Consider the following 144,179-nt stretch of genomic DNA (forward strand, 5'->3'; position numbering starts at 1 on the left):
CAGTTGCATTTTCTACAGAAAGAGTGTTCAGATCTGCTCAATCAAAAGTATGGTTTAACTCTGTTAGCTGAATGCACAGATCAGAAAGAAGTTTCACCGAATGATTCTGTGTAGTTTATATTTGAAGACATTCCATTTTCCACTATTACCCTCTTAGCGCTCCGAATCTCCACTTGCATTTTCTACAAAAAGAGTGTTTCATAACTGCTCAATCAAAAATATGTTTTATCTCTGTTAACTGAATTTACAGATCAGAAATATGTTTCACAGAATGCATCTGTGTAGTTTTTATTTGAAGATATTCTTTTTCCCAATGTAGGCCTCCTAGCGCTTAGCATGTCCAATTGCAGTTTCTACAGAAAGAGTGTTTCAGAACGGCTCAATCAAAACTAAGGTTCAACTCTGTTAGTTGAATGCACAGAACAGAAAGAATTTTCACAGAATGCTACTGTGTAGTTTATATTTGAATATATTCCTTTTTCCACTATTACCCTCTTAGCGCTCCGAATGTCCACTTGCATTTTCTACAGAAAGAGTGTTCAGAACTGCGCAATCCAAAGTATGGTTTAACTCTGTTAGCTTAATGAACATATCAGAAATAAGTTTCACACAATGCTTCTGTGTAGTTTTTATTTGAAGATATAATTTTTCCCAATAGAGGCCTCTTAGCGCTCAGAATGTCCAATTGCAGTTTCTACAGAAAGAGTGTTTCAGAAATGCTCAATCAAAAGTAAGGTTCAACTCTGTTAGTTGAATGCACAGAACAGAAAGAAGTTTCATACAATGCTTCTGTGTAGTTTATATTTGAACATATTCTTTTTTCCACTATTACCCACTTAGCGCTACGAATGTCCAGTTGCATTTTCTACAGACAGAGTGTTTCAAAACTGCTCAATCAAAAGTATGGTTTAACTCTGTTAGCTGAATGCACAGATCAGAAAGAAGTTTCACCGAATGATTCTGTGTAGTTTATATTTGAACACATTCCTTTTTCCACTATTACCCTCTTAGCGCTCCGAATCTCCACTTGCATTTTCTACAAAAAGAGTGTTTCATAACTGCTCAATCAAAAATATGTTTTATCTCTGTTAACTGAATTTACAGATCAGAAATATGTTTCACAGAATGCATCTGTGTAGTTTTTATTTGAAGATATTCTTTTTCCCAATGTAGGCCTCTTAGCGCTTAGCATGTCCAATTGCAGTTTCTACAGAAAGAGTGTTTCAGAACGGCTCAATCAAAAGTAAGGTTCAACTCTTTTAGTTGAATGCACAGAACAGAAAGAATTTTCACAGAATGCTACAGTGTAGTTTATATTTGAATATATTCCTTTTTCCACTATTACCCTCTTAGCGCTCCGAATGTCCACTTGCATTTTCTACAGAAAGAGTGTTCAGAACTGCGCAATCCAAATTATGGTTTAACTCTGTTAGCTTAATGAACATATCAGAAATAAGTTTCACACAATGCTTCTGTGTAGTTTTTATTTGAAGATATAATTTTTCCCAATAGAGGCCTCTTAGCGCTCAGAATGTCCAATTGCAGTTTCTACAGAAAGAGTGTTTCAGAAAGGCTCAATCAAAAGTAAGGTTCAACTCTGTTAGTTGAATGCACAGAACAGAAAGAAGTTTCATACAATGCTTCTGTGCAGTTTATATTTGAACATATTCTTTTTTCCACTATTACCCACTTAGCGCTACGAATGTCCAGTTGCATTTTCTACAGACAGAGTGTTTCAAAACTGCTCAATCAAAAGTATGGTTTAACTCTGTTAGCTGAATGCTCAGATCAGAAAGAAGTTTCACAGAATGCTTCTGTGTAGTTTATATTTGAATATATTCCTTTTTCCACTACTACTCTCTTAGCGCTCTAAATGTCCAGTTGCATTTTCTACAGAAAGAGTGTTCAGATCTGCTCAATCAAAAGTATGGTTTAACTCTGTTAGCTGAATGCACAGATCAGAAAGAAGTTTCACAGAATGATTCTGTGTAGTTTATATTTGGAGACATTCCTTTTTCCACTATTACCCTCTTAGCGCTCCGAATCTCCACTTGCATTTTCTACAGAAAGAGTGTTTCAGAACGGCTCAATCAAAACTAAGGTTCAAATCTTTTAGTTGAAGAAACAGAACAGAAAGAAGTTTCACACAATTCTTCTGTGTAGTTTTTATTTGTAGACATTCTTTTTCCCAATATAGGCCTCTTAGCGCTCAGAATGTCCAATTGCAGTTTCTACAGAAAGAGTGTTTCAGAACGGCTCAATCAAAAGTAAGGTTCAACTCTGTTAGTTGAATGCACAGAACAGAAGGAAGTTTAATACAATGCTTCTGTGTAGTTTCTATTTGAACATATTCTTTTTTCCACTATTACCCACTTAGCGCTACGAATGTCCAGTTGCATTTTCTACAGACAGAGTGTTTCAAAACTGCTCAATCAAAAGTATGGTTTAACTCTGTTAGCTGAATGTTCAGATCAGAAAAAAGTTTCACAGAATGCTTCTCTGTAGTTTATATTTGAATATATTCCTTTTTCCACTACTACGCTCTTAGCGCTCCAAATGTCCAGTTGCATTTTCTACAGAAAGAGTGTTCAGATCTGCTCAATCAAAAGTATGGTTTAACTCTGTTAGCTGAATGCACAGATCAGAAAGAAGTTTCACCGAATGATTCTGTGTAGTTTATATTTGAAGACATTCCATTTTCCACTATTACCCTCTTAGCGCTCCGAATCTCCACTTGCATTTTCTACAAAAAGAGTGTTTCATAACTGCTCAATCAAAAATATGTTTTATCTCTGTTAACTGAATTTACAGATCAGAATTATGTTTCACAGAATGCATCTGTGTAGTTTTTATTTGAAGATATTCTTTTTCCCAATGTAGGCCTCCTAGCGCTTAGGATGTCCAATTGCAGTTTCTACAGAAAGAGTGTTTCAGAACGGCTCAATCAAAACTAAGCTTCAACTCTGTTAGTTGAATGCACAGAACAGAAAGAATTTTCACAGAATGCTACTGTGTAGTTTATATTTGAATATATTCCTTTTTCCACTATTACCCTCTTAGCGCTCCGAATGTCCACTTGCATTTTCTACAGAAAGAGTGTTCAGAACTGCGCAATCCAAAGTATGGTTTAACTCTGTTAGCTTAATGAACATATCAGAAATAAGTTTCACACAATGCTTCTGTGTAGTTTTTATTTGAAGATATAATTTTTCCCAATAGAGGCCTCTTAGCGCTCAGAATGTCCAATTGCAGTTTCTACAGAAAGAGTGTTTCAGAAATGCTCAATCAAAAGTAAGGTTCAACTCTGTTAGTTGAATGCACAGAACAGAAAGAAGTTTCATACAATGCTTCTGTGTAGTTTATATTTGAACATATTCTTTTTTCCACTATTACCCACTTAGCGCTACGAATGTCCAGTTGCATTTTCTACAGACAGAGTGTTTCAAAACTGCTCAATCAAAAGTATGGTTTAACTCTGTTAGCTGAATGCACAGATCAGAAAGAAGTTTCACCGAATGATTCTGTGTAGTTTATATTTGAACACATTCCTTTTTCCACTATTACCCTCTTAGCGCTCCGAATCTCCACTTGCATTTTCTACAAAAAGAGTGTTTCATAACTGCTCAATCAAAAATATGTTTTATCTCTGTTAACTGAATTTACAGATCAGAAATATGTTTCACAGAATGCATCTGTGTAGTTTTTATTTGAAGATATTCTTTTCCCCAATGTAGGCCTCTTAGCGCTTAGCATGTCCAATTGCAGTTTCTACAGAAAGAGTGTTTCAGAATGGCTCAATCAAAAGTAAGGTTCAACTCTTTTAGTTGAATGCACAGAACAGAAAGAATTTTCACAGAATGCTACAGTGTAGTTTATATTTGAATATATTCCTTTTTCCACTATTACCCTCTTAGCGCTCCGAATGTCCACTTGCATTTTCTACAAAAAGAGTGTTTCATAACTGCTCAATCAAAAATATGTTTTATCTCTGTTAACTGAATTTACAGATCAGAAATATGTTTCACAGAATGCATCTGTGTAGTTTTTATTTGAAGATATTCTTTTTCCCAATGTAGGCCTCTTAGCGCTTAGCATGTCCAATTGCAGTTTCTACAGAAAGTGTGTTTCAGAACGGCTCAATCAAAAGTAAGGTTCAACTCTTTTAGTTGAATGCACAGAACAGAAAGAATTTTCACAGAATGCTACAGTGTAGTTTATATTTGAATATATTCCTTTTTCCACTATTACCCTCTTAGCGCTCCGAATGTCCACTTGCATTTTCTACAGAAAGAGTGTTCAGAACTGCGCAATCCAAAGTATGGTTTAACTCTGTTAGCTTAATGAACATATCAGAAATAAGTTTCACACAATGCTTCTGTGTAGTTTTTATTTGAAGATATAATTTTTCCCAATAGAGGCCTCTTAGCGCTCAGAATGTCCAATTGCAGTTTCTACAGAAAGAGTGTTTCAGAAAGGCTCAATCAAAAGTAAGGTTCAACTCTGTTAGTTGAATGCACAGAACAGAAAGAAGTTTCATACAGTGCTTCTGTGCAGTTTATATTTGAACATATTCTTTTTTCCACTATTACCCACTTAGCGCTACGAATGTCCAGTTGCATTTTATACAGACAGAGTGTTTCAAAACTGCTCAATCAAAAGTATGGTTTAACTCTGTTAGCTGAATGCACAGATCAGAAAGAAGTTTCACAGAATGATTCTGTGTAGTTTATATTTGTAGACATTCCTTTTTCCACTATTACCCTCTTAGCGCTCCGAAACTCCACTTGCATTTTCTACAGAAAGAGTGTTTCAGAACGTCTCAATCAAAACTAAGGTTCAACTCTTTTAGTTGAACAAACAGAACAGAAAGAAGTTTCACACAATTCTTCTGTGTAGTTTTTATTTGTAGACATTCTTTTTCCCAATATAGGCCTCTTAGCGCTCAGAATGTCCAATTGCAGTTTCTACAGAAAGAGCGTTTCAGAACGGCTCAATCAAAAGTAAGGTTCAACTCTGTTAGTTGAATGCACAGAACAGAAAGAAGTTTCATACAATGCTTCTGTGTAGTTTATATTTGAACATATTCTTTTTTCCACTATTACCCACTTAGCGCTACGAATGTCCAGTTGCATTTTCTACAGACAGAGTGTTTCAAAACTGCTCAATCAAAAGTATGGTTTAACTCTGTTAGCTGAATGCTCAGATCAGAAAGAAGTTTCACAGAATGCTTCTGTGTAGTTTATATTTGAATATATTCCTTTTTCCACTACTACGCTCTTAGCGCTCCAAATGTCCAGTTGCATTTTCTACAGAAAGAGTGTTCAGATCTGCTCAATCAAAAGTATGGTTTAACTCTGTTAGCTGAATGCACAGATCAGAAAGAAGTTTCACCGAATGATTCTGTGTAGTTTATATTTGAACACATTCCTTTTTCCACTATTACCCTCTTAGCGCTCTGAATCTCCACTTGCATTTTCTACAAAAAGAGTGTTTCATAACTGCTCAATCAAAAATATGTTTTATCTCTGTTAACTGAATTTACAGATCAGAAATATGTTTCACAGAATGCATCTGTGTAGTTTTTATTTGAAGATATTCTTTTTCCCAATGTAGGCCTCTTAGCGCTTAGCATGTCCAATTGCAGTTTCTACAGAAAGAGTGTTTCAGAACGGCTCAATCAAAAGTAAGGTTCAACTCTGTTAGTTGAATGCACAGAACAGAAAGAATTTTCACAGAATGCTACTGTGTAGTTTATATTTGAATATATTACTTTTTCCACTATTACCCTCTTAGCGCTCCGAATGTCCACTTGCATTTTCTACAGAAAGAGTGTTCAGAACTGCGCAATCCAAAATATGGTTTAACTCTGTTAGCTTAATGAACATATCAGAAATAAGTTTCACACAATTCTTCTGTGTAGTTTTTATTTGTAGATATTCTTTTTCCCAATATAGGCCTCTTAGCGCTCAGAATGTCCAATTGCAGTTTCTACAGAAAGAGTGTTTCAGAACGGCTCAATCAAAAGTAAGGTTCAACTCTGTTAGTTGAATGCACAGAACAGAAGGAAGTTTAATACAATGCTTCTGTGTAGTTTCTATTTGAACATATTCTTTTTTCCACTATTACCCACTTAGCGCTACGAATGTCCAGTTGCATTTTCTACAGACAGAGTGTTTCAAAACTGCTCAATCAAAAGTATGGTTTAACTCTGATAGCTGAATGCTCAGATCGGAAAGAAGTTTCACAGAATGCTTCTGTGTAGTTTATATTTGAATATATTCCTTTTTCCACTACTAATCCCTTAGCGCTCCAAATGTCCAGTTGCATTTTCTACAGAAAGAGTTTTCAGATCTGCTCAATCAAAAGTATGGTTTAACTCTGTTAGCTGAATGCACAGATCAGAAAGAAGTTTCAGAGAATGATTCTGTGTAGTTTATATTTGTAGACATTTCTTTTTCCACTATTACCCTCTTTGCGCTCCGAATCTCCACTTGCATTTTCTACAGAAAGAGTGTTTCAGAACGGCTCAATCAAAACTAAGGTTCAACTCTTTTAGTTGAACAAACAGAACAGAAAGAAGTTTCACACAATTCTTCTGTGTAGTTTTTATTTGTAGACATTCTTTTTCCCAATATAGGCCTCTTAGCGCTCAGAATGTCCAATTGCAGTTCCTACAGAAAGAGCGTTTCAGAACGGCTCAATCAAATGTAAGGTTCAACCCTGTTAGTTGAATGCACAGAACAGAAAGAAGTTTCACACAATGCTTCTGTGTAGTTTATATTTGAACATATTCTTTTTTCCACTATTACCCACTTAGCGCTACGAATGTCCAGTTGCATTTTCTACAGACAGAGTGTTTCAAAACTGCTCAATCAAAAGTATGGTTTAACTCTGTTAGCTGAATGCTCAGATCAGAAAGAAGTTTCACAGAATGCTTGTGTGTAGTTTATATTTGAATATATTCCTTTTTCCACTACTACACACTTAGCGCTCCAAATGTCCGGTTGCATTTTCTGCAGAAAGAGTGTTCAGATCTGCTCAATCAAAAGTATGGTTTAACTCTGTTAGCTGAATGCACAGATCAGAAAGAAGTTTCACCGAATGATTCTGTGTAGTTTATATTTGAAGACATTCCTTTTTCCATTATTACCCTCTTAGCGCTCCGAATCTCCACTTGCATTTTCTACAAAAAGAGTGTTTCATAAATGCTCAATCAAAAATATGTTTTATCTCTGTTAACTGAATTTACAGATCAGAAATAAGTTTCACAGAATGCATCTGTGTAGTTTTTATTTGAAGATATTCTTTTACCCAATGTAGGCCTCTTAGCGCTTAGCATGTCCAATTGCAGTTTCTACAGAAAGAGTGTTTCAGAACGGCTCAATCAAAAGTAAGGTTCAACTCTGTTAGTTGAATGCACAGAACAGAAAGAATTTTCACAGAATGCTACCGTGTAGTTTATATTTGTATATATTCCTTTTTCCACTCTTACCCTCTTAGCGCTCCGAATGTCCACTTGCATTTTCTACAGAAAGAGTGTTCAGAACTGCGCAATCAAAAGTATGATTTAACTCTGTTAGCTTAATGAACATATCAGAAATAAGTTTCACACAATGCTTCTGTGTAGTTTTTATTCGAAGATATTATTTTTCCCAATAGAGGCCTCTTAGCGCTCAGAATGTCCAATTGCAGGTTCTACAGAAAGAGTGTTTCAGAAAGGCTCAATCAAATGTAAGGTTCAACTCTGTTAGTTGAATGCACAGAACAGAAAGGAGTTTCATACAATGCTTCTGTGTAGTTTATATTTGAACATATTCTTTTTTCCACTATTACCCACTTAGCGCTACGAATGTCCAGTTGCATTTTCTACAGACAGAGTGTTTCAAAACTGCTCAATCAAAAGTATGGTTTAACTCTGTTAGCTGAATGCTCAGATCAGAAAGAAGTTTCACAGAATGCTTCTGTGTAGTTTATATTTGAATATATTCCTTTTTCCACTACTACTCTCTTAGCGCTCCAAATGTCCAGTTGCATTTTCTACAGAAAGAGTGTTCAGATCTGCTCAATCAAAAGTATGGTTTAACTCTGTTAGCTGAATGCACAGATCAGAAAGAAGTTTCACAGAATGATTCTGTGTAGTTTATATTTGGAGACATTCCTTTTTCCACTATTACCCTCTTAGCGCTCCGAATCTCCACTTGCATTTTCTACAGAAAGAGTGTTTCAGAACGGCTCAATCAAAACTAAGGTTCAACTCTTTTAGTTGAACAAACAGAACAGAAAGAAGTTTCACACAATTCTTCTGTGTAGTTTTTATTTGTAGATATTCTTTTTCCCAATATAGGCCTCTTAGCGCTCAGAATGTCCAATTGCAGTTTCTACAGAAAGAGTGTTTCAGAACGGCTCAATCAAAAGTAAGGTTCAACTCTGTTAGTTGAATGCACAGAACAGAAGGAAGTTTAATACAATGCTTCTGTGTAGTTTCTATTTGAACATATTCTTTTTTCCACTATTACCCACTTAGCGCTACGAATGTCCAGTTGCATTTTCTACAGACAGAGTGTTTCAAAACTGCTCAATCAAAAGTATGGTTTAACTCTGTTAGCTGAATGCTCAGATCAGAAAGAAGTTTCACAGAATGCTTCTGTGTAGTTTATATTTGAATATATTCCTTTTTCCACTACTACGCTCTTAGCGCTCCAAATGTCCAGTTGCATTTTCTACAGAAAGATTGTTCAGATCTGCTCAATCAAAAGTATGGTTTAACTCTGTTAGCTGAATGCACAGATCAGAAAGAATTTTCACTGAATGATTCTGTGTAGTTTATATTTGAAGACATTCCTTTTTCCACTATTACCCTCATAGCGCTCCGAATCTCCACTTGCATTTTCTACAAAAAGAGTGTTTCATAACTGCTCAATCAAAAATATGTTTTATCTCTGTTAACTGAATTTACAGATCAGAAATAAGTTTCATAGAATGCATCTGTGTAGTTTTTATTTGAAGATATTCTTTTTCCGAATATAGGCCTCTTAGCGCTTAGCATGTCCAATTGCAGTTTCTATAGAAAGAGTGTTTCAGAACGGCTCAATCAAAAGTAAGTTTCAACTCTGTTAGTTGAATGCACAGAACAGATAGAATTTTCACAGAATGCTACTGTGTAGTTTATATTTGAATATATTCCTTTTTCCACTATTACCCTCTTAGCCCTCCGAATGTCCACTTGCATTTTCTACAGAAAGAGTGTTCAGAACTGCGCAATCAAAAGTATGGTTTAACTCTGTTAGCTTAATGAACATATCAGAAATAAGTTTCACACAATGCTTCTGTGTAGTTTTTATTTGAAGATATTATTTTTCCCAATAGAGGCCTCTTAGCGCTCAGAATGTCCAATTGCAGTTTCTACAGAAAGATTGTTTCAGAAAGGCTCAATCAAAAGTAAGGTTCGACTCTGTTAGTTGAATGCACAGAACAGAAAGAAGTTTCATACAATGCTTCTGTGTAGTTTATATTTGAACATATTCTTTTTTCCACTATTACCCACTTAGCGCTACGAATGTCCAGTTGCATTTTCTACAGACAGAGTGTTTCAAAACTGCTCAATCAAAAGTATGTTTTAACTCTGTTAGCTGAATGCTCAGATCAGAAAGAAGTTTCACAGAATGCTTCTGTGTAGTTTATATTTGAATATATTCCTTTTTCCACTACTACTCTCTTAGCGCTCCAAATGTCCAGTTGCATTTTCTACAGAAAGAGTGTCCAGATCTGCTCAATCAAAAGTATGGTTTAACTCTGTTAGCTGAATGCACCGATCAGAAAGAAGTTTCACAGAATGATTCAGTGTAGTTTATATTTGGAGACATTCCTTTTTCCACTATTACCCTCTTATTGCTCCGAATCTCCACTTACATTTTCTACAGAAAGAGTGTTTCAGAACGGCTCAATCAAAACTAAGGTTCAACTAGTTTAGTTGAACAAACAGAACAGAAAGAAGTTTCACACAATTCTTCTGTGTAGTTTTTATTTGTAGACATTCTTTTTCCCAATATAGGCCTCCTAGCGCTCAGAATGTCCAATTGCAGTTTCTACAGAAAGAGTGTTTCAGAACGGCTCAATCAAAAGTAAGGTTCAACTCTGTTAGTTGAATGCACAGAACAGAAAGAAGTTTCATACAATGCTTCTGTGTAGTTTATATTTGAACATATTCTTTTTTCCACTATTACCCACTTAGTGCTACGAATGTCCAGTTGCATTTTCTACAGACAGAGTGTTTCAAAACTGCTCAATCAAAAGTATGGTATAACTCTGTTAGCTGAATGCTCATATCAGAAAGAAGTTTCACAGAATGCTTCTGTGTGGTTTATATTTGAATATATTCCTTTTTCCACTACTACGCTCTTAGCACTCCAAATGTCCAGTTGCATTTTCGACAGAAAGAGTGTTCAGATCTGCTCAATCAAAAGTATGGTTTAACTCTGTTAGCTGAATGCACAGATCAGAAAGAAGTTTCACCGAATGATTCTGTGTAGTTTATATTTGAAGACATTCCTTTTTCCACTATTACCCTCTTAGCGCTCCGAATCTCCACTTGCATTTTCTACAAAAAGAGTGTTTCATAAGTGCTCAATCAAAAATATGTTTTATCTCTGTTAACTGAATTTACAGATCAGAAATAAGTTTCACAGAATGCATCTGTGTAGTTTTTATTTGAAGATATTCTTTTTCCCAATGTAGGCCTCTTAGCGCTTAGCATGTCCAATTGCAGTTTCTACAGAAAGAGTGTTTCAGAACGGCTCAATCAAAAGTAAGGTTCAACTCTGTTAGTTGAATGCACAGAACAGAAAGAATTTTCACAGAATGCTACTGTGTAGTTTATATTTGAATATATTCCTTTTTCCACTATTACCCTCTTAGCACTCCGAATGTCCACTTGCATTTTCTACAGAAAGAGTGTTCAGAACTGCGCAATCAAAAGTATGGTTTAACTCTGTTAGCTTAATGAACATATCAGAAATAAGTTTCACACAATGCTTCTGTGTAGTTTTTATTTGAAGATAGTATATTTCCCAATAGAGGCCTCTTAGCGCTCAGAATGTCCAATTGCAGTTTCTACAGAAAGAGTGTTTCAGAAAGGCTCAATCAAAAGTAAGGTTCAACTCTGTTAGTTGAATGCACAGAACAGAAAGAAGTTTCATACAATGCTTCTGTGTAGTTTATATTTGAACATATTCTTTTTTCCACTATTACCCACTTAGCGCTACGAATGTCCAGTTGCATTTTCTACAGACAGAGTGTTTCAAAACTGCTCAATCAAAAGTATGGTTTAAATCTGTTAGCTGAATGCTCAGATCAGAAAGAAGTTTCACAGAATGCTTCTGTGTAGTTTATATTTGAATATATTCCTTTTTCCACTACTACTCTCTTAGCGCTCCAAATGTCCAGTTGCATTTTCTACAGAAAGAGTGTTCAGATCTGCTCAATCAAAAGTATGGTTTAACTCTGTTAGCTGAATGCACAGATCAGAAAGAAGTTTCACAGAATGATTCTGTGTAGTTTATATTTGGAGACATTCCTTTTTCCACTATTACCCTCTTAGCGCTCCGAATCTCCACTTGCATTTTCTACAGAAAGAGTGTTTCAGAACGGCTCAATCAAAACTAAGGTTCAACTAGTTTAGTTGAACAAACAGAACAGAAAGAAGTTTCACACAATTCTTCTGTGTAGTTTTTATTTGTAGACATTCTTTTTCCCAATATAGGCCTCCTAGCGCTCAGAATGTCCAATTGCAGTTTCTACAGAAAGAGTGTTTCAGAACGGCTCAATCAAAAGTAAGGTTCAACTCTGTTAGTTGAATGCACAGAACAGAAAGGAGTTTCATACAATGATTCTGTGTAGTTTATATTTGAACACATTCTTTTTTCCACTATTACCTACTTAGCGCTCCGAATCTCCACTTGCATTTTCTACAAAAAGTGTGTTTCATAACTGCTCAATCAAAAATATGTTTTATCTCTGTTAACTGAATTTACAGATCAGAAATAAGTTTCACAGAATGCATCTGTGTAGTTTTTATTTGAAGATATTCTTTTTCCCAATGTAGGCCTCTTAGCGCTTAGCATGTCCAATTGCAGTTTCTACAGAAAGAGTGTTTCAGAACGGCTCAATCAAAAGTAAGGTTCAACTCTGTTAGTTGAATGCACAGAACAGAAAGAATTTTCACAGAATGCTACTGTGTAGTTTATATTTGAATATATTCCTTTTTCCACTATTACCCTCTTAGCGCTCCGAATGTCCACTTGCATTTTCTACAGAAAGAGTGTTCAGAACTGCGCAATCAAAAGTATGGTTTAACTCTGTTAGCTTAATGAACTTATCAGAAATAAGTTTCACACAATGCTTCTGTGTAGTTTTTATTTGAAGATATTATTTTTCCCAATATAGGCCTCTTAGCGCTCAGAATGTCCAATTGCAGTTTCCACAGAAAGAGTGTTTCAGAAAGGCTCAATCAAAAGTAAGGTTCAACTCTGTTAGTTGAATGCACAGAACAGAAAGAAGTTTCATACAATGCTTCTGTGTAGTTTATATTTGAACATATTCTTTTTTCCACTATTACCCACTTAGCGCTACGAATGTCCAGTTGCATTTTCTACAGACAGAGTGTTTCAAAACTGCTCAATCAAAAGTATGGTTTAACTCTGTTAGCTGAATGCTCAGATCAGAAAGAAGTTTCACAGAATGCTTCTGTGTAGTTTATATTTGAATATATTCCTTTTTCCACTACTACTCTCTTAGCGCTCCAAATGTCCAGTTGCATTTTCTACAGAAAGAGTGTTCAGATCTGCTCAATCAAAAGTATGGTTTAACTCTGTTAGCTGAATGCACAGATCAGAAAGAAGTTTCACAGAATGATTCTGTGTAGTTTATATTTGGAGACATTCCTTTTTCCACTATTACCGTCTTAGCGCTCCGAATCTCCACTTGCATTTTCTACATAAAGAGTGTTTCAGAACGGCTCAATCAAAACTAAGGTTCAACTAGTTTAGTTGAACAAACAGAACAGAAAGAAGTTTCACACAATTCTTCTGTGTAGTTTTTATTTGTAGACATTCTTTTTCCCAATATAGGCCTCCTAGCGCTCAGAATGTCCAATTGCAGTTTCTACAGAAAGAGTGTTTCAGAACGGCTCAATGAAAAGTAAGGTTCAACTCTGTTAGTTGAATGCACAGAACAGAAAGAAGTTTCATACAATGCTTCTGTGTAGTTTATATTTGAACATATTCTTTTTTCCACTATTACCCACTTAGTGCTACGAATGTCCAGTTGCATTTTCTACAGACAGAGTGTTTCAAAACTGCTCAATCAAAAGTATGGTTTAACTCTGTTAGCTGAATGCTCAGATCAGAAAGAAGTTTCACAGAATGCTTCTGTGTAGTTTATATTTGAATATATTCTTTTTTCCACTAATACGCTCTTAGTGCTCCAAATGTCCAGTTTCATTTTCTACAGAAAGAGTGTTCAGATCTGCTCAATCAAAAGTATGGTTTAACTCTGTTAGCTGAATGCGCAGATCAGAAAGAAGTTTCACCGAATGATTCTGTGTAGTTTATATTTGAAGACATTCCTTTTTCCACTAGTACCCTCTTAGCGCTCCGAATCTCCACTTGCATTTTCTACAAAAAGAGTGTTTCATAACTGCTCAATCAAAAATATGTTTTATCTCTGTTAACTGAATTTACAGATCAGAAATAAGTTTCACAGAATGCATCTGTGTAGTTTTTATTTGAAGATATTCTTTTTCCCAATGTAGGCCTCTTAGCGCTTAGCATGTCCAATTGCAGTTTCTACAGAAAGAGTGTTTCAGAACGGCTCAATCAAAAGTAAGGTTCAACTCTGTTAGTTGAATGCACAGAACAGAAAGAATTTTCACAGAATGCTACTGTATAGTTTATATTTGAAAATATTCCTTTTTCCACTATTACCCACTTAGCGCTCCGAATGTCCACTTGCATTTTCTGCAGAAAGAGTGTTCAGAACTGCGCAATCAAAAGTATGGTTTAACTCTGTTAGCTTAATGAACATATCAGAAATAAGTTTCACACAATGCTTCTGTGTAGTTTTTATTTGAAGATATTATTTTTCCCAATAGAGGTCTCTTAGCGCTCAGAATGTCCAATTTCAGTTTCTACAGAAGGAGTGTTTCAGAACGGCTCAATCAAAAGTAAGGTTCAACTCTGTTAGTTGAATGCACAGAACAGAAAGAAGTTTCATACAATGCTTCTGTGTAGTTTATATTTGAACATATTCTTTTTTCCACTATTACCCACTTAGCGCTACGAATGTCCAGTTGCATTTTCTACAGACAGAGTGTTTCAAAACTGCTCAATCAAAAGTATGGTTTAACTCTGTTAGCTGAATGCTCAGATCAGAAAGAAGTTTCACAGAATGCTTCTGTGTAGTTTATATTTGAATATATTCCTTTTTCCACTACTACGCTCTTAGCGCTCCAAATGTCCAGTTGCATTTTCTACAGAAAGGGTGTTCAGATCTGCTCAATCAAAAGTATGGTTTAACTCTGTTAGCTGAATGCACAGATCAGAAAGAAGTTTCACCGAATGATTCTGTGTAGTTTATATTTGAAGACATTCCTTTTTCCACTATTACCCCCTTAGCGCTCCGAATCTCCACTTGCATTTTCTACAAAAAGAGTGTTTCATAACTGCTCAATCAAAAATATGTTTTATCTCTGTTAACTGAATTTACAGATCAGAAATAAGTTTCACAGAATGCATCTGTGTAGTTTTTATTTGAAGATATTCTTTTTCCCAATGTAGGCCTCTTAGCGCTTAGCATGTCCAATTTCAGTTTCTACAGAAAGAGTGTTTCAGAACGGCTCAATCAAAAGTAAGGTTCAACTCTGTTAGTTGAATGCACAGAACAGAAAGAAGTTTCATACAATGCTTCTGTGTAGTTTATATTTGAACATATTCTTTTTTCCACTATTACCCACTTAGCGCTACGAATGTCCAGTTGCATTTTCTACAGACAGAGTGTTTCAAAACTGCTCAATCAAAAGTATGGTTTAACTCTGTTAGCTGAATGCTCAGATCAGAAAGAAGTTTCACAGAATGATTCTGTGTAGTTTATATTTGAATATATTCCTTTTTCCACTACTACTCTCTTAGCGCTCCAAATGTCCAGTTGCATTTTCTACAGAAAGAGTGTTCAGATCTGCTCAATCAAAAGTATGGTTTAACTCTGTTAGCTGAATGCACAGATCAGAAAGAAGTTTCACAGAATGATTCTGTGTAGTTTATATTTGGAGACATTCCTTTTTCCACTCTTACCCTCTTATTGCTCCGAATCTCCACTTGCATTTTCTACAGAAAGAGTGTTTCAGAATGGCTCAATCAAAACTAAGGTTCAACTCTTTTAGTTGAACAAACAGAACAGAAAGAAGTTTCACACAATTCTTCTGTGTAGTTTTTATTTGTAGACATTCTTTTTCCCAATATAGGCCTCCTAGCGCTCAGAATGTCCAATTGCAGTTTCTACAGAAAGAGTGTTTCAGAACGGCTCAATCAAAAGTAAGGTTCAACTCTGTTAGTTGAATGCACAGAACAGAAAGAAGTTTCATACAATGCTTCTGTGTAGTTTATATTTGAACATATTCTTTTTTCCACTATTACCCACTTAGCGCTACGAATGTCCAGTTGCATTTTCTACAGACAGAGTGTTTCAAAACTGCTCAATCAAAAGTATGGTTTAACTCTGTTAGCTGAATGCTCAGATCAGAAAGAAGTTTCACAGAATGCTTCTGTGTAGTTTATATTTGAATATATTCCTTTTTCCACTACTACTCTCTTAGCGCTCCAAATGTCCAGTTGCATTTTCTACAGAAAGAGTGTTCAGATCTGCTCAATCAAAAGTATGGTTTAACTCTGTTAGCTGAATGCACAGATCAGAAAGTAGTTTCACAGAATGATTCTGTGTAGTTTATATTTGGAGACATTCCTTTTTCCACTCTTACCCTCTTATTGCTCCGAATCTCCACTTGCATTTTCTACAGAAAGAGTGTTTCAGAACGGCTCAATCAAAACTAAGGTTCAACTCTTTTAGTTGAACAAACAGAACAGAAAGAAGTTTCACACAATTCTTCTGTGTAGTTTTTATTTGTAGACATTCTTTTTCCCAATATAGGCCTCCTAGCGCTCAGAATGTCCAATTGCAGTTTCTACAGAAAGAGTGTTTCAGAACGGCTCAATCAAAAGTAAGGTTCAACTCTGTTAGTTGAATGCACAGAACAGAAAGAAGTTTCATACAATGCTTCTGTGTAGTTTATATTTGAACATATTCTTTTTTCCACTATTACCCACTTAGCGCTACGAATGTCCAGTTGCATTTTCTACAGACAGAGTGTTTCAAAACTGCTCAATCAAAAGTATGGTTTAACTCTGTTAGCTGAATGCTCAGATCAGAAAGAAGTTTCACAGAATGCTTCTGTGTAGTTTATATTTGAATATATTCCTTTTTCCACTACTACGCTCTTAGCGCTCCAAAGGTCCAGTTGCATTTTCTACAGAAAGAGTGTTCAGATCTGCTCAATCAAAAGTATGGTTTAACTCTGTTAGCTGAATGCACAGATCAGAAAGAAGTTTCACCGAATGATTCTGTGTAGTTTATATTTGAAGACATTCCTTTTTCCACTATTACCCTCTTAGCGCTCCGAATCTCCACTTGCATTTTCTACAAAAAGAGTGTTTCATAACTGCTCAATCAAAAATATGTTTTATCTCTGTTAACTGAATTTACAGATCAGAAATAAGTTTCACAGAATGCATCTGTGTAGTTTTTATTTGAAGATATTCTTTTTCCCAATGTAGGCCTCTTAGCGCTTAGCATGTCCAATTGCAGTTTCTACAGAAAGAGTGTTTCAGAACGGCTCAATCATAAGTAAGGTTCAACTCTGTTAGTTGAATGCACAGAACAGAAAGAATTTTCACAGAATGCTACTGTGTAGTTTATATTTGAATATATTCCTTTTTCCACTATTACCCTCTTAGCGCTCCGAATGTCCACTTGCATTTTCTACAGAAAGAGTGTTCAGAACTGCGCAATCAAAAGTATGTTTTAACTCTGTTAGCTTAATGAACATATCAGAAATAAGTTTCACACAATGCTTCTGTGTAGTTTTTATTTGAAGATATTATTTTTCCCAATAGAGGCCTCTTAGCGCTCAGAATGTCCAATTGCAGTTTCTACAGAAAGAGTGTTTCAGAAAGGCTCAATCAAAAGTAAGGTTCAACTCTGTTAGTTGAATGCACAGAACAGAAAGAAGTTTCATACAATGCTTCTGTGTAGTTTATATTTGAACATATTCTTTTTTCCACTATTACCCACTTAGCGCTACGAATGTCCAGTTGCATTTTCTACAGAGTGTTTCAAAACTGCTCAATCAAATGTATGGTTTAACTCTGTTAGCTGAATGCTCAGATCAGAAAGAAGTTTCACAGAATGCTTCTGTGTAGTTTATATTTGAATATATTCCTTTTTCCACTACTACGCTCTTAGCGCTCCAAATGTCCAGTTGCATTTTCTACAGAAAGAGTGTTCAGATCTGCTCAATCAAAAGTATGGTTTAACTCTGTTAGCTGAATGCACAGATCAGAAAGAAGTTTCACCGAATGATTCTGTGTAGTTTATATTTGAAGACATTCCTTTTCCCACTATTACCCTCTTAGCGCTCCGAATCTCCACTTGCATTTTCTACAAAAAGAGTGTTTCATAACTGCTCAATCAAAAATATGTTTTATCTCTGTTAACTGAAATTACAGATCAGAAATAAGTTTCACAGAATGCATCTGTGTAGTTTTTATTTGAAGATATTCTTTTTCCCAATGTAGGCCTCTTAGCGCTTAGCATGTCCAATTTCAGTTTCTACAGAAAGAGTGTTTCAGAACGGCTGAATCAAAAGTAAGGTTCAACTCTGTTAGTTGAATGCACAGAACAGAAAGAATTTTCACAAAATGCTACTGTGTAGTTTATATTTGAATATATTCCTTTTTCCATTATTACCCTCTTAGCGCTCCGAATGTCCACTTGCATTTTCTACAGAAAGAGTGTGCAGAACTGCGCAATCAAAAGTATGGTTTAACTCTGTTAGCTTAATGAACATATCAGAAATAAGTTTCACACAATGCTTCTGTGTAGTTTTATTTGAAGATATTATTTTTCCCAATTGAGGCCTCTTAGCGCTCAGAATGTCCAATTGCAGTTTCTACAGAAAGAGTGTTTCAGAACGGCTCAATCAAAAGTAAGGTTCAACTCTGTTAGTTGAATGCACAGAACAGAAAGGAGTTTCATACAATGCTTCTGTGTAGTTTATATTTGAATATATTCTTTTTTCCACTATTACCCACTTAGCGCTACGAATGTCCAGTTGCATTTTCTACAGACAGAGTGTTTCAAAACTGCTCAATCAAAAGTATGGTTTAACTCTGTTAGCTGAATGCTCAGATCAGAAAGAAGTTTCACAGAATGCTTCTGTGTAGTTTATATTTGAATATATTCCTTTTTCCACTACTACGCTCTTAGCGCTCCAAATGTCCAGTTGCATTTTCTACAGAAAGAGTGTTCAGATCTGCTCAATCAAAAGTATGGTTTAACTCTGTTAGCTGAATGCACAGATCAGAAAGAAGTTTCACCGAATGATTCTGTGTAGTTTATATTTGAAGACATTCCTTTTTCCACTATTACCCTCTTAGCGCTCCGAATCTCCACTTGCATTTTCTACAAAAAGAGTGTTTCATAACTGCTCAATCAAAAATATGTTTTATCTCTGTTAACTGAATTTACAGATCAGAAATAAGTTTCACAGAATGCATCTGTGTAGTTTTTATTTGAAGATATTCTTTTTCCCAAAGTAGGCCTCTTAGCGCTTAGCATGTCCAATTGCAGTTTCTACAGAAAGAGTGTTTCAGAACGGCTCAATCAAAAGTAAGGTTCAACTCTGTTAGTTGAATGCACAGAACAGAAAGAATTTTCACAGAATGCTACTGTGTAGTTTATATTTGAATATATTGCTTTTTCCACTATTACCCTCCTAGCGCTCCGAATGTCCACTTGCATTTTCTACAGAAAGAGTGTTCAGAACTGCGCAATCAAAAGTATGTTTTAACTCTGTTAGCTTAATGAACATATCAGAAATTAGTTTCACACAATGCTTCTGTGTAGTTTTTATTTGAAGATATTTTTTTTTCCCAATAGAGGCCTCTTAGTGCTCAGAATGTCCAATTGCATTTTCTACAGAAAGAGTGTTTCAGAAAGGCTCAATCAAAAGTAAGGTTCAACTCTGTTAGTTGAATGCACAGAACAGAAAGAAGTTTCATACAATGCTTCTGTGTAGTTTATATTTGAACATATTCTTTTTTCCAGTATTACCCACTTAGCGCTACGAATGTCCAGTTGCATTTTCTACAGACAGAGTGTTTCAAAACTGCTCAATCAAATGTATGGTTTAACTCTGTTAGCTGAATGCTCAGATCAGAAAGAAGTTTCACAGAATGCTTCTGTGTAGTTTATATTTGAATATATTCCTTTTTCCACTACTACGCTCTTAGCGCTCCAAATGTCCAGTTGCATTTTCTACAGAAAGAGTGTTCAGATCTGCTCAATCAAAAGTATGGTTTAACTCTGTTAGCTGAATGCACAGATCAGAAAGAAGTTTCACCGAATTATTCTGTGTAGTTTATATTTGAAGACATTCCTTTTTCCACTATTACCCTCTTAGCGCTCCGAATCTCCACTTGCATTTTCTACAAAAAGAGTGTTTCATAACTGCTCAATCAAAAATATGTTTTATCTCTGTTAACTGAATTTACAGATCAGAAATAAGTTTCACAGAATGCATCTGTGTAGTTTTTATTTGAAGATATTCTTTTTCCCAATGTAGGCCTCTTAGCGCTTAGCATGTCCAATTGCAGTTTCTACAGAAAGAGTGTTTCAGAACGGCTCAATCAAAAGTAAGGTTCAACTCTGTTAGTTGAATGCACAGAACAGAAAGAATTTTCACAGAATGCTACTGTGTAGTTTATATTTAAATATATTACTTTTTCCACTATTACCCTCTTAGCGCTCCGAATGTCCACTTGCATTTTCTACAGAAAGAGTGTTCAGAACTGCGCAATCAAAAGTATGGTTTAACTCTGTTAGCTTAATGAACATATCAGAAATAAATTTCACACATTGCTTCTGTGTAGCTTTTATTTGAAGATATTATTTTTCCCAATTGAGGCCTCTTAGCGCTCAGAATGTCCAATTGCAGTTTCTACAGAAAGAGTGTTTCAGAAAGGCTCAATCAAAAGTAAGGTTCAACTCTGTTAGTTGAATGCACAGAACAGAAAGAAGTTTCATACAATGCTTCTGTGTAGTTTATATTTGAACATATTCTTTTTTCCACTATTACCCACTTAGCGCTACGAATGTCCAGTTGCATTTTCTACAGACAGAGTGTTTCAAAACTGCTCAATCAAAAGTATGGTTTAACTCTGTTAGCTGAATGCTCAGATCAGAAAGAAGTTTCACAGCATGCTTCTGTGTAGTTTATATTTGAATATATTCCTTTTTCCACTACTACTCTCTTAGCGCTCCAAATGTCCAGTTGCATTTTCTACAGAAAGAGTGTTCAGATCTGCTCAATCAAAAGTATGTTTTAACTCTGTTAGCTGAATGCACAGATCAGAAAGAAGTTTCACAGAATGATTCTGTGTAGTTTATATTTGGAGACATTCCTTTTTCCACTATTACCCTCTTAGCGCTCCGAATCTCCACTTGCATTTTCTACAGAAAGAGTGTTTCAGAACGGCTCAATCAAAACTAAGGTTCAACTAGTTTAGTTGAACAAACAGAACAGAAAGAAGTTTCACACAATTCTTCTGTGTAGTTTTTATTTGTAGACATTCTTTTTCCCAATATAGGCCTCCTAGCGCTCAGAATGTCCAATTGCAGTTTCTACAGAAAGAGTGTTTCAGAACGGCTCAATCAAAAGTAAGGTTCAACTCTGTTAGTTGAATGCACAGAACAGAAAGAAGTTTCATACAATGCTTCTGTGTAGTTTATATTTGAACATATTCTTTTTTCCACTATTACCCACTTAGTGCTACGAATGTCCAGTTGCATTTTCTACAGACAGAGTGTTTCAAAACTGCTCAATCAAAAGTATGGTTTAACTCTGTTAGCTGAATGCTCAGATCAGAAAGAAGTTTCACAGAATGCTTCTGTGTAGTTTATATTTGAATATATTCCTTTTTCCACTACTACGCTCTTAGCGCTCCAAATGTCCAGTTGCATTTTCTACAGAAAGAGTGTTCAGATCTGCTCAATCAAACGTATGGTTTAACTCTGTTAGCTGAATGCACAGATCAGAAAGATGTTTCACCGAATGATTCTGTGTAGTTTATATTTGAAGACATTCCTTTTTCCACTATTACCCTCTTAGCGCTCCGAATCTCCATTTGCATTTTCTACAAAAAGAGTGTTTCATAACTGCTCAATCAAAAATATGTTTTATCTCTCTTAACTGAATTTACAGATCAGAAATAAGTTTCACAGAATGCATCTGTGTAGTTTTTATTTGAAGATATTCTTTTTCCCAATGTAGGCCTCCTAGCGCTTAGCATGTCCAATTGCAGTTTCTACAGAAAGAGTGTTTCAGAACGGCTCAATCAAAAGTAAGGTTCAACTCTGTTAGTTCAATGCACAGAAGAGAAAGAGGTTTCACAGAATGCTACTGTGGAGTTTATATTTGAATATATTCCTTTTTCCACTATTACCCTCTTAGCGCTCCGAATGTCCACTTGCATTTTCTACAGAAAGAGTGTTCAGAACTGCGCAATCAAAAGTATGGTTTAACTCTGTTAGCTTAATGAACATATCAGAAATAAGTTTCACACAATGCTTCTGTGTATTTTTTATTTGAAGATATTATTTTTCCCAATATAGGCCTCTTAGCGCTCAGAATGTCCAATTGTAGTTTCTACAGAAAGAGTGTTTCAGAAAGGCTCAATCAAAAGTAAGGTTCAACTCTGTTAGTTGAATGCACAGAAGAGAAAGAAGTTTCATACAATGCTTCTGTGTAGTTTATATTTGAACATATTCTTTTTTCCACTATTACCCACTTAGCGCTACGAATGTCCAGTTGCATTTTCTACAGACAGAGTGTTTCAAAACTGCTCAATCAAAAGTATGGTTTAACTCTGTTAGCTGAATGCTCAGATCAGAAAGAAGTTTCACAGAATGCTTCTGTGTAGTTTATATTTGAATATATTCCTTTTTCCACTACTACTCTCTTAGCGCTCCAAATGTCCAGTTGCATTTTCTACAGAAAGAGTGTTCAGATCTGCTCAATCAAAAGTATGGTTTAACTCTGTTAGCTGAATGCACAGATCAGAAAGAAGTTTCACAGAATGATTCTGTGTAGTTTATATTTGGAGACATTCCTTTTTCCACTATTACCATCTTAGCGCTCCGAATCTCCGCTTGCATTTTCTACAGAAAGAGTGTTTCAGAACGGCTCAATCAAAACTAAGGTTCAACTCTTTTAGTTGAACAAACAGAACAGAAAGTAGTTTCACACAATTCTTCTGTGTAGTTTTTATTTGTAGACATTCTTTTTCCCCATATAGGCCTCTTAGCGCTCAGAATGTCCAATTGCAGTTTCTACAGAAAGAGTGTTTCAGAACGGCTCAATCAAAAGTAAGGTTCAACTCTGTTAGTTGAATGCACAGAAGAGAAAGAAGTTTCATACAATGCTTCTGTGTAGTTTGTATTTGAACATATTCTTTTTTCCACTATTACCCACTTAGCGCTACGAATGTCCAGTTGCATTTTCTACAGACAGAATGTTTCAAAACTGCTCATTCAAAAGTATGGTTTAACTCTGTTAGCTGAATGCTCAGATCAGAAAGAAGTTTAACAGAATCCTTCTGTGTAGTTTATATTTGAATATATTCCTTTTTCCAGTACTACGCTCTTAGCGCTCCAAATATCCAGTTGCATTTTCTACAGAAAGAGTGTTCAGATCTGCTCAATCAAAACTATGGTTTAACTCTGTTAGCTGAATGCACAGATCAGAAACGAGTTTCACCGAATGTATCTGTGTAGTTTATATTTGAAGACATTCCTTTTTCCACTATTACCCTCTTAGCGCTCCGAATCTCCACTTGCATTTTCTACAAAAAGAGTGTTTCATAACTGCTCAATCAAAAATATGTTTTATCTCTGTTAACTGAATTTACAGATCAGAAATAAGTTTCACAGAATGCATCTGTGTAGTTTTTATTTGAAGATATTCTTTTTCCCAATGTAGGCCTCTTAGCGCTTAGCATGTCCAATTGCAGTTTCTACAGAAAGAGTGTTTCAGAACGGCTCAATCAAAAGTAAGGTTCAACTCTGTTAGTTGAATGCACAGAACAGAAAGAAGTTTCATACAATGCTTCTGTGTAGTTTATATTTGAACATATTCTTTTTTCCACTATTACCCACTTAGCGCTACGAATGTCCAGTTGCATTTTCTACAGACAGAGTGTTTCAAAACTGCTCAATCAAAAGTATGGTTTAACTCTGTTAGCTGAATGCTCAGATCAGAAAGAAGTTTCACAGAATGCTTCTGTGTAGTTTATATTTGAATATATTCCTTTTTCCACTACTACGCTCTTAGCGCTCCAAATGTCCAGTTGCATTTTCTACAGAAAGAGTGTTCAGATCTGCTCAATCAAAAGTATGGTTTAACTCTGTTAGCTGAATGCACAGATCAGAAAGAAGTTTCACCGAATGATTCTGTGTAGTTTATATTTGAAGACATTCCTTTTTCCACTATTACCCTCTTAGCGCTCCGAATCTACACTTGCATTTTCTACAAAAAGAGTGTTTCATAACTGCTCAATCAAAAATATGTTTTATCTCTGTTAACTGAATTTACAGATCAGAAATAAGTTTCACAGAATGCATCTGTGTGGTTTTTATTTGAAGATATTCTTTTTCCCAATGTAGGCCTCTTAGCGCTTAGCATGTCCAATTGCAGTTTCTACAGAAAGAGTGTTTCAGAACGGCTCAATCAAAAGTAAGGTTCAACTCTGTTAGTTCAATGCACAGAACAGAAAGTGGTTTCACAGAATGCTACTGTGGAGTTTATATTTGAATATATTCCTTTTTCCACTATTACCCTCTTAGTGCTCCGAATGTCCACTTGCATTTTCTACAGAAAGAGTGTTCAGAACTGCGCAATCAAAAGTATGGTTTAACTCTGTTAGCTTAATGAACATATCACAAATAAGTTTCACACAATGCTTCTGTGTATTTTTTATTTGAAGATATTTTTTTTCCCAATATAGGCCTCTTAGCGCTCAGAATGTCCAATTGCAGTTTCTACAGAAAGAGTGTTTCAGAAAGGCTCAATCAAAAGTAAGATTCAACTCTGTTAGTTGAATGCACAGAACAGAAAGAAGTTTCATACAATGCTTCTGTGTAGTTTATATTTGAACATATTCTTTTTTCCACTATAACCCACTTAGCGCTACGAATGTCCAGTTGCATTTTCTACAGACAGAGTGTTTCAAAACTGCTCAATCAAAAGTATGGTTTAACTCTGTTAGCTGAATGCTCAGATCAGAAAGAAGTTTCACAGAATGCTTCTGTGTAGTTTATATTTGAATATATTCCTTTTTCCACTACTACTCTCTTAGCGCTCCAAATGTCCAGTTGCATTTTCTACAGAAAGTGTGTTCAGATCTGCTCAATCAAAAGTATGGTTTAACTCTGTTAGCTGAATGCACAGATCAGAAAGAAGTTTCACAGAATGATTCTGTGTAGTTTATATTTGGAGACATTCCTTTTTTCCACTATTACCATCTTAGCGCTCCGAATCTCCACTTGCATTTTCTACAGAAAGAGTGTTTCAGAACGGCTCAATCAAAACTAAGGTTCAACTCTTTTAGTTGAACAAGCAGAACAGAAAGAAGTTTCACACAATTCTTCTGTGTAGTTTTTATTTGTAGACATTCTTTTTCCCAATATAGGCCTCTTAGCGCTCAGAATGTCCAATTGCAGTTTCTACAGAAAGAGTGTTTCAGAACGGCTCAATCAAAAGTAAGGTTCAACTCTGTTAGTTGAATGCACAGAACAGAAAGAAGTTTCATACAATGCTTCTGTGTAGTTTGTATTTGAACATATTCTTTTTTCCACTATTACCCACTTAGCGCTACGAATGTCCAGTTGCATTTTCTACAGACAGAATGTTTCAAAACTGCTCAATCAAAAGTATGGTTTAACTCTGTTAGCTGAATGCTCAGATCAGAAAGAAGTTTCACAGAATGCTTCTGTGTAGTTTATATTTGAATATATTCCTTTTTCCACTACTACGCTCTTAGCGCTCCAAATGTCCAGTTGCATTTTCTACAGAAAGAGTGTTCAGATCTTCTCAATCAAAAGTATGTTTTAACTCTGTTAGCTGAATGCACACATCAGAAAGATGTTTCACCGAATGATTCTGTGTAGTTTATATTTGAAGACATTCCTTTTTCCACTATTACCCTCTTAGCGCTCCGAATCTCCACTTGCATTTTCTACAAAAAGAGTGTTTCATAACTGCTCAATCAAAAATATGTTTTATCTCTGTTAACTGAATTTACAGATCAGAAATAAGTTTCACAGAATGCATCTGTGTAGTTTTTATTTGAAGATATTCTTTTTCCCAATGTAGGCCTCTTAGCGCTTAGCATGTCCAATTGCAGTTTCTACAGAAAGAGTGTTTCAGAACGGCTCAATCAAAAGTAAGGTTCAACTCTGTTAGTTGAATGCACAGAACAGAAAGAATTTTCACAGAATGCTACTGTGTAGTTTATATTTGAATATATTCCTTTTTCCACTATTACCCTCTTAGCGCTCCGAATGTCCACTTGAATTTTCTACAGAAAGAGTGTTCAGAACTGCGCAATCAAAAGTATGGTTTAACTCTGTTAGCTTAATGAACATATCAGAAATAAGTTTCACACAATGCTTCTGTGTAGTTTTTATTTGAAGATATTATTTTTCCCAATAGAGGCCTCTTAGCGCTCAGAATGTCCAATTGCAGTTTCTACAGAAAGAGTGTTTCAGAAAGGCTCAATCAAAAGTAAGGTTCAACCCTGTTAGTTGAATGCACAGAACAGAAAGAAGTTTCATACAATGCTTCTGTGTAGTTTATATTTGAACATATTCTTTTTTCCACTATTACCCACTTAGCGCTACGAATGTCCAGTTGCATTTTCTACAGACAGAGTGTTTCAAAACTGCTCAATCAAAAGTATGGTTTAACTCTCTTAGCTGAATGCTCAGATCAGAAAGAAGTTTCACAGAATGCTTCTGTGTAGTTTATATTTGAATATATTCCTTTTTCCACTACTACTCTCTTAGCGCTCCAAATGTCCAGTTGCATTTTCTACAGAAAGAGTGTTCAGATCTGCTCAATCAAAAGTATGGTTTAACTCTGTTAGCTGAATGCACAGATCAGAAAGAAGTTTCACAGAATGATTCTGTGTAGTTTATATTTGGAGACATTCCTTTTTCCACTATTACCATCTTAGCGCTCCGAATCTCCACTTGCATTTTCTACAGAAAGAGTGTTTCAGAGCGGCTCAATCAAAACTAAGGTTCAACTCTTTTAGTTGAACAAACAGAACAGAAAGAAGTTTCACACAATTCTTCTGTGTAGTTTTTATTTGTAGACATTCTTTTTCCCAATATAGGCCTCTTAGCGCTCAGAATGTCCAATTGCAGTTTCTACAGAAAGAGTGTTTCAGAACGGCTCAATCAAAAGTAAGGTTCAACTCTGTTAGTTGAATGCACAGAAGAGAAAGAAGTTTCATACAATGTTTCTGTGTAGTTTGTATTTGAACATATTCTTTTTTCCACTATTACCCACTTAGCGCTACGAATGTCCAGTTGCATTTTCTACAGACAGAATGTTTCAAAACTGCTCAATCAAAAGTATGGTTTAACTCTGTTAGCTGAATGCTCAGATCAGAAAGAAGTTTCACAGAATGCTTCTGTGTAGGTTATATTTGAAAATATTCCTTTTTCCACTACTACGCTCTTAGCGCCCCAAATGTCCAGTTGCATTTTCTACAGAAAGAGTGTTCAGATCTGCTCAATCAAAACTATGGTTTAACTCTGTTAGCTGAATGCACAGATCAGAAAGTAGTTTCACCGAATGATTCTGTGTAGTTTATATTTGAAGACATTCCTTTTTCCACTATTACCCTCTTAGCGCTCCGAATCTCCACTTGCATTTTCTACAAAAAGAGTGTTTCATAACTGCTCAATCAAAAATATGTTTTATGTCTGTTAACTGAATTTACAGATCAGAAATAAGTTTCACAGAATGCATCTGTGTAGTTTTTATTTGAAGATATTCTTTTTCCCAATGTAGGCCTTTTAGCGCTTAGCATGTCCAATTGCAATTTCTACAGAAAGAGTGTTTCAGAACGGCTCAATCAAAAGTAAGGTTCAACTCTGTTAGTTGAATGCACAGAACAGAAAGAATTTTCACAGAATGCTACTGTGTAGTTTATATTTGAATATATTCCTTTTTCCACTATTACCCTCTTAGCGCTCCGAATGTCCACTTGCATTTTCTACAGAAAGAGTGTTCAGAACTGCGCAATCAAAAGTATGGTTTAACTCTGTTAGCTTAATGAACATATCAGAAATAAGTTTCACACAATGCTTCTGTGTAGTTTTTATTTGAAGATATTATTTTTCCCAATATAGGCCTCTTAGCGCTCAGAATGTCCAATTGCAGTTTCTACAGAAAGAGTGTTTCAGAAAGGCTCACTCAAAAGTAAGGTTCAACTCTGTTAGTTGAATGCACAGAACAGAAAGTAGTTTCACACAATGCTTCTGTGTAGTTTATATTTGAACATATTCTTTTTTCCACTATTACCCACTTAGCGCTACGAATGTCCAGTTGCATTTTCTACAGACAGAGTGTTTCAAAACTGCTCAATCAAAAGTATGGTTTAACTCTGTTAGCTGAATGCTCAGATCAGAAAGAAGTTTCACAGAATGCTTCTGTGTAGTTTATATTTGAATATATTCCTTTTTCCACTACTACGCTCTTAGCGCTCCAAATGTCCAGTTGCATTTTCTACAGAAAGAGTGTTCAGATCTGCTCAATCAAAAGTATGGTTTAACTCTGTTAGCTGAATGCACAGATCAGAAAGATGTTTCACCGAATGATTCTGTGTAGTTTATATTTGAAGACATTCCTTTTTCCACTATTACCCTCTTAGCGCTCCGAATCTCCACTTGCATTTTCTACAAAAAGAGTGTTTCATAACTGCTCAATCAAAAATATGTTTTATCTCTGTTAACTGAATTTACAGATCAGAAATAAGTTTCACAGAATGCATCTGTGTAGTTTTTATTTGAAGATATTCTTTTTCCCAATGTAGGCCTCTTAGCACTTAGCATGTCCAATTGCAGTTTCTACAGAAAGAGTGTTTCAGAACGGCTCAATCAAAAGTAAGGTTCAACTCTGTTAGTTGAATGCACAGAACAGAAAGAATTTTCACAGAATGCTACTGTGTAGTTTATATTTGAATATATTCCTTTTTCCACTATTACCTTCTTAGCGCTCCGAATGTCCACTTGAATTTTCTACAGAAAGAGTGTTCAGAACTGCGCAATCAAAAGTATGGTTTAACTCTGTTAGCTTAATGAACATATCAGAAATAAGTTTCACACAATGCTTCTGTGTAGTTTATATTTGAACATATTCTTTTTTCCACTATTACCCACTTAGCGCTACGAATGTCCAGTTGCATTTTCTACAAACAGAGTGTTTCAAAACTGCTCCATCAAAAGTATGGTTTAACTCTGTTAGCTGAATGCTCAGATGAGAAAGAAGTTTCACATAATGCTTCTGTGTAGTTTATATTTGAATATATTCCTTTTTCCACTACTACTCTCTTAGCACTCCAAATGTCCAGTTGCATTTTCTACAGAAAGAGTGTTCAGATCTGCTCAATCAAAAGTATGGTTTAACTCTGTTAGCTGAATGCACAGATCAGAAATAAGTTTCACAGAATGATTCTGTGTAGTTTATATTTGGAGACATTCCTTTTTCCACTATTACCCTCTTAGCGCTCCGAATCTCCACTTGCATTTTCTACAGAAAGAGTGTTTCAGAACGGCTCAATCAAAATAAGGTTCAACTCTTTTAGTTGAACAAACAGAACAGAAAGAAGTTTCACACAATTCTTCTGTGTAGTTTTTATTTGTTGACATTCTTTTTCCCAATATAGGCCTCCTAGCGCTCAGAATGTCCAATTGCAGTTTCTACAGAAAGAGTGTTTCAGAACGGCTCAATCAAAAGTAAGGTTCAACTCTGTTAGTTGAATGCACAGAACAGAAAGAAGTTTCATACAATGCTTCTGTGTAGTTTATATTTGAACATATTCTTTTTTCCACTATTACCCACTTAGCGCTACGAATGTCCAGTTGCATTTTCTACAGACAGAGTGTTTCAAAACTGCTCAATCAAAAGTATGGTTTAACTCTGTTAGCTGAATGCTCAGATCAGAAAGAAGTTTCACAGAATGCTTCTGTGTAGTATATATTTGAATATATTCCTTTCTCCACTACTACGCTCTTAGCGCTCCAAATGTCCAGTTGCATTTTCTACAGAAAGAGTGTTCAGATCTGCTCAATCAAAAGTATGGTTTAACTCTGTTAGCTGAATGCACAGATCAGAAAGATGTTTCACCGAATGATTCTGTGTAGTTTATATTTGAGACATTCCTTTTTCCACTATTACCCTCTTAGCGCTCCGAATCTCCACTTGCATTTTCTACAAAAAGTGTGTTTCATAACTGCTCAATCAAAAATATGTTTTATCTCTGTTAACTGAATTTACAGATCAGAAATAAGTTTCACAGAATGCATCTGTGTAGTTTTTAGTTGAAGATATTCTTTTTCCCAATGTAGGCCTCCTAGCGCTTAGCATGTCCAATTGCAGTTTCTACAGAAAGAGTGTTTCAGAACGGCTCAATCAAAAGTAAGGTTCAACTCTGTTAGTTCAATGCACAGAACAGAAAGAGGTTTCACAGAATGCTACTGTGGAGTTTATATTTGAATATATTCCTTTTTCCACTATTACCCTCTTAGCGCTCCGAATGTCCACTTGAATTTTCTACAGAAAGAGTGTTCAGAACTGCGCAATCAAAAGTATGGTTTAACTCTGTTAGCTTAATGAACATATCAGAAATAAGTTTCACACAATGCTTCTGTGTAGTTTTTATTTGAAGATATTATTTTTCCCAATATAGGCCTCTTAGCGCTCAGAATGTCCAATTGCAGTTTCTACAGAAAGAGTGTTTCAGAAAGGCTCAATCAAAAGTAAGGTTCAACTCTGTTAGTTGAATGCACAGAACAGAAAGAAGTTTCATACAATGCTTCTGTGTAGTTTATATTTGAACATATTCTTTTTTCCACTATTACCCACTTAGCGCTACGAATGTCCAGTTGCATTTTCTACAGACAGAGTGTTTCAAAACTGCTCAATCAAAAGTATGGTTTAACTCTGTTAGCTGAATGCTCAGATCAGAAAGAAGTTTCACAGAATGCTTCTGTGTAGTTTATATTTGAATATATTCCTTTTTCCACTACTACTCTCTTAGCGCTCCAAATGTCCAGTTGCATTTTCTACAGAAAGAGTGTTCAGATCTGCTCAATCAAAAGTATGGTTTAACTCTGTTAGCTGAATGCACAGATCAGAAAGAAGTTTCACAGAATGATTCTGTGTAGTTTATATTTGGAGACATTTCTTTTTCCACTATTACCATCTTAGCGCTCCGAATCTCCACTTGCATTTTCTACAGAAAGAGTGTTTCAGAACGGCTCAATCAAAACTAAGGTTCAACTCTTTTAGTTGAACAAACAGAACAGAAAGAAGTTTCACACAATTCTTCTGTGTAGTTTTTGTTTGTAGACATTCTTTTTCCCCATATAGGCCTCTTAGCGCTCAGAATGTCCAATTGCAGTTTCTACAGAAAGAGTGTTTCAGAACTTCTCAATCAAAAGTAAGGTTCAACTCTGTCAGTTGAATGCACAGAAGAGAAAGAAGTTTCATACAATGCTTCTGTGTAGTTTGTATTTGAACATATTCTTTTTTCCACTATTACCCACTTAGCGCTACGAATGTCCAGTTGCATTTTCTACAGACAGAATGTTTCAAAACTGCTCAATCAAAAGTATGGTTTAACTCTGTTAGCTGAATGCTCAGATCAGAAAGAAGTTTCACAGAATGCTTCTGTGTAGTTTATATATGAATATATTCCTTTTTCCACTACTACGCTCTTAGCGCTCCAAATGTCCAGTTGCATTTTCTACAGAAAGAGTGTTCAGATCTGCTCAATCAAAACTATGGTTTAACTCTGTTAGCTGAATGCACAGATCAGAAAGTAGTTTCACCGAATGATTCTGTGTAGTTTATATTTGAAGACATTCCTTTTTCCACTATTACCCTCTTAGCGCTCCGAATCTCCACTTGCATTTTCTACAAAAAGATTGTTTCATAACTGCTCAATCAAAAATATGTTTTATCTCTGTTAACTGAATTTACAGATCAGAAATAAGTTTCACAGAATGCATCTGTGTAGTTTTTATTTGAAGATATTCTTTTTCCCAATGTAGGCCTCTTAGCGCTTAGCATGTCCAATTGCAGTTTCTACAGAAAGAGTGTTTCAGAACGGCTCAATCAAAAGTAAGGTTCAACTCTGTTAGTTGAATGCACAGAACAGAAAGAATTTTCACAGAATGCTACTGTGTAGTTTATATTTGAATATATTCCTTTTTCCACTATTACCCTCTTAGCGCTCCGAATGTCCACTTGCATTTTCTACAGAAAGAGTGTTCAGAACTGCGCAATCAAAAGTATGGTTTAACTCTGTTAGCTTAATGAACATATCAGAAATAAGTTTCACACAATGCTTCTGTGTAGTTTTTATTTGAAGATATTATTTTTCCCAATATAGGCCTCTTAGCGCTCAGAATGTCCAATTGCAGTTTCTACAGAAAGAGTGTTTCAGAAAGGCTCAATCAAAAGTAAGGTTCAACTCTGTTAGTTGAATGCACAGAACAGAAAGAAGTTTCACACAATGCTTCTGTGTAGTTTATATGTGAACATATTCTTTTTTCCACTATTACCCACTTAGCGCTACGAATGTCCAGTTGCATTTTCTACAGACAGAGTGTTTCAAAACTGCTCAATCAAAAGTATGGTTTAACTCTGTTAGCTGAATGCTCAGATCAGAAAGAAGTTTCACAGAATGCTTCTGTGTAGTTTATATTTGAATATATTCCTTTTTCCACTACTACGCTCTTAGCGCTCCAAATGTCCAGTTGCATTTTCTACAGAAAGAGTGTTCAGATCTGCTCAATCAAAAGTATGTTTTAACTCTGTTAGCTGAATGCACAGATCAGAAAGTAGTTTCACCGAATGATTCTGTGTAGTTTATATTTGAAGACATTCGTTTTTCCACTATTACCCACTTAGCGCTCCGAATCTCCACTTGCATTTTCTACAAAAAGTGTTTCATAACTGCTCAATCAAAAATATGTTTTATCTCTGTTAACTGAATTTACAGATCAGAAATAAGTTTCACAGAATGCATCTGTGTAGTTTTTATTTGAAGATATTCTTTTTCCCAATGTAGGCCTCTTAGCGCTTAGCATGTCCAATTGCAGTTTCTACAGAAAGAGTGTTTCAGAACGGCTCAATCAAAAGTAAGGTTCAACTCTGTTAGTTGAATGCACAGAACAGAAAGAATTTTCACAGAATGCTACTGTGTAGTTTATAATTGCATATATTCCTTTTTCCACTATTACCCTCTTAGCGCTCCGAATGTCCACTTGCATTTTCTACAGAAAGAGTGTTCAGATCTGCTCAATCAAAAGTATGGTTTAACTCTGTTAGCTGAATGCACAGATCAGAAAGAAGTTTCACAGAATGATTCTGTGTAGTTTATATTTGGAGACATTCCTTTTTCCACTATTACCATCTTAGCGCTCCGAATCTCCACTTGCATTTTCTACAGAAAGAGTGTTTCAGAACGGCTCAATCAAAACTAAGGTTCAACTCTTTTAGTTGAACAAACAGAACAGAAAGTAGTTTCACACAATTCTTCTGTGTAGTTTTTGTTTGTAGACATTCTTTTTCCCAATATAGGCCTCTTAGCGCTCAGAATGTCCAATTGCAGTTTCTACAGAAAGAGTGTTTCAGAACTTCTCAATCAAAAGTAAGGTTCAACTCTGTCAGTTGAATGCACAGAAGAGAAAGAAGTTTCATACAATGCTTCTGTGTAGTTTGTATTTGAACATATTCTTTTTTCCACTATTACCCACTTAGCGCTACGAATGTCCAGTTGCATTTTCTACAGACAGAATGTTTCAAAACTGCTCAATCAAAAGTATGGTTTAACTCTGTTAGCTGAATGCTCAGATCAGAAAGAAGTTTCACAGAATGCTTCTGTGTAGTTTATATATGAATATATTCCTTTTTCCACTACTACGCTCTTAGCGCTCCAAATGTCCAGTTGCATTTTCTACAGAAAGAGTGTTCAGATCTGCTCAATCAAAACTATGGTTTAACTCTGTTAGCTGAATGCACAGATCAGAAAGTAGTTTCACCGAATGATTCTGTGTAGTTTATATTTGAAGACATTCCTTTTTCCACTATTACCCTCTTAGCGCTCCGAATCTCCACTTGCATTTTCTACAAAAAGATTGTTTCATAACTGCTCAATCAAAAATATGTTTTATCTCTGTTAACTGAATTTACAGATCAGAAATAAGTTTCACAGAATGCATCTGTGTAGTTTTTATTTGAAGATATTATTTTTCCCAATGTAGGCCTCTTAGCGCTTAGCATGTCCAATTGCAGTTTCTACAGAAAGAGTGTTTCAGAACGGCTCAATCAAAAGTAAGGTTCAACTCTGTTAGTTGAATGCACAGAACAGAAAGAATTTTCACAGAATGCTACTGTGTAGTTTATATTTGAATATATTCCTTTTTCCACTATTACCCTCTTAGCGCTCCGAATGTCCACTTGCATTTTCTACAGAAAGAGTGTTCAGAACTGCGCAATCAAAAGTATGGTTTAACTCTGTTAGCTTAATGAACATATCAGAAATTAGTTTCACACAATGCTTCTGTGTAGTTTTTATTTGAAGATATTATTTTTCCCAATATAGGCCTCTTAGCGCTCAGAATGTCCAATTGCAGTTTCTACAGAAAGAGTGTTTCAGAAAGGCTCAATCAAAAGTAAGGTTCAACTCTGTTAGTTGAATGCACAGAACAGAAAGAAGTTTCATACAATGCTTCTGTGTAGTTTATATTTGAACATATTCTTTTTTCCACTATTACCCACTTAGCGCTACGAATGTCCAGTTGCATTTTCTACAGACAGAGTGTTTCAAAACTGCTCAATCAAAAGTGTGGTTTAACTCTGTTAGCTGAATGCTCAGATCAGAAAGAAGTTTCACAGAATGCTTCTGTGTAGTTTATATTTGAATATATTCCTTTTTCCACTACTACTCTCTTAGCGCTCCAAATGTCCAGTTGCATTTTCTACAGAAAGAGTGTTCAGATCTGCTCAATCAAAAGTATGTTTTAACTCTGTTAGCTGAATGCACAGATCAGAAAGAAGTTTCACAGAATGATTCTTTGTAGTTTATATTTGGAGAAATTCCTTTTTCCACTATTACCCTCTTAGCGCTCCGAATCTCCACTTGCATTTTCTACAGAAAGAGTGTTTCAGAACGGCTCAATCAAAACTAAGGTTCAACTCTTTTAGTTGAACAAACAGAACAGAAAGAAGTTTCACACAATTCTTCTGTGTAGTTTTTATTTGTAGACATTCTTTTTCCCAATATAGGCCTCTTAGCGCTCAGAATGTCCAATTGCAGTTTCTACAGAAAGAGTGTTTCAGAAAGGCTCAATCAAAGGTAAGGTTCAACTCTGTTAGTTGAATGCACAGAACAGAAAGAAGTTTCATACAATGCTTCTGTGTAGTTTATATTTGAACATATTCTTTTTTCCACTATTACCCACTTAGCGCTACGAATGTCCAGTTGCATTTTCTACAGACAGAGTGTTTCAAAACAGCTCAAACAAAAGTATGGTTTAACTCTGTTAGCTGAATGCTCAGATCAGAAAGAAGTTTCACAGAATGCTTCTGTGTAGTTTATATTTGAATATATTCCTTTTTCCACTACTACGCTCTTAGCGCTCCAAATGTCCAGTTGCATTTTCTACAGAAAGAGTGTTCAGATCTGCTCAATCAAAAGTATGTTTTAACTCTGTTAGCTGAATGCACAGATCAGAAAGAAGTTTCACAGAATGATTCTTTGTAGTTTATATTTGGAGAAATTCCTTTTTCCACTATTACCCTCTTAGCGCTCCGAATCTCCACTTGCATTTTCTACAGAAAGAGTGTTTCAGAACGGCTAAATCAAAACTAAGGTTCAACTCTTTTAGTTGAACAAACAGAACAGAAAGAAGTTTCACACAATTCTTCTGTGTAGTTTTTATTTGTAGACATTCTTTTTCCCAATATAGGCCTCTAAGCGCTCAGAATGTCCAATTGCAGTTTCTACAGAAAGAGTGTTTCAGAACGGCTCAATCAAAAGTAAGGTTCAACTCTGTTAGTTGAATGCACAGAACAGAAAGATGTTTCATACAATGCTTCTCTGTAGTTTGTATTTGAACATATACTTTTTTCCACTATTACCCACTTAGCGCTACGAATGTCCAGTTGCATTTTCTACAGACAGAGTGTTTCAAAACTGCTCAGTCAAAAGTATGGTTTAACTCTGTTAGCTGAAGGCTCAGATCAGAAAGAAGTTTCACAGAATGCTTCTCTGTAGTTTATATTTGAATATATTCCTTTTTCCACTACTACTCTCTTAGCGCTCCAAATGTCCAGTTGCATTTTCTACAGAAAGAGTGTTCAGATCTGCTCAATCAAAAGTATGGTTTAACTCTGTTAGCTGAATGCACAGATCAGAAAGAAGTTTCACCGAATGATTCTGTGTAGTTTATATTTGAAGACATTCCTTTTTCCACTATTACCCTCTTAGCGCTCCGAATCTCCACTTGCATTTTCTACAAAAAGAGTGTTTCATAACTGCTCAATCAAAAATATGTTTTATCTCTGTTAACTGAATTTACAGATCAGAAATAAGTTTCACAGAATGCATCTGTGTAGTTTTTATTTGAAGATATTCTTTTTCCCAATGTAGGCCTCTTAGCGCTTAGCATGTCCAATTGCAGTTTCTACAGAAAGAGTGTTTCAGAACGGCTCAATCAAAAGTAAGGTTCAACTCTGTTAGTTGAATGCACAGAACAGAAAGAATTTTCACAGAATGCTACTGTGTAGTTTATATTTGAATATATTCCTTTTTCCAATATTACCCTCTTAGCGCTCCGAATGTCCACTTGAATTTTCTACAGAAAGAGTGTTCAGAACTGTGCAATCAAAAGTATGCTTTAACTCTGTTAGCTTAATGAACATATCAGAAATAAGTTTCACACAATGCTTCTGTGTAGTTTTTATTTGAAGATATTTTTTTTCCCAATATAGGCCTCTTAGCGCTCAGAATGTCCAATTGCAGTTTCTACAGAAAGAGTGTTTCAGAAAGGCTCAATCAAAAGTAAGGTTCAACTCTGTTAGTTGAATGCACAGAACAGAAAGAAGTTTCACACAATGTTTCTGTGTAGTTTATATTTGAACATATTCTTTTTTCCACTATTACCCACTTAGCGCTACGAATGTCCAGTTGCATTTTCTACAGACAGAGTGTTTCAAATCTGCCCAATCAAAAGTATGGTTTAACTCTGTTAGCTGAATGCTCAGATCAGAAAGAAGTTTCACAGAATGATTCTGTGTAGTTTATATTTGAATATATTCCTTTTTCCACTACTACTCTCTTAGCGCTCCAAAGGTCCAGTTGCATTTTCTACAGAAAGAGTGTTCAGATCTGCTCAATCAAAAGTATGGTTTAACTCTGTTAGCTGAATGCACAGATCAGAAAGAAGTTTCACAGAATGATTCTGTGTAATTTATATTTGGAGACATCCGTTTTTCCACTATTACCCTCTTAGCGCTCCGAATCTCCACTTGCATTTTCTACAGAAAGAGTGTTTCAGAACGGCTCAATCAAAACTAAGGTTCAACTCTTTTAGTTGAACAAACAGAACAGAAAGAAGTTTCACACAATTCTTCTGTGTAGTTTTTATTTGTAGACATTCTTTTTCCCAATATAGGCCTCTTAGCGCTCAGAATGTCCAATTGCAGTTTCTACAGAAAGAGTGTTTCAGAAAGGCTCAATCAAAAGTAAGGTTCAACTCTGTTAGTTGAATGCACAGAACAGAAAGAAGTTTCATACAATGCTTCTGTGTAGTTTATATTTGAACATATTCTTTTTTCCACTATTACCCACTTAGCGCTACGAATGTCCAGTTGCATTTTCTACAGACAGAGTGTTTCAAAACAGCTCAATCCAAAGTATGGTTTAACTCTGTTAGCTGAATGCTCAGATCAGAAAGAAGTTTCACAGAATGCTTCTGTGTAGTTTATATTTGAATATATTCCTTTTTGCACTACTACGCTCTTAGCGCTCCAAATGTCCAGTTGCATTTTCTACAGAAAGAGTGTTCAGATCTGCTCAATCAAAAGTATGGTTTAACTCTGTTAGCTGAATGCACAGATCAGAAAGAAGTTTCACCGAATGATTCTGTGTAGTTTATATTTGAAGACATTCCTTTTTCCACTATTACCCTCTTAGCGCTCCGAATCTCCACTTGCATTTTCTACAAAAAGATTGTTTCATAACTGCTCAATGAAAAATGTGTTTTATCTCTGTTAACTGAATTTACAGATCAGAAATAAGTTTCACAGAATGCATCTGTGTAGTTTTTATTTGAAGATATTCTTTTTCCCAATGTAGGCCTCTTAGCGCTTAGCATGTCCAACTGCAGTTTCTACAGAAAGAGTGTTTCAGAACGGCTCAATCAAAAGTAAGGTTCAACTCTGTTAGTTGAATGCACAGAACAGAAAGAATTTTCACAGAATGCTACTGTGTAGTTTATATTTGAATGTATTCCTTTTTCCACTATTACCCTCTTAGCGCTCCGAATGCCCACTTGTATTTTCTACAGAAAGAGTGTTCAGAACTGCGCAATCAAAAGTATGGTTTAACTCTGTTAGCTTAATGAACATATCAGAAATAAGTTTCACACAATGCTTCTGTGTAGTTTTTATTTGAAGATATTATTTTTCCCAATAGAGGCCTCTTAGCGCTCAGAATGTCCAATTGCAGTTTCTACAGAAAGAGTGTTTCAGAAAGGCTCAATCAAAAGTAAGGTTCAACTCGGTTAGTTGAATGCACAGAACAGAAAGAAGTTTCATACAATGCTTCTGTGTAGTTTATATTTGAACATATTCTTTTTTCCACTATTACCCACTTAGCGCTACGCATGTCCAGTTGCATTTCCTACAGACAGAGTGTTTCAAAACTGCTCAATCAAAAGTATGGTTTAACTCTGTTAGCTGAATGCTCAGATCAGAAAGAAGTTTCACAGAATGCTTCTGTGTAGTTTCTATTTGAATATATTACTTTTTCTACTACTACTCTCTTAGCGCTCCAAATGTCCAGTTGCATTTTCTACAGAAAGAGTGTTCAGATCTGCTCAATCAAAAGTGTGGTTTAACTCTGTTAGCTGAATGCACAGATCAGAAAGAAGTTTCACAGAATGATTCTGTGTAGTTTATATTTGGAGACATTCCTTTTTCCACTATTACCCTCTTAGCGCTCCGAATCTCCACTTGCATTTTCTACAGAAAGAGTGTTTCAGAACGGCTCAATCAAAACTAAGGTTCAACTCTTTTAGTTGAACAAACAGAACAGAAAGAAGTTTCACACAATTCTTCTGTGTTGTTTTTATCTGTAGACATTCTTTTTCCCAATATAGGCCTCTTAGCGCTCAGAATGTCCAATTGCAGTTTCTACAGAAAGAGTGTTTCAGAACGGCTCAATCAAAAGTAAGGTTCAACTCTGTTAGTTGAATGCACAGAACAGAAAGAAGTTTCATACAATGCTTCTGTGTAGTTTATATTTGAACATATTCTTTTTTCCACTATTACCCACTTAGCGCTACGAATGTCCAGTTGCATTTTCTACAGAGAGAGTGTTTCAAAACTGCTCAATCAAAAGTATGGTTTAACTCTGTTAGCTGAATTCTCAGATCAGAAAGAAGTTTCACAGAATGCTTCTGTGTAGTTTATATTTGAATATATTCCTTTTTCCACTACTACGCTCTTAGCGCTCCAAATGTCCAGTTGCATTTTCTACAGAAAGAGTGTTCAGATCTGCTCAATCAAAAGTATGGTTTAACTCTGTTAGCTGAATGCACAGATCAGAAAGAAGTTTCACCAAGTGATTCTGTGTAGTTTATATTTGAAGACATTCCTTTTTCCACTATTACCCTCTTAGCGCTCCGAATCTCCACTTGCATTTTCTACAAAAAGAGTGTTTCATAACTGCTCAATCAAAAATATGTTTTATCTCTGTTAACTGAATTTACAGATCAGAAATAAGTTTCACAGAATGCATCTGTGTAGTTTTTATTTGAAGATATTCTTTTTCCCAATGTAGGCCTCTTAGCGCTTAGCATGTCCAATTGCAGTTTCTACAGAAAGACTGTTTCAGAACGGCTCAATCAAAAGTAAGGTTCAACTCTGTTAGTTGAATGCACAGAACAGAAAGAATTTTCACAGAATGCTACTGTGTAGTTTATATTTGAATATATTCCTTTTTCCACTATTACCCTCTTAGCGCTCGGAATGTCCACTTGCATTTTCAACAGAAAGAGTGTTCAGAACTGCGCAATCAAAAGTATGGTTTAACTCTGTTAGCTTAATGAACATATCAGAAATAAGTTTCACACAATGCTTCTGTGTAGTTTTATTTGAAGATATTATTTTTCCCAATAGAGGCCTCTTAGCGCTCAGAATGTCCAATTGCAGTTTCCACAGAAAGAGTGTTTCAGAAAGGCTCAATCAAATGTAAGGTTCAACTCTGTTAGTTGAATGCACAGAACAGAAAGAAGTTTCATACAATGCTTCTGTGTAGTTTATATTTGAACATATTCTTTTTTCCACTATTACCCACTTAGCGCTACGAATGTCCAGTTGCATTTTCTACAGACAGAGTGTTTCAAAACTGCTCAATCAAAAGTATGGTTTAACTCTGTTAGCTGAATGCTCAGATCAGAAAGAAGTTTCACAGAATGCTTCTGTGTAGTTTATATTTGAATATATTCCTTTTTCCACTACTACTCTCTTAGCGCTCCAAATGTCCAGTTGCATTTTCTACAGAAAGAGTGTTCAGATCTGCTCAATCTAAAGTATGGTTTAACTCTGTTAGCTGAATGCACAGATCAGAAAGAAGTTTCACAGAATGATTCTGTGTAGTTTATATTTGGAGACATTCCTTTTTCCACTATTACCATCTTAGCGCTCCGAATCTCCACTTGCATTTTCTACAGAAAGAGTTTTTCAGAACGGCTCAATCAAAACTAAGGTTCAACTCTTTTAGTTGAACAAACAGAACAGAAAGAAGTTTCACACAATTCTTCTGTGTAGTTTTTGTTTGTAGACATTCTTTTTCCCAATATAGGCCTCTTAGCGCTCAGAATGTCCAATTGCAGTTTCTACAGAAAGAGTGTTTCAGAACGGCTCAATCAAAAGTAAGGTTCAACTCTGTCAGTTGAATGCACAGAAGAGAAAGAAGTTTCATACAATGCTTCTGTGTAGTTTCTATTTGAACATATTCTTTTTTCCACTATTACGCACTTAGCGCTACGAATGTCCAGTTGCATTTTCTACAGACAGAATGTTTCAAAACTGCTCAATCAAAAGTATGGTTTAACTCTGTTAGCTGAATGCTCAGACCAGAAAGAAGTTTCACAGAATGCTTCTGTGTAGTTTATATATGAATATATTCCTTTTTCCACTACTACGCTCTTAGCGCTCCAAATGTCCAGTTGCATTTTCTACAGAAAGAGTGTTCAGATCTGCTCAATCAAAACTATGGTTTAACTCTGTTAGCTGAATGCACAGATCAGAAAGTAGTTTCACCAAATGATTCTGTGTAGTTTATATTTGAAGACATTCCTTTTTCCACTATTACCATCTTAGCGCTCCGAATCTCCACTTGTATTTTCTACAAAAAGAGTGTTTCATAACTGCTCAATCAAAAATATGTTTTATCTCTGTTAACTGAATTTACAGATCAGAAATAAGTTTCACAGAATGCATCTGTGTAGTTTTTATTTGAAGATATTCTTTTTCCCAATGTAGGCCTCTTAGCGCTTAGCATGTCCAATTGCAGTTTCTACAGAAAGAGTGTTTCAGAACGGCTCAATCAAAAGTAAGGTTCAACTCTGTTAGTTGAATGCACAGAACAGAAAGAATTTTCACAGAATGCTACTGTGTAGTTTATATTTGAATATATTCCTTTTTCCACTATTACCCTCTTAGCGCTCCGAATGTCCACTTGCATTTTCTACAGAAACAGTGTTCAGAACTGCGCAATCAAAAGTATGGTTTAACTCTGTTAGCTTAATGAACATATCAGAAATAAGTTTCACACAATGCTTCTGTGTAGTTTTTATTTGAAGATATTATTTTTCCCAATATAGGCCTCTTAGCGCTCAGAATGTCCAATTGCAGTTTCTACAGAAAGAGTGTTTCAGAAAGGCTCAATCAAAAGTAAGGTTCAACTCTGTTAGTTGAATGCACAGAACAGAAAGAAGTTTCACACAATGCTTCTGTGTAGTTTATATTTGAACATATTCTTTTTTCCACTATTACCCACTTAGCGCTACGAATGTCCAGTTGCATTTTCTACAGACAGAGTGTTTCAAAACTGCTCAATCAAAAGTATGGTTTAACTCTGTTAGCTGAATGCTCAGATCAGAGAGAAGTTTCACAGAATGCTTCTGTGTAGTTTATATTTGAATATATTCCTTTTTCCACTACTACGCTCTTAGCGCTCCAAATGTCCAGTTGCATTTTCTACAGAAAGAGTGTTCAGATCTGCTCAATCAAAAGTATGTTTTAACTCTGTTAGCTGAATGCACAGATCAGAAAGTAGTTTCACCGAATGATTCTGTGTAGTTTATATTTGAAGACATTCCTTTTTCCACTATTACCCTCTTAGCGCTCCGAATCTCCACTTGCATTTTCTACAAAAAGAGTGTTTCATAACTGCTCAATCAAAAATATGTTTTATCTCTGTTAACTGAATTTACAGATCAGAAATAAGTTTCACAGAATGCATCTGTGTAGTTTTTATTTGAAGATATTCTTTTTCCCAATGTAGGCCTCTTAGCGCTTAGCATGTCCAATAGCAGTTTCTACAGAAAGAGTGTTTCAGAACGGCTCAATCAAAAGTAAGGTTCAACTCTGTTAGTTGAATGCACAGAACAGAAAGAAGTTTCACACAATGCTTCTGTGTAGTTTATATTTGAACATATTCTTTTCTCCACTATTACCCACTTAGCGCTACGCATGTCCAGTTGCATTTCCTACAGACAGAGTGTTTCAAAACTGCTCAATCAAAAGTATGGTTTAACTCTGTTAGCTGAATGCTCAGATCAGAAAGAAGTTTCACAGAATGCTTCTGTGTAGTTTCTATTTGAATATATTCCTTTTTCCACTACTACTCTCTTAGCGCTCCAAATGTCCAGTTGCATTTTCTACAGAAAGAGTGTTCAGATCTGCTCAATCAAAAGTGTGGTTTAACTCTGTTAGCTGAATGCACAGATCAGAAAGAAGTTTCACAGAATGATTCTGTGTAGTTTATATTTGGAGACATTCCTTTTTCCACTATTACCCTCTTAGCGCTCCGAATCTCCACTTGCATTTTCTACAGAAAGAGTGTTTCAGAACGGCTCAATCAAAACTAAGGTTCAACTCTTTTAGTTGAACAAACAGAACAGAAAGAAGTTTCACACAATTCTTCTGTGTTGTTTTTATTTGTAGACATTCTTTTTCCCAATATAGGCCTCTTAGCGCTCAGAATGTCCAATTGCAGTTTCTACAGAAAGAGTGTTTCAGAACGGCTCAATCAAAAGTAAGGTTCAACTCTGTTAGTTGAATGCACAGAACAGAAAGAAGTTTCATACAATGCTTCTGTGTAGTTTATATTTGAACATATTCTTTTTTCCACTATTACCCACTTAGCGCTACGAATGTCCAGTTGCATTTTCTACAGAGAGAGTGTTTCAAAACTGCTCAATCAAAAGTATGGTTTAACTCTGTTAGCTGAATTCTCAGATCAGAAAGAAGTTTCACAGAATGCTTCTGTGTAGTTTATATTTGAATATATTCCTTTTTCCACTACTACGCTCTTAGCGCTCCAAATGTCCAGTTGCATTTTCTACAGAAAGAGTGTTCAGATCTGCTCAATCAAAAGTATGGTTTAACTCTGTTAGCTGAATGCACAGATCAGAAAGAAGTTTCACCAAGTGATTCTGTGTAGTTTATATTTGAAGACATTCCTTTTTCCACTATTACCCTCTTAGCGCTCCGAATCTCCACTTGCATTTTCTACAAAAAGAGTGTTTCATAACTGCTCAATCAAAAATATGTTTTATCTCTGTTAACTGAATTTACAGATCAGAAATAAGTTTCACAGAATGCATCTGTGTAGTTTTTATTTGAAGATATTCTTTTTCCCAATGTAGGCCTCTTAGCGCTTAGCATGTCCAATTGCAGTTTCTACAGAAAGACTGTTTCAGAATGGCTCAATCAAAAGTAAGGTTCAACTCTGTTAGTTGAATGCACAGAACAGAAAGAATTTTCACAGAATGCTACTGTGTAGTTTATATTTGAATATATTCCTTTTTCCACTATTACCCTCTTAGCGCTCGGAATGTCCACTTGCATTTTCAACAGAAAGAGTGTTCAGAACTGCGCAATCAAAAGTATGGTTTAACTCTGTTAGCTTAATGAACATATCAGAAATAAGTTTCACACAATGCTTCTGTGTATTTCTAATTTGAAGACATTATTTTTCCCAATATAGGCCTCTTAGCGCTCAGAATGTCCAATTGCAGTTTCTACAGAAAGAGTGTTTCAGAAAGGCTCAATCAAAAGTAAGGTTCAACTCTGTTAGTTGAATGCACAGAACAGAAAGTAGTTTCACACAATGCTTCTGTGTAGTTTATATTTGAACATATTCTTTTTTCCACTATTACCAACTTAGCGCTACGAATGTCCAGTTGCATTTTCTACAGACAGAGTGTTTCAAAACTGCTCAATCAAAAGTATGGTTTAACTCTGTTAGCTGAATGCTCAGATCAGAAAGAAGTTTCACAGAATGCTTCTGTGTAGTTTATATTTGAATATATTCCTTTTTCCACTACTACGCTCTTAGCGCTCCAAATGTCCAGTTGCATTTTCTACAGAAAGAGTGTTCAGATCTGCTCAATCAAAAGTATGTTTTAACTCTGTTAGCTGAATGCACAGATCAGAAAGTAGTTTCACCGAATGATTCTGTGTAGTTTATATTTGAAGACATTCCTTTTTCCACTATTACCCTCTTAGCGCTCCGAATCTCCACTTGCATTTTCTACAAAAAGAGTGTTTCATAACTGCTCAATCAAAAATATGTTTTATCTCTGTTAACTGAATTTACAGATCAGAAATAAGTTTCACAGAATGCATCTGTGTAGTTTTTATTTGAAGATATTCTTTTTCCCAATGTAGGCCTCTTAGCGCTTAGCATGTCCAATTGCAGTTTCTACAGAAAGAGTGTTTCAGAACGGCTCAATCAAAAGTAAGGTTCAACTCTGTTAGTTGAATGCACAGAACAGAAAGAATTTTCACAGAATGCTACTGTGTAGTTTATATTTGAATATATTCCTTTTTCCACTATTACCCTCTTAGCGCTCCGATTGTCCACTTGCATTTTCTACAGAAAGAGTGTTCAGAACTGCGCAATCAAAAGTATGGTTTAACTCTGTTAGCTTAATGAACATATCAGAAATAAGTTTCACACAATGCTTCTGTGTAGTTTTTATTTGAAGATATTATGTTTCCCAATATAGTCCTCTTAGCGCTCAGAATGTCCAATTGCAGTTTCTACAGAAAGAGTGTTTCAGAAAGGCTCAATCAAAAGTAAGGTTCAACTCTGTTAGTTGAATGCACAGAACAGAAAGAAGTTTCACACAATGCTTCTGTGTAGTTTATATTTGAACATATTCTTTTTTCCACTATTACCCACTTAGCGCTACGAATGTCCAGTTGCATTTTCTACAGACAGAGTGTTTCAAAACTGCTCAATCAAAAGTATGGTTTAACTCTGTTAGCTGAATGCTCAGATCAGAAAGAAGTTTCACAGAATGCTTCTGTGTAGTTTATATTTGAATATATTCCTTTTTCCACTACTACGCTCTTTGCGCTCCAAATGTCCAGTTGCATTTTCTACAGAAAGAGTGTTCAGATCTGCTCAATCAAAAGTATGCTTTAACTCTGTTAGCTGAATGCACAGATCAGAAAGATGTTTCACCGAATGATTCTGTGTAGTTTATATTTGAAGACATTCCTTTTTCCACTATTACCCTCTTAGCGCTCCGAATCTCCACTTGCATTTTCTACAAAAAGAGTGTTTCATAACTGCTCAATCAAAAATATGTTTTATCTCTGTTAACTGAATTTACAGATCAGAAATAAGTTTCACAGAATGCATCTGTGTAGTTTTTATTTGAAGATATTCTTTTTCCCAATGTAGGCCTCTTAGCACTTAGCATGTCCAATTGCAGTTTCTACAGAAAGAGTGTTTCAGAACGGCTCAATCAAAAGTAAGGTTCAACTCTGTTAGTTGAATGCACAGAACAGAAAGAATTTTCACAGAATGCTACTGTGTAGTTTATATTTGAATATATTCCTTTTTCCACTATTACCCTCTTAGCGCTCCGAATGTCCACTTGAATTTTCTACAGAAAGAGTGTTCAGAACTGCGCAATCAAAAGTATGGTTTAACTCTGTTAGCTTAATGAACATATCAGAAATAAGTTTCACACAATGCTTCTGTGTAGTTTATATTTGAACATATTCTTTTTTCCACTATTACCCACTTAGCGCTACGAATGTCCAGTTGCATTTTCTACAAACAGAGTGTTTCAAAACTGCTCCATCAAAAGTATGGTTTAACTCTGTTAGCTGAATGCTCAGATGAGAAAGAAGTTTCACATAATGCTTCTGTGTAGTTTATATTTGAATATATTCCTTTTTCCACTACTACTCTCTTAGCACTCCAAATGTCCAGTTGCATTTTCTACAGAAAGAGTGTTCAGATCTGCTCAATCAAAAGTATGGTTTAACTCTGTTAGCTGAATGCACAGATCAGAAAGAAGTTTCACAGAATGATTCTGTGTAGTTTATATTTGGAGACATTCCATTTTCCACTATTACCCTCTTAGCGCTCCGAATCTCCACTTGCATTTTCTACAGAAAGAGTGTTTCAGAACGGCTCAATCAAAATAAGGTTCAACTCTTTTAGTTGAACAAACAGAACAGAAAGAAGTTTCACACAATTCTTCTGTGTAGTTTTTATTTGTTGACATTCTTTTTCCCAATATAGGCCTCCTAGTGCTCAGAATGTCCAATTGCAGTTTCTACAGAAAGAGTGTTTCAGAACGGCTCAATCAAAAGTAAGGTTCAACTCTGTTAGTTGAATGCACAGAACAGAAAGAAGTTTCATACAATGCTTCTGTGTAGTTTATATTTGAACATATTCTTTTTTCCACTATTACCCACTTAGCGCTACGAATGTCCAGTTGCATTTTCTACAGACAGAGTGTTTCAAAACTGCTCAATCAAAAGTATGGTTTAACTCTGTTAGCTGAATGCTCAGATCAGAAAGAAGTTTCACAGAATGCTTCTGTGTAGTTTATATTTGAATATATTCCTTTCTCCACTACTACGCTCTTAGCGCTCCAAATGTCCAGTTGCATTTTCTACAGAAAGAGTGTTCAGATCTGCTCAATCAAAAGTATGGTTTAACTCTGTTAGCTGAATGCACAGATCAGAAAGATGTTTCACCGAATGCTTCTGTGTAGTTTATATTTGAGACATTCCTTTTTCCACTATTACCCTCTTAGCGCTCCGAATCTCCACTTGCATTTTCTACAAAAAGTGTGTTTCATAACTGCTCAATCAAAAATATGTTTTATCTCTGTTAACTGAATTTACAGATCAGAAATAAGTTTCACAGAATGCATCTGTGTAGTTTTTATTTGAAGATATTCTTTTTCCCAATGTAGGCCTCCTAGCGCTTAGCATGTCCAATTGCAGTTTCTACAGAAAGAGTGTTTCAGAACGGCTCAATCAAAAGTAAGGTTCAACTCTGTTAGTTCAATGCACAGAACAGAAAGAGGTTTCACAGAATGCTACTGTGGAGTTTATATTTGAATATATTCCTTTTTCCACTATTACCCTCTTAGCGCTCCGAATGTCCACTTGAATTTTCTACAGAAAGAGTGTTCAGAACTGCGCAATCAAAAGTATGGTTTAACTCTGTTAGCTTAATGAACATATCAGAAATAAGTTTCACACAATGCTTCTGTGTATTTTTTATTTGAAGATATTATTTTTCCCAATATAGGCCTCTTAGCGCTCAGAATGTCCAATTGCAGTTTCTACAGAAAGAGTGTTTCAGAAAGGCTCAATCAAAAGTAAGGTTCAACTCTGTTAGTTGAATGCACAGAACAGAAAGAAGTTTCATACAATGCTTCTGTGTAGTTTATATTTGAACATATTCTTTTTTCCACTATTACCCACTTAGCGCTACGAATGTCCAGTTGCATTTTCTACAGACAGAGTGTTTCAAAACTGCTCAATCAAAAGTATGGTTTAACTCTGTTAGCTGAATGCTCAGATCAGAAAGAAGTTTCACAGAATGCTTCTGTGTAGTTTATATTTGAATATATTCCTTTTTCCACTACTACTCTCTTAGCGCTCCAAATGTCCAGTTGCATTTTCTACAGAAAGAGTGTTCAGATCTGCTCAATCAAAAGTATGGTTTAACTCTGTTAGCTGAATGCACAGATCAGAAAGAAGTTTCACAGAATGATTCTGTGTAGTTTATATTTGGAGACATTCCTTTTTCCACTATTACCATCTTAGCGCTCCGAATTTCCACTTGCATTTTCTACAGAAAGAGTGTTTCAGAACGGCTCAATCAAAACTAAGGTTCAACTCTTTTAGTTGAACAAACAGAACAGAAAGAAGTTTCACACAATTCTTCTGTGTAGTTTTTGTTTGTAGACATTCTTTTTCCCAATATAGGCCTCTTAGCGCTCAGAATGTCCAATTGCAGTTTCTACAGAAAGAGTGTTTCAGAACTTCTCAATCAAAAGTAAGGTTCAACTCTGTCAGTTGAATGCACAGAAGAGAAAGAAGTTTCATACAATGCTTCTGTGTAGTTTGTATTTGAACATATTCTTTTTTCCACTATTACCCACTTAGCGCTACGAATGTCCAGTTGCATTTTCTACAGACAGAATGTTTCAAAACTGCTCAATCAAAAGTATGGTTTAACTCTGTTAGCTGAATGCTCAGATCAGAAAGAAGTTTCACAGAATGCTTCTGTGTAGTTTATATATGAATATATTCCTTTTTCCACTACTACGCTCTTAGCGCTCCAAATGTCCAGTTGCATTTTCTACAGAAAGAGTGTTCAGATCTGCTCAATCAAAACTATGGTTTAACTCTGTTAGCTGAATGCACAGATCAGAAAGTAGTTTCACCGAATGATTCTGTGTAGTTTATATTTGAAGACATTCCTTTTTCCACTATTACCCTCTTAGCGCTCCGAATCTCCACTTGCATTTTCTACAAAAAGATTGTTTCATAACTGCTCAATCAAAAATATGTTTTATCTCTGTTAACTGAATTTACAGATCAGAAATAAGTTTCACAGAATGCATCTGTGTAGTTTTTATTTGAAGATATTCTTTTTCCCAATGTAGGCCTCTTAGCGCTTAGCATGTCCAATTGCAGTTTCTACAGAAAGAGTGTTTCAGAACGGCTCAATCAAAAGTAAGGTTCAACTCTGTTAGTTGAATGCACAGAACAGAAAGAATTTTCACAGAATGCTACTGTGTAGTTTATATTTGAATATATTCCTTTTTCCACTATTACCCTCTTAGCGCTCCGAATGTCCACTTGCATTTTCTACAGAAAGAGTGTTCAGAACTGCGCAATCAAAACTATGGTTTAACTCTGTTAGCTTAATGAACATATCAGAAATAAGTTTCACACAATGCTTCTGTGTAGTTTTTATTTGAAGATATTATTTTTCCCAATAGAGGCCTCTTAGCGCTCAGAATGTCCAATTGCAGTTTCTACAGAAAGAGTGTTTCAGAAAGGCTCAATCAAAAGTAAGGTTCAACTCTGTTAGTTGAATGCACAGAACAGAAAGAAGTTTCACACAATGCTTCTGTGTAGTTTATATTTGAACATATTCTTTTTTCCACTATTACCCACTTAGCGCTACGAATGTCCAGTTGCATTTTCTACAGACAGAGTGTTTCAAAACTGCTCAATCAAAAGTATGGTTTAACTCTGTTAGCTGAATGCTCAGATCAGAAAGAAGTTTCACAGAATGCTTCTGTGTAGTTTATATTTGAATATATTCCTTTTTCCACTACTACGCTCTTAGCGCTCCAAATGTCCAGTTGCATTTTCTACAGAAAGAGTGTTCAGATCTGCTCAATCAAAAGTATGTTTTAACTCTGTTAGCTGAATGCACAGATCAGAAAGTAGTTTCACCGAATGATTCTGTGTAGTTTATATTTGAAGACATTCCTTTTTCCACTATTACCCTCTTAGCGCTCCGAATCTCCACTTGCATTTTCTACAAAAAGAGTGTTTCATAACTGCTCAATCAAAAATATGTTTTATCTCTGTTAACTGAATTTACAGATCAGAAATAAGTTTCACAGAATGCATCTGTGTAGTTTTTATTTGAAGATATTCTTTTCCCAATGTAGGCCTCTTAGCGCTTAGCATGTCCAATTGCAGTTTCTACAGAAAGAGTGTTTCAGAACGGCTCAATCAAAAGTAAGGTTCAACTCTGTTAGTTGAATGCACAGAACAGAAAGAATTTTCACAGAATGCTACTGTGTAGTTTATATTTGAATATATTCCTTTTTCCACTATTACCCTCTTAGCGCTCCGATTGTCCACTTGCATTTTCTACAGAAAGAGTGTTCAGAACTGCGCAATCAAAAGTATGGTTTAACTCTGTTAGCTTAATGAACATATCAGAAATAAGTTTCACACAATGCTTCTGTGTAGTTTTTATTTGAAGATATTATGTTTCCCAATATAGGCCTCTTAGCGCTCAGAATGTCCAATTGCAGTTTCTACAGAAAGAGTGTTTCAGAAAGGCTCAATCAAAAGTAAGGTTCAACTCTGTTAGTTGAATGCACAGAACAGAAAGAAGTTTCACACAATGCTTCTGTGTAGTTTATATTTGAACATATTCTTTTTTCCACTATTACCCACTTAGCGCTACGAATGTCCAGTTGCATTTTCTACAGACAGAGTGTTTCAAAACTGCTCAATCAAAAGTATGGTTTAACTCTGTTAGCTGAATGCTCAGATCAGAAAGAAGTTTCACAGAATGCTTCTGTGTAGTTTATATTTGAATATATTCCTTTTTCCACTACTACGCTCTTAGCGCTCCAAATGTCCAGTTGCATTTTCTACAGAAAGAGTGTTCAGATCTGCTCAATCAAAAGTATGGTTTAACTCTGTTAGCTGAATGCACAGATCAGAAAGATGTTTCACCGAATGATTCTGTGTAGTTTATATTTGAAGACATTCCTTTTTCCACTATTACCCTCTTAGCGCTCCGAATCTCCACTTGCATTTTCTACAAAAAGAGTGTTTCATAACTGCTCAATCAAAAATATGTTTTATCTCTGTTAACTGAATTTACAGATCAGAAATAAGTTTCACAGAATGCATCTGTGTAGTTTTTATTTGAAGATATTCTTTTTCCCAATGTAGGCCTCTTAGCACTTAGCATGTCCAATTGCAGTTTCTACAGAAAGAGTGTTTCAGAACGGCTCAATCAAAAGTAAGGTTCAACTCTGTTAGTTGAATGCACAGAACAGAAAGAATTTTCACAGAATGCTACTGTGTAGTTTATATTTGAATATATTCCTTTTTCCACTATTACCCTCTTAGCGCTCCGAATGTCCACTTGAATTTTCTACAGAAAGAGTGTTCAGAACTGCGCAATCAAAAGTATGGTTTAACTCTGTTAGCTTAATGAACATATCAGAAATAAGTTTCACACAATGCTTCTGTGTAGTTTATATTTGAACATATTCTTTTTTCCACTATTACCCACTTAGCGCTACGAATGTCCAGTTGCATTTTCTACAAACAGAGTGTTTCAAAACTGCTCCATCAAAAGTATGGTTTAACTCTGTTAGCTGAATGCTCAGATGAGAAAGAAGTTTCACATAATGCTTCTGTGTAGTTTATATTTGACTATATTCCTTTTTCCACTACTACTCTCTTAGCACTCCAAATGTCCAGTTGCATTTTCTACAGAAAGAGTGTTCAGATCTGCTCAATCAAAAGTATGGTTTAACTCTGTTAGCTGAATGCACAGATCAGAAAGAAGTTTCACAGAATGATTCTGTGTAGTTTATATTTGGAGACATTCCTTTTTCCACTATTACCCTCTTAGCGCTCCGAATCTCCACTTGCATTTTCTACAGAAAGAGTGTTTCAGAACGGCTCAATCAAAATAAGGTTCAACTCTTTTAGTTGAACAAACAGAACAGAAATAAGTTTCACACAATTCTTCTGTGTAGTTTTTATTTGTTGACATTCTTTTTCCCAATATAGGCCTCCTAGCGCTCAGAATGTCCAATTGCAGTTTCTACAGAAAGAGTGTTTCAGAACGGCTCAATCAAAAGTAAGGTTCAACTCTGTTAGTTGAATGCACAGAACAGAAAGAAGTTTCATACAATGCTTCTGTGTAGTTTATATTTGAACATATTCTTTTTTCCACTATTACCCACTTAGCGCTACGAATGTCCAGTTGCATTTTCTACAGACAGAGTGTTTCAAAACTGCTCAATCAAAAGTATGGTTTAACTCTGTTAGCTGAATGCTCAGATCAGAAAGAAGTTTCACAGAATGCTTCTGTGTAGTTTATATTTGAATATATTCCTTTCTCCACTACTACGCTCTTAGCGCTCCAAATGTCCAGTTGCATTTTCTACAGAAAGAGTGTTCAGATCTGCTCAATCAAAAGTATGGTTTAACTCTGTTAGCTGAATGCACAGATCAGAAAGATGTTTCACCGAATGATTCTGTGTAGTTTATATTTGAGACATTCCTTTTTCCACTATTACCCTCTTAGCGCTCCGAATCTCCACTTGCATTTTGTACAAAAAGTGTGTTTCATAACTGCTCAATCAAAAATATGTTTTATCTCTGTTAACTGAAATTACAGATCAGAAATAAGTTTCACAGAATGCATCTGTGTAGTTTTTATTTGAAGATATTCTTTTTCCCAATGTAGGCCTCCTAGCGCTTAGCATGTCCAATTGCAGTTTCTACAGAAAGAGTGTTTCAGAACGGCTCAATCAAAAGTAAGGTTCAACTCTGTTAGTTCAATGCACAGAACAGAAAGAGGTTTCACAGAATGCTACTGTGGAGTTTATATTTGAATATATTCCTTTTTCCACTATTACCCTCTTAGCGCTCCGAATGTCCACTTGAATTTTCTACAGAAAGAGTGTTCAGAACTGCGCAATCAAAAGTATGGTTTAACTCTGTTAGCTTAATGAACATATCAGAAATAAGTTTCACACAATGCTTCTGTGTATTTTTTATTTGAAGATATTATTTTTCCCAATATAGGCCTCTTAGCGCTCAGAATGTCCAATTGCAGTTTCTACAGAAAGAGTGTTTCAGAAAGGCTCAATCAAAAGTAAGGTTCAACTCTGTTAGTTGAATGCACAGAACAGAAAGAAGTTTCATACAATGCTTCTGTGTAGTTTATATTTGAACATATTCTTTTTTCCACTATTACCCACTTAGCGCTACGAATGTCCAGTTGCATTTTCTACAGACAGAGTGTTTCAAAACTGCTCAATCAAAAGTATGGTTTAACTCTGTTAGCTGAATGCTCAGATCAGAAAGAAGTTTCACAGAATGCTTCTGTGTAGTTTATATTTGAATATATTCCTTTTTCCACTACTACTCTCTTAGCGCTCCAAATGTCCAGTTGCATTTTCTACAGAAAGAGTGTTCAGATCTGCTCAATCAAAAGTATGGTTTAACTCTGTTAGCTGAATGCACAGATCAGAAAGAAGTTTCACAGAATGATTCTGTGTAGTTTATATTTGGAGACATTCCTTTTTCCACTATTACCATCTTAGCGCTCCGAATCTCCACTTGCATTTTCTACAGAAAGAGTGTTTCAGAACGGCTCAATCAAAACTAAGGTTCAACTCTTTTAGTTGAACAAACAGAACAGAAAGAAGTTTCACACAATTCTTCTGTGTAGTTTTTGTTTGTAGACATTCTTTTTCCCAATATAGGCCTCTTAGCGCTCAGAATGTCCAATTGCAGTTTCTACAGAAAGAGTGTTTCAGAACTTCTCAATCAAAAGTAAGGTTCAACTCTGTCAGTTGAATGCACAGAAGAGAAAGAAGTTTCATACAATGCTTCTGTGTAGTTTGTATTTGAACATATTCTTTTTTCCACTATTACCCACTTAGCGCTACGAATGTCCAGTTGCATTTTCTACAGACAGAATGTTTCAAAACTGCTCAATCAAAAGTATGGTTTAACTCTGTTAGCTGAATGCTCAGATCAGAAAGAAGTTTCACAGAATGCTTCTGTGTAGTTTATATATGAATATATTCCTTTTTCCACTACTACGCTCTTAGCGCTCCAAATGTCCAGTTGCATTTTCTACAGAAAGAGTGTTCAGATCTGCTCAATCAAAACTATGGTTTAACTCTGTTAGCTGAATGCACAGATCAGAAAGTAGTTTCACCGAATGATTCTGTGTAGTTTATATTTGAAGACATTCCTTTTTCCACTATTACCCTCTTAGCGCTCCGAATCTCCACTTGCATTTTCTACAAAAAGATTGTTTCATAACTGCTCAATCAAAAATATGTTTTATCTCTGTTAACTGAATTTACAGATCAGAAATAAGTTTCACAGAATGCATCTGTGTAGTTTTTATTTGAAGATATTCTTTTTCCCAATGTAGGCCTCTTAGCGCTTAGCATGTCCAATTGCAGTTTCTACAGAAAGAGTGTTTCAGAACGGCTCAATCAAAAGTAAGGTTCAACTCTGTTAGTTGAATGCACAGAATAGAAAGAATTTTCACAGAATGCTACTGTGTAGTTTATATTTGAATATATTCCTTTTTCCACTATTACCCTCTTAGCGCTCCGAATGTCCACTTGCATTTTCTACAGAAAGAGTGTTCAGAACTGCGCAATCAAAAGTATGGTTTAACTCTGTTAGCTTAATGAACATATCAGAAATAAGTTTCACACAATGCTTCTGTGTAGTTTTTATTTGAAGATATTATTTTTCCCAATAGAGGCCTCTTAGCGCTCAGAATGTCCAATTGCAGTTTCTACAGAAAGAGTGTTTCAGAAAGGCTCAATCAAAAGTAAGGTTCAACTCTGTTAGTTGAATGCACAGAACAGAAAGAAGTTTCACACAATGCTTCTGTGTAGTTTATATTTGAACATATTCTTTTTTCCACTATTACCCACTTAGCGCTACGAATGTCCAGTTGCATTTTCTACAGACAGAGTGTTTCAAAACTGCTCAATCAAAAGTATGGTTTAACTCTGTTAGCTGAATGCTCAGATCAGAAAGAAGTTTCACAGAATGCTTCTGTGTAGTTTATATTTGAATATATTCCTTTTTCCACTACTACGCTCTTAGCGCTCCAAATGTCCAGTTGCATTTTCTACAGAAAGAGTGTTCAGATCTGCTCAATCAAAAGTATGTTTTAACTCTGTTAGCTGAATGCACAGATCAGAAAGTAGTTTCACCGAATGATTCTGTGTAGTTTATATTTGAAGACATTCGTTTTTCCACTATTACCCACTTAGCGCTCCGAATCTCCACTTGCATTTTCTACAAAAAGAGTGTTTCATAACTGCTCAATCAAATATATGTTTTATCTCTGTTAACTGAATTTACAGATCAGAAATAAGTTTCACAGAATGCATCTGTGTAGTTTTTATTTGAAGATATTCTTTTTCCCAATGTAGGCCTCTTAGCGCTTAGCATGTCCAATTGCAGTTTCTACAGAAAGAGTGTTTCAGAACGGCTCAATCAAAAGTAAGGTTCAACTCTGTTAGTTGAATGCACAGAACAGAAAGAATTTTCACAGAATGCTACTGTGTAGTTTATAATTGCATATATTCCTTTTTCCACTATTACCCTCTTAGCGCTCCGAATGTCCACTTGCATTTTCTACAGAAAGAGTGTTCAGATCTGCTCAATCAAAAGTATGTTTTAACTCTGTTAGCTGAATGCACAGATCAGAAAGAAGTTTCACAGAATGATTCTTTGTAGTTTATATTTGGAGAAATTCCTTTTTCCACTATTACCCTCTTAGCGCTCCGAATCTCCACTTGCATTTTCTACAGAAAGAGTGTTTCAGAACGGCTAAATCAAAACTAAGGTTCAACTCTTTTAGTTGAACAAACAGAACAGAAAGAAGTTTCACACAATTCTTCTGTGTAGTTTTTATTTGTAGACATTCTTTTTCCCAATATAGGCCTCTAAGCGCTCAGAATGTCCAATTGCAGTTTCTACAGAAAGAGTGTTTCAGAACGGCTCAATCAAAAGTAAGGTTCAACTCTGTTAGTTGAATGCACAGAACAGAAAGATGTTTCATACAATGCTTCTGTGTAGTTTGTATTTGAACATATTCTTTTTTCCACTATTACCCACTTAGCGCTACGAATGTCCAGTTGCATTTTCTACAGACAGAATGTTTCAAAACTGCTCAATCAAAAGTATGGTTTAACTCTGTTAGCTGAATGCTCAGATCAGAAAGAAGTTTCACAGAATGCTTCTGTGTAGTTTATATTTGAATATATTCCTTTTTCCACTACTACGCTCTTAGCGCTCCAAATGTCCAGTTGCATTTTCTACAGAAAGAGTGTTCAGATCTGCTCAATCAAAAGTATGGTTTAACTCTGTTAGCTGAATGCACAGATCAGAAAGAAGTTTCACCGAATGATTCTGTGTAGTTTATATTTGAAGACATTCCTTTTTCCACTATTACCCTCTTAGCGCTCCGAATCTCCACTTGCATTTTCTACAAAAAGAGTGTTTCATAACTGCTCAATCAAAAATATGTTTTATCTCTGTTAACTGAATTTACAGATCAGAAATAAGTTTCACAGAATGCATCTGTGTAGTTTTTATTTGAAGATATTCTTTTTCCCAATGTAGGCCTCTTAGCGCTTAGCATGTCCAATTGCAGTTTCTACAGAAAGAGTGTTTCAGAACGGCTCAATCAAAAGTAAGGTTCAACTCTCTTAGTTCAATGCACAGAACAGAAAGAGGTTTCACAGAATGCTACTGTGGAGTTTATATTTGAATATATTCCTTTTTCCACTATTACCCTCTTAGCGCTCCGAATGTCCACTTGCATTTTCTACAGAAAGAGTGTTCAGAACTGCGCAACCAAAAGTATGGTTTAACTCTGTTAGCTTAATGAACACATCAGAAATAAGTTTCACACAATGCTTCTGTGTATTTTTTATTTGAAGATATTATTTTTCCCAATATAGGCCTCTTAGCGCTCAGAATGTCCAATTGCAGTTTCTACAGAAAGAGTGTTTCAGAAAGGCTCAATCAAAAGTAAGGTTCAACTCTGTTAGTTGAATGCACAGAACAGAAAGAAGTTTCATACAATGCTTCTGTGTAGTTTATATTTGAACATATTCTTTTTTCCACTATTACCCACTTAGCGCTACGAATGTCCAGTTGCATTTTCTACAGACAGAGTGTTTCAAAACTGCTCAATCAAAAGTATGGTTTAACTCTGTTAGCTGAATGCTCAGATCAGAAAGAAGTTTCACAGAATGCTTCTGTGTAGTTTATATTTGAATATATTCCTTTTTCCACTACTACTCTCTTAGCGCTCCAAATGTCCAGTTGCATTTTCTACAGAAAGAGTGTTCAGATCTGCTCAATCAAAAGTGTGGTTTAACTCTGTTAGCTGAATGCACAGATCAGAAAGAAGTTTCACAGAATGATTCTGTGTAGTTTATATTTGGAGACATTCCTTTTTCTACTATTACCCTCTTAGCGCTCCGAATCTCCACTTGCATTTTCTACAGAAAGAGTGTTTCAGAACGGCTCAATCAAAACTAAGGTTCAACTCTTTTAGTTGAACAAACAGAACAGAAAGAAGTTTCACACAATTCTTCTGTGTTGTTTTTATTTGTAGACATTCTATTTCCCAATATAGGCCTCTTAGCGCTCAGAATGTCCAATTGCAGTTTCTACAGAAAGAGTGTTTCAGAACGGCTCAATCAAAAGTAAGGTTCAACTCTGTTAGCTGAATGCACAGAACAGAAAGAAGTTTCATACAATGCTTCTGTGTAGTTTATATTTGAACATATTCTTTTTTCCACTATTACCCACTTAGCGCTACGAATGTCCAGTTGCATTTTTTACAGAGAGAGTGTTTCAAAACTGCTCAATCAAAAGTATGGTTTAACTCTGTTAGCTGAATTCTCAGATCAGAAAGAAGTTTCACAGAATGCTTCTGTGTAGTTTATATTTGAATATATTCCTTTTTCCACTACTACGCTCTTAGCGCTCCAAATGTCCAGTTGCATTTTCTACAGAAAGAGTGTTCAGATCTGCTCAATCAAAAGTATGGTTTAACTCTGTTAGCTGAATGCACAGATCAGAAAGAAGTTTCACCAAGTGATTCTGTGTAGTTTATATTTGAAGACATTCCTTTTTCCACTATTACCCTCTTAGCGCTCCGAATCTCCACTTGCATTTTCTACAAAAAGAGTGTTTCATAACTGCTCAATCAAAAATATGTTTTATCTCTCTTAACTGAATTTACAGATCAGAAATAAGTTTCACAGAATGCATCTGTGTAGTTTTTATTTGAAGATATTCTTTTTCCCAATGTAGGCCTCTTAGCGCTTAGCATGTCCAATTGCAGTTTCTACAGAAAGACTGTTTCAGAACGGCTCAATCAAAAGTAAGGTTCAACTCTGTTAGTTGAATGCACAGAACAGAAAGGATTTTCACAGAATGCTACTGTGTAGTTTATATTTGAATATATTCCTTTTTCCACTATTACCCTCTTAGCGCTCGGAATGTCCACTTGCATTTTCAACAGAAAGAGTGTTCAGAACTGCGCAATTAAAAGTATGGTTTAACTCTGTTAGCTTAATGAACATATCAGAAATAAGTTTCACACAATGCTTCTGTGTATTTTTTATTTGAAGATATTATTTTTCCCAATAGAGGCCTCTTAGCGCTCAGAATGTCCAATTGCAGTTTCTACAGAAAGAGTGTTTCAGAAAGGCTCAATCAAATGTAAGGTTCAACTCTGTTAGTTGAATGCACAGAACAGAAAGAAGTTTCAGACAATGCTTCTGTGTAGTTTATATTTGAACATATTCTTTTTTCCACTATTACCCACTTAGCGCTACGAATGTCCAGTTGCATTTTCTACAGACAGAGTGTTTCAAAACTGCTCAATCAAAAGTATGGTTTAACTCTGTTAGCTGAATGCTCAGATCAGAAAGAAGTTTCACAGAATGCTTCTGTGTAGTTTATATATGAATATATTCCTTTTTCCACTACTACTCTCTTAGCGCTCCAAATGTCCAGTTGCATTTTCTACAGAAAGAGTGTTCAGATCTGCTCAATCAAAAGTATGGTTTAACTCTGTTAGCTGAATGCACAGATCAGAAAGAAGTTTCACAGAATGATTCTGTGTAGTTTATATTTGGAGACATTCCTTTTTCCACTATTACCATCTTAGCGCTCCGAATCTCCACTTGCATTTTCTACAGAAAGAGTGTTTCAGAACGGCTCAATCAAAACTAAGGTTCAACTCTTTTAGTTGAACAAACAGAACAGAAAGCAGTTTCACACAATACTTCTGTGTAGTTTTTGTTTGTAGACATTCTTTTTCCCAATATAGGCCTCTTAGCGCTCAGAATGTCCAATTGCAGTTTCTACAGAAAGAGTGTTTCAGAACTTCTCAATCAAAAGTAAGGTTCAACTCTGTCAGTTGAATGCACAGAAGAGAAAGAAGTTTCATACAATGCTTCTGTGTAGTTTGTATTTGAACATATTCTTTTTTCCACTATTACCCACTTAGCGCTACGAATGTCCAGTTGCATTTTCTACAGACAGAGTGTTTCAAAACTGCTCAATCAAAAGTATGGTTTAACTCTGTTAGCTGAATGCTCAGATCAGAAAGAAGTTTCACAGAATGCTTCTGTGTAGTTTATATTTGAATATATTCCTTTTTCCACTACTACGCTCTTAGCGCTCCAAATGTCCAGTTGCATTTTCTACAGAAAGAATGTTCAGATCTGCTCAATCAAAAGTATGGTTTAACTCTGTTAGCTGAATGCACAGATCAGAGAGATGTTTCACCGAATGATTCTGTGTAGTTTATATTTGAAGACATTCCTTTTTCCACTATTACCCTCTTAGCGCTCCGAATCTCCACTTGCATTTTCTACAAAAAGAGTGTTTCATAACTGCTCAATCAAAAATATGTTTTATCTCTCTTAACTGAATTTACAGATCAGAAATAAGTTTCACAGAATGCATCTGTGTAGTTTTTATTTGAAGATATTCTTTTTCCCAATGTAGGCCTCCTAGCGCTTAGCATGTCCAATTGCAGTTTCTACAGAAAGAGTGTTTCAGAACGGCTCAATCAAAAGTAAGGTTCAACTCTCTTAGTTCAATGCACAGAACAGAAAGAGGTTTCACAGAATGCTACTGTGGAGTTTATATTTGAATATATTCCTTTTTCCACTATTACCCTCTTAGCGCTCCGAATGTCCACTTGCATTTTCTACAGAAAGAGTGTTCAGAACTGCGCAACCAAAAGTATGGTTTAACTCTGTTAGCTTAATGAACACATCAGAAATAAGTTTCACACAATGCTTCTGTGTATTTTTTATTTGAAGATATTATTTTTCCCAATATAGGCCTCTTAGCGCTCAGAATGTCCAATTGCAGTTTCTACAGAAAGAGTGTTTCAGAAAGGCTCAATCAAAAGTAAGGTTCAACTCTGTTAGTTGAATGCACAGAACAGAAAGAAGTTTCATACAATGCTTCTGTGTAGTTTATATTTGAACATATTCTTTTTTCCACTATTACCCACTTAGCGCTACGAATGTCCAGTTGCATTTTCTACAGACAGAGTGTTTCAAAACTGCTCAATCAAAAGTATGGTTTAACTCTGTTAGCTGAATGCTCAGATCAGAAAGAAGTTTCACAGAATGCTTCTGTGTAGTTTATATTTGAATATATTCCTTTTTCCACTACTACTCTCTTAGCGCTCCAAATGTCCAGTTGCATTTTCTACAGAAAGAGTGTTCAGATCTGCTCAATCAAAAGTATGGTTTAACTCTGTTAGCTGAATGCACAGATCAGAAAGAAGTTTCACAGAATGATTCTGTGTAGTTTATATTTGGAGACATTCCTTTTTCCACTATTACCATCTTAGCGCTCCGAATCTCCACTTGCATTTTCTACAGAAAGATGGTTTCAGAACGGCTCAATCAAAACTAAGGTTCAACTCTTTTAGTTGAACAAACAGAACAGAAAGTAGTTTCACACAATTCTTCTGTGTAGTTTTTATTTGTAGACATTCTTTTTCCCAATATAGGCCTCTTAGCGCTCAGAATGTCCAATTGCAGTTTCTACAGAAAGAGTGTTTCAGAACGGCTCAATCAAAAGTAAGGTTCAACTCTGTTAGTTGAATGCACAGAAGAGAAAGAAGTTTCATACAATGCTTCTGTGTAGTTTGTATTTGAACATATTCTTTTTTCCACTATTACCCACTTAGCGCTACGAATGTCCAGTTGCATTTTCTACAGACAGAATGTTTCAAAACTGCTCAATCAAAAGTATGGTTTAACGCTGTTAGCTGAATGCTCAGATCAGAAAGAAGTTTCACAGAATGCTTCTGTGTAGTTTATATTTGAATATATTCCTTTTTCCACTACTACGCTCTTAGCGCTCCAAATGTCCAGTTGCATTTTCTACAGAAAGAGTGTTCAGATCTGCTCAATCAAAAGTATGGTTTAACTCTGTTAGCTGAATGCACAGATCAGAAAGCAGTTTCACCGAATGATTCTGTGTAGTTTATATTTGAAGACATTCCTTTTTCCACTATTACCCTCTTAGCGCTCCGAATCTCCACTTGCATTTTCTACAAAAAGAGTGTTTCATAACTGCACAATCAAAAATATGTTTTATCTCTGTTAACTGAATTTACAGATCAGAAATAAGTTTCACAGAATGCATCTGTGTAGTTTTTATTTGAAGATATTCTTTTTCCCAATGTAGGCCTCTTAGCGCTTAGCATGTACAATTGCAGTTTCTACAGAAAGAGTGTTTCAGAACGGCTCAATCAAAAGTAAGGTTCAACTCTGTTAGTTGAATGCACAGAACAGAAAGAATTTTCACAGAATGCTACTGTGTAGTTTATATTTGAATATATTCCTTTTTCCACTATTACCCTCTTAGCGCTCCGAATGTCCACTTGCATTTTCTACAGAAAGAGTGTTCAGAACTGCGCAATCAAAAGTATGGTTTAACTCTGTTAGCTTAATGAACACATCAGAAATAAGTTTCACACAATGCTTCTGTGTAGTTTTTATTTGAAGATATTATTTTTCCCAATATAGGCCTCTTAGCGCTCAGAATGTCCAATTGCAGATTCTACAGAAAGAGTGTTTCAGAAAGGCTCAATCAAATGTAAGGTTCAACTCTGTTAGTTGAATGCACAGAACAGAAAGAAGTTTCACACAATGCTTCTGTGTAGTTTATATTTGAACATATTCTTTTTTCCACTATTACCCACTTAGCGCTACGAATGTCCAGTTGCATTTTCTACAGACAGAGTGTTTCAAAACTGCTCAATCAAAAGTATGGTTTAACTCTGTTAGCTGAATGCTCAGATCAGAAAGAAGTTTCACAGAATGCTTCTGTGTAGTTTATATTTGAATATATTCCTTTTTCCACTACTGCTCTCTTAGCGCTCCAAATGTCCAGTTGCATTTTCTACAGAAAGAGTGTTCAGATCTGCTCAATCAAAAGTATGGTTTAACTCTGTTAGCTGAATGCACAGATCAGAAAGAAGTTTCACAGAATGATTCTGTGTAGTTTATATTTGGAGACATTCCTTTTTCCACTATTACCCTCTTAGCGCTCCGAATCTCCACTTGCATTTTCTACAGAAAGAGTGTTTCAGAACGGCTCAATCAAAACTAAGGTTCAACTCTTTTAGTTGAACAAACAGAACAGAAAGAAGTTTCACACAATTCTTCTGTGTAGTTTTTATTTGTAGACATTCTTTTTCCCAATATAGGTCTCCTAGCGCTCAGAATGTCCAATTGCAGTTTCTACAGAAAGAGTGTTTCAGAACGGCTCAATCAAAGTAAAGTTCAACTCTGTTAGTTGAATGCACAGAACAGAAAGAAGTTTCATACAATGCTTCTGTGTAGTTTATATTTGAACATATTCTTTTTTCCACTATTACCAACTTAGCGCTACGAATGTCCAGTTGCATTTTCTACAGACAGAGTGTTTCAAAACTGCTCAATCAAAAGTATGGTTTAACTCTGTTAGCTGAAGGCTCAGATCAGAAAGAAGTTTCACAGAATGCTTCTGTGTAGTTTATATTTGAATATATTCCTTTTTCCACTACTACGCTCTTAGGGCTCCAAATGTCCAGTTGCATTTTCTACAGAAAGAGTGTTCAGATCTGCTCAATCAAAATTATGTTTTAACTCTCTTAGCTGAATGCACAGATCAGAAAGAAGTTTCACCGAATGATTCTGTGTAGTTTATATTTGAAGACATTCCTTTTTCCACTATTACCATCTTAGCGCTCCGAATCTCCACTTGCATTTTCTACAAAAAGAGTGTTTCATAACTGCTCAATCAAAAATATGTTTTATCTCTGTTAACTGAATTTACAGATCAGAAATATGTTTCACAGAATGCATCTGTGTAGTTTTTATTTGAAGATATTCTTTTTCCCAATGTAGGCCTCTTAGCGCTTAGCATGTCCAATTGTAGTTTCTACAGAAAGAGTGTTTCAGAACGGCTCAATCAAAAGTAAGGTTCAACTCTGTTAGTTGAATGCACAGAACAGAAAGAGGTTTCACAGAATGCTACTGTGGAGTTTATATTTGAATATATTCCTTTTTCCAATATTACCCTCTTAGCGCTCCGAATGTCCACTTGCATTTTCTACAGAAAGAGTGTTCAGAACTGCGCAATCAAAAGTATGGTTTAACTTTGTTAGCTTAATGAACATATCAGAAATAAGTTTCACACAATGCTTCTGTGTATTTTTTATTTGAAGATATTATTTTTCCCAATATAGGCCTCTTAGCGCTCAGAATGTCCAATTGCAGTTTCTACAGAAAGAGTGTTTCAGAAAGGCTCAATCAAAAGTAAGGTTCAACTCTGTTAGTTGAATGCACAGAACAGAAAGAAGTTTCATACAATGCTTCTGTGTAGTTTATATTTGAACATATTCTTTTTTCCACTATTACCCACTTAGCGCTACGAATGTCCAGTTGCATTTTCTACAGACAGAGTGTTTCAAAACTGCTCAATCAAAAGTATGGTTTAACTCTGTTAGCTGAATGCTCAGATCAGAAAGAAGTTTCACAGAATGCTTCTGTGTAGTTTATATTTGAATATATTCCTTTTTCCACTACTACTCTCTTAGCGCTCCAAATGTCCAGTTGCATTTTCTACAGAAAGAGTGTTCAGATCTGCTCAATCAAAAGTATGTTTTAACTCTGTTAGCTGAATGCACAGATCAGAAAGAAGTTTCACAGAATGATTCTTTGTAGTTTATATTTGGAGAAATTCCTTTTTCCACTATTACCCTCTTAGCGCTCCGAATCTCCACTTGCATTTTCTACAGAAAGAGTGTTTCAGAACGGCTCAATCAAAACTAAGGTTCAACTCTTTTAGTTGAACAAACAGAACAGAAAGAAGTTTCACACAATTCTTCTGTGTAGTTTTTATTTGTAGACATTCTTTTTCCCAATATAGGCCTCTAAGCGCTCAGAATGTCCAATTGCAGTTTCTACAGAAAGAGTGTTTCAGAACGGCTCAATCAAAAGTAAGGTTCAACTCTGTTAGTTGAATGCACAGAACAGAAAGATGTTTCATACAATGCTTCTGTGTAGTTTGTATTTGAACATATTCTTTTTTCCACTATTACCCACTTAGCGCTACGAATGTCCAGTTGCATTTTCTACAGACAGAATGTTTCAAAACTGCTCAATCAAAAGTATGGTTTAACTCTGTTAGCTGAATGCTCAGATCAGAAAGAAGTTTCACAGAATGCTTCTGTGTAGTTTATATTTGAATATATTCCTTTTTCCACTACTACGCTCTTAGCGCTCCAAATGTCCAGTTGCATTTTCTACAGAAAGAGTGTTCAGATCTGCTCAATCAAAAGTATGGTTTAACTCTGTTAGCTGAATGCACAGATCAGAAAGAAGTTTCACCGAATGATTCTGTGTAGTTTATATTTGAAGACATTCCTTTTTCCACTATTACCCTCTTAGCGCTCCGAATCTCCACTTGCATTTTCTACAAAAAGAGTGTTTCATAACTGCTCAATCAGAAATATGTTTTATCTCTGTTAACTGAATTTACAGATCAGAAATAAGTTTCACAGAATGCATCTGTGTAGTTTTTATTTGAAGATATTCTTTTTCCCAATGTAGGCCTCTTAGCGCTTAGCATGTCCAATTGCAGTTTCTACAGAAAGAGTGTTTCAGAACGGCTCAATCAAAAGTAAGGTTCAACTCTGTTAGTTGAATGCACAGAACAGAAAGAATTTTCACAGAATGCTACTGTGTAGTTTATATTTGAATATATTCCTTTTTCCACTATTACCCTCTTAGCGCTCCGAATGTCCACTTGCATTTTCTACAGAAAGAGTTTTCAGAACTGCGCAATCAAAAGTATGGTTTAACTCTGTTAGCTTAATGAACATATCAGAAATAAGTTTCACACAATGCTTCTGTGTAGTTTTTATTTGAAGATATTATTTTTCCCAATAGAGGCCTCTTAGCGCTCAGAATGTCCAATTGCAGTTTCTACAGAAAGAGTGTTTCAGAAAGGCTCAATCAAAAGTAAGGTTCAACTCTGTTAGTTGAATGCACAGAACAGAAAGAAGTTTCATACAATGCTTCTGTGTAGTTTATATTTGAACATATTCTTTTTTCCACTATTACCCACTTAGCGCTACGAATGTCCAGTTGCATTTTCTACAGACAGAGTGTTTCAAAACAGCTCAATCAAAAGTATGGTTTAACTCTGTTAGCTGAATGCTCAGATCAGAAAGAAGTTTCACAGAATGCTTCTGTGTAGTTTATATTTGAATATATTCCTTTTTCCACTACTACGCTCTTAGCGCTCCAAATGTCCAGTTGCATTTTCTACAGAAAGAGTGTTCAGATCTGCTCAATCAAAAGTATGGTTTAACTCTGTTAGCTGAATGCACAGATCAGAAAGAAGTTTCACCGAATGATTCTGTGTAGTTTATATTTGAAGACATTCCTTTTTCCACTATTACCCTCTTAGCGCTCCGAATCTCCACTTGCATTTTCTACAAAAAGATTGTTTCATAACTGCTCAATGAAAAATGTGTTTTATCTCTGTTAACTGAATTTACAGATCAGAAATAAGTTTCACAGAATGCATCTGTGTAGTTTTTATTTGAAGATATTCTTTTTCCCAATGTAGGCCTCTTAGCGCTTAGCATGTCCAACTGCAGTTTCTACAGAAAGAGTGTTTCAGAACGGCTCAATCAAAAGTAAGGTTCAACTCTGTTAGTTGAATGCACAGAACAGAAAGAATTTTCACAGAATGCTACTGTGTAGTTTATATTTGAATGTATTCCTTTTTCCACTATTACCCTCTTAGCGCTCCGAATGCCCACTTGTATTTTCTACAGAAAGAGTGTTCAGAACTGCGCAATCAAAAGTATGGTTTAACTCTGTTAGCTTAATGAACATATCAGAAATAAGTTTCACACAATGCTTCTGTGTAGTTTTTATTTGAAGATATTATTTTTCCCAATAGAGGCCTCTTAGCGCTCAGAATGTCCAATTGCAGTTTCTACAGAAAGAGTGTTTCAGAAAGGCTCAATCAAAAGTAAGGTTCAACTCGGTTAGTTGAATGCACAGAACAGAAAGAAGTTTCATACAATGCTTCTGTGTAGTTTATATTTGAACATATTCTTTTTTCCACTATTACCCACTTAGCGCTACGCATGTCCAGTTGCATTTCCTACAGACAGAGTGTTTCAAAACTGCTCAATCAAAAGTATGGTTTAACTCTGTTAGCTGAATGCTCAGATCAGAAAGAAGTTTCACAGAATGCTTCTGTGTAGTTTCTATTTGAATATATTACTTTTTCCACTACTACTCTCTTAGCGCTCCAAATGTCCAGTTGCATTTTCTACAGAAAGAGTGTTCAGATCTGCTCAATCAAAAGTGTGGTTTAACTCTGTTAGCTGAATGCACAGATCAGAAAGAAGTTTCACAGAATGATTCTGTGTAGTTTATATTTGGAGACATTCCTTTTTCTACTATTACCCTCTTAGCGCTCCGAATCTCCACTTGCATTTTCTACAGAAAGAGTGTTTCAGAACGGCTCAATCAAAACTAAGGTTCAACTCTTTTAGTTGAACAAACAGAACAGAAAGAAGTTTCACACAATTCTTCTGTGTTGTTTTTATTTGTAGACATTCTTTTTCCCAATATAGGCCTCTTAGCGCTCAGAATGTCCAATTGCAGTTTCTACAGAAAGAGTGTTTCAGAACGGCTCAATCAAAAGTAAGGTTCAACTCTGTTAGCTGAATGCACAGAACAGAAAGAAGTTTCATACAATGCTTCTGTGTAGTTTATATTTGAACATATTCTTTTTTCCACTATTACCCACTTAGCGCTACGAATGTCCAGTTGCATTTTCTACAGAGAGAGTGTTTCAAAACTGCTCAATCAAAAGTATGGTTTAACTCTGTTAGCTGAATTCTCAGATCAGAAAGAAGTTTCACAGAATGCTTCTGTGTAGTTTATATTTGAATATATTCCTTTTTCCACTACTACGCTCTTAGCGCTCCAAATGTCCAGTTGCATTTTCTACAGAAAGAGTGTTCAGATCTGCTCAATCAAAAGTATGGTTTAACTCTGTTAGCTGAATGCACAGATCAGAAAGAAGTTTCACCAAGTGATTCTGTGTAGTTTATATTTGAAGACATTCCTTTTTCCACTATTACCCTCTTAGCGCTCCGAATCTCCACTTGCATTTTCTACAAAAAGAGTGTTTCATAACTGCTCAATCAAAAATATGTTTTATCTCTCTTAACTGAATTTACAGATCAGAAATAAGTTTCACAGAATGCATCTGTGTAGTTTTTATTTGAAGATATTCTTTTTCCCAATGTAGGCCTCTTAGCGCTTAGCATGTCCAATTGCAGTTTCTACAGAAAGACTGTTTCAGAACGGCTCAATCAAAAGTAAGGTTCAACTCTGTTAGTTGAATGCACAGAACAGAAAGAATTTTCACAGAATGCTACTGTGTAGTTTATATTTGAATATATTCCTTTTTCCACTATTACCCTCTTAGCGCTCGGAATGTCCACTTGCATTTTCAACAGAAAGAGTGTTCAGAACTGCGCAATTAAAAGTATGGTTTAACTCTGTTAGCTTAATGAACATATCAGAAATAAGTTTCACACAATGCTTCTGTGTATTTTTTATTTGAAGATATTATTTTTCCCAATAGAGGCCTCTTAGCGCTCAGAATGTCCAATTGCAGTTTCTACAGAAAGAGTGTTTCAGAAAGGCTCAATCAAATGTAAGGTTCAACTCTGTTAGTTGAATGCACAGAACAGAAAGAAGTTTCAGACAATGCTTCTGTGTAGTTTATATTTGAACATATTCTTTTTTCCACTATTACCCACTTAGCGCTACGAATGTCCAGTTGCATTTTCTACAGACAGAGTGTTTCAAAACTGCTCAATCAAAAGTATGGTTTAACTCTGTTAGCTGAATGCTCAGATCAGAAAGAAGTTTCACAGAATGCTTCTGTGTAGTTTATATATGAATATATTCCTTTTTCCACTACTACTCTCTTAGCGCTCCAAATGTCCAGTTGCATTTTCTACAGAAAGAGTGTTCAGATCTGCTCAATCAAAAGTATGGTTTAACTCTGTTAGCTGAATGCACAGATCAGAAAGAAGTTTCACAGAATGATTCTGTGTAGTTTATATTTGGAGACATTCCTTTTTCCACTATTACCATCTTAGCGCTCCGAATCTCCACTTGCATTTTCTACAGAAAGAGTGTTTCAGAACGGCTCAATCAAAACTAAGGTTCAACTCTTTTAGTTGAACAAACAGAACAGAAAGCAGTTTCACACAATACTTCTGTGTAGTTTTTGTTTGTAGACATTCTTTTTCCCAATATAGGCCTCTTAGCGATCAGAATGTCCAATTGCAGTTTCTACAGAAAGAGTGTTTCAGAACTTCTCAATCAAAAGTAAGGTTCAACTCTGTCAGTTGAATGCACAGAAGAGAAAGAAGTTTCATACAATGCTTCTGTGTAGTTTGTATTTGAACATATTCTTTTTTCCACTATTACCCACTTAGCGCTACGAATGTCCAGTTGCATTTTCTACAGACAGAGTGTTTCAAAACTGCTCAATCAAAAGTATGGTTTAACTCTGTTAGCTGAATGCTCAGATCAGAAAGAAGTTTCACAGAATGCTTCTGTGTAGTTTATATTTGAATATATTCCTTTTTCCACTACTACGCTCTTAGCGCTCCAAATGTCCAGTTGCATTTTCTACAGAAAGAATGTTCAGATCTGCTCAATCAAAAGTATGGTTTAACTCTGTTAGCTGAATGCACAGATCAGAGAGATGTTTCACCGAATGATTCTGTGTAGTTTATATTTGAAGACATTCCTTTTTCCACTATTACCCTCTTAGCGCTCCGAATCTCCACTTGCATTTTCTACAAAAAGAGTGTTTCATAACTGCTCAATCAAAAATATGTTTTATCTCTCTTAACTGAATTTACAGATCAGAAATAAGTTTCACAGAATGCATCTGTGTAGTTTTTATTTGAAGATATTCTTTTTCCCAATGTAGGCCTCCTAGCGCTTAGCATGTCCAATTGCAGTTTCTACAGAAAGAGTGTTTCAGAACGGCTCAATCAAAAGTAAGGTTCAACTCTCTTAGTTCAATGCACAGAACAGAAAGAGGTTTCACAGAATGCTACTGTGGAGTTTATATTTGAATATATTCCTTTTTCCACTATTACCCTCTTAGCGCTCCGAATGTCCACTTGCATTTTCTACAGAAAGAGTGTTCAGAACTGCGCAATCAAAAGTATGGTTTAACTCTGTTAGCTTAATGAACACATCAGAAATAAGTTTCACACAATGCTTCTGTGTATTTTTTATTTGAAGATATTATTTTTCCCAATATAGGCCTCTTAGCGCTCAGAATGTCCAATTGCAGTTTCTACAGAAAGAGTGTTTCAGAAAGGCTCAATCAAAAGTAAGGTTCAACTCTGTTAGTTGAATGCACAGAACAGAAAGAAGTTTCATACAATGCTTCTGTGTAGTTTATATTTGAACATATTCTTTTTTCCACTATTACCCACTTAGCACTACGAATGTCCAGTTGCATTTTCTACAGACAGAGTGTTTCAAAACTGCTCAATCAAAAGTATGGTTTAACTCTGTTAGCTGAATGCTCAGATCAGAAAGAAGTTTCACAGAATGCTTCTGTGTAGTTTATATTTGAATATATTCCTTTTTCCACTACTACTCTCTTAGCGCTCCAAATGTCCAGTTGCATTTTCTACAGAAAGAGTGTTCAGATCTGCTCAATCAAAAGTATGGTTTAACTCTGTTAGCTGAATGCACAGATCAGAAAGAAGTTTCACAGAATGATTCTGTGTAGTTTATATTTGGAGACATTCCTTTTTCCACTATTACCATCTTAGCGCTCCGAATCTCCACTTGCATTTTCTACAGAAAGATGGTTTCAGAACGGCTCAATCAAAACTAAGGTTCAACTCTTTTAGTTGAACAAACAGAACAGAAAGTAGTTTCACACAATTCTTCTGTGTAGTGTTTATTTGTAGACATTCTTTTTCCCAATATAGGCCTCTTAGCGCTCAGAATGTCCAATTGCAGTTTCTACAGAAAGAGTGTTTCAGAACGGCTCAATCAAAAGTAAGGTTCAACTCTGTTAGTTGAATGCACAGAAGAGAAAGAAGTTTCATACAATGCTTCTGTGTAGTTTGTATTTGAACATATTCTTTTTTCCACTATTACCCACTTAGCGCTACGAATGTCCAGTTGCATTTTCTACAGACAGAATGTTTCAAAACTGCTCAATCAAAAGTATGGTTTAACGCTGTTAGCTGAATGCTCAGATCAGAAAGAAGTTTCACAGAATGCTTCTGTGTAGTTTATATTTGAATATATTCCTTTTTCCACTACTACGCTCTTAGCGCTCCAAATGTCCAGTTGCATTTTCTACAGAAAGAGTGTTCAGATCTGCTCAATCAAAACTATGGTTTAACTCTGTTAGCTGAATGCACAGATCAGAAAGTAGTTTCACCGAATGATTCTGTGTAGTTTATATTTGAAGACATTCCTTTTTCCACTATTACCCTCTTAGCGCTCCGAATCTCCACTTGCATTTTCTACAAAAAGAGTGTTTCATAACTGCACAATCAAAAATATGTTTTATCTCTGTTAACTGAATTTACAGATCAGAAATAAGTTTCACAGAATGCATCTGTGTAGTTTTTATTTGAAGATATTCTTTTTCCCAATGTAGGCCTCTTAGCGCTTAGCATGTACAATTGCAGTTTCTACAGAAAGAGTGTTTCAGAACGGCTCAATCAAAAGTAAGGTTCAACTCTGTTAGTTGAATGCACAGAACAGAAAGAATTTTCACAGAATGCTACTGTGTAGTTTATATTTGAATATATTCCTTTTTCCACTATTACCCTCTTAGCGCTCCGAATGTCCACTTGCATTTTCTACAGAAAGAGTGTTCAGAACTGCGCAATCAAAAGTATGGTTTAACTCTGTTAGCTTAATGAACACATCAGAAATAAGTTTCACACAATGCTTCTGTGTAGTTTTTATTTGAAGATATTATTTTTCCCAATATAGGCCTCTTAGCGCTCAGAATGTCCAATTGCAGATTCTACAGAAAGAGTGTTTCAGAAAGGCTCAATCAAATGTAAGGTTCAACTCTGTTAGTTGAATGCACAGAACAGAAAGAAGTTTCACACAATGCTTCTGTGTAGTTTATATTTGAACATATTCTTTTTTCCACTATTACCCACTTAGCGCTACGAATGTCCAGTTGCATTTTCTACAGACAGAGTGTTTCAAAACTGCTCAATCAAAAGTATGGTTTAACTCTGTTAGCTGAATGCTCAGATCAGAAAGAAGTTTCACAGAATGCTTCTGTGTAGTTTATATTTGAATATATTCCTTTTTCCACTACTGCTCTCTTAGCGCTCCAAATGTCCAGTTGCATTTTCTACAGAAAGAGTGTTCAGATCTGCTCAATCAAAAGTATGGTTTAACTCTGTTAGCTGAATGCACAGATCAGAAAGAAGTTTCACAGAATGATTCTGTGTAGTTTATATTTGGAGACATTCCTTTTTCCACTATTACCCTCTTAGCGCTCCGAATCTCCACTTGCATTTTCTACAGAAAGAGTGTTTCAGAACGGCTCAATCAAAACTAAGGTTCAACTCTTTTAGTTGAACAAACAGAACAGAAAGAAGTTTCACACAATTCTTCTGTGTAGTTTTTATTTGTAGACATTCTTTTTCCCAATATAGGCCTCTAAGCGCTCAGAATGTCCAATTGCAGTTTCTACAGAAAGAGTGTTTCAGAACGGCTCAATCAAAAGTAAGGTTCAACTCTGTTAGTTGAATGCACAGAACAGAAAGATGTTTCATACAATGCTTCTGTGTAGTTTGTATTTGAACATATTCTTTTTTCCACTATTACCCACTTAGCGCTACGAATGTCCAGTTGCATTTTCTACAGACAGAATGTTTCAAAACTGCTCAATCAAAAGTATGGTTTAACTCTGTTAGCTGAATGCTCAGATCAGAAAGAAGTTTCACAGAATGCTTCTGTGTAGTTTATATTTGAATATATTCCTTTTTCCACTACTACGCTCTTAGCGCTCCAAATGTCCAGTTGCATTTTCTACAGAAAGAGTGTTCAGATCTGCTCAATCAAAAGTATGGTTTAACTCTGTTAGCTGAATGCACAGATCAGAAAGAAGTTTCACCGAATGATTCTGTGTAGTTTATATTTGAAGACATTCCTTTTTCCACTATTACCCTCTTAGCGCTCCAAATCTCCACTTGCATTTTCTACAAAAAGAGTGTTTCATAACTGCTCAATCAAAAATATGTTTTATCTCTGTTAACTGAATTTACAGATCAGAAATAAGTTTCACAGAATGCATCTGTGTAGTTTTTATTTGAAGATATTCTTTTTCCCAATGTAGGCCTCTTAGCGCTTAGCATGTCCAATTGCAGTTTCTACAGAAAGAGTGTTTCAGAACGGCTCAATCAAAAGTAAGGTTCAACTCTGTTAGTTGAATGCACAGAACAGAAATAATTTTCACAGAATGCTACTGTGTAGTTTATATTTGAATATATTCCTTTTTCCACTGTTACCCTCTTAGCGCTCCGAATGTCCACTTGAATTTTCTACAGAAAGAGTGTTCAGAACTGTGCAATCAAAAGTATGGTTTAACTCTGTTAGCTGAATGCTCAGATCAGAAAGAAGTTTCACAGAATGATTCTGTGTAGTTTATATTTGAATATATTCCTTTTTCCACTATTACTCTCTTAGCGCTCCAAAGGTCCAGTTGCATTTTCTACAGAAAGAGTGTTCAGATCTGCTCAATCAAAAGTATGGTTTAACTCTGTTAGCTGAATGCACAGATCAGAAAGAAGTTTCACAGAATGATTCTGTGTAGTTTATATTTGGAGACATCCGTTTTTCCACTATTACCCTCTTAGCGCTCCGAATCTCCATTTTCATTTTCTACAGAAAGAGTGTTTCAGAACGGCTCAATCAAAACTAATATTCAACACTTTTAGTTGAACAAACAGAACAGAAAGAAGTTTCACACAATTCTTCTGTGTAGTTTTTATTTGTAGACATTCTTTTTCCCAATATAGGCCTCTTAGCGCTCAGAATGTCCAATTGCAGTTTCTACAGAAAGAGTGTTTCAGAAAGGCTCAATCAAAAGTAAGGTTCAACTCTGTTAGTTGAATGCACAGAACAGAAAGAAGTTTCATACAATGCTTCTGTGTAGTTTATATTTGAATATATTCTTTTTTCCACTATTACCCACTTAGCGCTACGAATGTCCAGTTGCATTTTCTACAGACAGAGTGTTTCAAAACAGCTCAATCAAAAGTATGGTTTAACTCTGTTAGCTGAATGCTCAGATCAGAAAGAAGTTTCACAGAATGCTTCTGTGTAGTTTATATTTGAATATATTCCTTTTTCCACTACTACGCTCTTAGCGCTCCAAATGTCCAGTTGCATTTTCTACAGAAAGAGTGTTCAGATCTGCTCAATCAAAAGTATGGTTTAACTCTGTTAGCTGAATGCACAGATCAGAAAGAAGTTTCACCGAATGATTCTGTGTAGTTTATATTTGAAGACATTCCATTTTCCACTATTACCCTCTTAGCGCTCCGAATCTCCACTTGCATTTTCTACAAAAAGAGTGTATCATAACTGCTCAATGAAAAATGTGTTTTATCTCTGTTAACTGAATTTACAGATCAGAAATAAGTTTCACAGAATGCATCTGTGTAGTTTTTATTTGAAGATATTCTTTTTCCCAATGTAGGCCTCTTAGCGCTTAGCATGTCCAACTGCAGTTTCTACAGAAAGAGTGTTTCAGAACGGCTCAATCAAAAGTAAGGTTCAACTCTGTTAGTTGAATGCACAGAACAGAAAGTATTTTCACAGAATGCTACTGTGTAGTTTATATTTGAATATATTCCTTTTTCCACTATTACCCTCTTAGCGCTCCGAATGCCCACTTGTATTTTCTACAGAAAGAGTGTTCAGAACTGCGCAATCAAAAGTATGGTTTAACTCTGTTAGCTTAATGAACATATCAGAAATAAGTTTCACACAATGCTTCTGTGTAGTTTTTATTTGAAAATATTATTTTTCCCAATAGAGGCCTCTTAGCGCTCAGAATGTCCAATTGCAGTTTCTACAGAAAGAGTGTTTCAGAACGGCTCAATCAAAACTAAGGTTCAACTCTTTTAGTTGAACAAACAGAACAGAAAGAAGTTTCACACAATTCTTCTGTGTTGTTTTTATTTGTAGACATTCTTTTTCCCAATATAGGCCTCTTAGCGCTCAGAATGTCCAATTGCAGTTTCTACAGAAAGAGTGTTTCAGAACGGCTCAATCAAAAGTAAGGTTCAACTCTGTTAGCTGAATGCACAGAACAGAAAGAAGTTTCATACAATGCTTCTGTGTAGTTTATATTTGAACATATTCTTTTTTCCACTATTACCCACTTAGCGCTACGAATGTCCAGTTGCATTTTCTACAGAGAGAGTGTTTCAAAACTGCTCAATCAAAAGTATGGTTTAACTCTGTTAGCTGAATGCACAGATCAGAAAGAAGTTTCACCAAGTGATTCTGTGTAGTTTATATTTGAAGACATTCCTTTTTCCACTATTTCCCTCTTAGCGCTCCGAATGTCCACTTGCATTTTCTACAAAAAGAGTGTTTCATAACTGCTCAATCAAAAATATGTTTTATCTCTGTTAACTGAATTTACAGATCAGAAATAAGTTTCACAGAATGCATCTGTGTAGTTTTTATTTGAAGATATTCTTTTTCCCAATGTAGGCCTCTTAGCGCTTAGCATGTCCAATTGCAGTTTCTACAGAAAGACTGTTTCAGAACGGCTCAATCAAAAGTAAGGTTCAACTCTGTTAGTTGAATGCACAGAACAGAAAGAATTTTCACAGAATGCTACTGTGTAGTTTATATTTGAATATATTCCTTTTTCCACTATTACCCTCTTAGCGCTCGGAATGTCCACTTGCATTTTCAACAGAAAGAGTGTTCAGAACTGCGCAATCAAAAGTATGGTTTAACTCTGTTAGCTTAATGAACATATCAGAAATAAGTTTCACACAATGCTTCTGTGTAGTTTTATTTGAAGATATTATTTTTCCCAATAGAGGCCTCTTAGCGCTCAGAATGTCCAATTGCAGTTTCTACAGAAAGAGTGTTTCAGAAAGGCTCAATCAAATGTAAGGTTCAACTCTGTTAGTTGAATGCACAGAACAGAAAGAAGTTTCATACAATGCTTCTGTGTAGTATATATTTGAACATATTCTTTTTTCCACTATTACCCACTTAGCGCTACGAATGTCCAGTTGCATTTTCTACAGACAGAGTGTTTCAAAACTGCTCAATCAAGAGTATGGTTTAACTCTGTTAGCTGAATGCTCAGATCAGAAAGAAGTTTCACAGAATGCTTCTGTGTAGTTTATATTTGAATATATTCCTTTTTCCACTACTACTCTCTTAGCGCTCCAAATGTCCAGTTGCATTTTCTACAGAAAGAGTGTTCAGATCTGCTCAATCAAAAGTATGGTTTAACTCTGTTAGCTGAATGCACAGATCAGAAAGAAGTTTCACAGAATGATTCTGTGTAGTTTATATTTGGAGACATCCCTTTTTCCACTATTACCCTCTTAGCGCTCCGAATCTCCACTTGCATTTTCTGCAGAAAGAGTGTTTCAGAACGGCTCAATCAAAACTAAGGTTCAACTCTTTTAGTTGAACAAACAGAACAGAAAGAAGTTTCACATAATACTTCTGTGTAGTTTTTATTTGTAGACATTCTTTTTCCCAATATAGGCCTCTTAGCGCTCAGAATGTCCAATTGCAGTTTCTACAGAAAGAGTGTTTCAGAACGGCTCAATCAAAAGTAAGGTTCAACTCTGTTAGTTGAATGCACAGAACAGAAAGAAGTTTCATACAATGCTTCTGTGTAGTTTATATTTGAACATATTCTTTTTTCCACTATTACCCACTTAGCGCTACGAATTTCCAGTTGCATTTTCTACAGACAGAGTGTTTCAAAACTACTCAGTGAAAAGTATGGTTTAACTCTGTTAGCTGAATGCTCAGATCAGAAAGAAGTTTCACAGAATGCTTCTGTGTAGTTTATATTTGAATATATTACTTTTTCCACTACTACGCTCTTAGCGCTCCAAATGTCCAGTTGCATTTCCTACAGAAAGATTTTTCAGATCTGCTCAATCAAAAGTATGGTTTAACTCTGTTAGCTGAATGCACAGATCAGAAAAAAGTTTCACCGAATGATTCTGTGTAGTTTATATTTGAAGACATTCCTTTTTCCACTATTACCCTCTTAGCGCTCCGAATCTCCACTTGCATTTTCTACAAAAGAGTGTTTCATAACTGCTCAATCAAAAATATGTTTTATCTCTGTTAACTGAATTTACAGATCAGAAATAAGTTTCACAGAATGCATCTGTGTAGTTTTTATTTGAAGATATTCTTTTTCCCAATGTAGGCCTCTTAGCGTTTTGCATGTCCAATTGCAGTTTCTACAGAAAGAGTGTTTCAGAACGGCTCAATCAAAAGTAAGGTTCAACACTGTTAGTTGAATGCACAGAACAGAAAGAAGTTTCACAGAATGCTACTGTGTAGTTTATATTTGAATATATTCCTTTTTCCACTATTACCCTCTTAGCGCTCAGAATGTCCACTTGCATTTTCTACAGAAAGAGTGTTCAGAACTGCGCAATCAAAAGTATGGTTTAACTCTGTTAGCTTAATGAACATATCAGAAATAAGTTTCACACAATGCTTCTGTGTAGTTTTTATTTGAAGATATTATTTTTCCCAATAGAGGCCTCTTAGCGCTCAGAATGTCCAATTGCAGTTTCTACAGAAAGAGTGTTTCAGAAAGGCTCAATCAAAAGTAAGGTTCAACTCTGTTAGTTGAATGCACAGAACAGAAAGAAGTTTCATACAATGTTTCTGTGTAGTTTATATTTGAACATATTCTTTTTTCCACTATTACCCACTTAGCGCTACGAATGTCCAGGTGCATTTTCTACAGACAGAGTGTTTCAAAACTGCTCAATCAAAAGTATGGTTTAACTCTGTTAGCTGAATGCTCAGATCAGAAAGAAGTTTCACAAAATGCTTCTGTGTAGTTTATATTTGAATATATTCCTTTTTCCACTACTACTCTCTTTGCGCTCCAAATGTCCAGTTGCATTTTCTACAGAAAGAGTGTTCAGATCTGCTGAATCAAAAGTATGTTTTAACTCTGTTAGCTGAATGCACAGATCAGAAAGAAGTTTCACCGAGTGATTCTGTGTAGTTTATATTTGAAGACATTCCTTTTTCCACTATTACCCTCTTAGCGCTCCGAATCTCCACTTGCATTTTCTACAAAAAGAGTGTTTCATAACTGCTCAATCAAAAATATGTTTTATCTCTGTTAACTGAATTTACAGATCAGAAATAAGTTTCACAGAATGCATCTGTGTAGTTTTTATTTGAAGATATTCTTTTTCCCAATGTAGGCCTCTTAGCGCTTAGCATGTCCTATTGCAGTTTCTACAGAAAGAGTGTTTCAGAACGGCTCAATCAAAAGTAAGGTTCAACTCTGTTAGTTGAATGCACAGAACAGAAAGAATTTTCACAGAATGCTACTGTGTAGTTTATATTTGAATATATTCATTTTTCCACTATTACCCTCTTAGCGCTCCGAATGTCCACTTACATTTTCTACAGAAAGAGTGTTCAGAACTGCGCAATCAAAAGTATGGTTTAACTCTGTTAGCTTAATGAACATATCAGAAATAAGTTTCACACAATGCTTCTGTGTAGTGTTTATTTGAAGATATTATTTTTCCCAATAGAGGCCTCTTAGCGCTCAGAATGTCAAATTGCAGTTTCTACAGAAACAGTGTTTCAGAAAGGCTCAATCAAAAGTAAGGTTCAACTCTGTTAGTTGAATGCACAGAACAGAAAGAAGTTTCATACAATGCTTCTGTGTAGTATATATTTGAACATATTCTTTTTTCCACTATTACCCACTTAGCGCTACGAATGTCCAGTTGCATTTTCTACAGACAGAGTGTTTCAAAACTGCTCAGTCAAAAGTATGGTTTAACTCTGATAGCTGAATGCTCAGATCAGAAAGAAGTTTCACAGAATGCTTCTGTGTAGTTTATATTTGAATATATTCCTTTTTCCACTACTACTCTCTTAGCGCTCCAAATGTCCAGTTGCATTTTCTACAGAAAGAGTGTTCAGATCTGCTCAATCAAAAGTATGGTTTAAATCTGTTAGCTGAATGCACAGATCAGAAAGAATTTTCACAGAATGATTCTGTGTAGTTTATATTTGGAGACATCCCTTTTTCCACTATTACCCTCTTAGCGCTCCGAATCTCCACTTGCATTTTCTGCAGAAAGAGTGTTTCAGAACGGCTCAATCAAAACTAAGGTTAAACTCTTTTAGTTGAACAAATAGAACAGAAAGAAGTTTCACATAATACTTCTGTGTAGTTTTTATTTGTAGACATTCTTTTTCCCAATATAGGCCTCTTAGCGCTCAGAATGTCCAATTGCAGTTTCTACAGAAAGAGTGTTTCAGAACGGCTCAATCAAAAGTAAGGTTCAACTCTGTTAGTTGAATGCACAGAACAGAAAGAAGTTTCATACAATGCTTCTGTGTAGTTTATATTTGAACATATTCTTTTTTCCACTATTACCCACTTAGCGCTACGAATGTCCAGTTGCATTTTCTACAGACAGAGTGTTTCAAAACTACTCAGTGAAAAGTATGGTTTAACTCTGTTAGCTGAATGCTCAGATCAGAAAGAAGTTTCACAGAATGCTTCTGTGTAGTTTATATTTGAATATATTCCTTTTTCCACTACTACTCTCTTAGCGCTCCAAATGTCCAGTTGCATTTTCTACAGAAAGAGTGTTCAGATCTGCTCAATCAAAAGTATGGTTTAACTCTGTTAGCTGAATGCACAGATCAGAAAGAAGTTTCACCGAATGATTCTGTGTAGTTTATATTTGAAGACATTCCTTTTTCCACTATTACCCTCTTAGCGCTCCGAATCTCCACTAGCATTTTCTACAAAAAGAGTGTTTCATAACTGCTCAATCAAAAATATGTTTTATCTCTGTTAACTGAATTTACAGATCAGAAATAAGTTTCACAGAATGCATCTGTGTAGTTTTTATTTGAAGATATTCTTTTTCCCAATGTAGGCCTCTTAGCGCTTAGCATGTCCAATTGCAGTTTCTACAGAAAGAGTGTTTCAGAACGGCTCAATCAAAAGTAAGGTTCAACTCTGTTACTTGAATGCACAGAACAGAAAGAATTTTCACAGAATGCTACTGTGTAGTTTATATTTGAATATATTCCTTTTTCCACTATTACCCTCTTAGCGCTCCGAATGTCCACTTGCATTTTCTACAGAAAGAGTGTTCAGAACTGCGCAATCAAAAGTATGGTTTAACTCTGTTAGCTTAATGAACATATCAGAAATAAGTTTCACACAATGCTTCTGTGTAGTTTTTATTTGAAGATATTATTTTTCCCAATAGAGGCCTCTTAGCGCTCAGAATGTCCAATTGCAGTTTCTAGAGAAAGAGTGTTTCAGAAAGGCTCAATCAAAAGTAAGGTTCAACTCTGTTAGTTGAATGCACAGAACAGAAAGTAGTTTCATACAATGCTTCTGTGTAGTTTATATTTGAACATATTCTTTTTTCCACTATTACCCACTTAGCGCTACGAATGTCCAGTTGCATTTTCTACAGACAGAGTGTTTCAAAACTGCTCAATCAAAAGTATGGTTTAACTCTGTTAGCTGAATGCTCAGATCAGAAAGAAGTTTCACAGAATGCTTCTGTGTAGTTTATATTTGAATATATTCCTTTTTCCACTACTACTCTCTTAGCGCTCCAAATGTCCAGTTGCATTTTCTACAGAAAGAGTGTTCAGATCTGCTGAATCAAAAGTATGGTTTAACTCTGTTAGCTGAATGCACAGATCAGAAAGAAGTTTCACAGAATGATTCTGTGTAGTTTATATTTGGAGACATTCCTTTTTCCACTATTACCTTCTTAGCGCTCCGAATCTCCACTTGCATTTTCTACAGAAAGAGTGTTTCAGAACGGCTCAATCAAAACTAAGGTTCAACTCTTTTAGTTGAACAAACAGAACAGAAATATGTTTCACACAATTCTTCTGTGTAGTTTTTATTTGTAGACATTCTTTTTCCCAATATAGGCCTCTTAGCGCTCAGAATATCCAATTCCAGTTTCTACAGAAAGAGTGTTTCAGAACGGCTCAATCAAAAGTAAGGTTCAACTATCTTAGTTGAATGCACAGAACAGAAAGAAGTTTCACAGAATGCTTCTGTGTAGTTTATATTTGAACATATTCTTTTTTCCACTATTACCCACTTAGCGCTACGAATGTCCAGTTGCATTTTCTACAGACAGAGTGTTTCAAAACTGCTTAATCAAAAGTATGGTTTAACTCTGTTAGCTGAATGCTCAGATCAGAAAGAAGTTTCACAGAATGCTTCTCTGTAGTTTATATTTGAATATATTCCTTTTTCCAATACTACGCTCTTAGCGTTCCAAATGTCCAGTTGCATTTTCTACAGAAAGAGTGTTCAGATCTGCTCAATCAAAAGTATGGTTTAACTCTGTTAGCTGAATGCACAGATCAGAAAGAAGTTTCACCGAGTGATTCTGTTTAGTTTATATTTGAAGACATTCCTTTTTCCACTATTACCCTCTTAGCGCTCCGAATCTCCACTTGCATTTTCTACAAAAGAGTGTTTCATAACTGCTCAATCAAAAATATGTTTTATCTCTGTCAACTGAATTTACAGATCAGAAATAAGTTTCACAGAATGCATCTGTGTAGTTTTTATTTGAAGATATTCTTTTTCCCAATGTAGGCCTCTTAGCGCTTAGCATGTCCAATTGCAGTTTCTACAGAAAGAGTGTTTCAGAACGACTCAATAAAAAGTAAGGTACAACTCTGTTAGTTGAATGCACAGAACAGAAAGAATTTTCACAGAATGCTACTGTGTAGTTTATATTTGAATATATTCCTTTTTCCACTATTACCCTCTTAGCGCTCCGAACGCCCACTTGCATTTTCTACAGAAAGAGTGTTCAGAACTGCGCAATCAAAAGTATGGTTTAACTCTGTTAGCTTAATGAGCATATCAGAAATAAGTTTCACACAATGCTTCTGTGTAGTTTTTATTTGAAGATATTATTTTTCCCAATAGAAGCCTCTTAGCGCTCAGAATGTCCAATTCCAGTTTCTACAGAAAGAGTGTTTCAGAAAGGCTCAATCAAAAGTAAGGTTTAACTCTGTTAGTTGAATGCACAGAACAGAAAGAAGTTTCATACAATGCTTCTGTGTAGTTTATATTTGAACATATCCTTTTTTCCACTATTACCCACTTAGCGCTACGAATGTCCAGTTGCATTTTCTACAGACAGAGTGTTTCAAAACTGCTCAATCAAAAGTATGGTTTAAGTCTGTTAGCTGAATGCTCAGATCAGAAAGAAGTTTCACAGAATGCTTCTGTGTAGTTTATATTTTAGTATATTCCTTTTTCCACTACTACTCTCTTAGCGCTCCAAATGTCCAGTTGCATTTTCTGCAGAAAGAGTGTTCAGATCTGCTCAATCAAAAGTATGGTTTAACTCTGTTAGCTGAATGCACAGATCAGAAAGAAGTTTCACAGAATGATTCTGTGTAGTTTATATTTGGAGACATTCCTTTTTCCACTATTACCCTCTTAGCGCTCCGAATCTCCACTTGCATTTTCTACAGAAAGAGTGTTTCAGAACGGCTCAATCAAAATTAAGGTTCAACTCATTTAGTTGAACAAACAGAACGGAAAGAAGTTTCACACAATTCTTCTGTGTAGTTTTTATTTGTAGACATTCTTTTTCCCAATATAGGCCTCTTAGCGCTCAGAATGTCCAATTGCAGTTTCTACAGAAAGAGTGTTTCAGAACGGCTCAATCAAAAGTAAGGTTCAACTCTGTTAGTTGAATGCACAGAACAGAAAGAAGTTTCATACAATGCTTCTGTGTAGTTTATATTTGAACATATTCTTTTTTCCACTATTACCCACTTAGCGCTACGAATGTCCAGTTGCATTTTCTACAGACAGAGTGTTTCAAAACTGCTCAATCAAAAGTATGGTTTAACTCTGTTAGCTGAATTCTCAGATCAGAAAGAAGTTTCACAGAATGCTTCTGTGTAGTTTATATTTGAATATATTCCTTTTTCAACTAATACGCTCTTAGCGCTCCAAATGTCCAGTTGCATTTTCTACAGAAAGAGTGTTCAGATCTGCTCAATCAATAGTATGGTTTAACTCTGTTAGCTGAATGCACAGATCAGATAGAAGTTTCACCGAGTGATTCTGTGTAGTTTATATTTGAAGACATTCCTTTTTCCACTATTACCCTCTTAGCGCTCCGAATCTCCACTTGCATTTTCTGCAAAAAGAGTGTTTCATAACTGCTCAATCAAAAATATGTTTTATCTCTGTTAACTGAATTTACAGATCAGAAATAAGTTTCACAGAATGCATCCGTGTAGTTTTTATTTGAAGATATTCTTTTTCCCAATGTAGGCCTCTTAGCGCTTAGCATGTCCAATTGCAGTTTCTACAGAAAGAGTGTTTCAGAACGGCTCAATCAAAAGTAAGGTTCAACTCTGTTAGTTGAATGCACAGAACAGAAAGAATTTTCACAGAATGCTACTGTGTAGTTTATATTTGAATATATTCCTTTTTCCACTATTACCCTCTTAGCGCTCCGAATGTCCACTTGCATTTTCTACAGAAAGAGTGTTCAGAACTGCGCAATCAAAAGTATGGTTTAACTCTGTTAGCTTAATGAACATATCAGAAATAAGTTTCACACAATGCTTCTGTGTAGTTTTTATTTGAAGATATTATTTTTCCCAATAGAGGCCTCTTAGCGCTCAGAATGGCCAATTGCAGTTTCTACAGAAAGAGTGTTTCAGAAAGGCTCAATCAAAAGTAAGGTTCAACTCTGTTAGTTGAATGCACAGAACAGAAAGAAGTTTCATACAATGCTTCTGTGTAGTTTATATTTGAACATATTCTTTTTTCCACTATTACCCACTTAGCGCTACGAATGTCCAGTTGCATTTTCTACAGACAGAGTGTTTCAAAACTGCTCAATCAAAAGTATGGTTTAACTCTGTTTGCTGAATGCTCAGATCAGAAAGAAGTTTCACAGAATGCTTCTGTGTAGTTTATATTTGAATATATTCCTTTTTCCACTACTACTCTCTTAGCGCTCCAAATGTCCAGTTGCATTTTCTACAGAAAGAGTGTTCAGATCTGCTCAATCAAAAGTATGGTTTAACTCTGTTAGCTGAATGCACAGATCAGAAAGAAGTTTCACAGAATGATTCTGTGTAGTTTATATTTGGAGACATTCCTTTTTCCACTATTACCCTCTTAGCGCAACGAATCTCCACTTGCATTTTCTACAGAAAGAGTGTTTCAGAACGGCTCAATCAAAACTAAGGTTCAACTCTTTTAGTTGAACAAACAGAACAGAAAGAAGTTTCACACAATTCTTCTGTGTAGTTTTTATTTGTAGACATTCTTTTCCCCAATATAGGCCTCTTAGCGCTCAGAATGTCCAATTGCCGTTTCTACAGAAAGAGTGTTTCAGAACGGCTCAATCAAAAGTAAGGTTCAACTCTGTTAGTTGAATGCACAGAACAGAAAGAAGTTTCACAGAATGCTTCTGTGTAGTTTATATTTGAACATATTCTTTTTTCCACTATTACCCACTTAGCGCTACTAATGTCCAGTTGCATTTTCTACAGACAGAGTGTTTCAAAACTGCTCAATCAAAAGTATGGTTTAACTCTGTTAGCTGAATGCTCAGATCAGAAAGAAGTTTCACAGAATGCTTCTGTGTAGTTTATATTTGAATATATTCCTTTTTCCACTACTACGCTCTTAGCGCTCCAAATGTCCAGTTGCATTTTCTACAGAAAGAGTGTTCAGATCTGCTCAATCAAAAGTATGGTTTAACTCTGTTAGCTGAATGCACAGATCAGAAAGAAGTTTCACCGAATGATTCTGTGTAGTTTATATTTGAAGATATTCCTTTTTCCACTATTAACCTCTTAGCGCTCCGAATCTCCACTTGCATTTTCTACAAAAAGAGTGTTTCATAACTGCTCAATCAAAAATATGTTTTATCTCTGTTAACTGAATTTACAGATCAGAAATAAGTTTCACAGAATGCATCTGTGTAGTTTTTATTTGAAGATATTCTTTTTCCCAATGTAGGCCTCTTAGCGCTTAGCATGTCCAATTGCAGTTTCTACAGAAAGAGTGTTTCAGAACGGCTCAATCAAAAGTAAGGTTCAACTCTGTTAGGTGAATGCACAGAACAGAAAGAATTTTCACAGAATGCTACTGTGTAGTTTATATTTGAATATATTCCTTTTTCCACTATTACCCTCTTAGCGCTCCGAATGTCCACTTGCATTTTCTACAGAAAGAGTGTTCAGAACTGCGCAATCAAAAGTATGGTTTAACTCTGTTAGCTTAATGAACATATCAGAAATAAGTTTCACACAATGCTTCTGTGTAGTTTTTATTTGAAGATATTATTTTTCCCAATAGAGGCCTCTTAGCGCTCAGAATGTCCAATTGCAGTTTCTACAGAAAGAGTGTTTCAGAAAGGCTCAATCAAAAGTAAGGTTCAACTCTGTTAGTTGAATGCACAGAACAGAAAGAAGTTTCATACAATGATTCTGTGTAGTTTATATTTGAACATATTCTTTTTTCCACTATTAAACACTTAGCGCTACGAATATCCAGTTGCATTTTCTACAGACAGAGTGTTTCAAAACTGCTCAGTGAAAAGTATGGTTTAACTCTGTTAGCTGAATGCTCAGATCAGAAAGAAGTTTCACAGAATGCTTCTGTGTAGTTTATATTTGAATATATTCCTTTTTCCACTACTACGCTCTTAGCGCTCCAAATGTCCAGTTGCATTTTCTACAGAAAGAGTGTTCAGATCTGCTCAATCAAAAGTATGGTTTAACTCTGTTAGCTGAATGCACAGATCAGAAAGATGTTTCACCGAATGATTCTGTGTATTTTATATTTGAAGACATTCCTTTTTTCACTATTAACCTCTTAGTGCTCCGAATCTTCACTTGCATTTTCTACAAAAAGAGTGTTTCATAACTGCTCAATCAAAAATATGTTTTATCTCTGTTAACTGAATTTACAGATCAGAAATGAGTTTCACAGAATGCATCTGTGTAGTTTTTATTTGAAGATATTCTTTTTCCCAATGTAGGCCTCTTAGCGCTTAGCATGTCCAATTGCAGTTTCTACAGAAAGAGTGTTTCAGAACGGCTCAATCAAAAGTAAGGTTCAACTCTGTTAGTTGAATGCACAGAACAGAAAGAAGTTTCACAGAATGCTTCTGTGTAGTTTATATTTGAACATATTCTTTTTTCCACTATTACCCACTTAGCGCTACGAATGTCCAGTTGCATTTTCTACAGACAGAGTGTTTCAAAACTGCTCAATCAAAAGTATGGTTTAACTCTGTTAGCTGAATGCTCAGATCAGAAAGAAGTTTCACAGAATGCTTCTGTGTAGTTTATATTTGAATATATTCCTTTTTCCACTACTACGCTCTTAGCGCTCCAAATGTCCAGTTGCATTTTCTACAGAAAGAGTGTTCAGATCTGCTCAATCAAAAGTATGGTTTAACTCTGTTAGCTGAATGCACAGATCAGAAAGTAGTTTCACCGAATGATTCTGTGTAGTTTATATTTGAAGATATTCCTTTTTCCACTATTAACCTCTTAGCGCTCCGAATCTCCACTTGCATTTTCTACAAAAAGAGTGTTTCATAACTGCTCAATCAAAAATATGTTTTATCTCTGTTAACTGAATTTACAGATCAGAAATAAGTTTCACAGAATGCATCTGTGTAGTTTTTATTTGAAGATATTCTTTTTCCCAATGTAGGCCTCTTAGCGCTTAGCATGTCCAATTGCAGTTTCTACAGAAAGAGTGTTTCAGAACGGCTCAATCAAAAGTAAGGTTCAACTCTGTTAGGTGAATGCACAGAACAGAAAGAATTTTCACAGAATGCTACTGTGTAGTTTATATTTGAATATATTCCTTTTTCCACTATTACCCTCTTAGCGCTCCGAATGTCCACTTGCATTTTCTACAGAAAGAGTGTTCAGAACTGCGCAATCAAAAGTATGGTTTAACTCTGTTAGCTTAATGAACATATCAGAAATAAGTTTCACACAATGCTTCTGTGTAGTTTTTATTTGAAGATATTATTTTTCCCAATAGAGGCCTCTTAGCGCTCAGAATGTCCAATTGCAGTTTCTACAGAAAGAGTGTTTCAGAAAGGCTCAATCAAAAGTAAGGTTCAACTCTGTTAGTTGAATGCACAGAACAGAAAGAAGTTTCATACAATGATTCTGTGTAGTTTATATTTGAACATTATCTTTTTTCCACTATTAAACACTTAGCGCTACGAATATCCAGTTGCATTTTCTACAGACAGAGTGTTTCAAAACTGCTCAGTGAAAAGTATGGTTTAACTCTGTTAGCTGAATGCTCAGATCAGAAAGAAGTTTCACAGAATGCTTCTGTGTAGTTTATATTTGAATATATTCCTTTTTCCACTACTACGCTCTTAGCGCTCCAAATGTCCAGTTGCATTTTCTACAGAAAGAGTGTTCAGATCTGCTCAATCAAAAGTATGGTTTAACTCTGTTAGCTGAATGCACAGATCAGAAAGATGTTTCACCGAATGATTCTGTGTATTTTATATTTGAAGACATTCCTTTTTTCACTATTAACCTCTTAGTGCTCCGAATCTTCACTTGCATTTTCTACAAAAAGGGTGTTTCATAACTGCTCAATCAAAAATATGTTTTATCTCTGTTAACTGAATTTACAGATCAGAAATGAGTTTCACAGAATGCATCTGTGTAGTTTTTATTTGAAGATATTCTTTTTCCCAATGTAGGCCTCTTAGCGCTTAGCATGTCCAATTGCAGTTTCTACAGAAAGAGTGTTTCAGAACGGCTCAATCAAAAGTAAGGTTCAACTCTGTTAGTTGAATGCACAGAACAGAAAGAATTTTCACAGAATGCTACTGTGTAGTTTATATTTGTATATATTCCTTTTTCCACTATTACCCTCTTAGCGCTCCGAATCTCCACTTGCATTTTCTACAGAAAGAGTGTTTCAGAACGGCTCAATCAAAACTAAGGTTCAACTCTTTTAGTTGAACAAACAGAACAGAAAGAAGTTTCACATAATTCTTCTGTGTAGTTTTTATTTGTAGACATTCTTTTTCCCAATGTAGGCCTCTTAGCGCTCAGAATGTCCAATTGCAGTTTCTACAGAAAGAGTGTTTCAGAACGACTCAATCAAAAGTAAGGTTCAACTCTGTTAGTTGAATGCACAGAACAGAAAGAAGTTTCATACAATGCTTCTGTGTAGTTTGTATTTGAACATATTCTTGTTTCCACTATTACCCACTTAGCGCTACGAATGTCCAGTTGCATTTTCTACAGACAGAGTGTTTCAAAACTGCTCAATCAAAAGTATGGTTTAACTCTGTTAGCTGAATGCTCAGATCAGAAAGAAGTTTCACAGAATGCTTCTGTGTAGTTTATATTTGAATATATTCCTTTTTCCACTACTACGCTCTTAGCGCTCCAAATGTCCAGTTGCATTTTCTACAGAAAGAGTGTTCAGATCTGCTCAATCAAAACTATGCTTTAACTCTGTTAGCTGAATGCACAGATCAGAAAGAAGTTTCACCGAATGATTCTGTGTAGTTTATATTTGAAGACATTCCTTTTTCCACTATTACCCTCTTAGCGCTCCGAATCTCCACTAGCATTTTCTACAAAAAGAGTGTTTCATAACTGCTCAATCAAAAATATGTTTTATCTCTGTTAACTGAATTTACATATCAGAAATAAGTTTCACAGAATGCATCTGTGTAGTTTTTATTTGAAGATATTCTTTTTCCCAATGTAGGCCTCTTAGCGCTTAGCATGTCCAATTGCAGTTTCTACAGAAAGAGTGTTTCAGAACGGCTCAATCAAAAGTAAGGTTCAACTCTGTTTGTTGAATGCACAGAACAGAAAGAATTTTCACAGAATGCTACTGTGTAGTTTATATTTGAATATATTCCTTTTTCCACTATTACCCTCTTAGCGCTCCGAATGTCCACTTGCATTTTCTACAGAAAGAGTGTTCAGAACTGCGCAATCAAAAGTATGGTTTAACTCTGTTAGCTTAATGAACATATCAGAAATAAGTTTCACACAATGCTTCTGTGTAGTTTTTATTTGAAGTTATTATTTTTCCCAATATAGGCCTCTTAGCGCTCAGAATGTCCAATTGCAGTTTCTACAGAAAGAGTGTTTCAGAAAGGCTCAATCAAAAGTAAGGTTCAACTCTGTTAGTTGAATGCACAGAACAGAAAGAAGTTTCATACAATGCTTCTGTGTAGTTTATATTTGAACATATTCTTTTTTCCACTATTACCCACTTAGCGCTACGAATGTCCAGTTGCATTTTCTACAGACAGAGTGTTTCAAAACTGCTCAATCAAAAGTATGGTTTAACTCTGTTAGCTGAATGCTCAGATCAGAAAAAAGTTTCACAGAATGCTTCTGTGTAGTTTATATTTGAATATATTCCTTTTTCCACTACTACTCTCTTAGCGCTCCAAATGTCCAGTTGCATTTTCTACAGAAAGAGTGTTCAGATCTGCTCAATCAAAAGTATGGTTTAACTCGGTTAGCTGAATGCACAGATCAGAAAGAAGTTTCACAGAATGATTCTGTGTAGTTTATATTTGAAGACATTCCTTTTTCCACTATTACCCTCTTAGCGCTCCGAATCTCCACTTGCATTTTCTACAAAAAGAGTGTTTCATAACTGCTCAATCAAAAATATGTTTTATCTCTGTTAACTGAATTTACAGATCAGAAATAAGTTTCACAGAATGCATCTGTGTAGTTTTTATTTGAAGATATTCTTTTTCCCAATGTAGGCCTCTTAGCGCTTAGCATGTCCAATTGCAGTTTCTACAGAAAGAGTGTTTCAGAACGGCTCAATCAAAAGTAAGGTTCAACTCTGTTAGTTGAATGCACAGAAAAGAAAGAAGTTTCACAGAATGCTACTGTGTAGTTTATATTTGCATACATTCCTTTTTCCACTATTACCCTCTTAGCGCTCCGAATGTCCACTTGCATTTTCTACAGAAAGAGTGTTCAGAACTGCGCAATCAAAATTATGGTTTAACTCTGTTAGCTTAATGAACATATCAGAAATAAGTTTCACACAATGCTTCTGTGTAGTTTTTATTTGAAGATATTATTTTTCCCAATATAGGCCTCTTAGCGCTCAGAATGTCCAATTGCAGTTTCTACAGAAAGAGTGTTTCAGAAAGGCTCAATCAAAAGTACGGTTCAACTCTGTTAGTTGAATGCACAGAACAGAAAGAAGTTTCATACAATGCTTCTGTGTAATTTATATTTGAACATATTCTTTTTTCCACTATTACCCACTTAGCGCTACGAATGTCCAGTTGCATTTTCTACAGACAGAGTGTTTCAAAACTGCTCAATCAAAAGTATGGTTTAACTCTGTTAGCTGAATGCTCAGATCAGAAAGAAGTTTCACAGAATTCTTCTGTGTAGTTTATATTTGAATATATTCCTTTTTCCACTACTACTCTCTTAGCGCTCCAAATGTCCTGTTGCATTTTCTACAGAAAGAGTGTTCAGATCTGCTCAATCAAAAGTATGGTTTAACTCTGTTAGCTGAATGCACAAAGTCAGAAAGAAGTTTCACAGAATGATTCTGTGTAGTTTATATTTGGAGACATTCTTTTTCCACTATTACCCTCTTAGCGCTCCGAATCTCCACCTGCATTTTCTACAGAAAGAGTGTTTCAAAACGGCTCAATCAAAACTAAGGTTCAACTCTTTTAGTTGAACCAACAGAACAGAAAGAGGTTTCACACAATTCTTCTGTGTAGTTTTTATTTGTAGACATTCTTTTTCCCAATATTGGCCTCTTAGCGCTCAGAATGTCCAATTGCAGTTTCTACAGAAAGAGTGTTTCAGAACGGCTCAATCAAAAGTAAGGTTCAACTCTGTTAGTTGAATGCACAGAACAGAAAGAAGTTTCATACAATGCTTCTGTGTAGTTTATATTTGAACATATTCTTTTTTCCACTATTACCCACTTAGCGCTACGAATGTCCAGTTGCATTTTCTACAGACAGAGTCTTTCAAAACTGCTCAATCAAAAGTATGGTTTAACTCTGTTAGCTGAATGCTCAGATCAGAAAGAAGTTTCACAGAATGCTTCTGTGTAGTTTATATTTGAATATATTCCTTTGTCCACTATTACCCTCTTAGCGCTCCGAATCTCCACTTGCATTTTCTACAAAAAGAGTGTTTCATAACTGCTCAATCAAAAATAGGTTTTATCTCTGTTAACTTAATTTACAGATCAGAAATAAGTTTCACAGAATGCATCTGTGTAGTTTTTATTTGAAGATATTCTTTTTCCCAATGTAGGCCTCTTAGCGCTTAGCATGTCCAATTGCAGTTTCTACAGAAAGAGTGTTTCAGAACGGCTCAATCAAAAGTAAGGTTCAACTCTGTTAGTTGAATGCACAGAACAGAAAGGATTTTCACAGAATGCTACTGTGTAGTTTATATTTGAATATATTCCTTTTTCCACTATTACCCTCTTAGCGCTCCGAATGTCCACTTGCATTTTCTACAGAAAGTGTGTTCAGAACTGTGCAATCAAAAGTATGGTTTAACTCTGTTAGCTTAATGAACATATCAGAAATAAGTTTCACACAATGCTTCTGTATAGTTTTTATTTGAAGATATTATTTTTCCCAATCGAGGCCTCTTAGCGCTCAGAATGTCCAATTGCAGTTTCTACAGAAAGAGTGTTTCAGAAAGGCTCAATCAAAGTAAGGTTCAACTCTGTTAGTTGAATGCACAGAACAGAAAGAAGTTTCATACAATGCTTCTGTGTAGTTTATATTTGAACATATTCTTTTTTCCACTATTACCCACTTAGCGCTACGAATGTCCAGTTGCATTTTCTACAGACAGAGTGTTTCAAAACAGCTCAATCAAAAGTATGGTTTAACTCTGTTAGCTGAATGCTCAGATCAGAAAGAAGTTTCACAGAATGCTTCTGTGTAGTTTATATTTGAATATATTCCTTTTTCCACTACTACGCTCTTAGCGCTCCAAATGTCCAGTTGCATTTTCTACAGAAAGGGTGTTCAGATCTGCTCAATCAAAGTATGGTTTAACTCTGTTAGCTGAATGCACAGATCAGAAAGAAGTTTCACCAAATGATTCTGTGTAGTTTATATTTGAAGACATTCCTTTTTCCACTATTACCCTCTTAGCGCTCCGAAACTCCACTTGCATTTTCTACAAAAAGAGTGTTTCATAACTGATCAATCAAAAATAGGTTTTATCTCTGTTAACTGAATTTACAGATCAGAAATAAGTTTCACAGAATGCATCTGTGTAGTTTTTATTTGAAGATATTCTTTTTCCCAATGTAGGCCTCTTAGCGCTTAGCATGTCCAATTGCAGTTTCTACAGAAAGAGTGTTTCAGAACGGCTCAATCAAAAGTAAGGTTCAACTCTGTTAGTTGAATGCACAGAACAGAAAGGATTTTCACAGAATGCTACTGTGTAGTTTATATTTGAATATATTCCTTTTTCCACTATTACCCTCTTAGCGTTCCGAATGTCCTCTTGCATTTTCTACAGAAAGTGTGTTCAGAACTGCGCAATCAAAAGTATGGTTTAACTCTGTTAGCTTAATGAACATATCAGAAATAAGTTTCACACAATGCTTCTGTGTAGTTTTTATTTGAAGACATTATTTTTCCGAATAGAGGCCTCTTAGCGCTCAGAATGTCCAATTGCAGTTTCTACAGAAAGAGTGTTTCAGAACGGCTCAATCAAAAGTAAGGTTCAACTCTGTTAGTTGAATGCACAGAACAGAAAGAAGTTTCATACAATGATTCTCTGTAGTTTATATTTCAACATATTCTTTTTTCCACTATTACCCACTTAGCGCTACGAATGTCCAGTTGCATTTTCTACAGACAGAGTGTTTCAAAACTGCTCAATCAAAAGTATGGTTTAACTCTGTTAGCTGAATGCTCAGATCAGAAAGAAGTTTCACAGAATGCTTCTGTGTAGTTTATATTTGAATATATTCCTTTTTCCACTACTACGCTCTTAGCGCTCCAAATGTCCAGTTGCATTTTCTACAGAAAGAGTGTTCAGATCTGCTCAATCAAAAGTATGGTTTAACTCTGTTAGCTGAATGCACAGATCAGAAAGAAGTTTCACCAAATGATTCTGTGTAGTTTATATTTGAAGACATTCCTTTTTCCACTATTACCCTCTTAGCGCTCCGAATCTCCACTTGCATTTTCTACAAAAAGAGTGTTTCATAACTGCTCAATCAAAAATAGGTTTTATCTCTGTTAACTGAATTTACAGATCAGAAATAAGTTTCACAGAATGCATCTGTGTAGTTTTTATTTGAAGATATTCTTTTTCCCAATGTAGGCCTCTTAGCACTTAGCATGTCCAATTGCAGTTTCTACAGAAAGAGTGTTTCAGAATGGCTCAATCAAAAGTAAGGTTCAACTCTGTTAGTTGAATGCACAGAACAGAAAGAATTTTCACAGAATGCTACTGTGTAGTTTATATTTGAATATATTCCTTTTTCCACAATTACCCTCTTAGCGCTCCGAATGTCCACTTGCATTTTCTACAGAAAGTGTGTTCAGAACTGCGCAATCAAAAGTATGGTTTAACTCTGTTAGCTTAATGAACATATCAGAAATAAGTTTCACACAATGCTTCTGTGTAGTTTTTATTTGAAGATATTATTTTTCCCAATAGAGGCCTCTTAGCGCTCAGAATGTCCAATTGCAGTTTCTACAGAAAGAGTGTTTCAGAATGGCTCAATCAAAAGTAAGGTTCAACTCTGTTAGTTGAATGCACAGAACAGAAAGAAGTTTCATACAATGCTTCTGTGTAGTTTATATTTGAACATATTCTTTTTTCCACTATTACCCACTTAGCGCTACGAATGTCCAGTTGCATTTTCTACAGACAGAGTGTTTCAAAACTGCTCAATCAAAAGTATGGTTTAACTCTGTTAGCTGAATGCTCAGATCAGAAAGAAGTTTCACAGAATGCTTCTGTGTAGTTTATATTTGAATATATTCCTTTTTCCACTACTACGCTATTAGCGCTCAAAATGTCCAGTAGCATTTTCTACAGAAAGAGTGTTCAGATCTGCTCAATCAAAAGTATGGTTTAACTCTGTTAGCTGAATGCACAGATCAGAAAGAAGTTTCACAGAATGATTCTGTGTAGTTTTTATTTGGAGAAATTCCTTTTTCCACTATTACCCTCTTAGCGCTCCGAATCTCCCCTTGCATTTTCTACAGAAAGAGTGTTTCAGAACGGCTCAATCAAAATTAAGGTTCTACTCTTTTAGGTGAACAAACAGAACAGAAAGAAGTTTCACACAATTCTTCTGTGTAGTTTTTATTTGTAGACATTCTTTTTCCCAATATAGGCCTCTTAGCGCTCAGAATGTCCAATTGCAGTTTCTACAGAAAGAGTGTTTCAGAACGGCTCAATCAAAAGTAAGGTTCAACTCTGTTAGTTGAATGCACAGAACAGAAAGAAGTTTCATACAATGCTTCTGTGTAGGTTATATTTGAACATATTCTTTTTTCCACTATTACCCACTTAGTGCTACGAATGTCCAGTGGCATTTTCTACAGACAGAGTGTTTCAAAACTGCTCAATCAAAAGTATGGTTTAACTCTGTTAGCTGAATGCTCAGATCAGAAAGAAGTTTCACAGAATGCTTCTGTGTAGTTTATATTTGAATATATTCCTTTTTCCACTACTACGCTCTTAGCGCTCCAAATGTCCAGTTGCATTTTCTACAGAAAGAGTGTTCAGATCTGCTCAATCAAAAGTATGGTTTAACTCTGTTAGCTGAATGCACAGATCAGAAAGAAGTTTCACCGAATGATTCTGTGTAGTTTATATTTGAAGACATTCCTTTTTCCACTATTACCCTCTTAGCGCTCCGAATCTCCACTTGCATTTTCTACAAAAAGAGTGTTTCATAACTGCTCAATCAAAAATATGTTTTATCTCTGTTAACTGAATTTACAGATCAGAAATAAGTTTCACAGAATGCATCTGTGTACTTTTTATTTGAAGATATTCTTTTTCCCAATGTAGGCCTCTTAGCGCTTAGCATGTCCAATTGCAGTTTCTACAGAAAGAGTGTTTCAGAACGGCTCAATCAAAAGGAAGGTTCAACTCTGTTAGTTGAATGCACAGAACAGAAAGAATTTTCACAGAATGCTACTGTGTAGTTTATATTTGAATATATTCCTTTTTCCACTATTACCCTCTTAGCGCTCCGAATGTCCACTTGCATTTTCTACAGAAAGAGTGTTCAGAACTGCGCAATCAAAAGAATGGTTTAAATCTGTTAGCTTAATGAACATATCAGAAATAAGTTTCACAGAATGCATCTGTGTAGTTTTTATTTGAAGATATTCTTTTTCCCAATATAGGCCTCTTAGCGCTTAGCATGTCCAATTGCAGTTTCTACAGAAAGAGTGTTTCAGAACGGCTCAATCAAAAGTAAGGTTCAACTCTGTTAGTTGAATGCACAGAACAGAAAGAATTTTCACAGAATGCTACTGTGTAGTTTATATTTGAATATATTCCTTTTTCCACTATTACCCTCTTAGCGCTCCGAATCTCCACTTGCATTTTCTACAGAAAGAGTTTTCAGAACTGCGCAATCAAAAGTATGGTTTAACTCTGTTTGCTTAATGAACATATCAGTAATAAGTTTCACACAATGCTTCTGTGTAGTTTTTATTTGAAGATATTATTTTTCCCAATATAGGCCTCTTAGCGCTCAGAATGTCCAATTGCAGTTTCTACAGAAAGAGTGTTTCAGAAAGGCTCAATCAAAAGTCAGGTTCAACTCTGTTAGTTGAATGCACAGAACAGAAAGAAGTTTCATACAATGCTTCTGTGTAGTTTATATTTGAACATATTCTTTTTTCCACTATTACCCACTTAGCGCTACGAATGTCCAGTTGCATTTTCTACAGACAGAGTGTTTCAAAACAGCTCAATCAAAAGTATGGTTTAACTCTGTTAGCTGAATGCTCAGATCAGAAAGAAGTTTCACAGAATGCTTCTGTGTAGTTTATATTTGAATATATTCCTTTTTCCACTACTACGCTCTTAGCGCTCCAAATGTCCAGTTGCATTTTCTACAGAAAGGGTGTTCAGATCTGCTCAATCAAAGTATGGTTTAACTCTGTTAGCTGAATGCACAGATCAGAAAGAAGTTTCACCAAATGATTCTGTGTAGTTTACATTTGAAGACATTCCTTTTTCCACTATTACCCTCTTAGCGCTCCGAAACTCCACTTGCATTTTCTACAAAAAGAGTGTTTCATAACTGATCAATCAAAAATAGGTTTTATCTCTGTTAACTGAATTTACAGATCAGAAATAAGTTTCACAGAATGCATCTGTGTAGTTTTTATTTGAAGATATTCTTTTTCCCAATGTAGGCCTCTTAGCGCTTAGCATGTCCAATTGCAGTTTCTACAGAAAGAGTGTTTCAGAACGGCTCAATCAAAAGTAAGGTTCAACTCTGTTAGTTGAATGCACAGAACAGAAAGGATTTTCACAGAATGCTACTGTGTAGTTTATATTTGAATATATTCCTTTTTCCACTATTACCCTCTTAGCGTTCCGAATGTCCTCTTGCATTTTCTACAGAAAGTGTGTTCAGAACTGCGCAATCAAAAGTATGGTTTAACTCTGTTAGCTTAATGAACATATCAGAAATAAGTTTCACACAATGCTTCTGTGTAGTTTTTATTTGAAGACATTATTTTTCCGAATAGAGGCCTCTTAGCGCTCAGAATGTCCAATTGCAGTTTCTACAGAAAGAGTGTTTCAGAACGGCTCAATCAAAAGTAAGGTTCAACTCTGTTAGTTGAATGCACAGAACAGAAAGAAGTTTCATACAATGATTCTCTGTAGTTTATATTTCAACATATTCTTTTTTCCACTATTACCCACTTAGCGCTACGAATGTCCAGTTGCATTTTCTACAGACAGAGTGTTTCAAAACTGCTCAATCAAAAGTATGGTTTAACTCTGTTAGCTGAATGCTCAGATCAGAAAGAAGTTTCACAGAATGCTTCTGTGTAGTTTATATTTGAATATATTCCTTTTTCCACTACTACGCTCTTAGCGCTCCAAATGTCCAGTTGCATTTTCTACAGAAAGAGTGTTCAGATCTGCTCAATCAAAAGTATGGTTTAACTCTGTTAGCTGAATGCACAGATCAGAAAGAAGTTTCACCAAATGATTCTGTGTAGTTTATATTTGAAGACATTCCTTTTTCCACTATTACCCTCTTAGCGCTCCGAATCTCCACTTGCATTTTCTACAAAAAGAGTGTTTCATAACTGCTCAATCAAAAATAGGTTTTATCTCTGTTAACTGAATTTACAGATCAGAAATAAGTTTCACAGAATGCATCTGTGTAGTTTTTATTTGAAGATATTCTTTTTCCCAATGTAGGCCTCTTAGCACTTAGCATGTCCAATTGCAGTTTCTACAGAAAGAGTGTTTCAGAATGGCTCAATCAAAAGTAAGGTTCAACTCTGTTAGTTGAATGCACAGAACAGAAAGAATTTTCACAGAATGCTACTGTGTAGTTTATATTTGAATATATTCCTTTTTCCACAATTACCCTCTTAGCGCTCCGAATGTCCACTTGCATTTTCTACAGAAACTGTGTTCAGAACTGCGCAATCAAAAGTATGGTTTAACTCTGTTAGCTTAATGAACATATCAGAAATAAGTTTCACACAATGCTTCTGTGTAGTTTTTATTTGAAGATATTATTTTTCCCAATAGAGGCCTCTTAGCGCTCAGAATGTCCAATTGCAGTTTCTACAGAAAGAGTGTTTCAGAATGGCTCAATCAAAAGTAAGGTTCAACTCTGTTAGTTGAATGCACAGAACAGAAAGAAGTTTCATACAATGCTTCTGTGTAGTTTATATTTGAACATATTCTTTTTTCCACTATTACCCACTTAGCGCTACGAATGTCCAGTTGCATTTTCTACAGACAGAGTGTTTCAAAACTGCTCAATCAAAAGTATGGTTTAACTCTGTTAGCTGAATGCTCAGATCAGAAAGAAGTTTCACAGAATGCTTCTGTGTAGTTTATATTTGAATATATTCCTTTTTCCACTACTACGCTATTAGCGCTCAAAATGTCCAGTAGCATTTTCTACAGAAAGAGTGTTCAGATCTGCTCAATCAAAAGTATGGTTTAACTCTGTTAGCTGAATGCACAGATCAGAAAGAAGTTTCACAGAATGATTCTGTGTAGTTTTTATTTGGAGAAATTCCTTTTTCCACTATTACCCTCTTAGCGCTCCGAATCTCCCCTTGCATTTTCTACAGAAAGAGTGTTTCAGAACGGCTCAATCAAAATTAAGGTTCTACTCTTTTAGGTGAACAAACAGAACAGAAAGAAGTTTCACACAATTCTTCTGTGTAGTTTTTATTTGTAGACATTCTTTTTCCCAATATAGGCCTCTTAGCGCTCAGAATGTCCAATTGCAGTTTCTACAGAAAGAGTGTTTCAGAACGGCTCAATCAAAAGTAAGGTTCAACTCTGTTAGTTGAATGCACAGAACAGAAAGAAGTTTCATACAATGCTTCTGTGTAGGTTATATTTGAACATATTCTTTTTTCCACTATTACCCACTTAGTGCTACGAATGTCCAGTTGCATTTTCTACAGACAGAGTGTTTCAAAACTGCTCAATCAAAAGTATGGTTTAACTCTGTTAGCTGAATGCTCAGATCAGAAAGAAGTTTCACAGAATGCTTCTGTGTAGTTTATATTTGAATATATTCCTTTTTCCACTACTACGCTCTTAGCGCTCCAAATGTCCAGTTGCATTTTCTACAGAAAGAGTGTTCAGATCTGCTCAATCAAAAGTATGGTTTAACTCTGTTAGCTGAATGCACAGATCAGAAAGAAGTTTCACCGAATGATTCTGTGTAGTTTATATTTGAAGACATTCCTTTTTCCACTATTACCCTCTTAGCGCTCCGAATCTCCACTTGCATTTTCTACAAAAAGAGTGTTTCATAACTGCTCAATCAAAAATATGTTTTATCTCTGTTAACTGAATTTACAGATCAGAAATAAGTTTCACAGAATGCATCTGTGTACTTTTTATTTGAAGATATTCTTTTTCCCAATGTAGGCCTCTTAGCGCTTAGCATGTCCAATTGCAGTTTCTACAGAAAGAGTGTTTCAGAACGGCTCAATCAAAAGGAAGGTTCAACTCTGTTAGTTGAATGCACAGAACAGAAAGAATTTTCACAGAATGCTACTGTGTAGTTTATATTTGAATATATTCCTTTTTCCACTATTACCCTCTTAGCGCTCCGAATGTCCACTTGCATTTTCTACAGAAAGAGTGTTCAGAACTGCGCAATCAAAAGAATGGTTTAAATCTGTTAGCTTAATGAACATATCAGAAATAAGTTTCACAGAATGCATCTGTGTAGTTTTTATTTGAAGATATTCTTTTTCCCAATATAGGCCTCTTAGCGCTTAGCATGTCCAATTGCAGTTTCTACAGAAAGAGTGTTTCAGAACGGCTCAATCAAAAGTAAGGTTCAACTCTGTTAGTTGAATGCACAGAACAGAAAGAATTTTCACAGAATGCTACTGTGTAGTTTATATTTGAATATATTCCTTTTTCCACTATTACCCTCTTAGCGCTCCGAATGTCCACTTGCATTTTCTACAGAAAGAGTTTTCAGAACTGCGCAATCAAAAGTATGGTTTAACTCTGTTTGCTTAATGAACATATCAGTAATAAGTTTCACACAATGCTTCTGTGTAGTTTTTATTTGAAGATATTATTTTTCCCAATATAGGCCTCTTAGCGCTCAGAATGTCCAATTGCAGTTTCTACAGAAAGAGTGTTTCAGAAAGGCTCAATCAAAAGTCAGGTTCAACTCTGTTAGTTGAATGCACAGAACAGAAAGTAGTTTCATACAATGCTTCTGTGTAGTTTATATTTGAACATATTCTTATTTCCACTATTACCCACTTAGCGCTACGAATGTCCAGTTGCATTTTCTACAGACAGAGAGTTTCAAACTGCTCAATCAAAAGTATGGTTTAACTCTGTTAGCTGAATGCTCTGATCAGAAAGAAGTTTAACAGAATGCTTTTGTGTAGTTTATATTTGAATATATTCCATTTTCCACTACTACTCTCTTAGCGTTCCAAATGTCCAGTTGCATTTTCTACAGAATAAGTGTTCAGATCTGCTCAATCAAAAGTATGGTTTAACTCTGTTAGCTGAATGCACAGATCAGAAAGAAGTTTCACAGAATGATTCCGTGTAGTTTATATTTGGAGACATTCCTTTTTCCACTATTACCCTCTTAGCGCTCCGAATCTCCACTTGCATTTTCTACAGAAAGAGTGTTTCAGAACGGCTCAATCAAATCTAAGGTTCAACTCTTTTAGTTGAACAAACAGAACAGAAAGTAGTTTCACACAATTCTTCTTTGTAGATTTTATTTGTAGACATTCTTTTTCCCAATATAGGCCTCTTAGTGCTCAGAATGTCCAATTGCAGTTTCTAGAGAAAGAGTGTTTCAGAACAGCTCAATCAAAGTAAGGTTCAACTCTGTTAGTTGAATGCACAGAACAGAAAGAAGTTTCATACAATGCTTCTGTGTAGTTTATATTTGAACATATTCTTTTTTCCACTATTACCCACTTAGCGCTACGAATGTCCAGTTGCATTTTCTACAGACAGAGTGTTTCAAAACTGCTTAATCAAAAGTATGGTTTAACTCTGTTAGCTGAATGCTCAGATCAGAAAGAAGTTTCACAGAATGCTTCTGTGTAGTTTATATTTGAATATATTCCTTTTTCCACTACTACTCTCTTAGCGCTCCAAATGTCCAGTTGCATTTTCTACAGAAAGAGTGTTCAGATCTGCTCAATCAAAAGTATGGTTTAACTCTGTTAGCTGAATGCACAGATCAGAAATAAGTTTCACCGAATGATTCTGTGTAGTTTATATTTGGAGACATTCCTTTTTCCACTATTACCCTCTTAGCGCTCCGAATCTCCACTTGCATTTTCTACAGAAAGAGTGTTTCAGAACGGCTCAATCAAAACTAAGGTTCAACTCTTTTAGTTGAACAAACAGAACAGAAAGAAGTTTCACACAATTCTTCTGTGTAGTTTTTATTTGTAGACATTCTTTTTCCCAATATAGGCCTCTTAGCGCTCAGAATGTCCAATTGCACTTTCTACAGAAAGAGTGTTTCAGAACGGCTCAATCAACAGTAAGGTTCAACTCTGTTAGTTGAATGCACAGAACAGAAAGAAGTTTCATACAATGCTTCTGTGTAGTTTATATTTGAACATATTCTTTTTTCCACTATTACCCACTTAGCGCTACGAATGTCCAGTTGCATTTTCTACAGACAGAGTGTTTCAAAACTGCTCAATCAAAAGTATGGTTTAACTCTGTTAGCTGAATGCTCAGATCAGAAAGAAGTTTCACAGAATGCTTCTGTGTAGTTTATATTTGAATATATTCCTTTTCCCACTACTACGCTCTTAGCGCTCCAAATGTCCAGCTGCATTTTCTACAGAAAGAGTGTTCAGATCTGCTCAATCAAAAGTATGGTTTAACTCTGTTAGCTGAATGCACAGATCAGAAAGAAGTTTCACCGAATGATTCTGTGTAGTTTATATTTGAAGACATTCCTTTTTCCACTATTACCCTCTTAGCGCTCCGAAACTCCACTTGCATTTTCTACAAAAAGAGTGTTTCATAACTGCTCAATCAAAAATATGTTTTATCTCTGTTAACTGAATTTACAGATCAGAAATAAGTTCCACAGAATGCATCTGTGTAGTTTTTATTTGAAGATATTCTTTTTCCCAATGTAGGCCTCTTAGCGCTTAGCATGTCCAATTGCAGTTTCTACAGAAAGAGTGTTTCAGAACGGCTCAATCAAAAGTAAGGTTCAACTCTGTTAGTTGAATGCACAGAACAGAAAGAATTTTCACAGAATGCTACTGTGTAGTTTATATTTGAATATATTCCTTTTTCCACTATTACCCTCTTAGCGCTCCGAATGTCCACTTGCATTTTCTACAGAAAGAGTGTTCAGAACTGCGCAATCAAAAGTATGGTTTAACTCTGTTAGCTTAATGAACATATCAGAAATAAGTTTCACACAATGCTTCTGTGTAATTTTTATTTGAAGATATTATTTTTCCCAATAGAGGCCTCTTAGCGCTCAGAATGTCCAATTGCAGTTTCTACAGAAAGAGTGTTTCAGAAAGGCTCAATCAAAAGTAAGGTTCAACTCTGTTAGTTGAATGCACAGAACAGAAAGAAGTTTCATACAATGCTTCTGTGTAGTTTATATTTGAACATATTCTTTTTTCCACTATTACCCACTTAGCGCTACGAATGTCCAGTTGCATTTTCTACAGACAGAGTGTTTCAAAACTGCTCAATTAAAAGTATGGTTTAAATCTGTTAGCTGAATGCTCAGATCAGAAAGAAGTTTCACAGGATGCTTCTGTGTAGTTCATATTTGAATATATTCCTTTTTCCACTACTACGCTCTTAGCACTCCAAATGTCCATTTGCATTTTCTACAGAAAGAGTGTTCAGATCTGCTCAATCAAAAGTATGGTTTAACTCTGTTAGCTGAATGCACAGATCAGAAAGAAGTTTCACAGAATGATTCTGTGTAGTTTATATTTGGAGACATTCCTTTTTACACTATTACCCAATTAGCGCTCCGAATCTCCACTTGCATTTTCTACAGAAAGAGTGTTTCAGAACGGCTCAATCAAAACAAAGGTTCAACTCTTTTAGTTGAACAAACAGAACAGAAAGAAGTTTCACACAATTCTTCTGTGTAGTTTTTATTTGTAGATATTCTTTTTCCCAATATAGGCCTCTTAGCGCTCAGAATGTCCAATTGCCGTTTCTACAGAAAGAGTGTTTCAGAACGGCTCAATCAAATTAAGGTTCAACTCTGTTAGTTGAATGCACAGAACAGAAAGAAGTTTCATACAATGCTTCTGTGTAGTTTATATTGGAACATATTCTTTTTTCCACTATTACCCACTTAGCGCTACGAATGTCCAGTTGCATTTTCTACAGACAGAGTGTTTCAAAACTGCTCAATCAAAAGTATGGTTTAACTCTGTTAGCTGAATGCTCAGATCAGAAAGAAGTTTCACAGAATGCTTCTGTGTAGTTTATATTTGAATATATTCCTTTTTCCACTACTACGCTCTTAGCGCTCCAAATGTCCAGTTGCATTTTCTACAGAAAGAGTGTTCAGATCTGCTCAATCAAAAGTATGGTTTAACTCTGTTAGCTGAATGCACAGATCAGAAAGAAGTTTCACCGAATGATTCTGTGTAGTTTATATTTGAAGACATTCCTTTTTCCACTCTTACCCTCTTAGCGCTCCGAATCTCAACTTGCATTTTCTACAAAAAGAGTGTTTCATAATTGCTCAATCAAAAATATGTTTTATCTCTGTTAACTGAATTTACAGATCAGAAATAAGTTTCACAGAATGCATCTGTGTAGTTTTTATTTGAAGATATTCTTTTTCCCAATGTAGGCCTCTTAGCGCTTAGCATGTCCAATTGCAGTTTCTAGAGAAAGAGTGTTTCAGAACGGCTCAATCAAAAGTAAGGTTCAACTCTGTTAGTTGAATGCACAGAACAGAAAGAATTTTCACAGAATGCTACTGTGTAGTTTATATTTGTATATATTCCTTTTTCCACTATTACCCTCTTAGCGCTCCGAATGTCCACTTGCATTTTCTACAGAAAGAGTGTTCAGAACTGCGCAATCAAAAGTATGGTTTAACTCTGTTAGCTTAATGAACATATCAGAAATAAGTTTCACACAATGCTTCTGTGTAGTTTTTATTTGAAGATAATATTTTTCCCAATAGAGGCCTCTTAGCGCTCAGAATGTCCAATTGCAGTTTCTACAGAAAGAGTGTTTCAGAAAGGCTCAATCAAAAGTAAGGTTCAACTCTGTTAGTTGAATGCACAGAACAGAAAGAAGTTTCATACAATGCTTCTGTGTAGCTTATATTTGAACATATTCTTTTTTCCACTATTACCCACTTAGCGCTACGAATGTCCAGTTGCATTTTCTACAGACAGAGTGTTTCAACCTGCTCAATCAAAAGTATGGTTTAACTCTGTTAGCTGAATGCTCAGATCAGAAAGAAGTTTCACAGGATGCTTCTGTGTAGTTTATATTTGAATATATTCCTTTTTCCACTACTACGCTCTTAGCGCTCCAAATGTCCATTTGCATTTTCTACAGAAAGAGTGTTCAGATCTGCTCAATCAAAAGTATGGTTTAACTCTGTTAGCTGAATGCACAGACCAGAAAGAAGTTTCACAGAATGATTCTGTGTAATTTATATTTTGAGACATTCCTTTTTCCACTATTACCCTCTTAGCGCTCCGAATCTCCACTTGCATTTTCTACAGAAAGAGTGTTTCAGAACGGCTCAATCAAAACTTAGGGTCAACTCTTTTAGTTGAACAAACAGAACAGAAAGAAGTTTCACACAATTCTTCTGTGTAGTTTTTATTTGTAGACATTCTTTTTCCCAATATAGGCCTCTTAGCGCTCAGAATGTCCAATTGCAGTTTCTACAGAAAGAGTGTTTCAGAACGGCTCAATCAAAAGTAAGGTTCAACTCTGTTAGTTGAATGCACAGAACAGAAAGAAGTTTCATACAATGCTTCTGTGTAGTTTATATTTGAACATATTCTTTTTTCCACTATTACCCACTTAGCGCTACGAATGTCCAGTTGCATTTTCTACAGACAGAGTGTTTCAAAACTGCTCAATCAAAAGTATGGTTTAACTCTGTTAGCTGAATGCTCAGATCAGAAAGAAGTTTCACAGAATGCTTCTGTGTAGTTTATATTTGAATATATTCCTTTTTCCACTACTACTCTCTTAGCGCTCCAAATGTCCAGTTGCATTTTCTACAGAAAGAGTGTTCAGATCTGCTCAATCAAAAGTATGTTTTAACTCTGTTAGCTGAATGCACAGATCAGAAAGAAGTTTCAAAGAATGATTCTGTGTAGTTTATATTTGGAGACATTCCTTTTTCCACTATTAGCCTCTTAGCGCTCCGAATCTCCACTTGCATTTTCTACAGAAAGAGTGTTTCAGAACGGCTCAATCAAAACTAAGGTTCAACTCTTTTAGTTGAACAAACAGAACAGAGAGAAGTTTCACACAATTCTTCTGTGTAGTTTTTATTTGTAGACATTCTTTTTCCCAATATAGGCCTCTTAGCGCTCAGAATGTCCAATTGCACTTTCTACAGAAAGAGTGTTTCAGAACGGCTCAATCAACAGTAAGGTTCAACTCTGTTAATTGAATGCACAGAACAGAAAGAAGTTTCATACAATGCTTCTGTGTAGTTTATATTTGAACATATTATTTTTTCCACTATTACCCACTTAGCGCTACGAATGTCCAGTTGCATTTTCTACAGACAGAGTGTTTCAAAACTTCTCAATCAAAAGTATGGTTTAAATCTGTTAGCTGAATGCTCAGATCAGAAAGAAGTTTCACAGAATGCTTCTGTGTAGTTTATATTTGAATATATTCCTTTTCCCACTACTACGCTCTTAGCGCTCCAAATGTCCAGTTGCATTTTCTACAGAAAGAGTGTTCAGATCTGCTCAATCAAAAGTATGGTTTAACACTGTTAGCTGAATGCACAGATCAGAAAGAAGTTTCACCGAATGATTCTGTGTAGTTTATATTTGAAGACAATCCTTTTTCCACTATTACCCTCTTAGCGCTCCGAATCTCCACTTGCATTTTCTACAAAAAGAGTGTTTCATAACTGCTCAATCAAAAATATGTTTTATCTCTGTTAACTGAATTTACAGATCAGAAATAAGTTCCACAGAATGCATCTGTGTAGTTTTTATTTGAAGATATTCTTTTTCCCAATGTAGGCCTCTTGGCGCTTAGCATGTCCAATTGCAGTTTCTACAGAAAGAGTGTTTCAGAACGGCTCAATCAAAAGTAAGGTTCAACTCTGTTAGTTGAATGCACAGAACAGAAAGAATTTTCACAGAATGCTACTGTGTAGTTTATATTTGAATATATTCCTTTTTCCACTATTACCCTCTTAGCGCTCCGAATGTCCACTTGAATTTTCTACAGAAAGAGTGTTCAGAACTGCGCAATCAAAAGTATGGTTTAACTCTGTTAGCTTAATGAACATATCAGAAATAAGTTTCACACAATGCTTCTGTGTAGTTTTTATTTGAAGATATTATTTTTCCCAATAGAGGCCTCTTAGCGCTCAGAATGTCCAATTGCAGTTTCTACAGAAAGAGTGTTTCAGAAAGGCTCAATCAAAAGTAAGGTTCAACTCTGTTAGTTGAATGCACAGAACAGAAAGAAGTTTCATACAATGCTTCTGTGTAGTTTATATTTGAACATATTCTTTTTTCCAGTATTACCCACTTAGCGCTACGAATGTCCAGTTGCATTTTCTACAAAAAGAGTGTTTCATAACTGCTCAATCAAAAATATGGTTTATCTCTGTTAACTGAATTTACAGATCAGAAATAAGTTTCACAGAATGCATCTGTGTAGTTTTTATTTGAAGATATTCTTTTTCCCAATGTAGGCCTCTTAGCGCTTAGCATGTCCAATTGCAGTTTCTACAGAAAGAGTGTTTCAGAACGGCTCAATCAAAAGTAAGGTTCAACTCCGTTAGTTGAATGCACAGAACAGAAAGAATTTTCACAGAATGCTACTGTGTAGTTTATATTTGAATATATTCCTTTTTCCACTATTACCCTCTTAGGGCTCCGAATGTCCACTTGCATTTTCTACAGAAAGAGTGTTCAGAACTGCGCAATCAAAACTATGGTTTAACTCTGTTAGCTTAATGAACATATCAGAAATAAGTTTCACACAATGCTTCTGTGTAGTTTTTATTTGAAGATATTATTTTTCCCAATAGAGGCCTCTTAGCGCTCAGAATGTCCAATTGCAGTTTCTACAGAAAGAGTGTTTCAGAAAGGCTCAATCAAAAGTAAGGTTCAACTCTGTTAGTTGAATGCACAGAACAGAAAGTAGTTTCATACAATGCTTCTGTGTAGTTTATATTTGAACATATTCTTTTTTCCACTATTACCCACTTAGCGCTACGAATGTCCAGTTGCATTTTCTACAGACAGAGTGTTTCAAAACTGCTCAATCAAAAGTATGGTTTAACTCTGTTAGCTGAATGCTCAGATCAGAAAGAAGTTTCACAGAATGCTTCTGTGTAGTTTATATTTGAATATATTCCTTTTTCCACTACTACGCTCTTAGCGCTCCAAATGTCCAGTTGCATTTTCTACAGAAAGAGTGTTCAGATCTGCTCAATCAAAAGTATGGTTTAACTCTGTTAGCTGAATGCACAGATCAGAAAGAAGTTTCACCGAATGATTCTGTGTAGTTTATATTTGAAGACATTCCTTTTTCCACTCTTACCCTCTTAGCGCTCCGAATCTCAACTTGCATTTTCTACAAAAAGAGTGTTTCATAATTGCTCAATCAAAAATATGTTTTATCTCTGTTAACTGAATTTACAGATCAGAAATAAGTTTCACAGAATGCATCTGTGTAGTTTTTATTTGAAGATATTCTTTTTCCCAATGTAGGCCTCTTAGCGCTTAGCATGTCCAATTGCAGTTTCTAGAGAAAGAGTGTTTCAGAACGGCTCAATCAAAAGTAAGGTTCAACTCTGTTAGTTGAATGCACAGAACAGAAAGAATTTTCACAGAATGCTACTGTGTAGTTTATATTTGTATATATTCCTTTTTCCACTATTACCCTCTTAGCGCTCCGAATGTCCACTTGCATTTTCTACAGAAAGAGTGTTCAGAACTGCGCAATCAAAAGTATGGTTTAACTCTGTTAGCTTAATGAACATATCAGAAATAAGTTTCACACAATGCTTCTGTGTAGTTTTTATTTGAAGATAATATTTTTCCCAATAGAGGCCTCTTAGCGCTCAGAATGTCCAATTGCAGTTTCTACAGAAAGAGTGTTTCAGAAAGGCTCAATCAAAAGTAAGGTTCAACTCTGTTAGTTGAATGCACAGAACAGAAAGAAGTTTCATACAATGCTTCTGTGTAGCTTATATTTGAACATATTCTTTTTTCCACTATTACCCACTTAGCGCTACGAATGTCCAGTTGCATTTTCTACAGACAGAGTGTTTCAACCTGCTCAATCAAAAGTATGGTTTAACTCTGTTAGCTGAATGCTCAGATCAGAAAGAAGTTTCACAGGATGCTTCTGTGTAGTTTATATTTGAATATATTCCTTTTTCCACTACTACGCTCTTAGCGCTCCAAATGTCCATTTGCATTTTCTACAGAAAGAGTGTTCAGATCTGCTCAATCAAAAGTATGGTTTAACTCTGTTAGCTGAATGCACAGACCAGAAAGAAGTTTCACAGAATGATTCTGTGTAATTTATATTTTGAGACATTCCTTTTTCCACTATTACCCTCTTAGCGCTCCGAATCTCCACTTGCATTTTCTACAGAAAGAGTGTTTCAGAACGGCTCAATCAAAACTTAGGGTCAACTCTTTTAGTTGAACAAACAGAACAGAAAGAAGTTTCACACAATTCTTCTGTGTAGTTTTTATTTGTAGACATTCTTTTTCCCAATATAGGCCTCTTAGCGCTCAGAATGTCCAATTGCAGTTTCTACAGAAAGAGTGTTTCAGAACGGCTCAATCAAAAGTAAGGTTCAACTCTGTTAGTTGAATGCACAGAACAGAAAGAAGTTTCATACAATGCTTCTGTGTAGTTTATATTTGAACATATTCTTTTTTCCACTATTACCCACTTAGCGCTACGAATGTCCAGTTGCATTTTCTACAGACAGAGTGTTTCAAAACTGCTCAATCAAAAGTATGGTTTAACTCTGTTAGCTGAATGCTCAGATCAGAAAGAAGTTTCACAGAATGCTTCTGTGTAGTTTATATTTGAATATATTCCTTTTTCCACTACTACTCTCTTAGCGCTCCAAATGTCCAGTTGCATTTTCTACAGAAAGAGTGTTCAGATCTGCTCAATCAAAAGTATGTTTTAACTCTGTTAGCTGAATGCACAGATCAGAAAGAAGTTTCAAAGAATGATTCTGTGTAGTTTATATTTGGAGACATTCCTTTTTCCACTATTAGCCTCTTAGCGCTCCGAATCTCCACTTGCATTTTCTACAGAAAGAGTGTTTCAGAACGGCTCAATCAAAACTAAGGTTCAACTCTTTTAGTTGAACAAACAGAACAGAGAGAAGTTTCACACAATTCTTCTGTGTAGTTTTTATTTGTAGACATTCTTTTTCCCAATATAGGCCTCTTAGCGCTCAGAATGTCCAATTGCACTTTCTACAGAAAGAGTGTTTCAGAACGGCTCAATCAACAGTAAGGTTCAACTCTGTTAATTGAATGCACAGAACAGAAAGAAGTTTCATACAATGCTTCTGTGTAGTTTATATTTGAACATATTATTTTTTCCACTATTACCCACTTAGCGCTACGAATGTCCAGTTGCATTTTCTACAGACAGAGTGTTTCAAAACTTCTCAATCAAAAGTATGGTTTAAATCTGTTAGCTGAATGCTCAGATCAGAAAGAAGTTTCACAGAATGCTTCTGTGTAGTTTATATTTGAATATATTCCTTTTCCCACTACTACGCTCTTAGCGCTCCAAATGTCCAGTTGCATTTTCTACAGAAAGAGTGTTCAGATCTGCTCAATCAAAAGTATGGTTTAACACTGTTAGCTGAATGCACAGATCAGAAAGAAGTTTCACCGAATGATTCTGTGTAGTTTATATTTGAAGACAATCCTTTTTCCACTATTACCCTCTTAGCGCTCCGAATCTCCACTTGCATTTTCTACAAAAAGAGTGTTTCATAACTGCTCAATCAAAAATATGTTTTATCTCTGTTAACTGAATTTACAGATCAGAAATAAGTTCCACAGAATGCATCTGTGTAGTTTTTATTTGAAGATATTCTTTTTCCCAATGTAGGCCTCTTGGCGCTTAGCATGTCCAATTGCAGTTTCTACAGAAAGAGTGTTTCAGAACGGCTCAATCAAAAGTAAGGTTCAACTCTGTTAGTTGAATGCACAGAACAGAAAGAATTTTCACAGAATGCTACTGTGTAGTTTATATTTGAATATATTCCTTTTTCCACTATTACCCTCTTAGCGCTCCGAATGTCCACTTGAATTTTCTACAGAAAGAGTGTTCAGAACTGCGCAATCAAAAGTATGGTTTAACTCTGTTAGCTTAATGAACATATCAGAAATAAGTTTCACACAATGCTTCTGTGTAGTTTTTATTTGAAGATATTATTTTTCCCAATAGAGGCCTCTTAGCGCTCAGAATGTCCAATTGCAGTTTCTACAGAAAGAGTGTTTCAGAAAGGCTCAATCAAAAGTAAGGTTCAACTCTGTTAGTTGAATGCACAGAACAGAAAGAAGTTTCATACAATGCTTCTGTGTAGTTTATATTTGAACATATTCTTTTTTCCAGTATTACCCACTTAGCGCTACGAATGTCCAGTTGCATTTTCTACAAAAAGAGTGTTTCATAACTGCTCAATCAAAAATATGGTTTATCTCTGTTAACTGAATTTACAGATCAGAAATAAGTTTCACAGAATGCATCTGTGTAGTTTTTATTTGAAGATATTCTTTTTCCCAATGTAGGCCTCTTAGCGCTTAGCATGTCCAATTGCAGTTTCTACAGAAAGAGTGTTTCAGAACGGCTCAATCAAAAGTAAGGTTCAACTCCGTTAGTTGAATGCACAGAACAGAAAGAATTTTCACAGAATGCTACTGTGTAGTTTATATTTGAATATATTCCTTTTTCCACTATTACCCTCTTAGGGCTCCGAATGTCCACTTGCATTTTCTACAGAAAGAGTGTTCAGAACTGCGCAATCAAAACTATGGTTTAACTCTGTTAGCTTAATGAACATATCAGAAATAAGTTTCACACAATGCTTCTGTGTAGTTTTTATTTGAAGATATTATTTTTCCCAATAGAGGCCTCTTAGCGCTCAGAATGTCCAATTGCAGTTTCTACAGAAAGAGTGTTTCAGAAAGGCTCAATCAAAAGTAAGGTTCAACTCTGTTAGTTGAATGCACAGAACAGAAAGTAGTTTCATACAATGCTTCTGTGTAGTTTATATTTGAACATATTCTTTTTTCCACTATTACCCACTTAGTGCTACGAATGTCCAGTTGCATTTTCTACAGACAGAGTGTTTCAAAACTGCTCAATCAAAAGTAAGGTTTAACTCTGTTAGCTGAATACTCAGATCAGAAAGAAGTTTCACAGAATGCTTCTGTGTAGTTTATATTTGAATATATTCCTTTTTCCACTACTACGCTCTTAACGCTCCAAATGTCTAGTTGCATTTTCTACAGAAAGAGTGTTCAGATCTGCTCAATCAAAAGTATGGTTTAACTCTGTTAACTGAATGCACAGATCAGAAAGAAGTTTCACCGAATGATTCTGTGTAGTATATATTTGAAGACATTCTTTTTCCACTATTACCCACTTAGCGCTCCGAATCTCCACTTGCATTTTCTACAAAAAGAGTGTTTCATAACTGCTCAATCAGAAATATGTTTTATCTCTGTTAACTGAATTTACAGATCAGAAAAAAGTTTCACAGAATGCATCTGTGTAGTTTTTATTTGAAGATATTCTTTTTCCCAATATAGGCCTCTTAGCGCTTAGCATGTCCAATTGCAGTTTCTACAGAAAGAGTGTTTCAGAACGGCTCAATCAAAAGTAAGGTTCAACTCTGTTAGTTGAATGCACAGAACAGAAAGAATTTTCACAGAATGCTACTGTGTAGTTTATATTTGAATATATTCCTTTTTCCACTATTACCCTCTTAGCGCTCCGAATGTCCACTTGCATTTTCTACAGAAAGAGTGTTCAGAACTGCGCAATCAAAAGTATGGTTTAACTCTGTTAGCTTAATGAACATATCAGAAATAAGTTTCACACAATGCTTCTGTGTAGTTTTTATTTGAAGATATTATTTTTCCCAATAGAGGCCTCTTAGCGCTCAGAATGTCCAATTGCAGTTTCTACAGAAAGAGTGTTTCAGAAAGGCTCAATCAAAAGTAAGGTTCAACTCTGTTAGTTGAATGCACAGAACAGAAAGAAGTTTCATACAATGCTTCTGTGTAGTTTATATTTGAACATATTCTTTTTTCCAGTATTACCAACTTAGCGCTACGAATGTCCAGTTGCATTTTCTACAAAAAGAGTGTTTCATAACTGCTCAATCAAAAATATGGTTTATCTCTGTTAACTGAATTTACAGATCAGAAATAAGTTTCACAGAATGCATCTGTGTAGTTTTCATTTGAAGATATTCTTTTTCCCAATGTAGGCCTCTTAGCGCTTAGCATGTCCAATTGCAGTTTCTACAGAAAGAGTGTTTCAGAACGGCTCAATCAAAAGTAAGGTTCAACTCCGTTAGTTGAATGCACAGAACAGAAAGAATTTTCACAGAATGCTACTGTGTAGTTTATATTTGAATATATTCCTTTTTCCACTATTACCCTCTTAGGGCTCCGAATGTCCACTTGCATTTTCTACAGAAAGAGTGTTCAGAACTGCGCAATCAAAACTATGGTTTAACTCTGTTAGCTTAATGAACATATCAGAAATAAGTTTCACACAATGCTTCTGTGTAGTTTTTATTTGAAGATATTATTTTTCCCAATAGAGGCCTCTTAGCGCTCAGAATGTCCAATTGCAGTTTCTACAGAAAGAGTGTTTCAGAAAGGCTCAATCAAAAGTAAGGTTCAACTCTGTTAGTTCAATGCACAGAACAGAAAGAAGTTTCATACAATGCTCCTGTGTAGTTTATATTTGAACATATTCTTTTTTCCACTATTACCCACTTAGTGCTACGAATGTCCAGTTGCATTTTCTACAGACAGAGTGTTTCAAAACTGCTCAATCAAAAGTAAGGTTTAACTCTGTTAGCTGAATACTCAGATCAGAAAGAAGTTTCACAGAATGCTTCTGTGTAGTTTATATTTGAATATATTCCTTTTTCCACTACTACGCTCTTAGCGCTCCAAATGTCTAGTTGCATTTTCTACAGAAAGAGTGTTCAGATCTGCTCAATCAAAAGTATGGTTTAACTCTGTTAACTGAATGCACAGATCAGAAAGAAGTTTCACCGAATGATTCTGTGTAGTATATATTTGAAGACATTCTTTTTCCACTATTACCCACTTAGCGCTCCGAATCTCCACTTGCATTTTCTACAAAAAGAGTGTTTCATAACTGCTCAATCAGAAATATGTTTTATCTCTGTTAACTGAATTTACAGATCAGAAAAAAGTTTCACAGAATGCATCTGTGTAGTTTTTATTTGAAGATATTCTTTTTCCCAATATAGGCCTCTTAGCGCTTAGCATGTCCAATTGCAGTTTCTACAGAAAGAGTGTTTCAGAACGGCTCAATCAAAAGTAAGGTTCAACTCTGTTAGTTGAATGCACAGAACAGAAAGAATTTTCACAGAATGCTACTGTGTAGTTTATATTTGAATATATTCCTTTTTCCACTATTACCCTCTTAGCGCTCCGAATGTCCACTTGCATTTTCTACAGAAAGAGTGTTCAGAACTGCGCAATCAAAAGTATGGTTTAACTCTTTTAGCTTAATGAACATATCAGAAATAAGTTTCACACAATGCTTCTGTGTAGTTTTTATTTGAAGATATTATTTTTCCCAATAGAGGCCTCTTAGCGCTCAGAATGTCCAATTGCAGTTTCTACAGAAAGAGTGTTTCAGAAAGGCTCAATCAAAAGTAAGGTTCAACTCTGTTAGTTGAATGCACAGAACAGAAAGAAGTTTCATACAATGCTTCTGTGTAGTTTATATTTGAACATATTCTTTTTTCCAGTATTACCAACTTAGCGCTACGAATGTCCAGTTGCATTTTCTACAAAAAGAGTGTTTCATAACTGCTCAATCAAAAATATGGTTTATCTCTGTTAACTGAATTTACAGATCAGAAATAAGTTTCACAGAATGCATCTGTGTAGTTTTTATTTGAAGATATTCTTTTTCCCAATGTAGGCCTCTTAGCGCTTAGCATGTCCAATTGCAGTTTCTACAGAAAGAGTGTTTCAGAACGGCTCAATCAAAAGTAAGGTTCAACTCCGTTAGTTGAATGCACAGAACAGAAAGAATTTTCACAGAATGCTACTGTGTAGTTTATATTTGAATATATTCCTTTTTCCACTATTACCCTCTTAGCGCTCCGAATGTCCACTTGCATTTTCTACAGAAAGAGTGTTCAGAACTGCGCAATCAAAAGTATGGTTTAACTCTGTTAGCTTAATGAACATATCAGAAATAAGTTTCACACAATGCTTCTGTGTAGTTTTTATTTGAAGATATTATTTTTCCCAATAGAGGCCTCTTAGCGCTCAGAATGTCCAATTGCAGTTTCTACAGAAAGAGTGTTTCAGAAAGGCTCAATCAAAAGTAAGGTTCAACTCTGTTAGTTGAATGCACAGAACAGAAAGAAGTTTCATACAATGCTTCTGTGTAGTTTATATTTGAACATATTCTTTTTTCCACTATTACCCACTTAGTGCTACGAATGTCCAGTTGCATTTTCTACAGACAGAGTGTTTCAAAACTGCTCAATCAAAAGTAAGGTTTAACTCTGTTAGCTGAATACTCAGATCAGAAAGAAGTTTCACAGAATGCTTCTGTGTAGTTTATATTTGAATATATTCCTTTTTCCACTACTACGCTCTTAGCGCTCCAAATGTCCAGTTGCATTTTCTACAGAAAGAGTGTTCAGATCTGCTCAATCAAAAGTATGGTTTAACTCTGTTAACTGAATGCACAGATCAGAAAGAAGTTTCACCGAATGATTCTGTGTAGTATATATTTGAAGACATTCTTTTTCCACTATTACCCACTTTGCGCTCCGAATCTCCACTTGCATTTTCTACAAAAAGAGTGTTTCATAACTGCTCAATCAAAAATATGTTTTATCTCTGTTAACTGAATTTACAGATCAGAAAAAAGTTTCACAGAATGCATCTGTGTAGTTTTTATTTGAAGATATTCTTTTTCCCAATATAGGCCTCTTAGCTCTTAGCATGTCCAATTGCAGTTTCTACAGAAAGAGTGTTTCAGAACGGCTCAATCAAAAGCAAGGTTCAACTCTGTTAGTTGAATGCACAGAACAGAAAGAATTTTCACAGAATGCTACTGTGTAGTTTATATTTGAATATATTCCTTTTTCCACTATTACCCTCTTAGCGCTCCGAATGTCCACTTGCATTTTCTACAGAAAGTGTGTTCAGAACTGCGCAATCAAAAGTATGGTTTAACTCTGTTAGCTTAATGAACATATCAGTAATAAGTTTCACACAATGCTTCTGTGTAGTTTTTATTTGAAGATATTATTTTTCCCAATATAGGCCTCTTAGCGCTCAGAATGTCCAATTGCAGTTTCTACAGAAAGAGTGTTTCAGAAAGGCTCAATCAAAATTCAGGTTCAACTCTGTTAGTTGAATGCACAGAACAGAAAGAAGTTTCATACAATGCTTCTGTGTAGTTTATATGTGAACATATTCTTTTTTCCACTATTACCCACTTAGCGCTACGAATGTCCAGTTGCATTTTCTACAGACAGAGTGTTTCAAAACTGCTCAATCAAAAGTATGGTTTAACTCTGTTAGCTGAATGCTCAGATCAGAAAGAAGTTTCACAGAATGCTTCTGTGTAGTTTATATTTGAATATATTCCTTTTTCCACAACTACTCTCTTAGCGCTCCAAATGTCCAGTTGCATTTTCTACAGAAAGAGTGTTCAGATCTGCTCAATCAAAAGTATGGTTTAACTCTGTTAGCTGAATGCACAGATCAGAAAGAAGTTTCACAGAATGATTCTGTGTAGTTTATATTTGGAGAAATTCCTTTTTCCACTATTACCCTCTTAGCACTCCGAATCTCCACTTGCATATTCTACAGAAAGAGTGTTTCAGAACGGCTCAATCAAAACTAAGGTTCAACTCTTTTAGTTGAACAAACAGAACAGAAAGAAGTTTCACACAATTCTTCTTTGTAGATTTTATTTGTAGACATTCATTTTCCCAATATAGGCCCCTTAGCGCTCAGAATGTCCAATTGCAGTTTCTACAGAAAGAGTGTTTCAGAACGGCTCAATCAAAGTAAGGTTCAACTCTGTTAGTTGAATGCACAGAACAGAAAGAAGTTTCATACAATGCTTCTGTGTAGTTTATATTTGAACATATTCTTTTTTCCACTATTACCCACTTAGCGCTACGAATGTCCAGTTGCATTTTCTACAGACAGAGTGTTTCAAAACTGCTCAATCAAAAGTATGGTTTAACTCTGTTAGCTGAATGCTCAGATCAGAAAGAAGTTTCACAGAATGCTTCTGTGTAGTTTATATTTGAATATATTCCTTTTTCCACTACTACTCTCTTAGCGCTCCAAATGTCCAGTTGCATTTTCTACAGAAAGAGTGTTCAGATCTGCTCAATCAAAAGTATGGTTTAACTCTGTTAGCTGAATGCACAGATCAGAAATAAGTTTCACCGAATGATTCTGTGTAGTTTATATTTGGAGACATTCCTTTTTCCACTATTACCCTCTTAGCGCTCCGAATCTCCACTTGCATTTTCTACAGAAAGAGTGTTTCAGAACGGCTCAATCAAAACTAAGGTTCAACTCTTTTAGTTGAACAAACAGAACAGAAAGAAGTTTCACACAATTCTTCTGTGTAGTTTTTATTTGTAGACATTCTTTTTCCCAATATAGGCCTCTTAGCGCTCAGAATGTCCAATTGCACTTTCTACAGAAAGAGTGTTTCAGAACGGCTCAATCAACAGTAAGGTTCAACTCTGTTAGTTGAATGCACAGAACAGAAAGAAGTTTCATACAATGCTTCTGTGTAGTTTATATTTGAACATATTCTTTTTTCCACTATTACCCACTTAGCGCTACGAATGTCCAGTTGCATTTTCTACAGACAGAGTGTTTCAAAACTGCTCAATCAAAAGTATGGTTTAACTCTGTTAGCTGAATGCTCAGATCAGAAAGAAATTTCACAGAATGCTTCTGTGTAGTTTATATTTGAATATATTCCTTTTCCCACTACTACGCTCTTAGCGCTCCAAATGTCCAGCTGCATTTTCTACAGAAAGAGTGTTCAGATCTGCTCAATCAAAAGTATGGTTTAACTCTGTTAGCTGAATGCACAGATCAGAAAGATGTTTCACCGAATGATTCTGTGTAGTTTATATTTGAAGACATTCCTTTTTCCACTATTACCCTCTTAGCGCTCCGAATCTCCACTTGCATTTTCTACAAAAAGAGTGTTTCATAACTGCTCAATCAAAAATATGTTTTATCTCTGTTAACTGAATTTACAGATCAGAAATAAGTTCCACAGAATGCATCTGTGTAGTTTTTATTTGAAGATATTCTTTTTCCCAATGTAGGCCTCTTAGCGCTTAGCATGTCCAATTGCAGTTTCTACAGAAAGAGTGTTTCAGAACGGCTCAATCAAAAGTAAGGTTCAACACTGTTAGTTGAATGCACAGAACAGAAAGAATTTTCACAGAATGCTACTGTGTAGTTTATATTTGAATATATTCCTTTTTCCACTATTACCCTCTTAGCGCTCCGAATGTCCACTTGAATTTTCTACAGAAAGAGTGTTCAGAACTGCGCAATCAAAAGTATGGTTTAACTCTGTTAGCTTAATGAACATATCAGAAATAAGTTTCACACAATGCATCTGTGTAGTTTTTATTTGAAGATATTATTTTTCCCAATAGAGGCCTCTTAGCGCTCAGAATGTCCAATTGCAGTTTCTACAGAAAGAGTGTTTCAGAAAGGCTCAATCAAAAGTAAGGTTCAACTCTGTTAGTTGAATGCACAGAACAGAAAGAAGTTTCATACAATGCTTCTGTGTAGTTTATATTTGAACATATTCTTTTTTCCAGTATTACCCACTTAGCGCTACGAATGTCCAGTTGCATTTTCTACAAAAAGAGTGTTTCATAACTGCTCAATCAAAAATATGGTTTATCTCTGTTAACTGAATTTACAGATCAGAAATAAGTTTCACAGAATGCATCTGTGTAGTTTTTATTTGAAGATATTCTTTTTCCCAATGTAGGCCTCTTAGCGCTTAGCATGTCCAATTGCAGTTTCTACAGAAAGAGTGTTTCAGAACGGCTCAATCAAAAGTAAGGTTCAACTCCGTTAGTTGAATGCACAGAACAGAAAGGATTTTCACAGAATGCTACTGTGTAGTTTATATTTGAATATATTCCTTTTTCCACTATTACCCTCTTAGCGCTCCGAATGTCCACTTGCATTTTCTACAGAAAGTGTGTTCAGAACTGTGCAATCAAAAGTATGGTTTAACTCTGTTAGCTTAATGAACATATCAGAAATAAGTTTCACACAATGCTTCTGTATAGTTTTTATTTGAAGATATTATTTTTCCCAATAGAGGCCTCTTAGCGCTCAGAATGTCCAATTGCAGTTTCTACAGAAAGAGTGTTTCAGAAAGGCTCAATCAAAGTAAGGTTCAACTCTGTTAGTTGAATGCACAGAACTGAAAGAAGTTTCATACAATGCTTCTGTGTAGTTTATATTTGAACATATTCTTTTTTCCACTATTACCCACTTAGCGCTACGAATGTCCAGTTGCATTTTCTACAGACAGAGTGTTTCAAAACAGCTCAATCAAAAGTATGGTTTAACTCTGTTAGCTGAATGCTCAGATCAGAAAGAAGTTTCACAGAATGCTTCTGTGTAGTTTATATTTGAATATATTCCTTTTTCCACTACTACGCTCTTAGCGCTCCAAATGTCCAGTTGCATTTTCTACAGAAAGGGTGTTCAGATCTGCTCAATCAAAAGTATGGTTTAACTCTGTTAGCTGAATGCACAGATCAGAAAGAAGTTTCACCAAATGATTCTGTGTAGTTTATATTTGAAGACATTCCTTTTTCCACTATTACCCTCTTAGCGCTCCGAATCTCCACTTGCATTTTCTACAAAAAGAGTGTTTCATAACTGATCAATCAAAAATAGGTTTTATCTCTGTTAACTGAATTTACAGATCAGAAATAAGTTTCACAGAATGCATCTGTGTAGTTTTTATTTGAAGATATTCTTTTTCCCAATGTAGGCCTCTTAGCGCTTAGCATGTCCAATTGCAGTTTCTACAGAAAGAGTGTTTCAGAACGGCTCAATCAAAAGTAAGGTTCAACTCTGTTAGTTGAATGCACAGAACAGAAAGGATTTTCACAGAATGCTACTGTGTAGTTTATATTTGAATATATTCCTTTTTCCACTATTACCCTCTTAGCGTTCCGAATGTCCTCTTGCATTTTCTACAGAAAGTGTGTTCAGAACTGCGCAATCAAAAGTATGGTTTAACTCTGTTAGCTTAATGAACATATCAGAAATAAGTTTCACACAATGCTTCTGTGTAGTTTTTATTTGAAGACATTATTTTTCCGAATAGAGGCCTCTTAGCGCTCAGAATGTCCAATTGCAGTTTCTACAGAAAGAGAGTTTCAGAAAGGCTCAATCAAAAGTAAGGTTCAACTCTGTTAGTTGAATGCACAGAACAGAAAGAAGTTTCATACAATGATTCTCTGTAGTTTATATTTCAACATATTCTTTTTTCCACTATTACCCACTTAGCGCTACGAATGTCCAGTTGCATTTTCTACAGACAGAGTGTTTCAAAACTGCTCAATCAAAAGTATGGTTTAACTCTGTTAGCTGAATGCTCAGATCAGAAAGAAGTTTCACAGAATGCTTCTGTGTAGTTTATATTTGAATATATTCCTTTTTCCACTACTACGCTCTTAGCGCTCCAAATGTCCAGTTGCATTTTCTACAGAAAGAGTGTTCAGATCTGCTCAATCAAAAGTATGGTTTAACTCTGTTAGCTGAATGCACAGATCAGAAAGAAGTTTCACCAAATGATTCTGTGTAGTTTATATTTGAAGACATTCCTTTTTCCACTATTACCCTCTTAGCGCTCCGAATCTCCACTTGCATTTTCTACAAAAAGAGTGTTTCATAACTGCTCAATCAAAAATAGGTTTTATCTCTGTTAACTGAATTTACAGATCAGAAATAAGTTTCACAGAATGCATCTGTGTAGTTTTTATTTGAAGATATTCTTTTTCCCAATGTAGGCCTCTTAGCACTTAGCATGTCCAATTGCAGTTTCTACAGAAAGAGTGTTTCAGAATGGCTCAATCAAAAGTAAGGTTCAACTCTGTTAGTTGAATGCACAGAACAGAAAGAATTTTCACAGAATGCTACTGTGTAGTTTATATTTGAATATATTCCTTTTTCCACAATTACCCTCTTAGCGCTCCGAATGTCCACTTGCATTTTCTACAGAAAGTGTGTTCAGAACTGCGCAATCAAAAGTATGGTTTAACTCTGTTAGCTTAATGAACATATCAGAAATAAGTTTCACACAATGCTTCTGTGTAGTTTTTATTTGAAGATATTATTTTTCCCAATAGAGGCCTCTTAGCGCTCAGAATGTCCAATTGCAGTTTCTACAGAAAGAGTGTTTCAGAATGGCTCAATCAAAAGTAAGGTTCAACTCTGTTAGTTGAATGCACAGAACAGAAAGAAGTTTCATACAATGCTTCTGTGTAGTTTATATTTGAACATATTCTTTTTTCCACTATTACCCACTTAGCGCTACGAATGTCCAGTTGCATTTTCTACAGACAGAGTGTTTCAAAACTGCTCAATCAAAAGTATGGTTTAACTCTGTTAGCTGAATGCTCAGATCAGAAAGAAGTTTCACAGAATGCTTCTGTGTAGTTTATATTTGAATATGTTCCTTTTTCCACTACTACGCTATTAGCGCTCCAAATGTCCAGTAGCATTTTCTACAGAAAGAGTGTTCAGATCTGCTCAATCAAAAGTATGGTTTAACTCTGTTAGCTGAATGCACAGATCAGAAAGAAGTTTCACAGAATGATTCTGTGTAGTTTTTATTTGGAGAAATTCCTTTTTCCACTATTACCCTCTTAGCGCTCCGAATCTCCCCTTGCATTTTCTACAGAAAGAGTGTTTCAGAACGGCTCAATCAAAATTAAGGTTCTACTCTTTTAGGTGAACAAACAGAACAGAAAGAAGTTTCACACAATTCTTCTGTGTAGTTTTTATTTGTAGACATTCTTTTTCCCAATATAGGCCTCTTAGCGCTCAGAATGTCCAATTGCAGTTTCTACAGAAAGAGTGTTTCAGAACGGCTCAATCAAAAGTAAGGTTCAACTCTGTTAGTTGAATGCACAGAACAGAAAGAAGTTTCATACAATGCTTCTGTGTAGGTTATATTTGAACATATTCTTTTTTCCACTATTACCCACTTAGTGCTACGAATGTCCAGTTGCATTTTCTACAGACAGAGTGTTTCAAAACTGCTCAATCAAAAGTATGGTTTAACTCTGTTAGCTGAATGCTCAGATCAGAAAGAAGTTTCACAGAATGCTTCTGTGTAGTTTATATTTGAATATATTCCTTTTTCCACTACTACGCTCTTAGCGCTCCAAATGTCCAGTTGCATTTTCTACAGAAAGAGTGTTCAGATCTGCTCAATCAAAAGTATGGTTTAACTCTGTTAGCTGAATGCACAGATCAGAAAGAAGTTTCACCGAATGATTCTGTGTAGTTTATATTTGAAGACATTCCTTTTTCCACTATTACCCTCTTAGCGCTCCGAATCTCCACTTGCATTTTCTACAAAAAGAGTGTTTCATAACTGCTCAATCAAAAATATGTTTTGTCTCTGTTAACTGAATTTACAGATCAGAAATAAGTTTCACAGAATGCATCTGTGTAGTTTTTATTTGAAGATATTCTTTTTCCCAATGTAGGCCTCTTAGCGCTTAGCATGTCCAATTGCAGTTTCTACAGAAAGAGTGTTTCAGAACGGCTCAATCAAAAGTAAGGTTCAACTCTGTTAGTTGAATGCACAGAACATAAAGAATTTTCACAGAATGTTACTGTGTAGTTTATATTTGAATATATTCCTTTTTCGACTATTACCCTCTTAGCGCTCCGAATGTCCACTTGCATTTTCTACAGAAAGAGTGTTCAGAACTGCGCAATCAAAAGTATGGTTTAACTCTGTTAGCTTAATGAACATATCAGTAATAAGTTTCACACAATGCTTCTGTGTAGTTTTTATTTGAAGATATTATTTTTCCCAATATAGGCCTCTTAGCGCTCAGAATGTCCAATTGCAGTTTCTACAGAAAGAGTGTTTCAGAAAGGCTGAATCAAAAGTAAGGTTCAACTCTGTTAGTTGAATGCACAGAACAGAAAGAAGTTTCATACAATGCTTCTGTGTAGTTTATATTTGAACATATTCTTATTTCCACTATTACCCACTTAGCGCTACGAATGTCCAGTTGCATTTTCTACAGACAGTGTTTCAAAACTGCTCAATCAAAAGTATGGTTTAACTCTGTTAGCTGAATGTTCAGATCAGAAAGAAGTTTCACAGAATGCTTCTGTGTAGTTTATATTTGAATATATTCCTTTTTCCACTACTACTCTCTTAGCGCTCCAAATGTCCAGTTGCATTTTCTACAGAAAGAGTGTTCAGATCTGCTCAATCAAAAGTATGGTTTAACTCTGTTAGCTGAATGCACAGATCAGAAAGAAGTTTCACAGAATGATTCTGTGTAGTTTATATTTGGAGACATTCCTTTTTCCACTATTACCCTCTTAGCGCTCCGAATCTCCACTTGCATTTTCTACAGAAAGAGTGTTTCAGAACGGCTCAATCAAATCTAAGGTTCAACTCTTTTAGTTGAACAAACAGAACAGAAAGAAGTTTCACACAATTCTTCTTTGTAGATTTTATTTGTAGACATTCTTTTTCCCAATATAGGCCTCTTAGCGCTCAGAATGTCCAATTGCAGTTTCTACAGAAAGAGTGTTTCAGAACGGCTCAATCAAAAGTAAAGTTCAACTCTGTTAGTTGAATGCACAGAACAGAAAGAAGTTTCATACAATGCTTCTGTGTAGTTTATATTTGTACATATTCTTTTTTCCACTATTACCCACTTAGCGCTACGAATGTCCAGTTGCATTTTCTACAGACAGAGTGTTTCAAAACTGCTCAATCAAAAGTATGGTTTAACTCTGTTAGCTGAATGCTCAGATCAGAAAGAAGTTTCACAGAATGCTTCTGTGTAGTTTATATTTGAATATATTCCTTTTTCCACTACTACTCTCTTAGCGCTCCAAAAGTCCAGTTGCATTTTCTACAGAAAGAGTGTTCAGATCTGCTCAATCAAAAGTATGGTTTAACTCTGTTAGCTGAATGCACAGATCAGAAAAAAGTTTCACCGAATGATTCTGTGTAGTTTATATTTGGAGTCATTCCTTTTTCCACTATTACCCTCTTAGCGCTCCGAATCTCTACTTGCATTTTCTACAGAAAGTGTGTTTCAGAACGGCTCAATCAAAACTAAGGTTCAACACTTTTAGTTGAACAAACAGAACAGAGAGAAGTTTCACACAATTCTTCTGTGTAGTTTTTATTTGTAGACATTCTTTTTCCCAATATAGGCCTCTTAGCGCTCAGAATGTCCAATTGCACTTTCTACAGAAAGAGTGTTTCAGAACGGCTCAATCAAAAGTAAGGTTCAACTCTGTTAATTGAATGCACAGAACAGAAAGAAGTTTCATACAATGCTTCTGTGTAGTTTATATTTGAACATATTCTTTTTTCCACTATTACCCACTTAGCGCTACGAATGTCCAGTTGCATTTTCTACAGACAGAGTGTTTCAAAACTTCTCAATCAAAAGTATGGTTTAACTCTGTTAGCTGAATGCTCAGATCAGAAAGAAGTTTCACAGAATGCTTCTGTGTAGTTTATATTTGAATATATTCCTTTTCCCACTACTACGCTCTTAGCGCTCCAAATGTCCAGTTGCATTTTCTACAGAAAGAGTGTTCAGATCTGCTCAATCAAAAGTATGGTTTAACACTGTTAGCTGAATGCACAGATCAGAAAGAAGTTTCACCGAATGATTCTGTGTAGTTTATATTTGAAGACAATCCTTTTTCCACTATTACCCTCTTAGCGCTCCGAATCTCCACTTGCATTTTCTACAAAAAGAGTGTTTCATAACTGCTCAATCAAAAATATGTTTTATCTCTGTTAACTGAATTTACAGATCAGAAATAAGTTCCACAGAATGCATCTGTGTAGTTTTTATTTGAAGATATTCTTTTTCCCAATGTAGGCCTCTTGGCGCTTAGCATGTCCAATTGCAGTTTCTACAGAAAGAGTGTTTCAGAACGGCTCAATCAAAAGTAAGGTTCAACTCTGTTAGTTGAATGCACAGAACAGAAAGAATTTTCACAGAATGCTACTGTGTAGTTTATATTTGAATATATTCCTTTTTCCACTATTACCCTCTTAGCGCTCCGAATGTCCACTTGAATTTTCTACAGAAAGAGTGTTCAGAACTGCGCAATCAAAAGTATGGTTTAACTCTGTTAGCTTAATGAACATATCAGAAATAAGTTTCACACAATGCTTCTGTGTAGTTTTTATTTGAAGATATTATTTTTCCCAATAGAGGCCTCTTAGCGCTCAGAATGTCCAATTGCAGTTTCTACAGAAAGAGTGTTTCAGAAAGGCTCAATCAAAAGTAAGGTTCAACTCTGTTAGTTGAATGCACAGAACAGAAAGAAGTTTCATACAATGCTTCTGTGTAGTTTATATTTGAACATATTCTTTTTTCCAGTATTACCCACTTAGCGTTACGAATGTCCAGTTGCATTTTCTACAAAAAGAGTGTTTCATAACTGCTCAATCAAAAATATGGTTTATCTCTGTTAACTGAATTTACAGATCAGAAATAAGTTTCACAGAATGCATCTGTGTAGTTTTTATTTGAAGATATTCTTTTTCCCAATGTAGGCCTCTTAGCGCTTAGCATGTCCAATTGCAGTTTCTACAGAAAGAGTGTTTCAGAACGGCTCAATCAAAAGTAAGGTTCAACTCCGTTAGTTGAATGCACAGAACAGAAAGAATTTTCACAGAATGCTACTGTGTAGTTTATATTTGAATATATTCCTTTTTCCACTATTACCCTCTTAGCGCTCCGAATGTCCACTTGCATTTTCTACAGAAAGAGTGTTCAGAACTGCGCAATCAAAAGTATGGATTAACTCTGTTAGCTTAATGAACATATCAGAAATAAGTTTCACACAATGCTTCTGTGTAGTTTTTATTTGAAGATATTATTTTTCCCAATAGAGGCCTCTTAGCGCTCAGAATGTCCAATTGCAGTTTCTACAGAAAGAGTGTTTCAGAAAGGCTCAATCAAAAGTAAGGTTCAACTCTGTTAGTTGAATGCACAGAACAGAAAGAAGTTTCATACAATGCTTCTGTGTAGTTTATATTTGAACATATTCTTTTTTCCAGTATTACCCACTTAGCGCTACGAATGTCCAGTTGCATTTTCTACAAAAAGAGTGTTTCATAACTGCTCAATCAAAAATATGGTTTATCTCTGTTAACTGAATTTACAGATCAGAAATAAGTTTCACAGAATGCATCTGTGTAGTTTTTATTTGAAGATATTCTTTTTCCCAATGTAGGCCTCTTAGCGCTTAGCATGTCCAATTGCAGTTTCTACAGAAAGAGTGTTTCAGAACGGCTCAATCAAAAGTAAGGTTCAACTCCGTTAGTTGAATGCACAGAACAGAAAGAATTTTCACAGAATGCTACTGTGTAGTTTATATTTGAATATATTCCTTTTTCCACTATTACCCTCTTAGGGCTCCGAATGTCCACTTGCATTTTCTACAGAAAGAGTGTTCAGAACTGCGCAATCAAAACTATGGTTTAACTCTGTTAGCTTAATGAACATATCAGAAATAAGTTTCACACAATGCTTCTGTGTAGTTTTTATTTGAAGATATTATTTTTCCCAATAGAGGCCTCTTAGCGCTCAGAATGTCCAATTGCAGTTTCTACAGAAAGAGTGTTTCAGAAAGGCTCAATCAAAAGTAAGGTTCAACTCTGTTAGTTGAATGCACAGAACAGAAAGTAGTTTCATACAATGCTTCTGTGTAGTTTATATTTGAACATATTCTTTTTTCCACTATTACCCACTTAGTGCTACGAATGTCCAGTTGCATTTTCTACAGACAGAGTGTTTCAAAACTGCTCAATCAAAAGTAAGGTTTAACTCTGTTAGCTGAATACTCAGATCAGAAAGAAGTTTCACAGAATGCTTCTGTGTAGTTTATATTTGAATATATTCCTTTTTCCACTACTACGCTCTTAACGCTCCAAATGTCTAGTTGCATTTTCTACAGAAAGAGTGTTCAGATCTGCTCAATCAAAAGTATGGTTTAACTCTGTTAACTGAATGCACAGATCAGAAAGAAGTTTCACCGAATGATTCTGTGTAGTATATATTTGAAGACATTCTTTTTCCACTATTACCCACTTAGCGCTCCGAATCTCCACTTGCATTTTCTACAAAAAGAGTGTTTCATAACTGCTCAATCAGAAATATGTTTTATCTCTGTTAACTGAATTTACAGATCAGAAAAAAGTTTCACAGAATGCATCTGTGTAGTTTTTATTTGAAGATATTCTTTTTCCCAATATAGGCCTCTTAGCGCTTAGCATGTCCAATTGCAGTTTCTACAGAAAGAGTGTTTCAGAACGGCTCAATCAAAAGTAAGGTTCAACTCTGTTAGTTGAATGCACAGAACAGAAAGTATTTTCACAGAATGCTACTGTGTAGTTTATATTTGAATATATTCCTTTTTCCACTATTACCCTCTTAGCGCTCCGAATGTCCACTTGCATTTTCTACAGAAAGAGTGTTCAGAACTGCGCAATCAAAAGTATGGTTTAACTCTGTTAGCTTAATGAACATATCAGAAATAAGTTTCACACAATGCTTCTGTGTAGTTTTTATTTGAAGATATTATTTTTCCCAATAGAGGCCTCTTAGCGCTCAGAATGTCCAATTGCAGTTTCTACAGAAAGAGTGTTTCAGAAAGGCTCAATCAAAAGTAAGGTTCAACTCTGTTAGTTGAATGCACAGAACAGAAAGAAGTTTCATACAATGCTTCTGTGTAGTTTATATTTGAACATATTCTTTTTTCCAGTATTACCAACTTAGCGCTACGAATGTCCAGTTGCATTTTCTACAAAAAGAGTGTTTCATAACTGCTCAATCAAAAATATGGTTTATCTCTGTTAACTGAATTTACAGATCAGAAATAAGTTTCACAGAATGCATCTGTGTAGTTTTCATTTGAAGATATTCTTTTTCCCAATGTAGGCCTCTTAGCGCTTAGCATGTCCAATTGCAGTTTCTACAGAAAGAGTGTTTCAGAACGGCTCAATCAAAAGTAAGGTTCAACTCCGTTAGTTGAATGCACAGAACAGAAAGAATTTTCACAGAATGCTACTGTGTAGTTTATATTTGAATATATTCCTTTTTCCACTATTACCCTCTTAGGGCTCCGAATGTCCACTTGCATTTTCTACAGAAAGAGTGTTCAGAACTGCGCAATCAAAACTATGGTTTAACTCTGTTAGCTTAATGAACATATCAGAAATAAGTTTCACACAATGCTTCTGTGTAGTTTTTATTTGAAGATATTATTTTTCCCAATAGAGGCCTCTTAGCGCTCAGAATGTCCAATTGCAGTTTCTACAGAAAGAGTGTTTCAGAAAGGCTCAATCAAAAGTAAGGTTCAACTCTGTTAGTTCAATGCACAGAACAGAAAGAAGTTTCATACAATGCTTCTGTGTAGTTTATATTTGAACATATTCTTTTTTCCACTATTACCCACTTAGTGCTACGAATGTCCAGTTGCATTTTCTACAGACAGAGTGTTTCAAAACTGCTCAATCAAAAGTAAGGTTTAACTCTGTTAGCTGAATACTCAGATCAGAAAGAAGTTTCACAGAATGCTTCTGTGTAGTTTATATTTGAATATATTCCTTTTTCCACTACTACGCTCTTAGCGCTCCAAATGTCTAGTTGCATTTTCTACAGAAAGAGTGTTCAGATCTGCTCAATCAAAAGTATGGTTTAACTCTGTTAACTGAATGCACAGATCAGAAAGAAGTTTCACCGAATGATTCTGTGTAGTATATATTTGAAGACATTCTTTTTCCACTATTACCCACTTAGCGCTCCGAATCTCCACTTGCATTTTCTACAAAAAGAGTGTTTCATAACTGCTCAATCAGAAATATGTTTTATCTCTGTTAACTGAATTTACAGATCAGAAAAAAGTTTCACAGAATGCATCTGTGTAGTTTTTATTTGAAGATATTCTTTTTCCCAATATAGGCCTCTTAGCGCTTAGCATGTCCAATTGCAGTTTCTACAGAAAGAGTGTTTCAGAACGGCTCAATCAAAAGTAAGGTTCAACTCTGTTAGTTGAATGCACAGAACAGAAAGAATTTTCACAGAATGCTACTGTGTAGTTTATATTTGAATATATTCCTTTTTCCACTATTACCCTCTTAGCGCTCCGAATGTCCACTTGCATTTTCTACAGAAAGAGTGTTCAGAACTGCGCAATCAAAAGTATGGTTTAACTCTGTTAGCTTAATGAACATATCAGAAATAAGTTTCACACAATGCTTCTGTGTAGTTTTTATTTGAAGATATTATTTTTCCCAATAGAGGCCTCTTAGCGCTCAGAATGTCCAATTGCAGTTTCTACAGAAAGAGTGTTTCAGAAAGGCTCAATCAAAAGTAAGGTTCAACTCTGTTAGTTGAATGCACAGAACAGAAAGAAGTTTCATACAATGCTTCTGTGTAGTTTATATTTGAACATATTCTTTTTTCCAGTATTACCAACTTAGCGCTACGAATGTCCAGTTGCATTTTCTACAAAAAGAGTGTTTCATAACTGCTCAATCAAAAATATGGTTTATCTCTGTTAACTGAATTTACAGATCAGAAATAAGTTTCACAGAATGCATCTGTGTAGTTTTTATTTGAAGATATTCTTTTTCCCAATGTAGGCCTCTTAGCGCTTAGCATGTCCAATTGCAGTTTCTACAGAAAGAGTGTTTCAGAACGGCTCAATCAAAAGTAAGGTTCAACTCCGTTAGTTGAATGCACAGAACAGAAAGAATTTTCACAGAATGCTACTGTGTAGTTTATATTTGAATATATTCCTTTTTCCACTATTACCCTCTTAGCGCTCCAAATGTCCACTTGCATTTTCTACAGAAAGAGTGTTCAGAACTGCGCAATCAAAAGTATGGTTTAACTCTGTTAGCTTAATGAACATATCAGAAATAAGTTTCACACAATGCTTCTGTGTAGTTTTTATTTGAAGATATTATTTTTCCCAATAGAGGCCTCTTAGCGCTCAGAATGTCCAATTGCAGTTTCTACAGAAAGAGTGTTTCAGAAAGGCTCAATCAAAAGTAAGGTTCAACTCTGTTAGTTGAATGCACAGAACAGAAAGAAGTTTCATACAATGCTTCTGTGTAGTTTATATTTGAACATATTCTTTTTTCCACTATTACCCACTTAGTGCTACGAATGTCCAGTTGCATTTTCTACAGACAGAGTGTTTCAAAACTGCTCAATCAAAAGTAAGGTTTAACTCTGTTAGCTGAATACTCAGATCAGAAAGAAGTTTCACAGAATGCTTCTGTGTAGTTTATATTTGAATATATTCCTTTTTCCACTACTACGCTCTTAGCGCTCCAAATGTCCAGTTGCATTTTCTACAGAAAGAGTGTTCAGATCTGCTCAATCAAAAGTATGGTTTAACTCTGTTAACTGAATGCACAGATCAGAAAGAAGTTTCACCGAATGATTCTGTGTAGTATATATTTGAAGACATTCTTTTTCCACTATTACCCACTTTGCGCTCCGAATCTCCACTTGCATTTTCTACAAAAAGAGTGTTTCATAACTGCTCAATCAAAAATATGTTTTATCTCTGTTAACTGAATTTACAGATCAGAAAAAAGTTTCACAGAATGCATCTGTGTAGTTTTTATTTGAAGATATTCTTTTTCCCAATATAGGCCTCTTAGCTCTTAGCATGTCCAATTGCAGTTTCTACAGAAAGAGTGTTTCAGAACGGCTCAATCAAAAGCAAGGTTCAACTCTGTTAGTTGAATGCACAGAACAGAAAGAATTTTCACAGAATGCTACTGTGTAGTTTATATTTGAATATATTCCTTTTTCCACTATTACCCTCTTAGCGCTCCGAATGTCCACTTGCATTTTCTACAGAAAGTGTGTTCAGAACTGCGCAATCAAAAGTATGGTTTAACTCTGTTAGCTTAATGAACATATCAGTAATAAGTTTCACACAATGCTTCTGTGTAGTTTTTATTTGAAGATATTATTTTTCCCAATATAGGCCTCTTAGCGCTCAGAATGTCCAATTGCAGTTTCTACAGAAAGAGTGTTTCAGAAAGGCTCAATCAAAAGTCAGGTTCAACTCTGTTAGTTGAATGCACAGAACAGAAAGAAGTTTCATACAATGCTTCTGTGTAGTTTATATGTGAACATATTCTTTTTTCCACTATTACCCACTTAGCGCTACGAATGTCCAGTTGCATTTTCTACAGACAGAGTGTTTCAAAACTGCTCAATCAAAAGTATGGTTTAACTCTGTTAGCTGAATGCTCAGATCAGAAAGAAGTTTCACAGAATGCTTCTGTGTAGTTTATATTTGAATATATTCCTTTTTCCACAACTACTCTCTTAGCGCTCCAAATGTCCAGTTGCATTTTCTACAGAAAGAGTGTTCAGATCTGCTCAATCAAAAGTATGGTTTAACTCTGTTAGCTGAATGCACAGATCAGAAAGAAGTTTCACAGAATGATTCTGTGTAGTTTATATTTGGAGAAATTCCTTTTTCCACTATTACCCTCTTAGCGCTCCGAATCTCCACTTGCATATTCTACAGAAAGAGTGTTTCAGAACGGCTCAATCAAAACTAAGGTTCAACTCTTTTAGTTGAACAAACAGAACAGAAAGAAGTTTCACACAATTCTTCTTTGTAGATTTTATTTGTAGACATTCATTTTCCCAATATAGGCCCCTTAGCGCTCAGAATGTCAAATTGCAGTTTCTACAGAAAGAGTGTTTCAGAACGGCTCAATCAAAGTAAGGTTCAACTCTGTTAGTTGAATGCACAGAACAGAAAGAAGTTTCATACAATGCTTCTGTGTAGTTTATATTTGAACATATTCTTTTTTCCACTATTACCCACTTAGCGCTACGAATGTCCAGTTGCATTTTCTACAGACAGAGTGTTTCAAAACTGCTCAATCAAAAGTATGGTTTAACTCTGTTAGCTGAATGCTCAGATCAGAAAGAAGTTTCACAGAATGCTTCTGTGTAGTTTATATTTGAATATATTCCTTTTTCCACTACTACTCTCTTAGCGCTCCAAATGTCCAGTTGCATTTTCTACAGAAAGAGTGTTCAGATCTGCTCAATCAAAAGTATGGTTTAACTCTGTTAGCTGAATGCACAGATCAGAAATAAGTTTCACCGAATGATTCTGTGTAGTTTATATTTGGAGACATTCCTTTTTCCACTATTACCCTCTTAGCGCTCCGAATCTCCACTTGCATTTTCTACAGAAAGAGTGTTTCAGAACGGCTCAATCAAAACTAAGGTTCAACTCTTTTAGTTGAACAAACAGAACAGAAAGAAGTTTCACACAATTCTTCTGTGTAGTTTTTATTTGTAGACATTCTTTTTCCCAATATAGGCCTCTTAGCGCTCAGAATGTCCAATTGCACTTTCTACAGAAAGAGTGTTTCAGAACGGCTCAATCAACAGTAAGGTTCAACTCTGTTAGTTGAATGCACAGAACAGAAAGAAGTTTCATACAATGCTTCTGTGTAGTTTATATTTGAACATATTCTTTTTTCCACTATTACCCACTTAGCGCTACGAATGTCCAGTTGCATTTTCTACAGACAGAGTGTTTCAAAACTGCTCAATCAAAAGTATGGTTTAACTCTGTTAGCTGAATGCTCAGATCAGAAAGAAATTTCACAGAATGCTTCTGTGTAGTTTATATTTGAATATATTCCTTTTCCCACTACTACGCTCTTAGCGCTCCAAATGTCCAGCTGCATTTTCTACAGAAAGAGTGTTCAGATCTGCTCAATCAAAAGTATGGTTTAACTCTGTTAGCTGAATGCACAGATCAGAAAGATGTTTCACCGAATGATTCTGTGTAGTTTATATTTGAAGACATTCCTTTTTCCACTATTACCCTCTTAGCGCTCCGAATCTCCACTTGCATTTTCTACAAAAAGAGTGTTTCATAACTGCTCAATCAAAAATATGTTTTATCTCTGTTAACTGAATTTACAGATCAGAAATAAGTTCCACAGAATGCATCTGTGTAGTTTTTATTTGAAGATATTCTTTTTCCCAATGTAGGCCTCTTAGCGCTTAGCATGTCCAATTGCAGTTTCTACAGAAAGAGTGTTTCAGAACGGCTCAATCAAAAGTAAGGTTCAACACTGTTAGTTGAATGCACAGAACAGAAAGAATTTTCACAGAATGCTACTGTGTAGTTTATATTTGAATATATTCCTTTTTCCACTATTACCCTCTTAGCGCTCCGAATGTCCACTTGAATTTTCTACAGAAAGAGTGTTCAGAACTGCGCAATCAAAAGTATGGTTTAACTCTGTTAGCTTAATGAACATATCAGAAATAAGTTTCACACAATGCATCTGTGTAGTTTTTATTTGAAGATATTATTTTTCCCAATAGAGGCCTCTTAGCGCTCAGAATGTCCAATTGCAGTTTCTACAGAAAGAGTGTTTCAGAAAGGCTCAATCAAAAGTAAGGTTCAACTCTGTTAGTTGAATGCACAGAACAGAAAGAAGTTTCATACAATGCTTCTGTGTAGTTTATATTTGAACATATTCTTTTTTCCAGTATTACCCACTTAGCGCTACGAATGTCCAGTTGCATTTTCTACAAAAAGAGTGTTTCATAACTGCTCAATCAAAAATATGGTTTATCTCTGTTAACTGAATTTACAGATCAGAAATAAGTTTCACAGAATGCATCTGTGTAGTTTTTATTTGAAGATATTCTTTTTCCCAATGTAGGCCTCTTAGCGCTTAGCATGTCCAATTGCAGTTTCTACAGAAAGAGTGTTTCAGAACGGCTCAATCAAAAGTAAGGTTCAACTCCGTTAGTTGAATGCACAGAACAGAAAGAATTTTCACAGAATGCTACTGTGTAGTTTATATTTGAATATATTCCTTTTTCCACTATTACCCTCTTAGCGCTCCGAATGTCCACTTGCATTTTCTACAGAAAGAGTTTTCAGAACTGCGCAATCAAAAGTATGGTTTAACTCTGTTTGCTTAATGAACATATCAGTAATAAGTTTCACACAATGCTTCTGTGTAGTTTTTATTTGAAGATATTATTTTTCCCAATATAGGCCTCTTAGCGCTCAGAATGTCCAATTGCAGTTTCTACAGAAAGAGTGTTTCAGAAAGGCTCAATCAAAAGTCAGGTTCAACTCTGTTAGTTGAATGCACAGAACAGAAAGTAGTTTCATACAATGCTTCTGTGTAGTTTATATTTGAACATATTCTTATTTCCACTATTACCCACTTAGCGCTACGAATGTCCAGTTGCATTTTCTACAGACAGGGTGTTTCAAAACTGCTCAATCAAAAGTATGGTTTAACTCTGTTAGCTGAATGCTCAGATCAGAAAGAAGTTTCACAGAATGCTTCTGTGTAGTTTATATTTGAATATATTCCTTTTTCCACAACTACTCTCTTAGCGCTCCAAATGTCCAGTTGCATATTCTACAGAAAGAGTGTTCAGATCTGCTCAATCAAAAGTATGGTTTAACTCTGTTAGCTGAATGCACAGATCAGAAAGAAGTTTCACAGAATTATTCTGTGTAGTTTATATTTGGAGACATTCCTTTTTCCACTATTACCCTCTTAGCCCTCCGAATCTCCACTTGCATTTTCTACAGAAAGAGTGTTTCAGAACGGCTCAATCAAAACTAAGGTTCAACCCATTTAGTTGAACAAACAGAACAGAAAGAAGTTTCACACAATTCTTCTATGTAGTTTTTATTTGTAGACATTCTTTTTCCCAATATAGGCCTCCTAGCGCTCAGAATGTCCAATTGCATTTTCTACAGAAAGAGTGTTTCAGAACGGCTCAATCAAAAGTAAGGTTCAACTCTGTTAGTTGAATGCACAGAACAGAAAGAAGTTTCATACAATGCTTCTGTGTAGTTTATATTTGAACATATTCTTTTTTCCACTATTACCCACTTAGCGCTACGAATGTCCAGTTGCATTTTCTACAGACAGAGTGTTTCAAAACTGCTCAATCAAAAGTATGGTTTAACTCTGTTAGCTGAATGCTCAGATCAGAAAGAAGTTTCACAGAATGCTTCTGTGTAGTTTATATTTGAATATATTCCTTTTTCCACTACTACGATCTTAGCGCTCCAAATGTCCAGTTGCATTTTCTACAGAAAGAGTGTTCAGATCTGCTCAATCAAAAGTATGGTTTAACTCTGTTAGCTGAATGCACAGATCAGAAAGAAGTTTCACCGAATGATTCTGTGTAGTTTATATTTGAAGACATTCCTTTTTCCACTATTACCCTCTTAGCGCTCCGAATCTCCACTTGCATTTTCTACAAAAAGAGTGTTTCATAACTGCTCAATCAAAAATATGTTTTATCTCTGTTAACTGAATTTACAGATCAGAAATAAGTTTCACAGAATGCATCTGTGTACTTTTTATTTGAAGATATTCTTTTTCCCAATGTAGGCCTCTTAGCGCTTAGCATGTCCAATTGCAGTTTCTACAGAAAGAGTGTTTCAGAACGGCTCAATCAAAAGGAAGGTTCAACTCTGTTAGTTGAATGCACAGAACAGAAAGAATTTTCACAGAATGCTACTGTGTAGTTTATATTTGAATATATTCCTTTTTCCACTATTACCCTCTTAGCGCTCCGAATGTCCACTTGCATTTTCTACAGAAAGAGTGTTCAGAACTGCGCAATCAAAAGAATGGTTTAAATCTGTTAGCTTAATGAACATATCAGAAATAAGTTTCACAGAATGCATCTGTGTAGTTTTTATTTGAAGATATTCTTTTTCCCAATATAGGCCTCTTAGCGCTTAGCATGTCCAATTGCAGTTTCTACAGAAAGAGTGTTTCAGAACGGCTCAATCAAAAGTAAGGTTCAACTCTGTTAGTTGAATGCACAGAACAGAAAGAATTTTCACAGAATGCTACTGTGTAGTTTATATTTGAATATATTCCTTTTTCCACTATTACCCTCTTAGCGCTCCGAATGTCCACTTGCATTTTCTACAGAAAGAGTTTTCAGAACTGCGCAATCAAAAGTATGGTTTAACTCTGTTTGCTTAATGAACATATCAGTAATAAGTTTCACACAATGCTTCTGTGTAGTTTTTATTTGAAGATATTATTTTTCCCAATATAGGCCTCTTAGCGCTCAGAATGTCCAATTGCAGTTTCTACAGAAAGAGTGTTTCAGAAAGGCTCAATCAAAAGTCAGGTTCAACTCTGTTAGTTGAATGCACAGAACAGAAAGTAGTTTCATACAATGCTTCTGTGTAGTTTATATTTGAACATATTCTTATTTCCACTATTACCCACTTAGCGCTACGAATGTCCAGTTGCATTTTCTACAGACAGAGAGTTTCAAACTGCTCAATCAAAAGTATGGTTTAACTCTGTTAGCTGAATGCTCTGATCAGAAAGAAGTTTAACAGAATGCTTTTGTGTAGTTTATATTTGAATATATTCCATTTTCCACTACTACTCTCTTAGCGTTCCAAATGTCCAGTTGCATTTTCTACAGAATGAGTGTTCAGATCTGCTCAATCAAAAGTATGGTTTAACTCTGTTAGCTGAATGCACAGATCAGAAAGAAGTTTCACAGAATGATTCTGTGTAGTTTATATTTGGAGACATTCCTTTTTCCACTATTACCCTCTTAGCGCTCCGAATCTCCACTTGCATTTTCTACAGAAAGAGTGTTTCAGAACGGCTCAATCAAATCTAAGGTTCAACTCTTTTAGTTGAACAAACAGAACAGAAAGTAGTTTCACACAATTCTTCTTTGTAGATTTTATTTGTAGACATTCTTTTTCCCAATATAGGCCTCTTAGTGCTCAGAATGTCCAATTGCAGTTTCTAGAGAAAGAGTGTTTCAGAACAGCTCAATCAAAGTAAGGTTCAACTCTGTTAGTTGAATGCACAGAACAGAAAGAAGTTTCATACAATGCTTCTGTGTAGTTTATATTTGAACATATTCTTTTTTCCACTATTACCCACTTAGCGCTACGAATGTCCAGTTGCATTTTCTACAGACAGAGTGTTTCAAAACTGCTTAATCAAAAGTATGGTTTAACTCTGTTAGCTGAATGCTCAGATCAGAAAGAAGTTTCACAGAATGCTTCTGTGTAGTTTATATTTGAATATATTCCTTTTTCCACTACTACTCTCTTAGCGCTCCAAATGTCCAGTTGCATTTTCTACAGAAAGAGTGTTCAGATCTGCTCAATCAAAAGTATGGTTTAACTCTGTTAGCTGAATGCACAGATCAGAAATAAGTTTCACCGAATGATTCTGTGTAGTTTATATTTGGAGACATTCCTTTTTCCACTATTACCCTCTTAGCGCTCCGAATCTCCACTTGCATTTTCTACAGAAAGAGTGTTTCAGAACGGCTCAATCAAAACTAAGGTTCAACTCTTTTAGTTGAACAAACAGAACAGAAAGAAGTTTCACACAATTCTTCTGTGTAGTTTTTATTTGTAGACATTCTTTTTCCCAATATAGGCCTCTTAGCGCTCAGAATGTCCAATTGCACTTTCTACAGAAAGAGTGTTTCAGAACGGCTCAATCAACAGTAAGGTTCAACTCTGTTAGTTGAATGCACAGAACAGAAAGAAGTTTCATACAATGCTTCTGTGTAGTTTATATTTGAACATATTCTTTTTTCCACTATTACCCACTTAGCGCTACGAATGTCCAGTTGCATTTTCTACAGACAGAGTGTTTCAAAACTGCTCAATCAAAAGTATGGTTTAACTCTGTTAGCTGAATGCTCAGATCAGAAAGAAGTTTCACAGAATGCTTCTGTGTAGTTTATATTTGAATATATTCCTTTTCCCACTACTACGCTCTTAGCGCTCCAAATGTCCAGCTGCATTTTCTACAGAAAGAGTGTTCAGATCTGCTCAATCAAAAGTATGGTTTAACTCTGTTAGCTGAATGCACAGATCAGAAAGAAGTTTCACCGAATGATTCTGTGTAGTTTATATTTGAAGACATTCCTTTTTCCACTATTACCCTCTTAGCGCTCCGAAACTCCACTTGCATTTTCTACAAAAGAGTGTTTCATAACTGCTCAATCAAAAATATGTTTTATCTCTGTTAACTGAATTTACAGATCAGAAATAAGTTCCACAGAATGCATCTGTGTAGTTTTTATTTGAAGATATTCTTTTTCCCAATGTAGGCCTCTTAGCGCTTAGCATGTCCAATTGCAGTTTCTACAGAAAGAGTGTTTCAGAACGGCTCAATCAAAAGTAAGGTTCAACTCTGTTAGTTGAATGCACAGAACAGAAAGAATTTTCACAGAATGCTACTGTGTAGTTTATATTTGAATATATTCCTTTTTCCACTATTACCCTCTTAGCGCTCCGAATGTCCACTTGAATTTTCTACAGAAAGAGTGTTCAGAACTGCGCAATCAAAAGTATGGTTTAACTCTGTTAGCTTAATGAACATATCAGAAATAAGTTTCACACAATGCTTCTGTGTAGTTTTTATTTGAAGATATTATTTTTCCCAATAGAGGCCTCTTAGCGCTCAGAATGTCCAATTGCAGTTTCTACAGAAAGAGTGTTTCAGAAAGGCTCAATCAAAAGTAAGGTTCAACTCTGTTAGTTGAATGCACAGAACAGAAAGAAGTTTCATACAATGCTTCTGTGTAGTTTATATTTGAACATATTCTTTTTTCCACTATTACCCACTTAGCGCTACGAATGTCCAGTTGCATTTTCTACAAAAAGAGTGTTTCATATCTGCTCAATCAAAAATATGGTTTATCTCTGTTAACTGAATTTACAGATCAGAAATAAGTTTCACAGAATGCATCTGTGTAGTTTTTATTTGAAGATATTCTTTTTCCCAATGTAGGCCTCTTAGCGCTTAGCATGTCCAATTGCAGTTTCTACAGAAAGAGTGTTTCAGAACGGCTCAATCAAAAGTAAGGTTCAACTCCGTTAGTTGAATGCACAGAACAGAAAGAATTTTCACAGAATGCTACTGTGTAGTTTATATTTGAATATATTCCTTTTTCCACTATTACCCTCTTAGCGCTCCGAATGTCCACTTGCATTTTCTACAGAAAGAGTGTTCAGAACTGCGCAATCAAAAGAATGGTTTAACTCTGTTAGCTTAATGAACATATCAGAAATAAGTTTCACACAATGCTTCTGTGTAATTTTTATTTGAAGATATTATTTTTCCCAATAGAGGCCTCTTAGCGCTCAGAATGTCCAATTGCAGTTTCTACAGAAAGAGTGTTTCAGAAAGGCTCAATCAAAAGTAAGGTTCAACTCTGTTAGTTGAATGCACAGAACAGAAAGAAGTTTCATACAATGCTTCTGTGTAGTTTATATTTGAACATATTCTTTTTTCCACTATTACCCACTTAGCGCTACGAATGTCCAGTTGCATTTTCTACAGACAGAGTGTTTCAAAACTGCTCAATCAAAAGTATGGTTTAAATCTGTTAGCTGAATGCTCAGATCAGAAAGAAGTTTCACAGGATGCTTCTGTGTAGTTCATATTTGAATATATTCCTTTTTCCACTACTACGCTCTTAGCACTCCAAATGTCCATTTGCATTTTCTACAGAAAGAGTGTTCAGATCTGCTCAATCAAAAGTATGGTTTAACTCTGTTAGCTGAATGCACAGATCAGAAAGAAGTTTCACAGAATGATTCTGTGTAGTTTATATTTGGAGACATTCCTTTTTACACTATTACCCAATTAGCGCTCCGAATCTCCACTTGCATTTTCTACAGAAAGAATGTTTCAGAACGGCTCAATCAAAACAAAGGTTCAACTCTTTTAGTTGAACAAACAGAACAGAAAGAAGTTTCACACAATTCTTCTGTGTAGTTTTTATTTGTAGACATTCTTTTTCCCAATATAGGCCTCTTAGCGCTCAGAATGTCCAATTGCCGTTTCTACAGAAAGAGTGTTTCAGAACGGCTCAATCAAATTAAGGTTCAACTCTGTTAGTTGAATGCACAGAACAGAAAGAAGTTTCATACAATGCTTCTGTGTAGTTTATATTGGAACATATTCTTTTTTCCACTATTACCCACTTAGCGCTACGAATGTCCAGTTGCATTTTCTACAGACAGAGTGTTTCAAAACTGCTCAATCAAAAGTATGGTTTAACTCTGTTAGCTGAATGCTCAGATCAGAAAGAAGTTTCACAGAATGCTTCTGTGTAGTTTATATTTGAATATATTCCTTTTTCCACTACTACGCTCTTAGCGCTCCAAATGTCCAGTTGCATTTTCTACAGAAAGAGTGTTCAGATCTGCTCAATCAAAAGTATGGTTTAACTCTGTTAGCTGAATGCACAGATCAGAAAGAAGTTTCACCGAATGATTCTGTGTAGTTTATATTTGAAGACATTCCTTTTTCCACTCTTACCCTCTTAGCGCTCCGAATCTCAACTTGCATTTTCTACAAAAAGAGTGTTTCATAATTGCTCAATCAAAAATGTTTTATCTCTGTTAACTGAATTTACAGATCAGAAATAAGTTTCACAGAATGCATCTGTGTAGTTTTTATTTGAAGATATTCTTTTTCCCAATGTAGGCCTCTTAGCGCTTAGCATGTCCAATTGCAGTTTCTAGAGAAAGAGTGTTTCAGAACGGCTCAATCAAAAGTAAGGTTCAACTCTGTTAGTTGAATGCACAGAACAGAAAGAATTTTCACAGAATGCTACTGTGTAGTTTATATTTGAATATATTCCTTTTTCCACTATTACCCTCTTAGCGCTCCGAATGTCCACTTGCATTTTCTACAGAAAGAGTGTTCAGAACTGCGCAATCAAAAGTATGGTTTAACTCTGTTAGCTTAATGAACATATCAGAAATAAGTTTCACACAATGCTTCTGTGTAGTTTTTATTTGAAGATAATATTTTTCCCAATAGAGGCCTCTTAGCGCTCAGAATGTCCAATTGCAGTTTCTACAGAAAGAGTGTTTCAGAAAGGCTCAATCAAAAGTAAGGTTCAACTCTGTTAGTTGAATGCACAGAACAGAAAGAAGTTTCATACAATGCTTCTGTGTAGCTTATATTTGAACATATTCTTTTTTCCACTATTACCCACTTAGCGCTACGAATGTCCAGTTGCATTTTCTACAGACAGAGTGTTTCAACCTGCTCAATCAAAGGTATGGTTTAACTCTGTTAGCTGAATGCTCAGATCAGAAAGAAGTTTCACAGGATGCTTCTGTGTAGTTTATATTTGAATATATTCCTTTTTCCACTACTACGCTCTTAGCGCTCCAAATGTCCATTTGCATTTTCTACAGAAAGAGTGTTCAGATCTGCTCAATCAAAAGTATGGTTTAACTCTGTTAGCTGAATGCACAGACCAGAAAGAAGTTTCACAGAATGATTCTGTGTAATTTATATTTTGAGACATTCCTTTTTCCACTATTACCCTCTTAGCGCTCCGAATCTCCACTTGCATTTTCTACAGAAAGAGTGTTTCAGAACGGCTCAATCAAAACTTAGGTTCAACTCTTTTAGTTGAACAAACAGAACAGAAAGAAGTTTCACACAATTCTTCTGTGTAGTTTTTATTTGTAGACATTCTTTTTCCCAATATAGGCCTCTTAGCGCTCAGAATGTCCAATTGCAGTTTCTACAGAAAGAGTGTTTCAGAACGGCTCAATCAAAAGTAAGGTTCAACTCTGTTAGTTGAATGCACAGAACAGAAAGAAGTTTCATACAATGCTTCTGTGTAGTTTATATTTGAACATATTCTTTTTTCCACTATTACCCACTTAGCGCTACGAATGTCCAGTTGCATTTTCTACAGCCAGAGTGTTTCAAAACTGCTCAATCAAAAGTATGGTTTAACTCTGTTAGCTGAATGCTCAGATCAGAAAGAAGTTTCACAGAATGCTTCTGTGTAGTTTATATTTGAATATATTCCTTTTTCCACTACTACGCTCTTAGCGCTCCAAATGTCCAGTTGCATTTTCTACAGAAAGAGTGTTCAGATCTGCTCAATCAAAAGTATGGTTTAACTCTGTTAGCTGAATGCACAGATCAGAAAGAAGTTTCACCGAATGATTCTGTGTAGTTTATATTTGAAGACATTCCTTTTTCCACTATTACCCTCTTAGCGCTCCGAATCTCCACTTGCATTTTCTACAAAAAGAGTGTTTCATAACTGCTCAATCAAAAATATGTTTTATCTCTGTTAACTGAATTTACAGATCAGAAATAAGTTTCACAGAATGCATCTGTGTACTTTTTATTTGAAGATATTCTTTTTCCCAATGTAGGCCTCTTAGCGCTTAGCATGTCCAATTGCAGTTTCTACAGAAAGAGTGTTTCAGAACGGCTCAATCAAAAGGAAGGTTCAACTCTGTTAGTTGAATGCACAGAACAGAAAGAATTTTCACAGAATGCTACTGTGTAGTTTATATTTGAATATATTCCTTTTTCCACTATTACCCTCTTAGCGCTCCGAATGTCCACTTGCATTTTCTACAGAAAGAGTGTTCAGAACTGCGCAATCAAAAGTATGGTTTAAATCTGTTAGCTTAATGAACATATCAGAAATAAGTTTCACACAATGCTTCTGTGTAGTTTTTATTTGAAGATATTATTTTTCCCAATAGAGGCCTCTTAGCGCCCAGAATGTCCAATTGCAGTTTCTACAGAAAGTGTGTTTCAGAAAGGCTCAATCAAAAGTGAGGTTCAACTCTGTTAGTTGAATGCACAGGACAGAAAGAAGTTTCATACAATGTTTCTGTGTAGTTTATATTTGAACATATTCTTTTTTCCACTATTACCCACTTAGCGCTACGAATGTCCAGTTGCATTTTCTACAGACAGAGTGTTTCAAAACTGCTCAATCAAAAGTATGGTTTAACTCTGTTAGCTGAATGCTCAGATCAGAAAGAAGTTTCACAGAATGCTTCTGTGTAGTTTATATTTGAATATATTCCTTTTTCCACTACTACACTCTTAGCGCTCCAAATGTCCAGTTGCATTTTCTACAGAAAGAGTGTTCAGATCTGCTCAATCAAAAGTATGTTTTAACTCTGTTAGCTGAATGCACAGATCAGAAAGAAGTTTCAAAGAATGATTCTGTGTAGTTTATATTTGGAGACATTCCTTTTTCCACTATTAGCCTCTTAGCGCTCCGAATCTCCACTTGCATTTTCTACAGAAAGAGTGTTTCAGAACGGCTCAATCAAAACTAAGGTTCAACTCTTTTAGTTGAACAAACAGAACAGAGAGAAGTTTCACACAATTCTTCTGTGTAGTTTTTATTTGTAGACATTCTTTTTCCCAATATAGGCCTCTTAGCGCTCAGAATGTCCAATTGCACTTTCTACAGAAAGAGTGTTTCAGAACGGCTCAATCAACAGTAAGGTTCAACTCTGTTAATTGAATGCACAGAAGAGAAAGAAGTTTCATACAATGCTTCTGTGTAGTTTATATTTGAACATATTATTTTTTCCACTATTACCCACTTAGCGCTACGAATGTCCAGTTGCATTTTCTACAGACAGAGTGTTTCAAAACTTCTCAATCAAAAGTATGGTTTAACTCTGTTAGCTGAATGCTCAGATCAGAAAGAAGTTTCACAGAATGCTTCTGTGTAGTTTATATTTGAATATATTCCTTTTCCCACTACTACGCTCTTAGCGCTCCAAATGTCCAGTTGCATTTTCTACAGAAAGAGTGTTCAGATCTGCTCAATCAAAAGTATGGTTTAACACTGTTAGCTGAATGCACAGATCAGAAAGAAGTTTCACCGAATGATTCTGTGTAGTTTATATTTGAAGACAATCCTTTTTCCACTATTACCCTCTTAGCGCTCCGAATCTCCACTTGCATTTTCTACAAAAAGAGTGTTTCATAACTGCTCAATCAAAAATATGTTTTATCTCTGTTAACTGAATTTACAGATCAGAAATAAGTTCCACAGAATGCATCTGTGTAGTTTTTATTTGAAGATATTCTTTTTCCCAATGTAGGCCTCTTGGCGCTTAGCATGTCCAATTGCAGTTTCTACAGAAAGAGTGTTTCAGAACGGCTCAATCAAAAGTAAGGTTCAACTCTGTTAGTTGAATGCACAGAACAGAAAGAATTTTCACAGAATGCTACTGTGTAGTTTATATTTGAATATATTCCTTTTTCCACTATTACCCTCTTAGCGCTCCGAATGTCCACTTGAATTTTCTACAGAAAGAGTGTTCAGAACTGCGCAATCAAAAGTATGGTTTAACTCTGTTAGCTTAATGAACATATCAGAAATAAGTTTCACACAATGCTTCTGTGTAGTTTTTATTTGAAGATATTATTTTTCCCAATAGAGGCCTCTTAGCGCTCAGAATGTCCAATTGCAGTTTCTACAGAAAGAGTGTTTCAGAAAGGCTCAATCAAAAGTAAGGTTCAACTCTGTTAGTTGAATGCACAGAACAGAAAGAAGTTTCATACAATGCTTCTGTGTAGTTTATATTTGAACATATTCTTTTTTCCAGTATTACCCACTTAGCGCTACGAATGTCCAGTTGCATTTTCTACAAAAAGAGTGTTTCATAACTGCTCAATCAAAAATATGGTTTATCTCTGTTAACTGAATTTACAGATCAGAAATAAGTTTCACAGAATGCATCTGTGTAGTTTTTATTTGAAGATATTCTTTTTCCCAATGTAGG

The sequence above is a fragment of the Symphalangus syndactylus genome, chromosome 12 (assembly GCF_028878055.3).
Source record: "Symphalangus syndactylus isolate Jambi chromosome 12, NHGRI_mSymSyn1-v2.1_pri, whole genome shotgun sequence".
In the NCBI taxonomy this organism is placed as follows: domain Eukaryota; kingdom Metazoa; phylum Chordata; class Mammalia; order Primates; family Hylobatidae; genus Symphalangus; species Symphalangus syndactylus.